Consider the following 144179-nt stretch of genomic DNA (forward strand, 5'->3'; position numbering starts at 1 on the left):
CAAGAGTGTGTCCTCTATTATGTGTGGCCTCTGTTACATGCTGAGTAAGCCCAAAGTTGCCCAGAGTGTTACTCAGGTCTTTAGTCCCTTTGTCCTGAGGGTTGTCCACATGGATGTTAAAATCCCCAACAATAATTACACAGTCGAAATCAACACAGATCACAGACAGCAGTTCACTGAGGTCATTGAAAAAGTCTGTGCAGTATTTGGGAGGCCTGTAAACATTAAGAAACACAACTTCAACTGTAAAGCCACATATTCAAAAGACTGAAAACTTCCAGGGGATAGCTGCTTACATTGAAATGATTCATTAAATAAGACAGCAACCCCTCCTCCTCTCCTGCTCACCCTGGCCTCACTGATAAAACTGTAGTTAGGAGGGGTCGTCTCGATGAGAACAGCTCCACTGTTATTTTGGTCCAACCAAGTTTCAGTTAAAAACATAAAATCAAGGCTGTGCTCAGTGATTAAATCATTAATTAAAAATGTTTTCCCAGCTAGAGATCTAACGTTTAATAAAGCCAACTTAAGTGTTTTAGAGGCATTACTTGTCCCCTCGTGTTTGGGAGCAGTCTGTGGCACACAAGGTATGTTTACTATGTTTAAAGATCTTTTAGAGTGCAGCTCTCTGTGTTTTGACCAGGCCACATGTCTCCTTCTGTCACCTAAAAGTACAGAAATTTTAAAACCTTCTAGTAAACAGGGTCCCAGCTTCTCCTGGGAAAAGTCACCACTGCCATAATCCTCGCAGCCCGGACCCTCCACACATCACACATCAGACTGCGGAGACAAAGCATGAAGGTGGTAAGGAGGAACTAAGGGGGGGCGAGGCTGGGCAATGTGACTTCGATTGCTCTGTTGAGGGTGGGGCTCGGTGGCGAACCTTTGGCTGCTTTGGTGGGGGGTTTATGGGGGACAAAGAGGGATTGGGCCGGGGGGTAGATCTGAGCCCAGCATTGACCCGCTCCATCATCTCTTCAGTGAATTTCAGGTGTGGGGAGGAGGGAGAAAGGGAGGGGGAGGAGGGTGATGGGGGTGATGGCCTGTCAGGGGTTTGGGGGACTGGGGAAGATCCTGGTCCTGGTCGTTGGTGTTGTTGAGAGAGTTGGAGGCAAATAGGGACCCCTCTTCTTGCCTCTTCTTGCCTCAGATGTCTCTCCTTTCTGAGGCTCTTCCCGGGTGGGGGCAGATGGAGCTCCTCCTCAAGGTTTCTGCTGGGCTTTGTCTGTTCTTGGAGTACTGTTTGTTCCTCTTTATGCGATAACTCCTCGTTTATCTCAGCCTTGGCTCCAAGCACAGATGGATGACGTATGGAATAAAACAAGTTGGAGGTGAACAGTTTCACCCCTGACTTGTTAAAATTAAATCCATTTGCTTTAAACAGATGCCTGCGTTCCCAAAAAATATTAAAGTTGTTGATAAAATGCACTGAGTGGTCAGCACATGCTGATATAAGCCATTTATTCAGTGTAAACAACCTGCTGAATCTCTCATCTCCTCCTCTGACCGGCGGTACAGGCCCACTGATGAATACAGCTGCATTCAGAGAGTTTACAGTGTTTAATAATCCAATAAAGTCCCGTTTCAGAACCTCCGATTGTTGTTTGGACACATCGTTTGACCCTGTATGCAGGACAATGTTTGTCACAGTTGGATATTCATCTGCAATTTGAAGAATTCTCTCCTTCAGGATGTTGACCATATCGTTAGGAAAGCAGAGGACTTTAGTGTTCTTACCGCACATGCTTTGTACATCCTTTACAGCAGAGTCACCCACAATCAGCGTTTCAGGCCTAGCCTTTAGCTTTCCCCGTGGATTTTCAGGCCTTACTTCGCTACTTTTAGATGGATGGTTGTCTGATATAGATCCAGGGTCCTTTGTAGTGGAGCAAATCTGTTCTGCAGTTTCACATTCAGTTGTTTTGAAGGTTTGTTGTTAACCTTCCTATTCACGGTTGTCCAGTCCTGTTTCCTCTCGTATACAGGGGTAGAAGAGCTTCTCTGTCTCGTAGGAAGTGAAGGCCAGTCGGTTTCAGAGATTTCAGCTCGCTGTGCCCTGCCTGTGGTACGTCCTCCCCCTTCCAGGAGACATGATTTATGTCTTGGTTTTGCACCAAGACAGTCCAAGGGGGGATTATCGCTTGAGGATTTATAGTAGTGCACAAAGTCTACTTTCTTGGTCATGTTATCTGTGCTCCTTAGCTGTGTGCTAGCTTGCTCATCGCCATTGTTTTGAGTCAAAGGCAAGGTTGTTTCATTTCCACACAGTCCATTTACCTCCACGTTTACTTCTAAGCGATGAATTTTTGTCTCCAGTGCTGCAATCTTCTGCAGGAGGCTGTGGTAGTCATCTGTGGAGAGGGAAGGCATCTTGTTGCTAGTTAGCCTAGCGGTTAGCACCTTTCTAGGCTATCGAGGCTGCTCGGTGCCCAGACGCTGTAATCAGGCTTCAGCTGTGTCTAGGCCACAGACACACGGAGCGCTGAGGATAAGGTAACTATAAAAATGTTGCTGTTTCTGTTAAGAACACTTTAGTCCTAATGATCTATAAGTGTCCAGAAGCTATCGCAGGTAAGCTCATATGGAAAAAAAGGGAAAAAATTAGCATAAAAATCGGTAAAAATCAATAAAAGAAGCAAAGCATTTAGAGAGCAAAGAGATGAAGCGTCCACACTCACAAAGGGGGAGGAGTAGGAGTGTGGTATTTGAAGTTGCTGCCTTCAATACAAGAAGGTCCTGGATTCACATCCACCAGTGGGCTGGGGCCTTTCTGTGTGGGGTTTGCATGTTCTTTGTGCCTCTGTGCATGGATTCCTCCCATAGACGTGCACGTAAATCACAATGATTATTCTAAACTGGCTGTGGGTGTGAATGTGTCAGTCTGAACTGTTGACCTATCTGGTCTGCACTCTGCCTTTTGCCTTATAATGCTTAGTATAGGGCTCAGCCCTGCAATCCTGAATTAGAAAAACAATTAAGAATTTTTTTATTCTTTAAATTTCTTTATACTTTGCTTGGAAAATAGGAAATAGGTACACTTATACTTTTTAGGGGTGGGGGAACTCCAGGCCTCAAGGGCCGGTGTCCTGCAGGTTTTAGATGTGTCCTTGATCCAACGCAGCTGATTTAAATGGCTAAATTAAGTCCCCAGCATGTCTTGAAGTTCTCCAGAAGCCTGGTAATGAACAAATCACTTGATTCAGGTGTGCTGATCCAGAGTGATATCTAAAACCTGCAGGACACCGGCCTTGAGGCCTGGAGTTCCCCTTTACGGAGATCTGCAAACATAAATGAAAATGCAGTAAAGCTTCAAAGTCAATGTTTTTATTCTCCAATGCAGCCTGAACTCTCTTTGGCAAAAGCTATCTTCTCATTTCGTTGGGTAGTCTTCAGGAATAGTTGTCCAGGCTTCTTGAAAGACATTTAAAGCTTTTCTTTGGATGTTGGCTGCCTGTTGTTGCATCTCTATCAAGATACTATATCAGCAGTGTGGTTGGGATCATTGTCATGCTGAACAGTGAAGCCAGTGCCAATCTACACTCTCCTTTGCATAGTGGATCAAATTAGACGATACATTTCTGTGTTTATAATCATCTCTGACAAACCATGACAGAGACTCCATCATGTTTTATAGATGGATGCAGATGCACCGCTGTACCTCTCTCCTGACCTGCTCTGTACATATTGACAGATAAACCAAAAATTTCAAATTTGGATTCATCACTCCATGAGACTTGCTGCCACTGATTTTCAGTCCAGGTTTTGGTGTAATTTTCTCCAGGTTTCTTAGAAAGCGCTTCTTCACAGCTTCCCTTCCACTGAGCCTGTTTCTGACGAGGCTTCAGTGAACAGTAGATGCACATCTCAGGTGCTGTTTTAGGTCTTTGCTAGATTTTTCCTTTTTCTTACAAAAATGACTTTCAGATACTGTACTCAATCCATCCATCCATTCTCTTCCACTTATCTGGAGCCTATCCTAGATGCCATAGGGCGAGGCGCAGAGTACATCTGGACATGTTTGCCAGTCAGTTTGCTCTCTGCTGTAAATACTTTTTTTTGACCGGCCACTTCTCTTGTCCTCAACTTGGAGTTTTCTCAAATATTTTTAAGGACTCACCACATAACGTGCTGAAATGTGGCAGGTTTTGACTGACAGCTCTTTCTTTTTCACAGTGTAGTGTGAAAATACCGTTGTATGTCTGTCAAACTGTTACCTTTAGCATTTTTCATAGATTCACCTGGAGAAATGGGAAAAAGTGATTATTTTTTGCAATATTTTTCTAGCAATAAAGTTCCTAAAGCTACAATTTCAAGTTGGTCATGTGTAAACAAATGTGAAAAAGCAATCAATGTCCAAATAAACCCTGTGAACAATCTTCAGAAAGCCTGGAGTGCCAAAGACCACGTTAGAAAAGTGTCTCCTTGGAAACAAAACAAAATCAAAGAGAATTTTGCACATCTCTGAGTTTTTGATGAATTTGCTTAAATGAAAAGAAATTCAGTCTTTAAAACATCTGTATTTAAAATATTGAAATCCATTTTTCACATTTTCTCATAAAACCTCCCAAAATTTTTATGAAATAAACTCATTTCTGCACAAGTATTTTTCAAAAATGTGCATCCATGTGCCTTATTTGTAAACACCAAATTGAGACTAATGCAGCCACCTTCTTTCCTCTCTTTCCATCTCTCATTGCACTTTTTTCTCCTTTTTAACACACATTTTATACATTTCTTTTTGGCCACGTCCCCAAAGATTTCCACTATCCCATCTCCTGCTTTTCTTTCCCCCTGCCCTTCACCTCTTTCCCTTCTGCCTCTCGTTGCCCAAGGCTGATCCAGGGTGTCCTGTTCCTCTCGTTCTCATCACAAGCTTCCAGTTTGCATGAATGACTCTGCGTTACCTGCTGCAACCTGGCCTACTTTGAAAGTTCCTCCTCTGCTCTGTTCCAGCGCCACGAGCAAAGTCACAGGCAGACAGAGGGAGGCGGTGGGCTGGTGAATTAGCAATGTGGAGGGAGGAAGAGAGCGAAGAAGAGAGGAGAAAGGAAATAAAATGACACAAAACCTGGGTGAACTTCTCCCCAGAGCCGATGTAAGGAGCTTCATGCAGCAGCGACAAAGAAAAAAGAAAGGCAGAGGAAAGTTTCTTATCCACATCTGTTTGTCCATCTGTTCTTCTTTTTGACCTCTTCTTCGTGTTTTGGGGAGTAAAAAGGGCATAACATTATTATCATTGTTATCATTTACAGGGGAAACATCCAGAGTCCAATCATTTAAACAAACCATACTCTGTTTCATTTTCAGACATTCACACATTAAACCATCATTAAGATCACAGGAAGTCCTGCACGCTGAATTAAAATGGGTCGAAAACTGTGTGGAATCTGCTGCAGATCCCCAAAGTTTGCCTGAATTTAATATTTTAATCTCATCAGTGTTTTCTAACTTTACAGATGATGGGTGACTCATAACCTATAAAAAGCCTCGCATCCGCAGTCGGGGCTGTGGGTCAAAAAGCTAATCACCGGAGAACATGTATGCCATCCATCCTTAAGCCACGGGTGCTTTTTGAATAATCAGATAAGTGCAGGGATGGGCGTGATGAAGGGAAAAAAGGGAGAGACGGGCTAATTGCTGTGGATCTTCAGTCCTCTGAGGTATTGTCTCGGCAGACCCTGCTGTTAGTGAGGTGAAACTTCTCTCTCCTCTCATCTCCTGGGTGAAGGAGGAAGGTCCCAGGGTGGCTCTCTCTCTGCAGAAGTCATCATTAACGGTGCAGAGGAGAACAGAAAGAGAGCATTTTGGCCCCTCTTTCTCTTTCTTAATTTTCCACTCTTACTTCTGATTTCCTGTTGGAGTGTGTTTGTTTTTGCGGTGTGGTGGCGTGTTGGCGAGTCCTCGAGAGTGTGGATGATACTGACAAAACAGCACGCTCGTCCAAGAACACGAGCCTACACGGAGATTACGGTGCCTCATCCGCTGTCACCTGTTCATCCTTCGCTTTAATCACAGTTATTGTGCAGGAATGCGAGCATTTAAAAAGAAAGAAAGAAAACAGCCCGTCCTTTAAAGTTGCATAGCGGGTTATTTTGGGCTCCCTCGGTTCCATGAAATTCATTTTCGATTCATTTTCTGCATGAACAATGTTAGGTGACTAGCAGCTGGAGCGCATCCAAAGCTTGGCTGGGTACAAAGCTGTCCCCGCTGATTTATCAGCACAAATAATCAGCAGCTTTGCTAGAAAAATATCTAAGACACGGCTTAAGCAAAAGTATGTGCACCGAGTACAAACATCAAAGAATCACAAGGCTAAAAATTCCTTATTAATGGAGGTATATGTATCTGGCAATCATTAGCAACGTGCAACTGTGAAGTGTTTAGGAAACACTACATTTCCATGATTCGCAGTTTTTGGCCGGCTTTGTCTTTACAGCAAGTGCAAACATGCAACACAAGACGGGAATAAATACAGTGGGGACAAATACATCTCAGATGTGTGGTGTTGTTTCTGTAGCGAGCGCCTGAATGCAAACCATTACAAATGATGGACGAGACATGGTGTAAATCAAAATACACAGTTTATTATTGCCATATTTTTGTGTCACCCCATAGGAAGAAGATCCTGGGGTTTGACTCCACCATCTGGCCCTTCTGTATGGAGTTTGCATGTTCTCCCTGTGTCTCCTGGGTTCTCTCTCTGAGTACTCTGACTTCCTCCCACAGTCCAAAGATATGCAATTAGTGGGGTTAGGTTAACTGTTGATTCTAAATTGGTCATAGATGGTTGAAGGTCTTTGTGCGTTAGTCCTGCAACAGACTAGCGACCTGTCCAGGGTGTACCCACCTCTCACCCTATGGCAGCTGTAATAGGTTCCAGCCACCCTGAACTGGATAAGAAGATGGATGGCTATAAGGATGGAGGTTTGAGTTTTGGCCTTTGTTGATAGATTTCCTCTTTATTTCGATGCACAATGGGTGCAAACGAGACCCTTAATTGGAACAGCTGAAGAAAATGGATGGATTGATATTCTTACCGGTATGTCAGCAGTTGCATTAAGTAGAAAGATGCAAAGACAGCCAGTGATGAAGGTTGAGCAACATGACTGATATCAGTTTAACTGACCAACTGACCAACTTTGGGTCGATGCTGAATAAAGTTGTAAATGTTACATTGTTCCTCATTATTCCACAATGCTGAGTGGATTTGTAGAGGTTTAAGGGGAGATGAAAGACAAGAGTGAGAAATCACACCTTAGACAGCCTGGATTTGTCCACCTCGTGTGGTCTGCAATGAAACTGCAAAGACATGTTTCGCAGATTTTTCGTAGCTGCATATAGAAATCTTTAGCTGAAGTCCACGTTTACCCGCTTCTTCTTCTTCTTCCTCTCTCTGCTTCTTCCTCTGTCTCTCTCTGGAAGTTAAAGGGCCAGCGGAGGCTGATTAGAATGCAGAGGACAAAGGCTCTGCTGCAAATTGAAAACATATTGATTCTCCTCATGCTTCCGGGGAGAGAGAGACAGAGGGAGAGAGACCGAGGGAGATGGGAGCAAAGGGAGAGAAAAGAAGGATAAAAGCTGGTGAAGAAACGGAGGGAGCAAGACATGCTCCCACACCACCCCCCACCCCACCATGCCTGTAGCAACTTGTGTGTCTGGTGTCTATCTTTCTCACACTCCCTCTCTGTTTCACACTCAAACAAATATGAACTGTTTCACATGGGCTACCAAGATAACATCTCACACAGGCTGAGGTCTCTGTCGCTATGGCAATCAGGTCAGGGCAAGCAGTCGTACATGACTGCATGTGTGTGTTTGCGTGTGTTTGCGTGTCTTCTACATGCGAGCGCGCGCTGTCATGTCCAGCTGTGTTGGCGAGAGGCCGCGGGATGCCAATGAGAGAGGACAGCACACAACACGTACAGATGTGCTGACTGCACAGTTTCTATGGGAACCAGCCCCCACCCACCCCTCCCCTTCCCACTACCACCAACATATCCCTCCTCCTTCCATCGCTCCTCATTGCTCCTGCAAGAGCTTGACAAGCTCCTCTAATGCCTCTTGCTTCGTCTTTATGCGAGTCCAAGCATTCCTGGTGGAGCTCTCACATCAGCTACAGCTCAATCTGTCTCCCCCGCTTCCCCCCAAGTGTGCATGTCAAGTGCGTGTGCATGGGTAAGAGCCTGCGTGTGTGGATATTCAGTGGACACGTGCGACAGGCTTGTCTTCTTCTTTAATCAAGAATGGGGGTGAAGGCAGGCGAAGTGTGAAGTAGGTGGTGAATATTATCAAAGAGACTGGCCCTTCTGTCATCCGCACAGAAACAACGCACAAGCACAAATAACACACACATGGAGCAAACACAATTTGTGTGCACAATCGCAGACATTGCTGGCACCCTGTTGACAGGGCTTGATTTATTGTGCGTGTGTGTGTGTGTTATAACTACCAGAGCTGATCATAAACAATACCGCTGTCTGCTGAATAAAAGCTGCCATCATATGGCTGCCTGCTGCCATTGCATGTCTGATCGTTTCACACAAGTCTAGATTTCGGAATATTTGTGTGTGTGTATGTTACATACATGAGCAGCTGCTTAGAATTTCATGTTTCCGTCTGATGTTTTAAAAAAAGACACAAATCATGAAAAATTGGAAATTTTACAGCAAAGTAAAATAAACTACACCTTCCCAAAAAATTACATCTAAATTAAAGGTAATGAAAAAACTGCACATAAAAATGACATATGCTTTATGTGTGATTAAAAAATAGAAATGTCATTGACTTAAACATGCTTTTTGCCAATTTCAGATAATCTGGCAGGTTTTTTTTTTGTTTGTTTGTTTGTTTGCCAAATCCCAAAGTTAAGTTATTGAAGTTTAAGTCCAGGTATTTTTTAAAATAAAAAGTCCATATGTGATTGCCTTTTGCAGTTTCCTGATTGACTGACTTTTGTTGCGGGGCACTTCCTGTACTTTAGCGTTTTAGCATGATATGCACTTAAGCAAACAATGCAAAACCATGGAACTATAAAATGAGCTTAGTGTAAATTTAGCTCTATGAGGATTTTTGACAAATACACAATTTTTGCAGTGTTGAATCTACACATCACCACAGTGGATTTTAAATGAAACAATCAATTGCAGATTGCAGATGTTCAGCATTAATTGGCCTGTCCCGTTTGGCTCTTTTGCCATCAGAATTGTTGTCTAAAGGCAAAGAAAGATGCCCAACGGATTTACTTTACCAAACTGACCATCCCAGCCTTGCCGTAATGGTCCATTTGATTCACCTTTTATTGTTTATTTTATTTTCACTTACTGAATACGGGACAGACTTGACTGGGGGAAAGAAGGGGAGAAAGAAAGAGGGAAAGAGAAACAGCTGAGAAGAGGGACGGGGGAGAAGGGCAAAAGACAAAAACCAACAGAACGGGCAGAAAAAAGAAAAAAGAAAAGAAAAAAAATGCATCTATCAATCACCTGGATCACCTGCTGAGAAAGAAAAAAGAAAGCAAGCAGAAGAGAACAAGAGTAATAGAATAAACAACATCACAATGATATATGGGAATATGACAGTAAATACTAAATATTAAACATTATTGTGCAGCACATAAGATCAACAGAACACAGTGTGCTTTGAGGTAGGAGCCAAAAAGGGTGTAGTTTGTGGGTGTGATCACCCGTGTGTACACCTGTGAGCATGGACGCGCTTGTTTTTTGTTTTTAAAAGGTTCCTTCATGTAATGATCTGCTAGAGGGTGTGGGGGGGCCACAGCCCCGTCCTCCAGGGCGTGAAGCAGGTGTGGAGGAGATCAAAACTCCAGACATCCAGAGGCCCCCAGAACACAAGAGACCAAGGAAGACCAACAGAGGGGCAGCCGCGCCACTGTCCCAGAAAGAGCTGAGGAGAGTCCCAGATGAGGGCTCACTCAGCAGCCGCGGAGCAGAAGCCAGGGGGAGTTGCAGTGACGCGCAACATATTCAAGGTCAGGTACAACTATTAAATACAATATATTTAATATATATGGGGAATATTATAAGCTACAAGATTTGTTTTAGTTGTTGTTAAGTGTGTTTTCTGTCAGACGTAGGGGCTGTTGTGGCTCATTTGGCTGAGCACGTGGCCTACCTATGAGAAGGTTTCTTCCAGTGCATTCACTGGGGTAAATGCTTGTGTGTGAGTGTTAGATAAAACCAATGTGTGTGTAAATGATGAAATTAAACTTATAAGATAGTAGAAATTATAGAAAAGTAACTAATTAGAAATTATTATTTATTTATTTTCCCGAAATTCAGAAAAAAAAAATTAATAAATGCAGAAATGTGAATTTGAATTCCAATTCCGTCTAGTCCGCTGTCACGCAACATGCATGTCAGGGGCTTTTATTTTGAAAGGTAGGGACAGGAAGGTTTACAGGAGGTTTCCTGTAGGGGTTGGGCAGTGACAGACTGCGGTTAGAAGGTAAGTTGCAAGGAATTTACATTATAGCAACACTTTGCAATCCAGCTGAACAACTTATCAGAGCGTTTTAGTGAGTCTGCCGTGCCGTGTTGCTCTTTCACACACTCACGAGCTTCTGCCGACGCCCAGCAGCTAACAGCTAACTGTGGTTACTAGCAGTGCAATGCTAAACACAACTCACCTGCAAGTTCAAACCCTAAGCATCACAAGCGTGCAGTGTCACTGTGTAATATTTTAAACAAATATATACGTTTGGAGAACCGGCTGCAGCATTTCTACAGCCCGTTCTCTTAAATTATGGTCTGCTTTGTTGAGTGGAGCGTGTTGAATGCAAAAGTGGGGAAGTTAACAGAGACTTTCATGGTGTTTGCATGGTGTGACAAGCTGCTTCAAGTACTAACCCTTATGTAACTCTGTTTAGACACATTACAACAAAGGGGGGGAAAGCCTAAGCTTCGTGTGTCTCACCTGCTCAGGCAATGCGCATTGGTTTGCCCACAGCAGAGACACTACAGGGTGGATCCTTAAAAGCTTTGCTTTTGGTAAGTGTGCGATTTCCTCTAACACTTGGCTCATCAAGTTAGGTAAAATGAAAAAAGAAAACATGCTTTGCTCTAACGTTTATTCATTTCTCTCCTCAGACAGTGCTCCTGAGCCTGTTTATGTTCCAGCTGCTGAGGACCGTGGGACTGAGGGCCTTCTCCATGGCATCTGAGACGTACACATCAGGCACACACTCTGCTGCCTTTGTCACCTGTCCTAATGACACAGTTGCTAGAGATTTAGCCAGGTGATTCAAATGGCACAATAACAGTTCTGTTTATAATATATGCACACTAGACACTTTGTTAGGTACACCTTACAACTACTCGGTTGGACCTGTTTTTTTGGCAATAATTGAACAAGCTGCTGGAAACATTCTTCAGAGATTTTGGCCTGTGTTGACGAGATGGTTGCTGCAGAACATTCGTGCAAATTTCCTGGTCCACCACTTTCCAAAGGTGTTCTACTGGATCGATAGCTTGTGAATGTGGAGGCCTCTTGTGTACATTGAACTCACCGTCACCTGTTCAGTAAAACCATCTTGAGATGATTTGAGGTTTGTGATGCAGTTTGTTGCCATCAGGTGTCATGAAGGGTCTGAAATGGTCAGCTGCAATATTCAGGCAGGCTGTGATGTTTAAACCATTTCTTTTTGAAGCTAAGTGCTCCAGAGTATATCCCCCACACTATTAGACCACCACTAGTCTGAACCATTGATACAAGGCAGGATGGATCCTTGCACAAATGTGCACGTTCAAGTAAAAACTCTCTGTCTTCATTAGCTGGATACAAGGACCATGAGATGTTTTTCATCTGTGCTCATTTCATTCTTTTATTCTTTCTCACAGGGGTATTGTGGAAAAGAAGCTAGCAGCTTGTGTCAACATTGTCCCAGCGATCAAATCTATGTATGTTTCACATTAGCTATTCTTTAGTATCATGTTGCACTGAGCTTTCTTTGCCAGTGTTGTTTTTTGTAAATTATAGACTATATTTATACTGTTCTAACTAGCAGAAGTCTTCCTGACTCTGAAGCTAGTACTTAATAACCAAAAATAATTGTGTACTGTTCCTTCAGATATGAATGGCAGGGGAAGATTGAGGAGGACAATGAGGTGCTTCTGGTGAGTGCTTTCTGGGTACTGTTATATATTGCTTAGATGCAGCTAAAATCCATTTGTATGTCTTGGGGGCAAAATGTAATGCAAGACTGTTATTATTTCAGATCCTATTATTGATATAGTTTAATTTATTAGTGAAATATTTAAAAGAAAAAATTCCTAATTTACAGAAGTATTTAGACCCTTTGATGTGATACTCCAAGTTGTTGTCCGATTTCTAAAGTCTTGAGTGCTCCCCACAGCAAGCAGCATCAGTAATTGTGAGATGGAAGACGTTAAAAACCACAGAGACTCTTCCAAGAGTGAAATCAGTCACAAAATCATGTTGGTACTTGGTTACAGGGGCGATCAAGACTCTGTCCCTCCAACAGAGTTTCAGAAGACCTCAGGAGAGAATTGTGAAACCTTTTGAAAGGTGGCTCAACTGAGCTCCAACAGTTAGTTGTTGTTTTTTTTGGTTGAGTAGTTCAATGGAAAACAATATAAGTAAATGCTATTATCTAAACTTCAACCAAATGATTTGTAAGAGCAAAACCAAAAAAGACAAACTCTAATATTTTTTGCATTTAAGTCCAAATTCTGTTACCGGTGAACACAAAGCACTGATTATTGGCTACGGTATCATCCCTGCGATGTAGCATGGTGGTGGTAGCATCATGCTCCGGGAATACTTCACAGCAAACAGGGATGGGAAATGTATCACAATCGGGGGGAGAATGAAAGCTACTAAATAAACAGAGGTCCTTGAAGTAAACCTGCTGCAGAATGGGACGTGAAGGAGGGCAATGGTTCAAAAAAGTAGTGCGAGACACTTCTAGAGTAACTTGAGGACAGAAAATTGAACCTGGAAATAAGATTATTCTATAGAAGAGCTATAGTTTTTAAGCTTAGGTTGTGACTAAATGACTGTCAATATGAGCTGTTAGTAGATAGACTCAGTCCTACTTTCTGTAGTCACTGTTAGAGGGAACAGCACTGATAACCATTCTCAGCTGTGGGCAACATTTCAGTATTTAATATAAAGGCAAGTTTCAGGATAGATCCCATTATTTGTCTGCTTACTGTGACATATTAGGTCATGGTCTCTTAGAACATGGCAAACTATATTTTAAACTGTTCAGCATGAGCTTTCTCCTTCATGAAGTTGATTAAATGGAAAGGTAGTATGTCTGAAGTCCTGTTTGACACAGTGTCTTTCCAAATCTAGATGATCAAAACAAGAAGTTCCAAGGTACCCGCTCTTGCTGAATATGTCCGGTAAGTTTGTTTTAATATTCAACACATAAAACAGATTGCACTAGAACATTGCGTTCATCATTTGCTCCATTTTGTCATGATTCATGCAGTCGCAGTTTTAAGTACTGGCTTTTCTCTGTTTATTTGACTCATAATGGATTGTCCTCCACAGCTCTAACCATCCCTATGAGGTGGCTGAGGTCATCAGCCTGCCTATTGACCAGGGTAACCCGCCTTACCTTAAGTGGATTGGAGACATTGTTCCTGAGTAAAGGTGGACAGTTAGATTAGTGGAAGAATTTTGGGATAATTGATGGATGTAAAAAAAATTATATAATACAAAAGTTCATTCTTTTCAAACACACCCCCGTTACAAAAAAAAACCTGTCCAGATTTGTAATTATTATTACAAACTGCATTAAATGTTGGGATTAAAAACATGTTCTGAAATATTTGCAATGCTTCTTTCTCCTAGCAATGAGCTGAGGCTTGTAAATAACTGCCTTCCCTCTAGTATGTGGACCTCTAGAGGGCAGCAATGTTTTGTCCTTTTTCAAAGTTAAACTGGTGCAGAATTTAACTTTGTCTCGGTGAACCCTGAAATGTTTAATGTGAACAGACATCTGTTACATCTGTTATGTCTTTAATTAATTTTGCATTGTGAAATAAAGCCAACGGTTTTTCATTGGTTTTAAGCATTTTTTTGGTGAGCACGTTATGACGGCGTGACACTTACATACATGCTACATACATATGTTAGGCACATACTATATACATGTCCATATGTTGTGAAGTAGGTTACATGACTTTTTTTTTCATACAATACCTTTTCTTTCTTTCTTTTTTTAAACATTCTAGTTGGTTACAGTAAACATTTATTCAGCCTACTGTCACTACTTGGCTTTAATACTTCACCATAGCATTAAAAACATCACTGATAATACAAAGTTTTGATAGTGGAAAAAAGACTTAAACAAGACGTAAAACACCAAGATCACAATAAATGACAAAACGTCTTAATTTTTCAATGTGACTCAGTTTCTTTACACTGACTAACACTGTGTAATGCTGAAAACTATGCTGCTCATTATGCTAAAGTTAAAGGAACACTTTAATCAAAGTACAAAATAAGGTTTTAAACTTGTGGGCTATTGATCTGGTTAGTTAAGCAACAGAGGGGGTTGTTCATCAGTTTCAGCTGCTTTGGTGTTAATAAAATTAACAACAGGTGCACTAGAGGGGTAACAATGAGGCAGGCACAAAAACAGGAATCTTGTCTTTGCGGACTGTTTTTCACTGGTTTTGCACCTGGAAAGTGTCAGTGTCACTACTGGTAGCATGAGGTGATACCAGGACCTAACAGAGATGCAGTCCAGCTCCTTCATGATGGCACAGTGGGTGTGGGGAGACATAACCATGGAGGGATGCACAGACCTCTACAGACTAAGCAACAGCACCCTGACTGCCTTTAGGTATCAGGATGAAATCCTTGGACCCACTGTCAGCCCCCACGCTGCTGCAGTAGGACCTGGGTTCCTCTTGCAGTGAGAGTATGCAGGCAGTTTCCTGACAGAATTAATACTCTTGATTGGTCCTATGCTTGGCAGAGCCTTTGAATTCAGTCCTCTGTAGGCTGATAATTTCCATCAATTGATATGGTATTCTTTATCTCTAACACGTTACCCAGTCCTTATCAGCTGAGATCTGATGTGCTTTCAAAGTGTTCCTTTATTTTTGAGCACTCTAAATATATAGCTTTACAAAATTAACAAAAATTGCACTTCGACTTATTAAACTCATTAAACATTCAAAGTTGAATAAAAATCACAATTAATGTAGAGATTTTTAACAACAGTCTATTTAGGTCACTAGCAAGTACATTTATTATTACACTTGTTCTTAAGCTGCGACCTAAAGCATGGTTTTAGTTAACCTTAAAAAAGAAAAGTAATTGGTTGATCTCCACACATGTACACTAATTCAGGTGAAAATGATGCACACAAGCCTGACTGAGACGCGTGTTTTCTGAAAACAGTGCTAATTATCTTTGTGGGCTGCTCTCAAAAGCCAACGCAATAAAAGTAAACAGCTGACATTTTTTCATTCCACAGTGGGTCATTAGTCATGTGGTTTCCCACTGGGGCATGATTCATTTAGTGCATTAGCCATTTCAGCACAAGAAGTTTCAGAAGTAACAGTCTGGTTCAAAATAACAGCGATACTTACAAACAGTGGTCATTCAGGCATCTTTGTGTGTTTGTTGTGCCCTTCAGGTTTCATTGTGCCTGCCGCTATAGTTTCTCATGGTTAGATTAAGTTGTTACCCTTTTATTTTGTGGCAAAACACTTGCATTAATGATGCCAGACTGTTACCATAAACTGGCATTAAAACCAACTTCAAAGACGCTGTAATACAGCAGGTACCCAAATCCACTGAAAATGGGCAAATTTCTGTTACAGGTAGCTGATATCAAGCACAGAGTTTTGGTCCAGGAATTCTTCAGGTGACCTACTTCTCTTACTGGCCAAAGAGGACACTCCCTCAGCAGGATCAAAGCTTGCACCCTGGTCACGTGTACCCCTCTGTGTGACCTGTGTCCTTGAGTCCTCTTTCACTCCGTTCTGATTCCCATTCTGTGATGTCTTACAGATTTCTCTCATCTGTATAGCACCTTCTATCCCACCTATTTCCTCCTCTTCTTCATTTCTACTACTTTCTTTCCCATGCACGTGAGTGATTCCCTCACTTATTTGCTGTCGGAGAACAATGCCGCCCCACTCCTCCGTGGGCCTCTGGGCCTCGATGCCGGTTCTGTCGTTGCTGTTCACTCTGCGCGACGTGCGGCACAGCGCCTTCCTGAAGCCCCTCTTGAAGTTGTCAGACAGAAATCCGTAGAGTATGGGGTTGGCGCAGCTGTTGGCATATGAAAGAACAACAACAAAGAAGTAGAGGCCCCTGAAGTCTCCAGGCAGGACCACAAGGAGGTTGAGAATGTTGAGAACATAGAACGGCAGCCAGCAGAAGATGAACACCGCCACAACAACAACTACCATCCGGGTGATTTTACGCTCTGACTTCTTGCGTCTGGAGGATGTGGCCTGTGCCCGTTTTCCAACACTTCTTACCTTTAAAGGAGAGGAAAGCAAATACCCTCAATTTAAAAACAGGTTAATGAGAAAGTCTGTCCAAAATGTATGCAGGCTCAAATGAAACTGATAACACAAATGTTTGCAGACACAGATGTTTTTTTTACAGAAAGAAAGAGACTAGTGTACCAGATTAATCCTGTTTTCTGGCCTGTCCGAGGTCTACCCCGCCCTTTGCCTAATGACAGCTGGGATAGGCTTCAGCCTCCTTAATGACCCAGTAGTTAAAAAGATGGATGGATGGATGGATGGATGGAGGAATGGATGGATGGATTTCCTGAAATAGAAAAGTCACTGAAATAACGTAAACTGTCAAACAGTACACAACTATGACAAACAGACAACACTATCTGAGATCCTGCTGGTGGTTAGAGAGGATAAATGGTAAATGGCCTGTATTTGTATAGTGCTTTACTAGTCCCTAAGGACCCCAAAGCGCTTTACACATTCAGTCATCCACCCATTCACACACACTGTTGATGGCAAGCCACAGCCACCCTGGGGTGCACTGACAGAGGCGAGGCTGCCGGACACTGGCGCCACCAGGCCCTCTGACCAGTAGGCAATGGGTGAAGTGTCTTGCCCAAAGACACAACGACTGAGACTGTCCAAGCCGGGGCTCAAACCGGAAACCTTATGGCGAACTCCCAACTCTTGAGACACGATCGCCCCATATACATGATTCTGTTTGTTGTTTAAACATATTTATAGAGTTAAGAGTTCAGATTGCTGGAAGAACAACATTCACGCAGTCTGATTGCTGTTTTTCTCCCAAAATGTAGAAACACCTGCTAACCATGGCACACTCTGCTTTTCCATTAGGTCTGTGCAAATACTACTTAAGTACACTCATCCTCCTGTGCCATTAGTGATATTAACAGAGTGTAGTCCATTTACGTTGGACTTCAGCATCTACGCACATGTTGGCAGATTTTCTGAGTAATGTAAGTTTAGGGGGACGTCACTGTGGAGAGGAGTGAGGTTCTTTTTTTTAAACAAAAATAACCGAGACAGAGTTTTAGTGTGGAAGGAGCCATTATGTTCCCAAAGTTCATTTATGTTTCCCACAGATGCAGCAACATGATTCACAATGAGTCAACATGAGCAATGTTAATCATGACTGCAAAAAGATTAGCAACTGTGAAAGTGGAAGATGAAAAGTTATAACCTTGTTTACATATAAACAAGTTACAGTAACAGTGTACACACACACTCATGCAGATACCGATCGGGGATAACATTATGACCACAGGCCCCATGTCCCCCTTTTGATACCAAAACAGCCCTGAAGCATGGACTCCACTGGAGCCCTGAAGGTGTGCTGTATCTGCAACAAGATTCTAGCAACAGATCCTTTAAGTTCTGGAAGTTGCGAGGTGGGGCCTCGGAGCTTCTCAACCTTAAACATGTTGTTGTACTCTTTAAACCAGTCCTGAAACATGTTTGCTTTGCTGAAAGACGGCACAGCTTTAGAGGCCATGTATTTCTGTTGCTCCATGGTTCAGTTCTGATGCTCATGTGCCCATTTTCGGTGCTTTCATGAATGGACAGAGGTCAGCACGGGCACCTTGACTGGTCTGCAGCTATGCTGCCTCATGCGCTGCACATGACCCTGTTGCTGGTTCACCACTGCGCCTTCCTTGGACCACTTTTGATAGATACTACTGCAAGCCGGGAACCCCCCACAAGAGCTGCAGTTTTGGAGATGATCCAGCCATCACAATATTAATATTATTAAGCAGGCCCTAGCAGGGCCTCCTCCTGAAGGTGCCTGTGTGGGCGTGTCCCACCACCTCTTCTGCCTGAGGTGCCACCTTTCCCTCCTGTACAGCTGACTCCCATCAGCAATTAAGGGTATTTAAGCCCAGAGCAGGGTGAGCTCTGGGCCAGAGTGCCATTTTGTGTGGGTACAGCTAGTGAGCTGAGTGTTTGCGGTAGTTTCCAGCTAGTGAGCTGTGTTGTCCAGCTAGTGAGCTGTGTTGTCCAGCTAGTGAGCTGTGTAGTGTGTTGTCCAGCTAGTGAGCTGTGTAGTGTGTTGTCCAGCTAGTGAGCTGTGCTTTCCTTTTGACTTTTTGCTTTATTTGACCAACGCCTGAGTTTTGTTTGTGTTTTGTTGGTGTTTTATGGTGATAACGGCTTGTCCGTCTCTTTTAGTTGACTTACTTCAATAAAACTGTTTTATTTAAACTGTTTCGCCTCCTTGACTCCTTTTTCTGACCCGGTCACTTTTGTTACTTCCCCCTCACCGCCTAGACCCCCCCCAGGGGAACGTAACACAGACTCACTCAAATCCCTGTGCTCGCCGATTTTTCTGCTTCTAACTCATAAACTTTGACTACAAAATGTTCAGTTGCTCCGTAATACATCCCACCCACTAACAGGTGCCCCGATAAAGAAATAATCAGTGTTATTCACTTCACCTATCAGTGATCATAATATTAAGCCTCATTGGTGTATACTGTTAAAATTAGATACTCATGTAAAACATGGCCCAAATTTGTAAACCTTGTGGCCAATGCATGTGCAAGTAATCGCTGTGCACAGTGAGGTTTAGGACAGTGTTTACTGCTTGTTTATCTGTGTAATATGTAAGAGTGGGGACATCGTTAATATGGTCATCTCATGCTCACAGCTCTGGCTGTGAACACAGCCACCGCCTGCTTTTTCAACCTGTTTATAATGAACAGAAGAAAGCTGGCTTAAAGTGAGGGTGGCTGTTATAACCCTAGCAGGCTCCCACAGGTTCAGCTGCCACCCATTTCTCCTGAGGAGCCAGTGTATAGCTGGATACAAGCTTGTGAAGAGCTCCTCGGTGTACGCCAGTGTCAGTACTGTGGTGACCTTAGGTGTTTGTTTCCCAGCCTGCAGAGGCTTGTGTAGTGATGTGCTTTGACGTATTTGACGATGAGTTTAGCGCTGTGTTTGAGCTAGTAGTGAGCAGCCAGTGCCCTATGTGAGAGTGAAGTTTTTCTTTGATTACCCATTTCTTGTCTTTTCAGCAGATTCTAGTCTGTTGACATCCTTTGTTGGAGTGATATAACAGTATAGTTGACTCGTTATCTGTCCCCTGAGCTTATCATTGTTAATCCCCTCATCCCCTAGCCCTTTCCTGAGGGTGTAAGAGTGGCCTTAAAGGAAATGGCTTTTTTTAGACAGTGGATGAACAGTTAAATGTCAATCATAAAATGTCAATCAAGTACATCAACATTAGTTGACTGCAGCCACAATACTCTTAAAACAGTTTGCAGCTGAAATCGGTTTACTTGTGGACTCTAGTTTGATTTAAGGTGACCACGACACTAATGCTGCGGTGTTTTAATCAACAATAAAAGGCTCCTACTTCACTATTGCTCATCTGAGTCAGACTATGTAATATTTTTAGAAAAGAGTATTGAATAGACTACACTTTTTCAAAAATGTCTCCAACTTCCTCCTCTAGGCAAGGCAAGGCAAGGCAAGTTTATTTGTATAGCACAATTCAACAACAAGGTGATTCAAAGTGCTTTACAGAGACATTAGAAACAAAAACAAATAAAAAGCATGATTTAAAATTGAATAAAACAAGCAAATAAACTAACTAATTAACAAACAAACAAACAAACAAACAACAGTATATAAAATCAAAACAGATAAAATCAGAACAGTAGATAAAATCAGTAGTTAAATGTAAGTTTTGAAATTTAAGCTTAAAGTGTGGATTTGGTGCTTTATTCAAATGCAGCTGAGAACAGGTGAGTCTTCAACCTGGATTTAAATAAACTGAGTGTTTCAGCTGATCTGAGGCTTTCTGGGAGTTTGTTCCAGATATAAGGAGCATAAAAGCTGAATGCAGCTTCTCCGTGTCTGGTTCTGACTCTGGGAACTGATAAAAGACCGGATCCAGATGACCTGAGGGATCTGGATGGTTCATACTGGGTCAGGAGGTCTATCTTAAAAACTCAAATTATTTCAGTGTTACTCTAAAAGTCATACCTTGATGACGATCAGCAGGTAGCACAAACAGATGACCAGCAGGGGGCAGAAGAATCCAACAGTGCACGTGTAGACAATAAACGATGTCTTCCACACTTCTGCTGGTTCAGGCCACACGATGCTGCAGTTCCCATCATCCTTCAGCACATCCGCGAACACCACTACCGGCAGCACCACCACAAAGGACCCCGCCCAAACGGTGCCACTGATAGCCTTAGCCACGTGGGGGCGCCGCCACCAAGAAGAGCGGATGGGATGCACCACAGCCAGGTATCGGTCCACTGACATCACAGTTAGACAAAAGATGCTGGTAAACTGGTTGATGGCATCCACTGTCATAACCACTCGGCACATCAGAGAGCCGAAAGGCCACGAGAGCAAAGCGTTCTGTACCGCCAAGAAGGGTAGGCCCAGCATGAAAAGCTCATCTGCAATGGCTAGATTGAGGATGTAGATGTTTGTGACTGACTCGTGTTTTGTGTAGTTGACAACAACATGGATGACCAGAGTGTTTCCCACCAAGCCAACGACACAAACGATGCCATAAATGAGTGGGATGAAGATTCCAGCCAAGCCAGGGAGGGATCCTGGTTTACTTTTGGTGCAATTTTGACAGGAGCTGTTAAGGAGAAACGAAGTGTCATCTTGGTTGAAGCTGTGAAGCGGTTCGGAGGGAGTAGAAAGGAGCAGGAAATGAGAGTAGGAGGGGGCAGAGGTGTTGCTCCAGGTAGCTGTAGGGACTTCCTGAGGCAGCAAAGCAAACTGGACGAGCTCCATCGAGGCGTTAACGACTATCAGGCAACAGTTGTTGGTAAGCTCACATCAGTAGAAGATCAGCAGCCCTACAGAAAGCAAAGTTAATTAATTTAGCACACTTCATGTGGACATGAAATATAAAGCAATTAATGCATTAAAGGTGTATTCTAACATTTTGGAGATGTCCAGTTAATCAACTCTTCCAACAAATCAGCCGTGTTGGTTGTTCGTCCACTGAAATGTGTCTGTAAAGCTATAAAGTTTCTTCTGGGACCTTTTCTGAGTTCTGTTTTCAGTTTCTGTTCGAGCAGATCTGTTGTTGGAGAAAATGCTTCATCCTTTGTAGCATCCTTTACATCAGGGGTCCCCAATCCCAGTCCACGAGGGCCGGTGTCCCTGCAGGTTTTAGATGTGTCCTTGATCCATCACAGCTGATTTAAATGGATAAATTACCTTCTTAACATGTCCTGAAGTTCTCCAGAGGCCTGGTAATGAACTAATCATGTGATTCAGGTGTGTTGACCCAGGGTGAGATCTAAAACCTGCAGGGACACCGGCCCCCGTGGACTGGGATTGGGGAACCCTGCTTTACATGGTGGAATAGACACAGCACACAGTTTGCATGCAATTATACACACTGCAGCAAACTTGTTGCTTAACTTTAAAATATAAATATAGTACATAATAATAGTTTTTGTCAAAGTATAGAATTTATGTAAAACCCTTAGGAGTAAGAAAGGTGCTCGGTGTTATTTAGCACCTGGATTATCGTTAATGTAACGTTAATCCAGGTCCATGAAACTTCAACTAAACTGCATTATAATTGTGTTTTAGAGTTTTAGAGGAAACATCTAGGCTGACTGTGTAAAGGTAACAGATTTCCCATCACGTCTTAGATTGTTCTTTGCTAGTATGGACTTTGAATTTTTATTGGATAGACAGCAACTTGGGAAGTCTTGTTACCTTGAGGTTGCCTGGAGACAGCCGGCACTCAAGTGCTGTATTGTTCTTGGTTTCAAGTGGGCAGGAGACTTTTGCTGCATGTTTAGTGTTTATGTCTTCTCTGTAAAACTCACAAGTGACATTTTTTTGCATCTAGACAACAATACTATATAACTAGCTAATGTGAGCTTTAGGGGTATTTAAATGTTTTAACAGGCTTCTGTCAAAAATAGACGTGCAAGCACTATTACATTTTTCATCTTACTATTGGCAAGAGAATGAGTGAGCCAGTTTAATAAAATATAAAACTGTGTCTCTAAAAGATATGTAGCAAAGAAAGATAAAACATAGAAAACAATGGCATACACAGCAGTAAGAGAGAATGAACAGGCAACAACATGTATTGACAAAGACACACTTTTCTATGTACACATAACGTTGACTGCTGCTGATGTTGGACAACACCTAAAAGTTTCAAAAGTTTGGCCATATCTGCCCAGTGGCTTGATGAATACTAAGCTATTAATAAACATAACAACCTTCCTTCCGTCACAACAAAGCAAGCGAGCACCAGAACACAGACATAAGGTATTTAGTTTTATTAGTACGAGACTTGTTTATGAAGCCATCCCAGCTTCTTAATCACCACTGTTCCACACACAGGCACACCCTCATCCCTCACAGCGATGGTTAATAATTGGTGGAACAAAATGCACTGACCTATGGGGGAAAAATAGCAGAGGCATATCTTCTGCGACCTCAACTGAGTAAAGTACATTAATGCAGATGTGAAGATGAGCGGAAGAGCGGGGAAGGTAAGGTGAATTATATACACCACTAAAGAATCCCCCAGAGACAGTTACTTTAGATTAAAATAAGTACAAATATTGGCAGCACACAGGAAATGTACACACTTTGAAGCATGACTGAATTCTCTTTCAGTGTTTGGAGATTTTTTTTGCTTTGCTTTAATTACATTTCATTCATTACAACCTAAAGGGCACCAGTACCACCAGTGGAGAATAAGACCACAGTGTTCACTGGTCAAACACGTGATCAAATCATGGTGAATGTCAATCCTTATGTACAGTTTTTAGACCAAACCTAAGAGCCATCCATAGGTCATGACCTCAATTACTAAATGTGAATGCCAGAGGATGGTATATGCCGTGGATCTCAACTGCTTAATGCTGCTACTGCTTTTATGAAGCAACAGGGTAAAGACAAGAAGTCGATAAATATAGAAATATTAACTTGTACCTAATATCGAATTACACTTATACTTGGGGTTATTTAGGCTTTTAAAACCTCATGTTTAAATCAGAAATTATTCAAATGAAAGAAGGCTAAGATGGATTTTTTTTATAATGTGTGCACATTGTGTAAGGAGTCTTTAGTGAAGAGATCCTATTGTGACATCATCATATAAGGGAGTAGTGATATATTGAGCTGTACTGGAAAAATCCCCTGGAGGGAGTCTAGACGGTGGTGATAGCAGCGCAGGGGTGAAGGATGATGCTGGAGATCTGGATGGATGTGATGTGGAGCATGACAAATGGTGAGATTAATGGATGGACCTGAGGACAGAGGTCCTGATTAAAAGTGAGGATGAATGGGGTGGAAGAGTTTTCCATCAATCTGACAAGGAAATGACCACAGAGAGCAGCAGAGGCTTAGACATTTTTTAAATGACCACAGTGCAAAAAATTGGATAAGAGACAGAAACTATGATAAACACAGAGAGGAACATCATCAGTCAGTCGCCTTTATAAACTAGGTGCTGTGTGAGAGGGAACATGAATGGGTGGTATAAACGTGAGACAGTCTTCTTGACTAACCTTTGACAGGCTTCGTATCACAAACAGTGCTGTGATTGTGAATATGGAGTTGTACAACGTTCAGGTGTCACACTGTACAAAGACACGGAGCTAAAATGGTTCAACAGATTAAATCGAGGCACCAATTATTTCTCTGGCCTCAGTCATTGATTTTTTTTTTTCCAGTCAGCGAACTTGAGTGACGTATAAAGTCTCAATAAGTCCTTTTCAATAAAGCGTATCAGGAGTACACAAAAGAAAAGAATGTTGTAATGCAGTAAAAGTGGTTCAGCAAAATATTAAAAATCAGCTGAGGCACAAGAGCCAGTGTTCACTCTTAAATCCTGTCTCCTTAAATAAAAAATATAAAAAAAATTATCGTTCTGGTTTTTATGGTTCCAACATTTATTAAAAAAACAGTTTTGGATAGATAATGAACAAATAGTAGGAAACCAAAACCTTTCTGTGGTTACACATTGTGACTATTTGGAGTGCATTCTCTTTGTAATCCAACCTTGTGGCTAGTATGTGCATCATTTATTAAGCTTAAAAAAATCCACAATTACCTTTAAGTTCTGTCCTTGTCTCTCTATGCTCCCTTTTCCTCCTTCTCTTTCCTCTCATTCAGCAGCCAGTCACAGCACAAGGCTGCCCCTTCCTGAGCCTGGTTCTGCCACATGTTGCCTCTTATTAAAATGAGTTCTTCCTCCCCTCTGTTGCCATGTGGTTGCTCACAGTGAATTGCTGGGTTTTTCTCTATGATATTGTAGGATCTTTATCTTGTGATAGAAAGCGCCTTGAGGCAACTGTGGCTGTGAATTGGCACTATAATAATAAAATGGAATTGAACATATAAAAACTATAGTAATGCAATTCACATCCATGGTTAGTGAAGACAAATGATTTTCTAACATATCACAGGCTTCACATCACTGTCATAACGAGAATATCTGTTAATTAATATATAAAAGGGGAAATAAGAAGTTTAATGGTTCCATAACACAAACTGGAGTGGTTGCAGGTATCTTTTGTTTTGTTTTTTACTCACACCATACATTAGATAGTCACTGAATGTCCCACTGAGATGTGAACAGTCAGCAAGGCTAACCTAATCACACACACACTCCCCTACACTCTCCTCATTTTGCCTTTGCTATTGCCTCCCACCCTAATCTCTGATAAACACAATAAGAGCAGACTGACAATTTTTCTTCCTGAAGTGCATCACTTCTCTTGTCTGCCATTGCACGAGCAGCTCTGTGAAAACCCTCCCAGGAGGTGTTGCTATGGTAACATAAGGTCAAGACAAGGCTTAAAGGTCCCTGCATGGAGCAAATTGACGAGATAAGTGAGAGTCTGAATGACTGCTGATTGAAGAGTCCTTGCATTTACATTCAAATACAAAGAGTATTGTGTGTGAGAGGCCAGGTGTGTGACAAATGCATTTGTGCATGTGTGTACACAAAACCTGCCCTCTGTGCATCTGCAGAGTGAAGATAATATAGTCTTAGAGATCTCAGGGTAAATTTATGTTAACTGGTTGTTATTTAAAGTCTGATGCTAGCTGAAGTGATGATTACAATTCTAAATGTTCACTTGTTTGCTATACATATCTATATTTATGTGCCATTTGTGGCATAGAATGGAATATGTATAGTTTTCAAAGCAAATCTTAAAATAATAGGTTCAACACAAAATATGATTGAGCTGCTGCTTTGGCAAATTTTGCATAGTCTGTTCTCTCCTAATGCAGACATCCGGAGAAACAGAAGCTAGAAAGTTTGTTAAAAATAGGAAGGTACTTACTTTTTTATTATTTCACATCTCAAGGATTACTCTATCATTCTGGCAAACAAGGTTATCCAGTCATATGGCTTACTAATTCAGTGTTCTGGTTCACTTTCCCCACTTTTTACCTCATTTTGTGGCTGCAGCAGGGAAAAGCAAATGCCAAGCATACAAATTTGAATATCAAACACATTTGGAAAAGACTCAAGACTGGATCGAGGGCGTGAAACGGTAATCTTCTGTGGTTTCGTAACCTTATCATTCTGTGCAAGCAGGAAAAAACTTAAATGACGTTGAAGCTGTGCTGAAAAAAATAAATATAGAAAAAAATCTCACGTGTAACTGAAATATGTATTTTGCCTGATCATTAAACTTTAATGGTAACTTACTGGTTGTCATTTACAGTAATTTAACTATTAATAATAAGTGAATGCCATATGCCACATATGAGACTGAATAAAAAATATAATATATATTAATTTTACAAAGTGACACAATGAAAAAGAATAAAAAATTTAATTTAAAACCTTGATTTGCAGTTTTTTTTTTAAATTAATAAATTGAATGTAAATATATTTAAAAAACTGAAAAAAGTCTAGAAAAAAACTCTGTTTAAGTGAGACAGCAAAGGGTTTACAAATGAACTGGTGAAATTGTACCTATTTGCTGAGGCAGTACAATGAGAGGCCTGGTTGGTGGTTCGATCCCTGGCTCATGTATCCTTGGGCAAGATACTAACCCCAGGTTGCTCTCGATGCATCCATCGGAGTATGAATGTGTGTGAATGTCGATAGAAAGCACTCAGTTTAGAGACAGTGCTTGTGAGATTGGGTGATTGTGGCATGTTGTATAGAGCGCTTTGAGTACTCCGGGAGAGTAGAAAAGCGAAAGCTATATAAGAATCAGTCCATTTGTACAGTATAATGTGAGGCAACAGCAGCAGTTCATAACCTACCAAAATTATGCAACGCTTTCAAACTGTCGGTGGTCTAAGCAGCAGTCCTTTCTATCCACTTGTTCACTACACACTTTAACGACATTACAGCATAGGCTTTACAGTTAGCCTTTGAATTAGCGGAAGCCAAGATGTCATCTTGAGATTTTCAGAGCCTTTTCCAGAGGAAAGACTATTATACTGAGTCATGCACCACCTCAGCAGTTATTGTCCCTCGATGGAATTCACTGAAGGTGTGTGTACTCATAACTGGATGCCACGGCTGACACTGCAGGACAACACACTTCTCTACTCCCATATCGATCATTCCAGCTGTTCATCCACAACATCACTGAATCCCAAATTCAGTTATTTCCATAATGATGCTTGCTCATAACTGCAAAGCGACACTAGCAGTATTGTTCTGAGAGATTAGCTGGTGAAGCGACAATTGCTTGGCACATAATAACCCTGGATACTATTGTTATGGTTTCTGCTAATGAAAATAGCTTGCACCTGCTGTGAGCTTCAGCTGTTGTGTCTTTCAAAGGAACAAGCTGAAAACTTTCAAAAATCCACATTCATGCTGACAGCGGTTTGGTGCACGATGCTTTAATAAACACTTTTAACATCAGTTTCCATGGGGTTTTTTTTAATGTTTTTGTTTTTTTCCTATCACCATTACGTGTTGTACAACCATCAATTTGGCTTTAACCTCTCATATTTCTGGTGTGATTAACCTCTCTTAAAGACAAAAGAGAGCATAAGAGATGGAAAAGAGATGTCCTTGAATAAAATTCAATAGTTGAATTATTAGAAAGCATTTATACAAACATTAATGGTGACTCTCTTTATAAGAGGCCTGGTGATGATTACATGGTTGATACTGGTGGTAAATACATGTTTCCTCCTCACTGAAAACTCTGTTGACACCTGCGTAATACCTCGTAATTGTTCAATCCACAGCTTGGAACAAACAACCTCCTGATGCAATCTAGAGGCCACAAGGTACCCATTAACACAGACGCCTGTCTGGCAACTGTTTCGTTGGGGAAGTGAATGCCTGCTGATTGCCCAAAGGGCCGCTCATTATTGTTACATTTACTAAGTGCATTTTAGGGCATTTCTATTGTTTCTTTTAATGTCAGTCTGGTCTTTTCTTTTTTTTGCCACCCTTATTCCTAGCATATAAAAAATAGGACAGGAAAAAGCAAAGACTGTTGGTGGTGTGGCCACCAGGCTGCAGAGGGTATCTCATAAAGGGTCATGGGAAATGGGGAAGAGTAACCATCACTCACTGCACAAAATAGATTTCAAAGCCTTACTTATCACGCTGTCATTAAGAAGGTGCCAAGGAATTGCAGCATAAACTATATACATTTATGTGCATCTGTCCATTTATTTCATATGGTTTATAATGTTAGTTATAATTGTGGATACAACTGATCATCACACGACGATGATGCTGCACAAAATCATCACTTGAATTCCTTGCTGCGACGCTTTGAGCTTGGACATGAACACACCTAAGTATATGTACACTTCGTGTAGACAAAACATTTAGAGACTGGAGCTTGAAACACACTCCTGCATCTGTGAATTTGCATTGTATGCCAATAAAATACAACAATAATGTTAATGACACACACATTTAAAAAAAAGCTTACCAAAGTCAGTACATTCTAGGTTGGCAGCAGTCTCCAGGGTTAGGGTCGCTAAAGCTGCTAGCAAATGCTAGGTAACGCCTCAGCTAGTTAAAAATCACTGAACATGTTTGTGCTCTTTTGGACCATTTTAACGAGTTTATCTGGCAAATTATATGTCTTCTGTCACAAAAAGGTCTGTGACTTAAATTGTAATACTGTATGAATATGCTTCAGTCTATGTATGCAAGTTGCTAATCAAGATAAACCACATTAGCTGCTAACTAGCTGCTAGCACTACAGCCTCTCATCCAAATATGGCCATTGTTTACTTCCAAAGAAAAACAATGGTGACAGCCAAAATGCCAAACTTGAAGCTTCAAAGCAGTAGTCCACAAAAGAGTATGTGCTCTTGTTGTGATTGGGTCCAAATTTTATGTAGAGTGTTTGACTTTAGGTAACATTTAAATAGTGATAATATTATCAGTGTGAAATATTGTACTTTTTGTTTACTAAATTTAGCCTATTCAATATCTACAGTTACTAAAAATAGCCCCATCTTTGCAAGATAGACCAGTAAACATTTGTGAGTTACTTTAGCCCAAAGTACAAAGATCCTAAGCTTGTATTTTCACAAAAACACATATGCTTTCAGCAAGGCAAATATTTGGACTATAAATATTCATTTGTGATATTTCTTTGGGGAAAATAGTGGGTTTATGATGTGTGTACACTTACATGTAATACACAGTAATGTTCTTTTTTTTTTTTAAAGCAATTTCACTCGAAGCAGGAGAGCATAGATTGAGCAGAGATACACCATCAGCTAATTGGCTATCCATTAGTCCTACTCCCTCAGGGAATCTACTTCCTCTGTTGCGGTTTAATTAACAGATTTGGACTGGATCCAGTCACCTCCACACCGCTGCCCGCCTCCACACTTTTTATTACAAAGCTGACAAGTGCTCACAGATTGCACAGAGTGTGATCAATAATCTTACAAGCATGTCATGTGGATCAAAGATCTGCAAATGCAAACATGGTCACAGAATGGTTTTGGTTGTATTTCAGTTTTTCCGAACGACACATATGGAAGGACTTATCTATGGATAGATAAACACGCAGGGAGGTGTTCGTGTGCACACATGAGTCATTTGGCCCTAAGGCAGTGACTGAAGTTAAAAAACACAGGAGACTCTGCAGCACCCACAGTGTCACACTGCTTGTGGAGGGTAGATTTTTGGGAAGGTATACAGGAATTTGTGGGGGGTGCATTAATGCTTACATGCATTAGGGGCAGGGATAGCTCAGTAGGTAAAGTGGTCGCCCCATGATCGGAAGGTCGGCGGTTCGAATCCACTTAACGGCTACCCTGAGGTACCCCTGAGCAAGGTACCGTCCCTACACACTGCTCCCCGGGCGCCTGCTTAGTGGGCTGCCCACTGCTTCACTGAGTGAATGGGTCAAATGCAGAGAAAAACAAGTAATTTCCCCATGGGGATCAATAAAGTATCCATTATTATTGCCACAGTTCTGCTAAAACCAATATCAGCAACACTTTTATCCTCTTCCTACACAGCGTGCAGGACACATGCAGTTTATGAGAGAAAAAAAAAACGTACCACAGGTGAACAGACGAGAATGAAAAGCTTTAAAAGCTAAAGAGTGGTGACCAATTAAATTAAAAGCTCTGTTTCCTCGGACAGTGAAAGAAAGAGAAAACAAAGGGTCACGTAGAGGTTAATTATTTTTTTTACCTGTTTCACAGCAGTCCATTAATTCAAGCAGCAGGGCTTCAATAACAGTGTTCTAAACCTTATCAGTGATAGTGGAGCAGATTTCATATTCCTTCCTCTTCTTTCCTCTTTCTTTTATTTCCTCTCTACCCTGTTGTTGTTTTCCCCTCATCTCTTCTTCTATCTCCTACACTGCATGTCACCCTTCTTCATCTCACTTGGTTTCTCCTCATCTCTTCTCTCGTGACTCCTATTCCTCTTAATTCTGCATTTTTTGTTTTTAGTTTGAGTTCAATTTCTATTCCAGTCCCCTTTTTGTATGTGTGACCCTTTAGAGCAAATCAAGGCCTCCACTTCCACCTGTATCGTTTTTAAAAGCCACATACACAAAAATCCTCATTTTTACAGTAATTCCAGGAGTTCTGTATCAGCAGCAGACAGATGAGCACCGTGACTGATAATGTTTTTGGCTTGCTGCACCTCCAGAGACACGGCGCGAAATATATCTCACATTAATAAAGAGTATTAGAGATTAAAATAAATCCCACCAATACACAGCAACAACTAGGACAAAACAGAAAGACACGAGCAACACACAAAGCACAGACTGCTGAAGTGAACCTAAACACGACACCAGCCACCTTCACCTGATGTATTTACATGTAAGCACGAGTTTATGGCTGTGTGCTGTCCGCTATCACAGGTGAATTCTGCAAATAAAAATGTATCCAGCTGACGGCAATGGCTGCTTTTGTTTGGACGAGCCATCAAGTTTATGTTACTAAGTAAGACAAACTTAACGACGCTTCATTTTCACAGGCTTGTGTTAGCGGCAGTGTGGATTAAAAAGGCTGTCCTGCACACTCTAAACAGAGACTAAAGACATGACGAAGGGAAAAAAATACTTACAACTATCCGCTCACTGTGTTTCACCGGTCTGCGCTTAAGCTGAGAACAGACTCACTCGGAGCCGTGAACAGCGGAGACTGTCTCAGAGCTCTGAGAGCTGAGGGGGTTTGTAAGAACAGCCTCCACCTACAATACCCACGCGCGCACACACGCGCCCGTGTTTCTTTTTTTTTTCTTTCCTTCTGTTTTTTGTTGGAATTTCGAGGACCCTGCAGACACGACGTATTAGCAACTCTCTTAACCAATAGAAACCACAACCCTAGTTCTAGAAACAGTTTTAGATGTTTTATATATACATCATATTATAATGGTTATGCTCGGCTTAATCACATCCTGTATTATCCTCTCTCGTAGCTGAGCGCAAATGTTGTGGAAATCTGAAATAAATCAGGTTTTCTCTGCGACTTTAATTTGACTTTGCATTGGTTCAAATTACCAGCAGGTCCATGTGCTTTTTTACAAAGCACCTCCAATATTTACACATCACTGCCACGATCACACAATACGGTCAGAACACTGTGTGCGAAAGATAACTGATGCATGAGCGTGTGGTATACCTGAAAGATTATTCTTTGCCCTCATAACACAAAACAATACTTTAATTCAACTGAAATAAATAAAATCTGTTTATTTATTCAAATTATTAGGAAGATATGCTCATAATAAATTGAATACATACCAATCAAGTACATTTCTTTTGGCCAGATTCCATTAAACTTTTTTCATGGACTTAAAAAAACAAAGACACAGAAAGTTGACATGTAATTAAATTAAAATCAGCATTTTGAGCATAAATATTTTCTGAGTGCATGAAGACAGAATGACAAAACATGGAGCCTTTCACTGAGTCAGGTCAGCTTCACACAGTCTTAAAATTTCCCATTACACTAATCAGTTGTTAATACCTTTGCGGGGAGTGCACAAATGAACAAACAGCTAAGCACCTGAATCTCTGGAGCCATTACTCATAGCAGCAGCTTTGGAAAACCATCACTTTATGCTTTTTAAACAAGTGCCATTAACATGGGTTCATTTTTTACTTTTTGTGCACTTAAATTTGAGTCCTCAAGACAAATTGGCGGTAAGAAGTACTGTATAACAAAGTACAGGGATAGTGCAATCACAGTGTCACATATTTTACACAAAGCAATTTTAAAATGCTGTGTTTGTTTAGACATTTAATTCTGATTCAGAAATGCAAACAAAGTGTTCAAAAATAGAGATTCATACGAACATAGCAGGCACTTTGCTTTGCTCTCTCATCTTTCTGCCTCTGTGAATAGCTGTAAGTAAAAATGGAGGGGCCATTGACTAACAGTCCATGTTCAGACCAGACTTTTTAACTGAACGAGGCAGTCACTTTACGACCGTCAGCCAGTGCATTTCACCTTCCTCCTTAGCAATAACTAAGGCAAAAATGCAGTTCAACCCAAGGCATAGTGAGAATGGGCTTCATGAACATGGCTGAAGCAAATGTCATGTTCACAGTGTGAGATATGCTGAGTGGTGCATAAGTAGTTTGGGTCTCCTTAGAGAGTACTCTGAAGGTGTGCCTGCATGTGTGTGTTCTTCTATTGTCTGTCATTCCAGCACACAGTTCCAACATTGTTACTTTTCAAGCACCTACACCTGTGCGGCAGACTCACACCCAAGCTCCTGCAGTGGGAACTCTAACCTTTAGTACGTGTGTCCCCACTCAGCCAGGTGAGATATAGCAGAACAATTCAGAGTCTGACAGTAAGGGTGACGACGAGCCTGACTGTTGGTCTGCTCCAAACAAGCCCATAAGCAAGCTTTGAAATATTATGTTACAAAATTGTGAAACTGGGACATGAAATTTGATTTGAAAATGAAATTCATCCTGATCAGGAGCTGTTATGATCTAAATGGTGTTCTAGATCCAGTAAGCAAACAGGAAGAGCTGCAATGTGTGTGCTTTTTCATTAATGAATAAATAATACAAAGCTATAGTGCAGACTACAGCGCCATCCAGCTGGTGTTCGCTCTCTCTGCGGTAGAGTATCACTTCCTGTTCCAACACATAGTGGTGTTTTTGTGTAGCTTATCTGCGTAGCAGTTTAATTATAACCTTATAGATAACTTCTTATTTCATAGGGTTAGGGTTAATCGTCCTGCTTGACAATGACGTGCCCAAAGTGAATTAACTATTTCGCTTTGGACGTCTGCTTTCAGCACCTGACGGCATGTCCAGGTGAATGAGCCGCGCTTTGTGTTTACATCTTTTTGCGGATTCTGTTTACACATTCAAAATAAAGAGAGAGAAGTTTGTTTGTTTTTTGTTTCTTTAACTTTCATCAGAGTCAGAAGTATGCATACACTTCCTTATTATTAGGTAAAATTGCCCCAAAACTGTTTCACTTGGGCCACACGCTTCAGGTGTCCTTACACCAGCTTTCTGCAACAGTTTGCTGGAATCTTGGCCCACTGCTCTTGACAGAACTGGTGTAACTGGGTCAGGTTTGTAGGTCTCCTTCCTGAGCGGTATGATGGTTGTACGTTCCTGTACTTTTTATTCTCTCGTATTATTGTCTGAATGGATGAATGTGGGACCTTCAGGCATCTGAAAATTGCACCTAAAGATGAGCCACACTTGTGGAGTCTACAATTCATTTCCTGATGTCTTGGTTGATTTTCCTATGATGTCAAAGAAAGAAGCTCTGTGTTTGGGGGTGTGGTTTTACATGCATCCACAAGTGTGCCACAAATGAACTCAAATGGACTTAATTAACCGATCGAATCATCTTAAGCTCAAAATAGAAAATATCTGGAGTTTAGCTTTTGTTTAAAGACACTTGCTTTTACTTTACTTGAGAGATACTGACCTCAACAAACAGCTTGGGTTCTTCAACTGTATCTTATGGACACTCAGGTGAAGAACAGAGCTGAGCTATGAACTGATGGTCACCTGATGGTGAGTTGGGTCAGGTGGTGGGGGAGGATGCTGGACACCCCTTTAACTGCCAGTTCGACAGCATTCTGAGGGAGGCTTTGGACACTTGAGTCAGAATGGACAATGTTCTGCTCCTCCATAGCTGAGCCTGCTGCAAGGAGCTGTGGCCAGTGGCGTGTCTAGAAAATTTTTGTTGGGGGGGCCAGGTAGGGGCACAGATTTGGAGAAGGGTGGCAGATAATGTTTAAAAAAAAATTCTACCAACCGTTAACCATAATTCAATAATCCTATAAACCTAATAACCAAATGCACTTTTAACTCTTATTAGAATGAGATTTTAACCACTACGGTGCAAAGTTTTTAGATACTGCGTTGATAAAGTACAAGAGATGCAATCAGTGCTTTGTCAGTGTTTACTCAGCAGTCAAGGACAACAATATTTGCATAGTATTTTTACTGACATATAGTGCACATATGTTTTGGGCAAAAACATTTTTGAATATTAAAATACGAACATTTGTAACAAACAATTGACAAATTAGCCAATGCCAATGTAAAACTTTATCTGCCTATTAAAAAAAGAAGATAATCTTCTCACAAACTGGTGTTTGATTTTGAAACAGGAAAAAAGTGGGGAAACAAATGAAAAGACGAACATTTGAATAAAACCTGAAAGCAAGTAAATACTTGCTATGCTGCCTTATGGTAAACTTTGGTAATATTGATCAAGAACAACACTGGCTGATGATGAAATACAGTCAGCTGGCATGGTGACACTGCCAGTATTAACCTGCAGGGCTGGACTGGGACAAAAAAATTGGGCATTTTCACTACAGATTGGCCCACCAGGTAGTAAAGCCATAAAGACTTTGACTGAAAACAAATGCTGTTGTGACAGTGATGTACAGTCTTTTTGGTATATGTATGATTTCTATACATTTTACGTCAGATAAAAACTTTGGTTGTACGATTTAGATAATTATTTAATAAAAGCGAGATATTTTAAATGAGAATAAGAAAGAAAAGTATTTCTTTGTGCCCACCTTTCCCTGTTAATGCCCTACCTGGCCCCCTGGCAAAACTTTGCTAGACCCGCCCCTGCACAGTTACCAGCTGTCAGCTACTTAGAAAAGGATCCTGGTGTTATTTGTCTCTCAGAAACAGTTCATAACTTCCCTTCAACTCATTCATGTCACCTAAAAGGTAAACCTGTTTCTCCATCACCTGTTCAGCTCTGATGATTCAGTAAGGACATCTCCTGGTTTCATCTTCATGTTTCCCTCTCACCACATATCCAAACCGACATCATGACCAGCAGCTTTACAGCTGTGGCTCCAGCAAACATCAGCTGATACTAGAAATTAATATTAAATAAATTCTAACAACAGCTGATCAAGCTTAAACGTGCTGCTGTTGTTTAGCGCAATATCTGCTGGTTTCCTCTTTCTGGCGCAAAGTGAGCGATAAATAAATGAGAGAGAAAAGCCGATCAGCTGATCATTGATCAGTTTAATGATTGAAGTAGCAACAGGAGAGGCAGGGGGAGAGAATGAGAGAAGAGGCAGCTGTGCAGCATAAAGACAGAATAACTCCAGCTTTGTGTCTTTTTTCCATTCTAGCTAAAGTTCGGGACAAACTGCGTCTCTTCTCAGCTCAATACGAAACGTGTAATATTTTCTCTGAATGAGGGACCATTCCATTTTTTTTAAGGAGCCGTTGGCAACTCTACTAACTTTATGAATAAAATAAAGTTCACTATCAGTAACATCATAGCACCCACCCAGCTGTATATAAACTCCGTCAAGCTGGCTAGAACGCAGTATGAGTTATTGCAACTGACAGTAAAAAGTCAGCACAATGAAAATAAACTCCACCTAAACTTGGTTTATATCTGACCCAGATAGACTGCAGGTCATACTTACCTGAAGTTCAGTTCACCTGACACTCGGACTGGCGGCTGCCTCGGGGCTCTCCTCCTGCCTCCCCTTCCCTCATCCACCTGCTGGCCTCTGTGGAAGCCCCGTCATAGCCACCACCAAACAACTGAGTTATTTTTACACATCGACCTGCATCTGGCCAATCCACCACCTTTCATTGTTCATGCCATTACAAAAAAAATAAAAAATAAGTCACCGGGCATATGCCCGGTATGCCCGATGGCCAGTCCAGCTATGTTAACCTGCAACCAAATCTGCAGCTCCATACAGCAATGTTATGACTTAGATTATATCTTATAACTCATAACTCTTATGTTAGCTGCCCTCAGTAGCATACTGTCTGAAATATTCCACGGCTGCAATAATTCTTTAAGTGTTATTTTTTTCCTTGGGATTCTAATTTCACCGAAGTTTACTAAACTCAACAAACTTAATATTACTTACCAGGACATTTATTCTGTCCTCATTTTCTTTCACCGAAAAATTGTTTCCTGCAGTGCCGTCTTTCGTGCTTGGCTCTCCTACCTTTGCTAACGTGATGCGCATAGCGCAGAAGCCGATGCTGCATTCACTTACACTCGGATATCTGAGCTTCACCGTGAAAACATAATCGGACATTTGATATTTGATTGAAGTTTATTGTTTTGCCTTTGGGGTGGCACCTGGGGTGGCCAGTCTGGTTGGGGGGGTGGCCTGTGCCCCCCCAGGCCACCCCGCTGGACACGCCATTGGCTGTGGCAGCAAGGTGCTTGGTGCCTGTCGTGGTGGTAACCTCCCAGAAAGGAGCCATTAAACTGAAGGCGGAGTTCTATCGGGCTTGGTTGGCCATCACTCAGCGGCCTCCAGCTCACACTGGAGGGGTTCACAGCAGGGCTGTGCGATATACTGAATATACTCAATGTATCGCAAGTTTTTCCACAAAAAGTGAAACACTGCCTGGACTGACAAACAAACCATCCTTAAAGATATTAGAACACACCAAGCTTCTGTGTTATTTGAGCCAGAGACTGCACTTGTGGATGAACAATAAAACCATTTTATATTTATTATATCAGTAATGTAACTTGCAATACAAAGTTATGAGAAGCTTAAACTTAGTTTCAGAATAATTAAATCTGAGACTTTGTTTTATTGTAAGGTTAATAAAGTTTTTGATTGTGTGACAAATAAAAATATGAACTTTAATTTTGAAAATATTTAACTATTATTAAATAACACCGGGTACAATATTGGTAATATGTGTGTTGTTCAGCAGAACAGTGACCAGTATGTTGGCTGATATACTTTATTTATATTTTAAAATAAAAGTTTGGCTGATTTTAACGTATTAAAAGGAGTGTTTTTAATAATTATTTTTTTAATAAAAGTACGGTGTTTATATTAAATGTTGTACTAGAAATAAGTTCAAGGATGATAAAAGGTCATGTGACTTTGTTGGATTCAACTTGTATGCAGCAAAATGAAAAATAAGTTACCACATGTTGTTTTTTAATTTGGTAAATAATTGATAAAGTGTTAAAAGTAGTGGTTGTGTTTGACCTCATCACCAGGATGAGTTGGAAATACTTCAAATTCCCTCAGGTGGCCTTTTGCTGGTTGGATTGCCACTACAGTCTGTAAACTGTGGAGGTAATTTTGTGAGCTCATTGGATGAGCAGTTTCTGAAATACTCAGACCAGCCCATCTGGCACCAACAACCACGCAATCTCTTTCCCCCATTCTGATACTTGCTTTGACCTTCAGCAGGTCATCATGAACATGTCTGTATGCTTAAATACTTTAATTTGCTGACGTCTGATTGGTTCACTAGATATTTGTGTTTACCGAGCAGGTGAACAGGTGTACCTGGCAAAGTGTGTGTAACCCTCAGTGTAAATAAATCCTAAGTAAATAAATCCTTTTACGAGTCCACAAGAAACACCACAAATCACAGGGCAGTCTGTGATCTTTCAGGACAGAGACATCAACAACAGTGACAGGACCCTCAGCGTCTTTCTACTGAAGCTGTCAGGCCCTGCTCAAATTTGAGCCACAAGCCTTTGGATGAAATTTAATTCAGGTCTTGACCAAAGTACATTTATGGTCAGTTCATACTGTAGATCTTCTATAAAATCGACGGTTTACACAATACTCAAAGTTTCATTTCTCAGCTTCATTTCCCTCCCAGCACTTTATGAAAGGCAAAAGCAAAAACTGCTGATGAGTAACTTTGCATCAATGTGTGGAGTATTGCAGCTTTTCATGCAGCATGATAAGGCTTCATCATGACACTGGTGACTATACAATGGTCACCATTCAGACAGAAAGGCAGTTGTTAGAGGGTGAATGGCAGGAACACTGTGTCTGCTGCCTCTTCTCTTGCCTCTGTGTATCAGTGAGTATTCAACAAAGGTTTCTATATTTAACTGCTGGTTCTTACTGCATAATTCTGTCTGTATAATATAAAAATGATTCAATGCATCGAGTTATGCCAAACCTCACAGAAACTGTGCACGGTGGGTATTCTGAATTGCTGCTCGGCACATATATGCAGACCACAGTCAGAGCCTTACCCTCTGCTGCTTGAAGTCACACAGAGGTAACCCACTCGCTCTCTGTCAGCACGCAGTCGCAGACTCGTGAGTGAGGTTGTTTTTTTTCTTTTGTTTTGCTCTTCTACTCTTAAGAGCTCCATTAGCCACACAGAGGGCACAATATGTTCTGCATTGCTTCTCAAAGTTAGCATTGGTTAGTGATCATGAGCTGTTTTAGGTTTATAAATCATTGGTTTACACCACATTCCTCTGAATTAATGTCACAAATTGACAAACTGACAGTGAGATACAGTGAAGCGTGTAGAACATGTAATTCAAATCAGAGCACGAGCAGAACAAGAGCATGAAGCTGAGATCAAACTTCATTTGCTTCCATCTATAAGGTGCAGGTCACTGAGGTCTTCTGACAGAAACCTGCTGGTGGTTCCTCGTTCTAGGCTGAAAACCAAAAGAGACTAAGTGTGTCTTCAAGGCTGTTGGCTGATAATCTATGGAATGCACTAATATTACATTTGATCTCTGCGGTCTGAACATTTGAAAGAGCAGCTCTACTTATTTGTACAGGCTTAATTTTAGGTAGTGGATATTATTATTGTCTTTTAATGTTTGTATTTATTTTTATTGATTATTATTGTGAAGCACTTTCTCTATAGAAATATTTTACCTTCATTTCCCTTCTGTAACTTTATGAAAGCCAAAAGCAAAAAGAGACGATAAGTAACTTTGCATAAATGTGTGGAGCTTTGCAGCTTTGCAGTTGATAAAGCTTCATAATGACACTATGTGACTATGCAGTGTCCAATATTCAAACTGAAATGCAGTCATTAGAGAGTGAATGGCAGCAACACTATGTGTGGTGCCTCTTCTCTTTTCTCTGTGTATCAGCGAGTGTTCAGCTACAGTATCTATATTTAATGGCTCTGGTGTTCACTGCGTGGTTCTGCCTTACTTCTGAGAGCAGATATTTTACAGGTACAAAGAAAAACTGGCAGTGACCTGGTGGGCGGGGGATTCCTCTTTCAGGTGTGACGGCTAACACAGAGGTCGCTCTGCAAAAGAGAGTCATTGGAGGTGATGAATGTGAGCGACAGTATCATGTACAGCTCAGAGCAGTTTATCCACATGGACCTTCCAGCTTGTGTGGAGGCTCTTTGATCAGCGACCGCTGGATTCTGACTGCAGCTCACCGTCTGAAGCCAGGAGGGTGAGGAGATCAGAGCAGCAACTAAAACTTGTTTTTGCTATTCAGTAAAAAGTAAAATACATTCAGACAAGATGAGAAATAGAATATGGTGACCATCAGTAATCATGTTTTATGTTTGCTGTGCACATGCAGGACCATGTTTGCAAATCTAAGTGTGCATCAAGGGGGTCCGAACAAGAAGTGCAGATAACAGCAGAAGCTGAGATCTATACAGACAAAGACACCAGCACAGGCAGAGTTCATGACATCATGCTGCTGCAGCTACTAGCAGCTCTGATATCCAACCTATAAAACTACCTGACTGTGATGAACCTCCTAAAAGGCGAGTTGTGGATGTTTCTGCTTCAGGTTCATGTGTTCTGACAGATACTGACACGTCGTGCTAACTTCAGTTTTAGATTCAAATGATACTTTGATGTTCCTGTGGCTCAAAGTTTTGTTGCTTTGAAGTTTTTTTTCTTAAAGTTTCTTCTTGACCTGAGCTCTGTGCTGTGAAGTGAGTTCAGCATATGTAGAATATATTTCCTTTATCTTATCCCAACAGTGGGAATCAGGATAAGTACTCACAGGAAGCTGCTTATCAATTCAAAGCCCTGGTTATCAAGTTAACCAGGGCTTTCAATCCTAACGGATGTGGATAAACTATACTGGCAATGCAGGTTTTAAAAAGGAAGATAAAACTGTAATATTAGAAAAATATGAAGGGTTTAAATGCATAATACAGACTGAAGGTAACAGCTGCTGCAGAAAAATCAGTGTTGTGTGTGTGTGTGTGTGTGTGTGTGTGTGTGTGTGTGTGTGTGTGTGTGTGTGTGTGTGTGTGTGTGTGTGTGTGTGTGTGTGTAAAATTGCTGTAGGGTAGCTTAGTAGTAAAAGCGCAAGCACTTCAGATGCTTTGTTCAATAAGACTGGATGAAATCTATATCAATAAAGTCTAGCCCATTTGGAGACAAGCAAGAAAGACAGCAAAAATCCTGACTGACATCACGGCCTATCATTACACAGGAGAATCTGATGGATCATTAATCAAGTATTTCATTTAATTAATGTTTGAAAGACAGTTTCAGCTTTTATTCTGTCAGCTACAAACTTTCTGCTGTTTATTAGTGTAAGAGAAAATAAAACTTAATATAACAACAGAATTTAAACATAGGCTGCAAACTGAAAAATGTCTATGAAAAAATGCTATTGAAGAATTTTAGCCCCTCCCACTGACCATGTAGTACAGTAGGAGGGTCTAAAGTTGAAAGTTTCAAGGGATCTTCCAGGAATGGTGATGCTGCTTTTCTGGACAAATGATCTCTAAGCTTGAACTTAACCAGAGGGATATAGTACAAAGAAAATTCAACAAGGCTTGGCTTACTTTGTGTTAGCTGGCTTGAGAAAACGTAAAACACCAGTCAGTGTCACGCCGCCGGGTATATCAACGTCTCTTTTAAGCTGTGCTTTCTGCTTCACGCTCCGTGCCCACGCATGTAACAAGGGCTGCTACAAGGCCCTTTAAAACAGGAAGTAGCATGTGCTGCAGTGAGCTTGAATGGTTTCCCAATGCGTTGAGCAAGCACAGTGCAAGCATGCTAGCCAGGTGTGGTGCGTGATGATAAAGTGGTGACTAAAACTCTATAAAGGACATAACTAATATAACAGCAGGTCAGGGTTACTCTTACAATTTTCTCTGGTAAGAAGTCAAAATCCTTCATATAGAACTCTGAAGTTACCTGGAGAGATGAGATCCTGCTTCATAGTACAGGCCTCAGGGCAACATTTCAAAGTTAACGTGCAAAACAATCAATATATGTATTTGTATGTAACTGACAAAAAAAGGAGAGAAAAGTGTCCAAACACTTCTTGTGTCATTCCAGAGTTGAGGTCGCAGGTTATGGTGCCACCACTGGACTAGCTAATGAGAAAAGAAGGAAGATGATTTTTAACAAATTTGTTGTATTAAGAAAAAAGAAAACAAACCATCCAAACTGTTACTTTATTAGTAAAGAGATGTTGCAGATATTTGTACTGAAATTGTATTTTTCTTCATTTCTAATGTGTTCAAAGTAAAAACAAGCTTTTCCTGTGAGCTCAGACCATTTTATTTCTTTCTGCTGCATTTCTGCATAAAATACAAATCTGCATCATTTTTTAAAAAGTGCTTTAAGCTGAACTAATTGTCCCTTTTTTCTAGAACCTGGTGAATCACCCTCTCTTCACTGTGCAGAGACTGAGGTTGTCAGCTGTACAGAGCTCAATGATATTTTACTGAAAAAATTCCCCGAGGTCCACCGAGTCAGGAGCTATCAGCACTGGTTCTGTGGACAAAGTCCTGGGAAAGATATATGTCGAGTGAGTTTGCATGATCCCTCAGCTCACAGCTGCATTTATTAAACATACAAAATACAGAAAGATTTTATAAACCTGGGAAACTGTATTTCTGTCTTGCAGGGAGACTCTGGTGGAGGAGTGGTTCATAATGGCAGGATTTATGGGGTCTCTTCTTTTGTGGGAGATCCAGACTTTGTATGCAGAGCACCGGCTGCCTTCATGGACCTCTGTGATCCTGAGTATGCAGATTGGATCAGGAAAACTATCAACCCACAAAAAGCTGTGAGGTGTGGATAACTGTAAACAAGCTGAAATAAATAATCTTTTAGAGTTTAGCTTTGGTTTCTTTTATTCTCTTTGATATAAGCAGTAGAGGATTTCAGAATTTCTGTGTTATTTGCCAAAAGACGTTTTTTCAGCTGCACCCACACACAGTTTCTTTAGATAACTTCAACTGCAGAAAGTAAAAACTCAGCATTAAGTTTCAAATGCAGTTTTAAAGATAATGATAATATGGTGTCCCTGAATACTGAAACTGCAAAAGTTTTTTCTATTGACGGATGAATAAAAGTTGTGTTTTATTAAAAGTTGAATAAAACACAACAGAAATAGAAAAAAACGTTCTCATCCTAAAACTTGGTGACAAAGTGGAACATGGTAAGGAAACACTCACTTAAGTGCTGTCATTACTCAAAGGTTCCTGATAATCATGCATGAAGTGATTTCTGGAGGGGAATGAAACTTAACTGAACTGCTCCCTGTGACATTTTGACCTGTCAAACGCAGGCGTAACTCCTGTTATTCATCGTTGTATTGCAGGTCTGCTGTGCACGACGTCTGTGAATCTGAGTAATTTGGTACAGATGAAGGAATAAGACTGCTCAGATGCTTTGGGTGTCACGTAATGATCCCTCAGGTTTGGGTGTCTTTGGTGCCCTTTGATTTCAATCTACCTGCACATTGAACAGAAATCCTGCCATGACAGAACACACTAATGCCTTTTCAAGGGAGAACCGATCCTAATCTGAGCTGTCAGCCCCAAGTTCTCTGCAGTCATCAAATCAAGCATAATCTGGTTTGAACAGGCTCCCTGCCTCACTGCAAAAGCCTTTTTACCAGCTGCTGTTTGACAAACTGCAAAGCCTCTGAAGAGACTTTAGAAAGGGGGAAAAAGGATACGAAGAAAAAGCTGAACAAAAAGCTATCCATGCACTGTTTAACATTTCACTTGGAGTTTATTGACTGTATTCTATCTGTGGATTGCATTATAGCTTCTCTGAGAGCTTTGCTCCCTGAAGATTTTATGATCTGTGAACGCTGAGTCTCTCTTGTGGCTGTAAACCAGTCTGCTCAGCATGGCACTGCATGGCAGAGTTTCTCTCCATTTTTTTGAATCACCTTTGCTCAGTTGTGCTCCTAACTGATCTCCTGAGTTTGGCTGTATTCCTGGACTTTGCCCTTTAGTTACTCTTCAGTCTCTTTGACACACAGGCTGCCAAATTTGAAATAACATTTTTAGTTTTGGAAAAAGAAGAGCGTGTCTAGCAAATTCTTGCACATCCTTGTTCTTAAATAGCACTTTTCTACTCAAGCACTCAAAGTACTTTATACACCTCATTCACCCATTCATACAAGCACTTTTCTGTACCTAAGTTCTTTCTATCTAACATTCATACTCTGATGGACACGTGAAAGAGCAGTTTGGGGTTCAGTATCGTGTCCAAGGATACTTTGAGATACAGATCAGATCAGGCAGCGATCGAACCTCCAACCTTCTGATCGGTACTAATTGGACGTTTGCTGCTGCACATGTAGCATCACAGCTTAGAAGATGGTGGTGTGGAAATGTGTTTCCCATTAACAATTGACTAAGAAACTCTTAGTCAAGGGTTAACGTCACTAATGTCAGTATTTTCACTGATCTTCATTAGATTAGATAAACATTGTGCCTTAAACCTGAGCTGTACAGGAAAATAGATTTCTGATACGCATGTACATAAACAAATAAAGAGAGATGTTTCCCACCTGCTGAGAAGACAACAAATGCATAACCTGATTACCACCATTAATCTCACATCAACTGATTTCTGGCACCTATAAGTGAGATTGATTTCACTGTCCTGCTGTCTTGGCCTTTAGGAGAACACAGTGAAACAGATGAAGCTTGCACCAGATGGTGGGAACACAATGATCGTGGTCTTAGACACAGCATCCACACTCTGTACATGATAGTGTGTGTATGGTGCTGTTTGCAGGAACTTGATGAGGCTTTGCTTAAGTGGAAATCCACTGATGTTCAAGCCCCAGGGAAGTGGGCGGGGGGATAGGATCTCTGGGGCCCTCTTCCTGATGGAGCCCTACCTGACTCCTTTCACTGCTAAAGCAAGAATGGTGCCACAGCTCATTGAAACAATACTTCATTTCATCAGAATCATCAAATGATTCTGTTAAAAACAACCGTCCAGTGTACTTGCATGGCAAACATCGTGATTAGATATTCAAGAAGAGCCTCTTAAAGATGAAGGTCTGTGTCTCTTGACCTAAACACATAATCCAGTTAAATCTGATTTATGTTCATTAATGCCCCTCACACTGTAACTTAAAGTAATAAATCGGTCACTGATTAATTACAGAAGTACGTCTGTGAGCATAAAGATGTAAGCCTTGGACCATCAGGATAAAATGTGGTTGGGAAACTTAACAAGCTTTGATAAAACTTCATCAGTAGCTCAAGCAAGACCTCAAAACCTTCGATCACCACGGGTGGTTAGCAGACTGTGGTTGTACCATGCAGCCTAACAACATGCAGTAAATTGCAGGTTAAAGCAGTCTGCTTACACATTGTTAAACGAGGGAAGGGAACTAATGTGGCCATCACATTACCCTTTTGTCCCATTTCATCCCAGGACTTGATTCAATTGCTGCTCACTTTCTACAATACTTAAAACTGATCAGTAGGACCTGAAACTGCAAACATTCAAACATTCAGGCCAACAATCAGTTGGTGAACATATTAATCTACTACAATTAGCAAAAATGAATAAATAAACAGAAGAAAGTTGGAGTGATATCAGAGTCATGCAAGTTTTTGACCAGCAGGTTAAACTCATGCAAATTAGCTTCATCCAGGCTCATGAAAACACTGTCCTGCTTATAAACAGCAGATCATTTGTGTCAGTGTCAGGATGGTTTATATTTGAGCTTTTAGTTCACACAGAACAATTTTTATTAATTGTTTTTAGCGATTACGAAAGTCTGTGAATCCCCAAATTGTTCAGTTGTTCTCTTTGCTCCCCATGAGGTCACTTTCACCATGTGACAAAAACAACACCCCACTCTACACACTCGGGCCACCAGCAACTTTCTAAATCCTCAATAAAAAGCTGACAGGTTGCAATGATGTTCCAAATAACCTATTAAGAAAACCACTAAATACACAGAAAATGTTATGAAACTTGGTTTATTTTATATCTCATAGTTTTAAATGATGCAATAAAAATATGTATAAAACATCACAAACTGTAATATTTTACAAATGCTTACGTCCTGCTGATGCAATGGAGACATCTTCCAGTGACAGTCTTCATCAGTGTGAGTGTGAGGAGGATCCTAAACCCACCAACACAGAAGTGCATGTTCACAACTCCCTCTGTGCAGGCGGGGTCAGGACCCTCCTCACCCAGGGTGAGGAGGGTTGGTGCTGTGGCCAGTCAGGTATGAAGTGCTGAGAGTGGATCTTTGGTCCTCTGTGCAGCTCTGTCCACTCTCAGCTGCCCTGCAAAGCAATAACACAAGAAAGACGTCATTTTAACACAAAACAGCATTTTCATTGTTGGTAGCTGCAGTATGTTGTTAAAAAAACTATTTTAAACCCAACGTATACACATGAAAAATATAAATAAAGCTAAACCTACAGTGCTGCTGACATAGGATGATGATTTATACCAACTATTGGAAGAATTTTGTCTTCAATACAGTTTGTTGTCAATGTGAGGTGATAACTTACATAGTTGGAACACAGCACCACTCTCCCGTTTTTCACTTGGTCATCCATCCTTCTCATCGGGTTGGTCGGGGTAAGGCTGTCTTCTGGGTGGGGTGTTTGCTCCATCTTGGACGTAACTGGAAGTAATAACAACTAAAAAACTACCTTTAATTCACAATGTAATATTAATATTAATGTCACATATCAAGAAAAAAAGAAATACATTTCACATGTGCGAGTCACATGTTCATATATCTGTAAAAACAAAAACACAAAGGCAAAGTTTAAAAACACGTTCTAACATAAACTAATCAGAGTCACTGTCATCCATGGAAAGGTTAAAAGGCCTCTCCCAGAAACGTCTGACTCCAAAACTACCTGAGGATGTTGAAGGGGCATCAAACTGGTCACTCACCTTGCACCTCTTTGCACTTACCTCTTCGGTGCAGATGTCTTCTCTGCTTCTCTTTTCTGAGGAAGGAGCAGCAGAGAGATCAGCTGAGGAAGCAGATGACAGAGCAGCTGAGAAAGGAGCAGCAGAGGGAGCGGCTGAGGAAGGAGCAGCAGAGGGAGCAGCAGAGGAAGCAGCTGAGGAGGGAGCAGCAGAGAGAGCAGCTGAGGAGGGAGCAGCAGAGGGAGCAGCTGAGGAAGAAGCAGCAGAGGGAGCAGCTGAGGAAGAAGCAGCAGAGGGAGCAGCTGAGGAAGAAGCAGCAGAGGGAGCAGCTGAGGAAGGAGCAGCAGAGGGAGCAGCTGGGGGAGGAGCAGCAGAGGGAGCAGCTGGGGGAGGAGCAGCAGAGGGAGCAGCTGGGGGAGGAGCAGCTGGGGGAGGAGCAGCTGGCGGATCACCAACCTGGGCAACAACTCGAGGGAAGAATGGGGCATTGGCCTGGCCGAAAGGCGGCATGGGGATGGGGGCAGCACCTGGAGCAATAGGACGTTGCCAATCGTGCCAAAACGGCTCTGGAGGGTGCTCCCGGATGAGAGGGGAATCATCTCTCTCATCCATGGTGTCATACCCAGAGTCATCGCTAAGCCAATCCCCCCACTCTTCTGAGTCGTTCCAGTCAGATGAATTGTCAGTCTGTTCACTCACCTCTTCATCGTCTATAGGTAGGTAGGGGGGGTACTCACCATACTCACCTTGCTGTTCACCGTCATCAGCATCTGGTGCTTCATGAGAAGAGGGTGAGGGTGAGAAAGGGATAAAATACCTACCATACTCACCTTGCTGTTCACTGTCATCAGCATCTGGTGCTTCATGAGATAAGGGTGAGGATGAGAGAGGGATAAAATACTCACCATACTCACCTTCGCTGATACGCTGGGTATCAGTGTCCTGAGCTTCACCAGAAGAGGTGGTGCTCTGGAGACTGTCATCCAGGATCCTGATGACTTCAGGAAGGCCTTCTTCTGCAGGGCGTTCAACCACATAGTCAAGACGCCCTGTGAGGAAACAATTTTTAAAATAACATTAGGAATGTAATAGACACCCAGTGTTAAAGCAACAGACCTACATCTGTTAGTTTGAGCAGAGGATGAGAGAAAAGCATTTTATGCCAGACTGAATGACACTTCTACTTGTTCAATCTTTAAGTCAAGTTTTTTAATAGAAGACCACCAAACCTCCACCAAGGCAGCTCACTCTGTGTACTTTTAAGGTGACACTATATTGACACTATATATGTCACTGTATTTTGTGTACATTCAATTTGTTTTATTTGTTCTTTGTAAGCCTTTATGCAAACACTATGTTGGAATAGGTAATGGATAATAGGTATTGATTTGTAAATAGCCGGACATGAGTAACTTATTATATAAATATACTACAGTACATTTATAACTAACCATGCAGCTCATTCTCCTGTTTTATTTACAATTCACGATGTCACACATTTTGAAAAAAGCTCATAGGTTAAATATGTGGATGCAAACCATAATGTAACATTTAGACCACATGTACCAATCGCATGTCCTAAATATAAAAAGCAAACAAAACACACACACATATATATATATATATATATCCATAGGTCCCTCATCCTATTCATGTAGCCCCTTCCGCCGGGGACCCTAAGAGCCTTCATCAGGAACTCAATGGGGATGTGGCGTACAACACTAGAGGCCAACTCCAAGCCCATAGCACAAGTTACCATCAAGTGCAGGATCTACCAAGGAGATGCTCTGTCCCCACTGCTGTTCTGCATAGGCCTGAACCCCCTCAGTGAGATCATTAACAAGACTGGCTACGGATACCGACTACGGAACGGAGCAGTTGTCAGCCACCTCCTGTACATGGATGACATCAAGCTGTATGCCAAGAGTGAACGAGACATCGATTCACTGATCCACACTACCAGGCTATACAGCAATGACATTGGAATGTCGTTCGGACTGGAGAAGTGTAGTCGGATGGTAACAAAGAGAGGGAAGGTAGTCAGAACTGAGGGGATTGAACTACCAGAAGGCAACATTGCAGACATAGAGGACAGTTACAAGTACCTGGGGATCCCGCAGGCAAATGGGAACCATGAAGAGGCCGCTAGAAAGGCTGCAACCACCAAGTACCTGCAGAGGGTCAGGCAAGTCCTGAGGAGTCAGCTGAATGGTAAGAACAAGATCCGGGCCATCAACACATACGCCCTGCCCGTGATCAGGTACCCTGCTGGGGTAATAGGCTGGCCAAAGGAGGAGATAGAAGCCACTGACATAAAGACAAGAAAGCTCCTGACCATGCATGGAGGGTTTCACCCCAAGTCCAGCACCCTGAGGCTGTACGCTAAGCGGAAGGAAGGGGGCCGGGGACTGGTGAGTGTCAGCACCACAGTCCAGGATGAGACAAGGAACATCCAAGAATACATTGGGAAGATGGCCCCAACTGACCGAGTGCTCAGTGAATACCTCAGGCAGCAGAAACCCAAGAAAGAGGAGGGAGACGAGGAACCATCATGGAAGGACAGGCCCCTGCACGGTATGTACCACCGGCAGATAGAGGAGGTGGCTGATATCCAGAAATCCTACCAGTGGCTGGACAAAGCTGGACTGAAAGACAGCACAGAGGCACTAATCATGGCAGCACAAGAACAAGCGCTGAGTACAAGATCCATAGAGGCTGGGGTCTATCACACCAGGCAAGACCCCAGGTGCAGGCTGTGTAAAGATGCCCCAGAGACAATCCAGCACATAACAGCAGGGTGCAAGATGCTAGCAGGCAAGGCATACATGGAACGCCATAACCAAGTGGCCGGCATAGTGTACAGGAACATCTGTGCCGAGTATAACCTAGAAGTCCCGAGGTCAAAATGGGAGATGCCCCCAAGGGTGGTGGAGAATGACCGAGCTAAGATCCTGTGGGACTTCCAGATACAGACGGACAAAATGGTGGTGGCTAACCAACCGGACATAGTGGTGGTAGACAAACAGAAGAAGACGGCCGTAGTGATCGATGTTCCGCGGTTCCGAATGACAGCAATATCAGGAAGAAGGAACACGAGAAGCTGGAGAAATACCAAGGGCTCAGAGAAGAGCTCGAGAGGATGTGGAGGGTGAAGGTAACGGTGGTCCCCGTGGTAATCGGAGCACTAGGTGCGGTGACTCCCAAGCTAGGCGAGTGGCTCCAGCAGATCCCGGGAATAACATCGGAGATCTCTGTCCAGAAGAGCGCAGTCCTGGGAACAGCTAAGATACTGCGCAGGACCCTCAAGCTCCCAGGCCTCTGGTAGAGGACCCGAGCTTGAAGGATAAACCGCCCGCAGGGGCGTGCTGGGTGTTTTTTATATATATATATATATATATATATATATATATATATATATATATATTTGTTTTTTATATTTGTTTTTTTTTATTTGTTTTTTTTTTAAATAAAAACACAACCTCCTTGGCAAGAGTAAAAATTGCACACACAAAGCTCTGCAGGTATGTCTGAAAATGATGGTCAAGTGAAAAACAAACAAACAGAAACTCTTAACCCAGAATCCACATTTTTAGAAATGTGCACAAGGACTGTATCTGCCATAAGGACAGGTACATCTAATCTGTGGTAAACATGCTATCCCTGTGTAAATATCCCTGTGTACAATATCTCTCTCTGCTATCTAATAAGGTTAAAAGCATTACCGTAACAGAAGATAGGTCTTAATGCCATTATTACTACTGTTTTCATATTCTTTTGATATTATTTTATTTGTATTTTTTTATCTTTGTGTTTTGCAGCAGAGAAAAAATATAGTTTATGTCAATAAAGCCTTTGATCCGGAGAAGAAAAGGATGTCAGGAGGGGACCTGGATCTGTGTGTTTACGCCTGCGTGTTCTGAGGCCATGACATCTTGAAGATGCCGTTACCACAGAAACTGATTTTTGGGCATTTTACAAATTTTAGTCCATTAAGCTATTTTTAACCATTTCATTTTAAAGAAAAGTGTCAAATTTGAAGCCTTCAAGTCAAAGTAACACCTTTTTTTCATATTCATACACCAGTCGTTAATAATTTCTACACCTCTCCCGGAAAATTTAAAACATACAAACAATTTACGGGAAACAATCTTGAATACACATATTTGATCACGTTAAAACTTGATATTCACACTGGAACTTGTTAAATTATTACAGTAATTTACATTTAAAGAAATTTTCACACTTACCTGCAGCGAAGTCCAGGTGACAGTCGAGGGGTCCGGGTCCACGGCGAGCCATCTTCAAACTTGAAAAACAAAAACAAGTACAAACGATGAAGTACTTGTTCTGCTCTCAAGTTATATCCGCTTTTAGTGAAATAGTTTGCAAAACTTAGCTTTCCACAGGCTGAGGTTGGAGCAGGTCGAAACAAGTCCACGAGCAAGTGTAAACGGACGTTTGGAACCTTGTGCAGCATTTATATACCCTCGGCGGCCATGGTTACGGTTGTCAACGTGTACACGTGCACGGCATAGAACTATCCGGTTGTTCAGTCTGACCTCACTAGCCTGTCTGGGTCTAAACTCCGCTGCAGGTCCATATATCAAACGATCACTATGGCATTACTGAGAGTTGAAAAACTGTCTAAAGTCTTTCATTTTTAATAAAATGATCAGCGTTCTGCTCTACCAGGTGTAACAATTGAGTTTAACATCCAGGCATCCATGAAAACGGAATTTATGACATTTAACAGAGTTAGAAGTTAGCAGGGAGTTAGCTCGCTAGCTTCTATCTAAATACAATATAGCATGTCCTGACTGCAGGTTTTGGAAACAAATTCAAACGTACAGCTCTGCTATCACTTCCAGCATAAATGAAGACAGAAAACTAAACAGCAGTGACGTTTGTAGGGTTACTGAAGTTGGGCTAGCTGGTATATAATGATGTGCTACGTGACCGCTAGCGACACAGCTATGTTAGCATAATATAAACAAGCTAACTTTTTTCCACTCGATAAAAGTTAATGTGAGTGTTCTCGGTGGTCAGGAACAAATGTAATCGCATGGCAGGATGCTGTAAAAGGACCAAACTTCAGCCAGGAGAACAACTGAGATAATCCATCCACAATACGAGGTTAGTCATTCATATACTGCTGCATGGGCTGGGCTGTAGTTACATCCTAAGGTTTTAAAAACTGAGCTTAAATAAATGATTAGCGGTAATAAAAGCCGAGGGAGGTCAACAGTGATCACTGACTGTTTTAGGAGCTTTTTGAGATCAAATAGAAGAAAATACATAACATTAAACATGTTAACAATACAAAAGCCATATTAAACGCAGACTACTTTAGACCCGGAAGTAGGATTCGTGCGTCACCACTGAACAGCTAAATTCGTAGGAATGTTTTAGCTTATTATTTGGATAACCACCGTCATTACAATAAATTAAATTTGTAGTCATTTAAAACACACAGGCCTACAATCAGCTGGCCTATATAAAAAATAAAAACAAAACTTGAACACAGTGCTGAGCTGCATCTCAAATTAATCTTCCAGCTCTCAGCTGACATGTACCAGAGCCCGATTGATGGATCAGTTGATCAGGATCATTGGCCTGATATAGGTCTATCATAGTGACATGGCTCTTAATCAGTAGGGTTACATGTTTCCCGATATGATATATTTTTCAAAGAACATAATGTGGATTGTTTTTATTTGTTAGCTGTATGGGCAGCATTTTTGTGTATGTGATCCCTTTTCTTAAATTACATTTGCTATATACACATATTTTGCTCTCTTAGTATTTTTAGAACCTGACTAATACTGAAAACTTTAGGGTGATACTGATAAAAAGGAGTTAAAAATTTAGATACTGATACATTGGTCGATACTCTTTTTATAAATAGTATACAGATTACAGAACTTGGAATGTATACAGAAATTCATGTTTTTTGCAATGATCGTTCAAAATTGGTTTACATTTGTAAATAAATACAGCAATATATCTGCAAGATTTGACCAAATTCACCACTCTTTTATACTATGCTAAACAATCAAAGATTAGCTCATGTCTAGTTGAATGATGTTTTAAAAATGTGTTTTCCTGTAGTGTTAATCACAGTGATGTTATGAAGTAATGTATGAACCTGACGTATGATAATATTTATCTCTACAGAGGAAACATCCATCGAAGATTGAGCAGTACAATATCACTGTGGCATCAACATCTCGTCAGCGAAAGACCACAGCCACACCAAACAAGCTCTCAGCAAATACACAAGCCAAGTTACCAGACCTGATGTTGAGAGCTGCAAACAAACATGTTCCACAAGCAACTGTTGACATGCTTGTCATCAATTTCATATGTGAGGGTCTACAGCCATTTGCAGTGGTAGAACACCCATCTTTCAAAGAATTGGTTACCACATTACAACCTCAAGCCAAAGTCATCTCCAGACCCACTGTCCGTGCCAGAATCTGTGAAGCTGCTGATCACATGAAGATGACTTTGGTTGCAGCATTGGATAAAGTCAAATTTGTTGCTACCACTACTGATTGTTGGTCAGCTCATCAGAAAAGTTACCTTGGAGTCACATGCCATTGGAGGAAGAGTCCCTGGAAAGAAGATCTGCAGCACCAGCATGCAAAAGATTGAGAGGGTCTCACACATTTGACATGCTTGCTGGTGCGCTTGATGATATCCATTGCCAATACAAGATTAGAGGCAAAGTTGTAAGAACCACAACTGATAGTGGATCCAACTTTGTCAAGGCCTTCCACATGTTTGGGGCACAAAATGATGCAGATGAAGCTGAAGATGAAGCAGACCCAGAAACTATTGACCTGACTGACCATATTGACTACCATGAGGCAAGTGCAATTCTTGATGAAGACTCTGGTTTGGAGTATCAACTCCCGCCTCATCAGCGATGTGCATGTCACCTGCTAAACCTTGTGGCAACATCTGATGCTGCCCTAGCAGAGAGCATGAATGAAACCTACAAGAGGCTCTCCCGTGCAACCTTTGCAAAATGCCAGGCCATTTGGAACAAAACTCATTTGGCTAATGAAGTGGTAGAGGACAAGTGTGAACTACAGATCATTCGTCCCAATGCAACACAATGGAATTCAACCTACCTTGCCATTGAAAGGATAATACGCATCATTGATGAGAAGGGGGAAAATGCCATCAGGAGCATTTGTGAGGAGTTCAAGGTGAAAATGTGAGTAAAATTGGACACCTACCAATATGGTTGCAAATTTTGTGAATTTTCCTTAATGGATGGTTAAAAACGTGAGCAGACTCTTAATATTAAATCAGAAGATCCCTATTATAGTCATGGTGGGTTTTGTTGTTGTGTCTTACAGGTTGAGTCCTGCAGAAGTTGCATTCCTTAGGGAGTACTGTACCACCATGAAGCCACTGGTGAAAGCTTCAAACATTCTTCAGTCTGAGTCCACTTCCTTTATGGGATGGCTCCTGCCAGTAATCCAACAACTACTGTCCAAACTTAGCAGGCTGGAGACATCAAGCAAGACATGCGTGCCACTCATCAGAGCCCTGCAAAATGGCCTTCAAAAGCATTTTGGAGCGATGATGGAGGATCCAGAGTTGGCTGCAGCTGCAGTCCTCTTACCCAAGTTCAAGACTTCCTGGACTGACAGAGCAGATGTAACAGAGGCTGGTAAGGATTCATGTGATCCCATTTTTGTGTATTTTTACATTTGAACACATGCTTAAGTGAGTATTTCACCTAATACATTGTAAGTTATTGATGGTCTGTCCTGAATACTAAACAATCCTTTTTGAGAATTTGCCGTTTTTAAATTTGTGTTCAGGAATAATCACTGAAATTTAAATAACAAAATTGTGTTATCTACTTGCAATTACAGCCTTGACATACATCAAACAACATCTTGAAACGACAGAGCATGAGAGTGAGGATCAGCAAAGAGAGTCATCTGATGAAGATGAATTCTTCTCCAGACCAATCTCCAGAAGGCTGCAAAGTGCAGTTGAGCTTGATGGTTACCTTGCTTGTGCCACAGACACCATGGAGCTGCTGCACTCCTTCTCAGGTATCAAAAACCTCTCTCTTAAACTGAACACAGCTCTGCCTGCTTCTCTCTTGTTTGTTTATCACACATTTCGAGCCAGAAAGAGGAAAACAGCGGTGGTCGCTCTAAACAACAGCAGCAGGTTAAAGCTTGATCAGCTGCTGTTAGAATTTATTTAATATTGCTTTCTAGTATCAGCTGATGTTGGCTGGAGCCACAGCTGTAACAGCTGCTGGTCATGATATCGGTTTGGATATGTGGTGAGAGGGAAACGTGAAGATGAAACCAGGAGATGTCCTTACTGAATCATCAGAGCTGAACAGGTGATGGAGAAACAGGTTTACCTTTTAGGTGACATGGATGAGTTGAAGGGAAGTTATGAACTGTTTCTAAGAGACAAATAACATCAGGATCCTTTTCTACTGACAGCTGGTAACTGTGCAGGGACGGGTCTAGCAAAGTGTTGCAAGGGTGCAGGTAACCATATACATGCACTGTTTATAAGATTGGGGAAACCTGCAGTCAGCTGAGACTGAAGAAGTCAATTGGATGAGTGACGAAACGTTTTTCCCACAAAACGTAAAGTCCAGATGAACAGAATCAACTTTTGGAGATACTATATAGCTCATGCTAACATCACATCTTCACATTTTTCTTTTTAGAGGTAACAATAACTTTGCATTCTCGCTACTCACCATGCTCTAAAACAGGTATATGTTAGCAATGACAACATTTAACAAATGTTTTTAAAATTCTAGCCGTGCTAATTAGCCTTAGGATTGGTTGAGGTCTGTGAAAGCCTTTGGAACAAAATCAGTCTTGTAAAGCTCACTATTTTCCAGCTGAGCCTATAGCACATTTGTTAAAGTCAGTCCGGATTGTACAGCTTCTAATCAGAAACAATTAAAGTTTGTTTCTTTTTTTCTGCTCATCAATCTTTTTCTGTAACCAGGATACCTGGAAAGTCTTAAATAACTCATGTTAAAATGTTGCAGTGCTGTAGAGTGGGGTCATGTTAACAATCCATTCAAACTTGTGGTCTTCGAGGTCAACTTTATGATTTATTGGTTGAAAATTGACAAAAAGCTTTAGAACTTAGAAACTATCATTCCTACAACTGTGCTGTGTATATGTCACAACATATAGCAGGAACCTATAAAGGTAACTGACCTTTGACCTCTCCTCTAAGAAGGTACATGTAATGTCTACAGTGATTAGACATACTTAATAAAACAGTGTGGGGCACAGAGTATTGTTGTGCATCAGTGTGGAACATGTCAGTAACACTGAGGGTTACACACACTTTGCCAGGTACACCTGTTCACCTGCTCGTTAAACACAAATGTCTAGTGAACCAATCAGACGTCAGCAAATTAAAGTATTTAAGCATACAGACATGTTCATGATGACCTGCTGAAGGTCAAAGCAAGTATCAGAATGGGGGAAAGAGATTGCGTGGTTGTTGGTGCCAGATGGGCTGGTCTGAGTATTTCAGAAACTGCTCATCCAATGAGCTCACAAAATTATCTCTACAGTTTACAGACTGTAGTGGCAATCCAACCAGCAAAAGGCCACCTGAGGGAATTTGAGGTATTTCCAACTCATCCTGGTGATGAGGTCAAACACAACCAGTACTTTTAACATTTTATCAATTATTTACCAATTTAAAAAACAACTTGTGGTAACTTATTTTTTAATTTTGCTGCAGACAAGTTGAATGAATGCTTACTGGATCTAGAACACCATTTAGATCATAACAGCTCCTGATCAGGATGAATTTCATTTTCAAATCAAATTTCATGTCGCAGTTTCACAATTTTGTAACATATTATTTCAAAGCTTGCTTATGGGCTTGTTTTGGAGCAGACCAACAGTCAGGCTCGTCTTCACCCTTACTGTCAGACTCTGAATTGATGGTTCTGCTATATCTCACCTGGCTGAGTGGGGACACATGTACTAAACGTTAGAGTTCCCACTGCAGGAGCTTGGGTTTGAGTCTGCCCTCGACCGTTTCCTGTGTGCCATACCGCCTCACTCTCTCCCCACCTTCCTGCCTCATGTTCTGAAATCTCTCCATCATCTTTGAGTTTCTTTGAGTGGAGCTTCTTTTGCAGCTGTGACAAAATATAGAACGGTTTCTGCAACCAGGGGAGTAAAATGTGCTGCAGTGTGAGGGCGCACAGGTGTAGGTGTGGAATTTTACATATAAATATTATAGTTTACTTCATGCACAAGAAATGTAAACATTTAATCTAACCCACTTTTCATCAACTACATAACCTTTATTGGAGAGTACATTCATAAATGGTGTGTATCACACACACAAACACACATCCACTAAACTCTCTCGTTCTATATCTCTCCCTCTCTCTGGTGAATGATGGAAGTTTGGTGGACTGTGTGGTTTGTCTGGCTGAAAGTTGTGTTTTTTTTATGTGTGGCGTGTTGTGAGGCTGATGATGAGTTAGTGTAATTGTGTATGGTGTTGTTAGTGTAGTTTATGTGGCGTTAGTGGTTTTTCCTGGATGCAGAGCAGGTCAGTATGCCGTGGACTTTTACACCACCATGTTAGGGATGGAGTAAAGTAACAAAGCTTGCGTGGAGAAGCTGCTGCAGGGGCTTCCTCAGCTGAGCTCTGAGGACAGAGCTGTCCTGGATGCTAACTTTTCTTTGGAGGAGATTAGTGCTGCTGCTGGTCAGCTGGCTCCTGCACAGGGTGGGCTGCCTGCAGACTTCTGTAAAAGACTGTTACTGGCATCGAGTCATCGTGTGGGGCTCTCTCTTCTCTCTAAAAAACAGAGATTTGTCTCTGCTTAGAAATGGAGACGTGGCTCTGTTATGCACAGATTACTAACTTCCTTCAAAGGTACTGGCCACCAGGCCGAAACACTTTGTGAAATGAATCACTCACAGAGATCAGTCGTACTGTGTACCACACAGCTCTAATGTGAACAAGAGTTTTCTCATGAGAGACTTGGTAGTTATTTGTAAATTTCACAGTTTGATGTTGGAATAATTTCTTTAGATTAAGAGAAAGTGTTTGATAGGATTGACAATCTTTTTTGTTTTTCCATTATGAGAAGTTTTGCTTTTTGGAGGTGGATTTTTGTCACTTTTGGGGCTGTTGTATCAGGCGGCTTTCTGTTTTGTAAAAGTGGATGATGGGCTGAGCTGCCCAGTGTAAGTTTGGAGAGGATCTAACTGGAATGTCCTGTTTCTGGAATATATATTGATATTGGTATATTTGTTAGAAATGTAATCTTTGTTGAATGTTTTAAGAGATAAATAAGCAAAGTTATCTGGATTTATGTTGCCAGGTTTATGTCGGAGGCCTCTGCTGGTGTTGTCATTGTTTTTCTGTTTTCATTACAGATCAGAGTGATGTGGACTTTCTCAAAAGATGTTTAGATTTGTATGAGAACCTTCAGCAAAGGTGAGCTGGTGAAAAAATATGGTGTAACAGGTTTGTTGGTGGTCATATAGAGACTTTTTTTTTTTTTTTAGGAAAAGAAGAGTCTCGGAGGTTGCCATGGAGACGGTCTGTGTCAGACTGTCTAAACCAAAAATGGATGCTGTACATACACTGATAAATGTCATTTCAGGAGTGGCCAGATTGAAATCCAGAGAAAACTATGCTAGAGGTGAAAGGTCAAACGTTGGTCATCATGTTGAGATTTTTTTAATACCACAGACTGACAAAGAAAACTGAAATTTGTGAATTTTAAAGGTGCAAGATGTGCTGTGTTCAGTCGCAGGGCCTTGCCTTTTATTTCATTTGTCTTTGGTTTTTATTTGTGCTCTTGTAATTATTTTGTGATAAAACTTTTTCTATTTTGAGATCAAGATTCAAGTGGAAATCTTTGTGTGTCTGTCTCTCTCCCTTGGTTTCTGTAGAGGTACAGTGTGGGGGCGCCTGGATAAATGTTAAACAGAAGCTAGATGTAGTGTTCCTCCACTGTCCATTAAGGATATGAGGAAAAGAAATGGTCAAGAACAAAGTGTATGGTGTATTTATAAAAGAAAATGGCTTTTAAATTGTATACCAAAACCACCACCAGAAAGTCAACTACAACTTGTTACATAATCATCATGACTGTTGTATCAGTTTAACAGTTTATGGGTTGACTTCTTTCAGTTCATTCACTGTTTACATCATGAAGGGAAAAGAAGGCAACAGGCTGAGAAATGAAGCTGTTGTGTGTCTTTGTGGCCACACGGGGGCAGTGCTGCATAAATAGTAGAATCTCTTCCTGGACACTTTTTCTAGACCTCTTTTTAAATGACTAATAAAGACAACAACAAAATGAATTACATCAGGATCTGATATGGTTTTGTTTTTTTGTTGAGCTTTATATATTTCAGAATGCCTAGAGTTTGTTTGTTTCCCATGTTTTGTGATACAGAACATCTCCTCTCAGACGGCTGTTGTCTCATAATGGGTCATTACCTGGTCTGATGGGGTGTTTGTTCCATTTATAAATCAAGCGATTGATTTGTAAAATGAGAGATGGCCTCTGACCTGCTGACTGGTGTCTGATCTTCTCTGCTCCCCTCAAATTTGACAACTACTCAGCTAATGTGATGGTGGACAGGAAGTCACTAAACCTGGGACTCTGGAAACACATTTCTAGGGATAGAAAAGTTAATGTAGATCGTTTCAGGAGATAAATACGAAATAATCGATTTGGTGATTATACTAATATAGTAAGAAAATAATGCATGAAAAAAAGATTTTTTATCTATACACTTAAGCAACGACCAGAGTCTTAGAATTGCGCTTTCACCAGGTTTTACTTGACTGAACAACAGAACTTCTCTGTCTCCTTTATAAGGGGTCACATCCTGAGTTACACAATGAGTCTTTCAAATGTGTGCGATAACCCACTGCATGTGTAGTCGTGCTGAGACCGCGTGGTCTTACTTTTATTACCCCTTGATTCAGCTGTGACCTGCTTATCAAGTCTTTTTACAAGTACATCATAATTATCTGCTCTGTGCAGACATAAGTTGAGCAATGGTTTAACAAACTTTCCCATCAAAAACATGAAGGTTTAGCTTTAAGCTTATTTGTCCAAACAACAAAGGATAAACTGCCAGCACCTGGACTGAAACAGAACATAGTAGTGTTGGATGTAAGTAAAGGAAATACAAGTATAACTGTGACTATGGAACAAATCTCCTTCAATGTTAAACCTTAATGTTAACCTGATTGTGTTTATTAGAAAAATCAGCCATTACAGTGTCTGTGATTGCTTCACATAGTTAACTCTGGTTGTCTGTGGGTTTGTGTCAAACTTGGAGTGAACAAAAGCATAAAAACTGTGGAAGATGCAGACTGTGAAAGTCTAGTTTATTTCATGAATACAATTATTTTTTACAGTCGCTAGAACAAAGTAGCGTACATTCATGATAAAGTAAATACCACAACACAACATGGACAGTAAGAAGTAAACTGAATTGTCTTAGAACTTATTATATTCTTTAAGCTTAAAAGCAACACCCAGGATTAGACTGTTTGTGTTTTAAGCCTTTTATTCAAAGCTAGTATGTGTCAACACTTCTTTCTGCCAGCAGCATTATTGAAGTGACACTTTAACGACACTTTACCTGCTGATGCTTCACATCACAATCTTTATGACGAAAAAGCTCAGATGTCTGTGCTGTCACTTGTTATGAAAATGGACAGAACCTGGGCTCAGGCTTCCTCTTCTTCTTTCCTTCCTCTTTAATAATAACCATAGATCAGTAAAACAGCCATATTTTTAAACAAATGATTGTGATGAAGAGAATTTTTTTTTCCAGTGTCATGAACTCAAAATCTTTTAAGTTTAAATCTTTTTTGTTTACCAACAACTGGGGAAATCCAAACTTGATGTACCAGGTCAACTCAGCGAGCTCCTGTCTTGACCTCCCCTCTGCCGAGCGTGTACACACACACACACACACACACACGCGCGCGCACGCACACGCGCACACACACACACACACACACACACACACACACACACACACACACACACACACACACAGAGTATCATCATAAATGCCATGATATCTTTCTTGTTCAAATAGTTTATTCACTTAACAAAGAGGTAGCTCGGAAACTCAGTAAGAAGGAGGAAAAATAGTTTAAGGACACTTTCTCAAATAAAGAGGATTTCATCATCTTTCTGTACATAATGGGGCGATTGTGGCTCAAGAGTTGGGAGTTCGCCTTGTAACTGGAAAGTTGCTGGTTCGAGCCCCGGCTTGTACAGTCTCGGTCGTTGTGTCCTTGGGCAAGACACTTCCCCCGTTGCCTACTGGTGGCGCCAGTGTCCGGCAGCCTCGCCTCTGTCAGTGCGCCCCTGTGTGGCTGTGGCTACAATGTAGCTTGCCATCACCAGTGTGTGAATGGGTGGATGACTGGTTGTGTAAAGCGCTTTGGGGACCTTAGGGACTAGTAAAGCGCTATATAAATACAGGCTAAATAAAAGAAGAGATACATCAGAAACAAATCAGTAGATCCAGAAATTATAGAGGCAAACTCTTTTCAGCTGTAGAGGTACACTTCATGTACTCATTAGCCTACAGTTCAAATGCCTGTGTTAGGGTGCATTGTTTCAGTTTCATTGAGTCTTCTTGCAGTTACATGATAATTATTATGCTGGAGTGATCAAAGCTCATAAACATCTGAGTTACACAATGAGTCTTTCAAATGTGTGGAATATCCCAGCTGTAACCTTTGCTTTCAGTTTGGTTAAATTCATCATTCAGATCACAGACTAAACAACAAGTACAGTAGGTCTTCCACTCCACAATTAAAAATAGCAACACTCATGTAAGGCTTTATTCTCCATAGAGTCAACATAAAGCAACATTAAATAACGGATCTTTCATCTGAAAAAATTACAGTTTGTATAAATTTACACCGAAGACCAAAATACACACACATACATAAAACCCATAAATCACTTAAACCTATTAAAACACATGGAAAATTACCTCATTTGTTGTGCTATTCAAAGATGTGTATGTCTGTGTATTCAGGCCAAGTCATAAAGAAAACAATAGAGGTCAATATACTTTATGTTCTACAGTCGCTGCAGATTAATGAAATATAGTGGAAACCTGAAGATCCTAGGTATAGTAGTTTGTGGGAAATAAATACAGTGACGTGACCATTTAGCTCTTGTGGCATGAAACTGCTTAGTGCATTATTATTTGCTTTTCTACAATATGATATTTGTTTAATAATTGATTTAGTGCATAAAATAGTTGATAAATAAAATGTTAAATATCTAATCATCATATCAAAAATCATATATTTGGAGGGAGTGTCTTTGACACATGCTGACTGCATTCTTCTTATAACCAGAACAGGAAGTGAGATCAGAGGAGAACAAGAGTGAGCAGTTTGGTGAAAGGAACAGGAAGGATGAAGAAGAGGTGAACATCCACACAGTTTAAAAGGAGACATCATGGCACAATAAGAGCACAAGCTCTAAGATGAAGACTGGTAATGATTAAAAACTGCACTAAATAGTATCATTCTGTGACTTCACACTTTAGGTAGTGCAAACATTTACCACTTTATATAAATTTTACTATATGTTTAAATAAATAAAAACAAATAACTTTAAAAGGTGCTGTTATTGAGTGAAAACTCAAAAGACTTCAGGGCTGTTGTAAGCCCTGTATGCTTCAAGATCCTAGCAACACCCTCGCCAGCAGCAGCAAACTGATATGGACCAGTTTATGCCTTTTATTTGGTTGTAAACTCTGATATACTTTTATAATTAACCTTTGGGTGACTGCACAAAGACTGAGAGGGGATGACAGAGAGGGAGGCAGATGGAGGAACTCAGCACATATAAGAAACAGGTAAGAGTGGACATGAAGTCAAAGTCAGGGACATGTCCGATAATAAAGACCTTCCACCTGGCTACATATATGTCACTTCTGCTTTGCCCACATTCATCTATGGTGATCGCTCATAACTAAGCAGGGTGCTATGCTCTTATCAAACGACGCCTTTAAAATAATTATTACAAGAATATATTTTTCGTTATTGTTTTAGTTGAATATAAAATGTTTGTGTGTGATTGTCAGTACAAAGAGGAAGCGCGGACAGAGAGACTGGAACTAACAGAGATCAGGTGGATTTTTCACAAAATCTACATGCATTAAATGGATGCGTTGTGTGCTTTTCAGTAGCACTCTGCTATTAATGTGAATAATAGCATTTAGCAGCATTCACATCACTGTAAACTTGAACAGGATGAATGCTACTATACTGATGTGACAGACTACAAATCTGTTCTCCACTCTCTGAATTGGTGTACACGAGTCTCTGTGCTGAGTCTGCTCAACAAAGTGTTTGGGTTTGCATGAATTCAAAAGCTGTCATTTAAAACCAGCTCTATTACCAGTTTGCTTCTTGTGCAGGTGGAGTCGCAGGGGGATTTTGAACTGTCTGTATTGTATAATGGTACTTTAAATACTTGATGATTTGGTGGACTGGCCTCTATGTGGTTAAGAGACTGAAACAATGCCGTGCAGGTTTCTCCTCTGATCTGCTTTTTCTTAAACTGTTTTTGAAATTTACTGGTCAACATGACTGTGCCATTGCATCGGGTTTTAAACTAAAGTGACCACCGTAAAGCTGATGTATTATATTAAAATCTGTTATTCTTAGACACTGCTGTAGGTCATCCAAAAATTACATTTCTTTTGAAGGCAACACTAAAAGCATGACATTAAGACTGAGCTGAGCCCTCCTAAAGGTTTGATGCTGGAGTCGCCCCTGATTGAGTGCTTCTCACACATTTATGATTTTGAACAATTTACAGTAAATAATATCAACAGTAAGTACTTTTAAAGATTGAACATATAATAATAGTTGCTAAATTCATGCAAGTCAAATAACTGATTGATCAACTACAGAAACAAAATTTTATTTCATGTGTTTCATGAGCACAAATCTTCATCTGTAAAAAAACAACTAAAGATGTCAGATAATTGTAGTAAGATAAGATAACCTTTATTAGTCCCACACGTGGGAAGTTAAATGTACCAATTTCCACTTAGAAGCAGCGGAGAAGAAGCCACAAATGTGATGGAAAGACCGATGTAATGCCTCTATCACCCCTGTCCTTGCCGACCTGCATTGGCTTCCCGTTAAGTATCGCATTCAATTCAAAATCCTGCTGCTCACCTTCCGAATTATTAACGATATAGCTCCAAGCTACCTCATTGAGCTCCTTAGACATACACCCCTACGGTGTAATTTTACATGTAGTTGTTTTTTTACTGTGTAATAATATTCAGCATTGCTATCAATACATTATTCAAATAATGCTTCTCTGTGCAAAATGGGATTAAAAACATAAACTGTGGGATAGTGTTATTCCGTGATTTGAACCGGGGGAACAAATCGTGGCAGGATCAGCCTGATATTTTTTGTATCGCACTCTAACTTTACTGTATAAAGAGCTAACATCTCCAAAATGTCAGGAGTAGTTAGTCATTACAAGTGTTTGTGAACTAAAAATCAAGATTGTGGGACACTGTTTGTCCGTGATTTGAACAGCCCAGCGCTGCTCCCGACGAAGGGAAAACCAATTCTGCAGGGGAGACCTACCTCAGCACTTGTGCAGGTGAAACCAAAGGGAAGATATGCTTCACCATATTTTCTCATCTTTGGCTTAGAATAAAGTTGGTTTGGAAACATATTCAGCGATGCTTCATCTCCTGCTTTGCGTTTGTGTAGGCGCCCCGTGCTAGCAGTGTCCAAGGATTTTGTTTTTTTCCCCTTTTCATACCCCCCCCCCCCCCCCCCCCCCACACACACACACACTTTGGGAAGCTCTGGCCTAGCCCCATCTTATCTCTCTGAGCTGCTGCAGCCTTGTACACCCACCCGCTCTCTCAGGTCAGCTGATCAGCTGCTCCTAAATGCATCTGACTGAGCGTAAACTTAGAGGAGATCGTGCTTTTGCTGTAGCAGCTCCGAAACTGTGGAACGATCTGCCTTTAGAGATAAGACAGGCCCCTTCTCTGCCTGTTTTTAAATCACTCCTGAAAACCCATCTATTCACCCTGGCCTTTCACTCCTTGTGAGATGTTGGTTTTTAGTTTTAGTTTTACTTCAGTTGTTTTAGTTGATTCAATGCTGTTTTATCTTGTTTTTAAATATAGGGCTGTTTTAATTTTTATGTATTATGTTTTATTTTTTACTGTTTTGTTTTATTCCATTGTTCTTAACTTATTTACTGTACAGCACTTTCATCCTGTGCCGGGTATTTTAAAGTGCTTTATAAATAAAGACAGATTGGATTGGAGCGAAATAAGAAACAAACTTATTTGATGCTCAGGATGTGGCCCCATTATCACACTGTAATTAATTAATTAATGCTGAATTCTCTCGCAGCTGCTCTATTCCCATGTTGTTGCAGTATATTAATGACTTACCTCATTTTGTGGATGGATTATCTCAGTTATTCTCCTGACTGAAGTTTGATCTGTTTACAGCATCCTGCCATGCGATTGCATTTGTCCCTGACCACCAGAAACCCTCATGCTAACTTTTACAGCTTCACTGTGTTTCTATGCTAACAAAGCTGTGTCGCTAGCAATCATGTAGCACATCATTATATACCAGCTAGTCAGACTTCAGTAACCCTACAAAAGTCACTGCTGTTTAGTGTTCTGTCTTCATTTCCCATATGGAAAAGAAATAGGAAAAACTTATAAAAGACTTGCATCAGATTTGGCCTACTTTATATAGTGAGTCATATAAGGCTTATATGATTAACTCATGAAAGTGGCCACTTTCTCATTACTTTCATATATTGTTTTAGTAAGTATCCAAAACATACCAGTTTCATTTGTAGAATTTTTCAAGGGATCTTATATCTATTTTCACTCTTGTGTGCTTTTCATACAAGTTTCACACAAGACAGATACAAAATTTATAAGATTTATACATATATTTTCCATATGGGTTATGTTGGAAGTGATAGCAGAGCTGTACGTTTTATTTTTTTCAGAAATCTCTCAGTCAGAACATGGTATATCATGTTTAGGTAGAAACTAGCACGCTAACTTCCTGCTAACTTCTAACTCCGTTAAATTTCATAAATTCTGTTTTCATGGATGCCTGAATGTTAAACTTAATTGTTACACCTAAGCAGCAACACAGATCATTTAATAAAGATATTAAAGCTATTGCTATTGCAGAAGCTTGGTATTGAATCTGCCCTGGGCCATTTTGTTTACAGCGAGCTTGAGAACATGTGCTGTTTGACTTGCAGATTGAAGAAGGTGATATCAGGGGAGGAAGAATACCAAGAACTAAAGTACAGACACATTACGCAGAAGTAAGAAGACGTTTTTAGAAAGAGGAAATATTCTGCAGTTATTCAGAGGTCATTTACATAAAATGGACAGATGTCTAGTTTACCACTAAAAGAATGTCAGAACAGAGGAAAGAGGAGCTGATGTCTGAAGATATCCAGAGGAGAATAAATACATCAGGAAAAATGCCATGGAGTTTGTTATGATGACATGACATTTTAAAACTTTGTATGACCTTTATTGACATATTGACAATACTCACCACACCTGTAAGAATCACTGTTTTTTTTAGTTATGATGCTTTTGTCCATTTGTGACCAATAAATGATCATGTAGATCTTGACAATCTCAGTGGAAGCAAAGAAAATTTTAATGCATTGTAAACATCAGCCCACTCTACATCCCTACAAGGTTTTATCAGAATTCAATCAAAACTTTTCCAGCTATCGTGTTTATAGGCAGAATGACACAGATGCTATGCTACCAAAAACATCACCTCATTGGCAGAGGTTATAGAGGGCATGATGTCAGCTTGATATAAGCGATCATTACATGATTACATTACATGTTTCTTCATCTTCATCATCTTCTTCACCAAATCACTCAGAGTCGTAAACATTTCACACAGCAGACATTTTGATTTTTTCAGCTCTTGCTGAAATCCCTCACCTAAAAGACTAGACGGGCATGGACTGTAACAGGAAGGTAGCAGCAGACAAAACCACCCTTTAACCTTCAATGACTCAGTTGTTGTAGCTTATTAAATAAGGAAGGCACAACAAAACAGTAAACAGCTTTAATCAATAAACAGATTTACTGAATGATGAGAATCCACACTGAATTACTGAAACCAACGGTTTCTCAAAACAGCAGGATTTACTGCTAACATCATCATCTCATTAAGAGCATCCTTTAACTTAAAGATCCAGTTTCATTTTTAATGTACCTGCAGTCATCTTGAAGTTATATAGAAAATTTCTTCCAAAAAATGAAAAATAAATCTATAGTTTTCTACAATGAATCACTAGCTAGTTAGCAAGCACTGTTACTGTTAGCTAAAATGGTCGTTCGCTCTGTTTTTTGCCGCTGCTCCTAATGAGTAACAAGGTATTTGTGTGTCACAGTGAATCACAATAACCTTTGTTTTATTTCAATGAAGATGATTTACAGAGAATGTGCTGTTTTGACTCTTCATCCTGAATTGCAGATCGAACAAACAGATTTCACATGAAGAAAAAGAAGAACAAAGAACAAAGAGTCACTCTCACAGAAGAAGTTGGCATTGAGCAGATGTTTGTTCTCATTGCAGAAGATTTTGCTGAGTCATCACCCAAATGTACTCAAATATTTACACATGCCAACAAATAATGAGAAATGCAATAAAAGGTTGTCAGTAAGTTCACCAATTGTATTGATGACTTCCGCTGCCATGTTATAACTAAACCAGAGTGGACACTAGTATAGATCACCTGGTTCAGCATGTGATCCATATGCTGTAAAGCTATTGCTATTGCAGAAGCTTGGTATTGAATCTGCCCTGGGCCATTTTGTTTACAGCGAGCTTGAGAACATGTGCTGTTTGACTTGCAGATTGAAGAAGGTGATATCAGGGGAGGAAGAATACCAAGAACTAAAGTACAGACACATTACACAGAAGTAAGAAGACGTTTTTAGAAAGAGGAAATATTCTGCAGTTATTCAGAGGTCATTTACATCAAATGGACAGATGTCTAGTTTACCACTAAAAGAATGTCAGAACAGAGGAAAGAGGAGCTGATGTCTGAAGATATCCAGAGCAGAATAAATACATCAGGAAATTTGTTAAAGGAGTTTGTTAAAATGACAGTGAGCTGTAGGAACATGTTCCCAATCTTTTGCTACTCCTCAGCCTCGTGTTTTCAGTAAAACCAAACAGCAACAATCAGAGGCTGACTTAGCCTCCCATGAAACCAAACTATGAGAACTTTGAGAGGACGACGGTTCACCAATGTGAGGCAGCAACGTTTTTCAGAGACTGTTCCATGTGAAGTCCAGCTGTGGACATAAAACGAAATGACTGATTGAGCGTTATTAGTTTAAGCTCCAACATATGCTAGCAGGGACAACAAGAAAACCACAGTTGTTGTTATGGGCACCAAAAGCACACAGCATGCAGCTAACATGCAGCTAGTGCACATGGTGTTTGTCAGCAGCAGAGCTCTCGTACAGAACTCGTTTGTTCCACTGTTACTTTTAATAAAAAGAAAAGACGCACTAAGCCAGAGGTTGCAAACAGAATATAATGGCTAATGTGCCTGGTTGGTCATTAAACAGGACATATCACACTTGTTGTTTCTGTAAACTGATTGTTTATTATGAATGTTTATTTTTTTTCATTTACTTGCTAATTTCTTTATTTATCCAAACAATGTAAGAACACACATTTTGCCATGGTTCTGGGTCATTTTCACCCAGCTTTCTGAGTTTCTATTCTCTGTTTAGTTCCCTGTTTATTGGGTTTGCTTGTGTCTCTGTCCTCTACGTCCCTCTCTGTGTGTTCTTGTGGATTTCCTTGTGTCTTGCGTTCCATCCTCTGTTCCCGTGTTCCCCTCAGTGGGTTTCATCCATGTTTCTCCAGCTCGTCCTGTCTCTTTCATCCTCTCTCTCTCGTGTCCCCTCGCTCCCTCTCGTCTGCCTCTCCTCCACTCCTGTGTCAAGCTCGTGTGTCGGTCTTGCGTTCCATTGTCTCCTGTTTTATTTTGACAGTCTTGCGTCCCATATTCATTGTGTCCAGTTTGCTTCCTCCTCCTTCCCATTACGCTCATTTATCCCAGCTGTGTTCCCTATGTGTTTCCTTTTCCCTCATCACCCTCGTGTGTATTTGTGTGTAGCTATCATTCAGTGATTGTCAGGTCATCTCTTATGTTCACGCCATGTCTCCAGGTTTCCTCGTATCCACACCTTTATCACTCTTTATCAGCCAAAAAAAACGGCTCACCTTCTGATCGAACTCACTCACACCTCAGTGTCTGCATTTGGGTCGTCCTCCTCTCACCACGTGACACATTTACAGAAGCAGCTGGTGTAATTATTAGCTATGTGCACACCATAAATCTTGTTTTTGTATATCACAAAAGGTCTAAACTCATCTATGTTTCAGGAAAGTTTCAGCAAAACAATATTTCAATATCACAAAATCCATCAATTTTAGGAGTATTTCAAGAACTTTTGGTGGTGTGCATGTTTCCTGAGGGGAAAAAAAAGTTTTTCTAATCGACTGAATGTGTGCCCATGTTAGAGTGAAGATGTGTCGGAAGGAGGGTCACTCTTTCAAGGGTGCCAGTGTTCACATTTTGGACAGAGAAGGCAGATAGTTTGAAAAAAGGAGTGAAACAAGCCTTTTTTGTCCACTGTGAATGACCATCTTAGAACAGAGGGGGTGGCCTAAAACACCAGCTGTCTGCCACTTATAATCCAGTTTTGAGATCCCTACCCAGGCACCTTAACACCCACTCACATCTTGTCTCAGTTGACCTCAGCAAGTCACATGATAGGGTGAGGCAAGGTCTCATAATGGTTTCACCCAAAACCTCTCTGCTGATAATGAACCACACCCTTTTTCACATCTTAAAATCTGGGACTCTCCACCATTTGTGTCATACGGCCCGAAGGCCACCTTGAGAAGTGCAGACACCAATGCAGGAACAGCGATCAGATTCACAAATCCTTACTGAACACACTATTTACAACACTAAGAATGTGTGGGAAATGAATGGGGTGAGGTAGACTGAACACTGGGACTGAAGAGAAGTAACTGACTTGTCACGGAGCTGGAGCAGAGAATGGCTAGAAAGCAGGGAAAACAGGATTAGTGGTAGAGTCCCAGAGTCTGGGACATGTTTGAGAGTAAGAGGTTGCTTCTTTGCAGTGGAGGATGTTCTCCGGCTAGAGGAGGGAATCGCAAACAGAGTGAGTAGCTGGCTGTGCAGTGAGTTTGTCTGTCCTGAGGCTGAGAACTTCCAGAGCTGACTGGAGAGCAGGAGGGCAGGCAGCTGAGGTGAAGAGAATCCTAAATTCAGACAGCGAGGCTAGACGGTTGATGTGGTGTTGTGCTGGAGGCAGCAGACTACTGTCGGGGCGAGTGGTAAAACCAGGACTGTGAACACAAGGAGATGAGTTAAGACAAATGCACATGAACCCAAAGAAAACACCTGAGGTATGTGGCCTGATACCACCATTAGTAGCTGACAGACTCTCAAAGGAGAGAAGACAACACCTGGGTTTATATGCAGCCTACTGATTGCAGCTGATGAGACACAGGTGAAACAGATTCTCCTGGGATCTGCCTCCAGGTGCATCCTGGGAAAACACAGCCAGCCTTGAAGGCACACCCACCACTCACTCAGATCATGACAATTTGGTCTAGAACTGAAGAAGTTTCTCGGATGAGACGTGAGATGTCCTAAGAAAATTCCAGTTGCTTTTCTTTCCAAGCTCCTTGGACTTCTAAAGACTTCAACTTTATTTATTTAGTCCAGCCAACATGTTGAGTGCCCCATTTTCTTTCCTAATGTCCTGTGGGTTTAGAAATATTTCCTGTGTGCAACATTTAGAGTTTGGCACATTTATATTTGTGTCTGATAACAACAGCAGACTCTGCCTTGCAGCTAATGTGCAGCACAGCTGATTCTTTCTAGAGTTTTTATTTATTTATTTGTTTCATTTTTTATTGGAGTCCCCTTCAGTCACAGTCTTGCTGTGAAACATTAACACATAAATGAATGTGCATTTAAAAATAAAATACATATTATTTATGTATTTATCTATTATGTATTTATTTAATATTTATGGGAAAAGTAGTTTATAATGTAATACTGTAATTTACTTGCACCTTCCATACTTTACACTTTCACTCTGACAGATCTACTGCCTGGAGCGAGGCCTGTGATCCCAGAGGAGCTATGAAGGAAACCGAGTTTAGGAGCTGGAGATGTTCCAGCAGTGATCATGGGTAACACGCGGTGTTTGTACAATAATATGAACACACTTGGTTAGCTGATTGATTTGTTTGTTTTTAGTTGCAGTAATTTATAAACTATTGTAATTAAATTGACCTATTTGATATCTTACATCTACTTTATTTATAACCTGTTTTCATGGTAAATTTGTTTTGCTCTTTTATCATTTTTATGAATGGAGTTACTGTGAGTATAATATGGCTTTTTTGACAAGAATGTGTGTAAGAAATAAAAATTTGTAATATAATGTTAATTAAATCATTTAAATGATTATGTAAATTAACATCATGACATACGAACACCCAAAAACATGGTGATAGCAACTTTATTTATACCAAAGCATCAGACAGAGAAAGGCAAAAGGGAATGCAATCATTTAAGTATGTATGAAGTTGAACTGTGTGCGATGCTGCTTATCCATCTATACAGGGACAGCTCCTAACCACCCAGTTTATTTATTTGGTTGGCTGGTTGGATGGATGGATGAATGGATGGATGGATGGATGGATGGATGGATGGATGGATGGATGGATGGATGGATGGATGGATGGATGGATAAGTTTCAGTCAGACAGTTTCTGATCAGTCTGTTGGAGGAGGGATGATGTCAGGACAGAGATGAGCTAAGACAAAAACAGGGGGAAGAGGAGGGGAAACATGCTATTTTGTACACTGTTGTAGACACTATTGAAAACAGTGTCCTGTCTTGTTCTGTTGCCTTGACCTCACACACGTGTGGCTCCATTAAAGTGTTTTCAGTGAGTAAAGTTGTAAAAAGAAATTGTGAATGAATCCCACACACATAGAGACTGTTCAGGAAGTGATCCTGAGCTGCTGCTGTGAGGTTTTTTTTTGTTTTTGATAGGTTTGTAGCTTGTACCTATCCGCTGGAACGTTGAAGACAATATAGTTACACTGCAAAGCAAGACACAAGCAGGCTGGTTTACTCATGCATGAGGGAAACCTGGCTGGGGCCAAGTGTCGTCCCACCACCTAGCCCCCGTCAGTCTCAGCCAGGCTCCCCATAGCACTCCTTTTATTGTGGTTACATGAATATGCATAGGGTCATTAACATATGACATCTTACATAGGTATACATGTGAACAAAGAATACTGTGTGTGTGTGTGTGTGTGTGTGTGTGTGTGTGTGTGTGTGTGTGTGTGTGTGGTCAAGGTGTGACCCTGTGAAGACTCCCCAAACGCTGGTGCCAGGAGCGGGTCCATCTGAACAAAAGGCTCTTATACTTAAACAGATATACGTGTGTTTGCTATACCATATATCAGCAAGAGAAGATACGACCTCTCCTAGGAGGTGTGTGATCTATGCCAGAACACTCTGTAGAGGGAGTGAACGCCCTCCCCCTTCATGCTACTCAGAGCTGTTACAGACCTCCTAGGATGAGACATTCTTTCAATCTACAAATGATTATACACCTCTAAGCATATGTGGGTAAATGTTTCTAAGCATAAATGACAATCAACAATACAAATCTAACATTTCCCCCCTTATTGACCTTTATGCTAGAAGAATTCCCAGTTATGAATACCTCATGACTGACAGTTTTAATGCAAACATTTTTATACTCAGCATATGTCAAATTACCCTAAATTACTGTAAAAGTACACAGTTTAACAAATGTATCAGCAGTTATCCCATTCCTCATTAATCTCATCCAATGGCAACCTGCATCCTACAAGCAAACAAAGAAATTGTTAATTTAATAGTGAAAATAAAAAGTAACATTTTCAAAAACATCTCAGCTTGGTGATGCTTCCTCCGGGTGTGCAAATCACATGTCTCTCTCCAGAGTGGTTTGAGTTCTGCAGGGCGTCATAAATGTCTCTTCCAGTTGTTTCCATCATTGTCCATAGGACCAGAGTCCAAATGTATGTAGAATAAACATTCAAACATACCAGTTAGTTTTGTTGTTTGTCAACATGGGTCTCAGCTATTTCCAAAGCTGCAGACCTCATAGGAAACTGCCGTTATCACCACCATAGCTTCTGGTTCCTGTGCTTTTCACAGAATCATGATGTCATCCTTAGATTCCCTCTGCGCTGTCGATGGAGCTTGGCACGCTCCCCCCATCCTTCAGGTTTTCATGTCTCAACGCTGCTGAAGATTTAAGGCAGAGCACGTCGTACACCTTAGTAGTCTTCCTCAGCGTCAATATTGAATCTTTCATTTTATTTAAATCTTGCTGTGGGAAGTCTCCTCTTGATCTCCTGGAAGCTCAGTAGCACAGCTCTCTGATCCTCCTGAAGTCTCTCTCCTGGCCTCAGCTCCCATCTTGTGGACGATCCTCTCAGGCACTCCTTCTCGTCACGCATAGTCCTGATTTTGGGCCTGCTGGACCTGTCTCAAAACACTCAGCTTCTCTGCCTTCCTCCTGGTTCAGCTGATTCAGCCGTCACGCCTCGCACTTGGTTGCCCTAGAGTTGATCAGAGGCTGGAGGTTGAAGTGCGAGCTTACCCTACGGGGGCTCAATCAGCACTCCCCCCTCACCACTGAAACAACCAAGTGTGAGATTTCTCTATTGTGCTGTCTTGAGGGTGCCGGGGTTTCCTGGGACCTCGACCTCTTTGCAGTGGCTCTGATAAGTTTGCAGGCAGTTGAAATGGTCCTTGCTGTGGCTCCAAGGTCTGATCTCATGATGGGCCCCAACCAGCTTGACCTTTGACCTCAACCACTGCCTGGGCTCAGCTATGCCTGGAATGTTTCTTGCTTCTCACTGCTGCACCTGTATTTCCTTGCTAGGAGGAAAAACTCCTATTTGGAGAGCATGTCAACAATCATCAAACCACATTCTTTAGTTCAGTGAACTTCACTTATAGGCCATCAAAGCCTCATCTGAACATGGATGCACCACTTGCATAGGTTTAATACCTATAAATAAACTGTTAATCACACAAATCACTGCAACAATAATAGAAAACATTGTTTAATGTTAATCCTGGACCCCTCCTCTTGACTCATGGACACTCCCACGAGTCAACTCATCAAACCTGGATCCCTGTCTTAAAGAAAAAGACTTCTTCAGCTGAGACTGAAGAAGTCACTTGGATGAGTGACGAAACGTTTCTCTCACTGAAAACGCTACGTCCAGATGATGCATGCTCAGTCATCCAGGTAAGCAAATCCCAAAAGGTTGATTCTTTTCAAGTCAAGTAATAATTACAATAATTAACTTGTGGGTGGGGCAAAACACGCCCACACTACTGTTGCTGTGCTCTTAGCTGCTTCCATGCTACGTTAGCCCTCCTGTGGCATGTTGAAGTAAAACCAGAAGTGAATAATAGATCAGCTCATTGTCACCGATATCTGACCAAGGTTTTTTTGTAAATATGGGACTGATATCTAATCAAACTATTGGATTAGTGGGTCCCTAATACTAATAGCCTATGCAAAATAAACAAATAAAAATCTCTTCCAAGGTTGTTAGTGAGTTAAATTTTGTTTGAACAATTATTGCACACTTTCTGTAAATCCAATAAACTTCATTTCACTTCTCAAATATCACTGTGTGTGTCTGTTTAACTGACATTTTTTATTGTAACAACCAACGATTTATACAGGAAAATAATGACTATTAACAATGTTGCCCAAACTTTTGCATCCCACTGTACGTTATACTAACAGTGGACTATTGCAGGCTGCTCTTTTCTTACTTCTTTACTGATTCATCTCACATCTACTCTCTCTACTCTGCATCATCGCACTTTATATTTTTCTTTTCTTTCCCCCGTGTCCTTCTCTATTCCTTTTTCATCTTCCTTTTCTGATTCCATCTTATAATATTCTCAGCCACAGCCTCTCAGAACAATCAGTCAATATGATCTGTCATCAAAAATAAAAGGCTCAAAGTTAATATTACAACGACTTCTCAAATAAGTATTTTGAAATTATGGTCAGTGATCATAAAATATCCTCCACAGCGTTTGCCATGACACTGAAAATTGAGCACAGATACTTCCTGTTTCGAGTGATCATCTGTTAGTTGCTCATGTGCACGAGTCATGTAGCACCAAGAGACTGATTAAATGTTAGAACAGGAGACTGTGCAGCACCCACTGGACCATAGTACATGTAGAGCACTTTTAGAACGGTAAACACGACTTTTGAGTGAATTTATGGTGACATACATGGCACAGTCTGACAAAAATACTATTAGCAACAATTTCATTCTTCCTCCAAAGTGTGCAGCACTCATACGGTGCAAGACAAAATGCCAAAATGCCAAAATGGAACAGAACAAAATAAAAACCTTGAAAAACAACAACTCTATGAATAACGTCTTCTGTTTTCACAGACAGTGAAAGAATCAGAGAGAAAGAAGTGTCATGAGAAACAAAACAGATGGTTTTATCAGGTGGGAGTGGGAAAACTGCATAACGCTCTCTCTTCACTTCCTCATCTCACCTGTTTTGTCTCTCTGTCCTCAACTATATGTACACTATTACACTGTGGTAATATTTAATCAAGTTTAGGGAGGAAGGTGACAGACTCTCTCTGCTTGCCTCTGTTTGATTAGCTAACAGCAAAATGCTGCTAAATGCAGAAAGTTTGGAAGTAAAGCAAACAAAGCAGCAGCAGAGCCAACAGAGCCAAACTAGAACCACATATCTAGTGGTTCTAGTTTCACTTGTAAAGAAACATTGTGCACACACACACACACACACAAGGACCATGTTAACGTTTCACACTCTCAGGAACCGAAGCTGTAGGACATAACTCTAGTCTGATATGTTATATACTGCAGGTGAAACTGCACAACACAACAGCTGTGTCAGGCTCTTTCTTGTTCACCTTCAGTTGACTCAGCTCATATTTCACTGCTGTGGTTTAAACTCCTGTTTGCTTTGAAAAGACAATGACAAGAAAACACAGTTATGGATTGGATTATTGTAATTATGATATTCAAAAAACACATTTTAAAGAAAATACATGATTGTATTTTATACAATAATACATAAACGTTGTGCCTGCACCGAGTGGATAGTCAAACAAATTGAATCATCATACATACATTATTGTATATTTATTACTTCATTTTTTTATTCTTATCGCTTTTTTTTTATAGCACTAGGAATTAACAATAAGGGAAGGATTCTGGATCAGCGCCATGATGCAAACTTGTGGTCACAGTTTGAGTATGTGAGCGAGAGGAGCAGCGGAGGAGAGGAATTGGACTTTTCTGTGAGAGAGTGGAGCATGTTGGACCCTTTCCCTGTTTCCTTCGGACCCTGGAGCCCCGGACCGCCTTTTCACTGGCACTCTGTACATATATTCACCTGGTGTTTTCTCACTGTAAATAAACGCACTGTCTTCTTTCACAAGGAATTCCTGGTGTGCGCCTGAGTCCGTCTAAAGAACGTGTCAGAAAGTGTTACAGACTAGTTGAGAAAAACTGCTGCACTTGTTTTTAGTCCGGGTAAGAAAAAACATAAAACTAAAAAATTTAATCTTCGGTTGCACCATCTGAGCCCATAGCAGAACCTTTGAAACATCATCATATGTGACAACAGTCAAGACAAAGGCCACTTTAATTTACTTAGCAAAATATCACAAATTTGACCCAAAAGGCTTTGTCACCTGGACACATCACAAACTGATCTGAAACAGCACAGAGTGAATATCAGAAAAATATGATGAAAAATCAAAGAAACAAACTGATTATTATTAAAATTGTGCTGTTATTAAAAAGCTAAGAATATGATCAGGGAGGATGTCAAACAACTTTTTATCCAAGAATTGATTTATATTTGATTATGAGTACAGGAAAGTGCAATACAAAATACAAACAAAAAAGAAAATAAATACATTGTTAAATTAAGTCAGTCAATATCTTGCTAATTGAAGAACAGATGTTTTATAGTTTTTCCTTTATGCTACTCTTAGAAAAAGATATACACACACCCTAAAAAGTTGTGTGTGTATAAATTAACTTCAACTTTGAAATTATTCTGTTAAAAAACAACTTATTTTAACAAATGCAGTATCATTTCCTGGAGTATGTGGATGACAAAGACTACAAATAATGAGGACACTTTTTTGTTAAGATGAAGAGATGTTCAACATTTGCATGAAAACTGTCCCAACGAACCAATGGGGTTTTGTTGATAACATTAGGCTCTTTGATTGGTGGATCCATCACTAACACAGTGAGAACAGGCTTAAAAGGGTCCCAGCACAGCATTCACTGCAAGCTGAATGACAGCAATGGCTCATCTGAAGCTTCTTCTTCTTCTGTGTGTTGGTGAGTGAAATATTGCACTTATTTCTCAGGTTGCGACAAATTCTGTGTTACTAAAGGATTATTTAGGTTTTCACTAAACCACCAGATACTGTTTTTGTTCTTCTTTGTCTCTGCTTTGATATCAGTTATTATGCATTTGTCAGAATGTTACAGTATCAGGAACACTGTCTCTACAGTATGATTGTACTTTTTCTTCTTTTCATCAATTTGCAGACACATTTCTGCAAGTATAATAGCTAGAAAGAATATGTTGTTCTTCAGATGGAAGAAACAACCAGTTGTGAGTAAATTATTTTCTTTTTCAGGCATCACAGTCAGCACAGGAGTAGATTTGCACAAAAGGATCTATGGAGGCCACAAGTGTCCAGACACTGAGCGTCGGTATCACGTGACACTCATGGCAAAACATGGAACAAGTGGAAAAACAGAATATCTCTGTGGTGGCTCACTGATCCATGAACGGTGGATTCTGACTGCAGCCCACTGCTGGATAGATGAACCTGGATGGTGAGAAAACAACAGTTTACTTATAAATGTTTTTAATTGAATTTAAAAGTTAGGACAGTATTTCAAATGTTCATGTTCTGTAATTAGAGTCGCTTACACCCATTTCCCCTTGTGCAGGGATATGTATGTAACTTTAGGAGTTCATCCATCATGGATAAAGTTATTATTTCAACGATCTTCAGATAAAAAAAAAAAAGGTGGAAATCACAGGTGGATCATTTTTTGTGGACATAAATACAATTGATGACATCATGCTACTGGAAATTCCTTCACAACCAGGCAGGAAAACCGTTGCCTTACCAGACTGTGCAAATCCTCCCAACATGTAAGTTGTGCGCTTACCTAATAAGTCTGAATCCTTTCTGACTTTTCCACTTTTTTATTTTTATTTATTTGTATTGACATTTTACATTTATTTACATTATGATATTTATTTATTTATTCACAATGTTGAATATTAGTCACCTGCTTACTGAACCCTGACTCTGACCTGACCATGATGTTAATTTACAAAATATATTAAATTATTTAATTAACATTACATTTTGCATTTAACTTAAGTTTTTGTCAAGAAGCCATATTATACTCACAGTGACTCTTATTCTGGCTAGACACGTGGCAGCACTTCTGCTATCATTTTGCATGTATTCAACGAAAGAAAAAACAGACATAAGTGTACACATTAGTTTTTGACTGCTAGTGAAAATGGTTTTCTTTACAAATGACTCTCTCACTGAACTAACACAGCCAGTCCCTCAACATGTTTGTACTCTCTGCTCATATGGCCTTCATGTTAAATCACATTTTTCTTAACTTTAATTGCATTTAACTTATTTTAGCATTGAATAGAATTAGAATAGAATAGAATAGAATTCAACTTTATTGTCATTGCACATGCACAGGTACAGGGCAACGAAATGCAGTTTGCATCCATCCAGAAGTGCTTTAGTGATATAGATATATTACAATATATATTAGCAATAATATAGATATGTGAGTATATTACAGAAATGGGTCTATTATGGTATGTTATAATGTACACGGTATGAAGTATGTTGTGAATATTCTATAACTATAGGTATGTACAGGCTGTAGTGAGTACAAGCTATGTACAGGTTATGAACAGGATATAAATATGAAAAACTATACAGAATATGAAATAAATAACTTTACAGAATCTGAGATATACAGCTATACAGAAATGGGAACTATGCAAGTTGTAAACAGTTGTAGGGTTAAAAATTATCGTATGTACAGAATGATTATTTACACAGAGCTATACAGTAGTGCAGTTAAGATAAGTGAGGGTGTAGATAGTTTCTACAGAGGCTATATAAAGTGCTAGTGGTTGTGAGTGGTGGTTCAGTCCATGTTATTATTGTGTGTTTGAGGGTACGGTTGTCCATTGTGGGTGTGTGTATGTTCAGTCCATGTGTTAACGTGGGTCAGAGGGTACAGTTGTCCATTGTGGGTGTGTGTGTTCAGTCCATGTGTTAACGTGGGTCAGATGTCAGGAGGCAGAGTTCAGGAGTCTGACAGCTGTGGGGAAGAAGCTGTTCCGGTACCTGGTGGTCTTAGTCCGGAGGCTCTTGTAGCGCCTCCCAGAGGGCAGGAGGGTGAAGAGTCCATGTGATGGGTGACTGGGGTCTTTGATGATTTTCCCAGCCCTTTCCAGACACCGCTTTCTGTAGATGTCTTTTATGGCAGGAAGTGGTGCTCCGGCGATGCGCTGGGCAGTTTTCATGACCCTCTGCAACGCCTTCCGGTCCGAGGCAGAGCAGTTCCCGTACCAGACTGTTATACAGTTGGTCAGGATGCTCTCGATGGTGCAACAATAGAAGTTCACCAGGATGTCTGAGGACAGGTGGTTCTTCCTCAGAGTCCTCAAGAAGAAGAGGCGCTGGTGAGCCTTCTTGACCAGCTTGGAGCAGTTGGTTGTCCACTCAACAACAAACAAATCCTCCCTAACAGCAACAACAAAAAACCCTTCAAGGGTCAAATTGCATTATATTTCTTCATGTCAATATACCAAGTAGGGTTAACTTGGGCCGCAAGTGGACTCAAGGCTTGAATCCTGGGTATAGAATATAATTGGAAATACTTATTTTTTGTCTTTTTCTAGAGACAAAATTCAGATGGCCGGCTATGGTTTGTTTGAAAAAGATCCTAACACTGGAGAGTTAAGTAAGACCATTTTTGCTTGATTATGTCACAGCTAGACAATTTCTGTTTAATTTGGGGTTTTGTGCACTTTTGAAATTAAATTTTATTTAAAAAATGTTTTGACACATAGTATTTCTTCCGTTCTTCTTTTAACTTCAATTTCTCTTGAAGAATACATTTGTTTTAGTTGGTAATATCCTGAATAAGATAAAATATCCGTCTTGTTAACATAGCATTTAATTTAATGTGTATAGAATTCAACACTATAAAGTGCTTTGTTCTTTTCACTTTTTTGTAGTGGAAACACAACCAAGTGAACTGCAGTGTGTAGAAATGGATGTTGCTAGCTGTGAGGATATCAGACACATAAAGTGTTATGACAATGTGCCGTATGATAACAGGATGTGTTACAAAAAATCTGACATACATACATGTCCGGTGAGTTGGCATTACTGTTATCATTATTGTATATTTACTGTGTAGACAGCAATTATCCTGAAGCAAACTCATAACAAATTACATTTTTGTCTCTCGCAGGGTGATTCTGGTGGTGGAGTGATATACGATAATAAGATCTATGGTGTACACAAAGGTAGTAGTAGTTGTGGCTGTACTAGACTATCTGTTTCTGTAAAAGTCTGTCCTTACAGGAAATGGATAAATGAGAAAATTAATCCAAGAAGTAATGGAAAATAACTGAATGAAAATAACATCCAGAATAAACAATCATCTCTACATGAAACTTGTGTGCTGTGTGTTGTTTCTACTCTAGAATATCTTCATGTTAACTGCAAATTGTGAACCTTTTTCTTTGGTCTAAATTATTGTGTCAGATTTGCAGCTTGTGTGTGTTTGAATGTGGTGTCAGGTGTGTAGCAGCTCATCCTGTTGTTCAGAAACTCTCAGACTCACACTGTGAAGATGCAGAAAGGCTTTCTGATCAGACATGCCACCAATCAGCTGCAGGGCCTGAACATGATAAACTTCATAAATCAGAGCTGATTGTTGGGGGTGGAAATGTTTACATGGAGGCTGTTGGCCTCCGTGCACTGAGGGCATTAAAATAAATACAGTAACCATGAAAATAAGTTTTGTTGATAAAATACATTTCTTGAAACCGTCCATTGTTTTGTCCAAACTCTAAACACTGAATCCAATTTTCAAACTAAAAGCAGTGCTTTCAAAATTTACACTAAAGCAAAAAACCTACAAGAACAAAAAATAAACAAAATAAAATTATAGTACATAGTGACATGTGTGTTTTATTTCTCATAACACATCATTTCCATCTTGTCTTCAGTCCTGCATTTTTATACTTCTAAGACCAAAATGAAAACTAAACTCTTCATATTCACAAACACTATTTATTTCAGGATTTCATCATGATTCATTTTCCATATGAGGCAGTGCTTTCAAATTACTTTTGAAGTAGTACAGAGAAATTACTCTTCTCCTCTTCTTTTAAATTGCATCAATATTTTCCAACTGAGCAGTAAAAGGACACGGAAGTCAAACATGAAGCATCAACGTGATGTTTAGATGTCGATTAATATTACAATAAGAGACTAAAGTAACTCGCTTTGAACACTTCAGTTTTCTCTCTTGATGCTGCTGTTTGTTTCCTCCTCCACTTGTATTTTTCTGCACTTCAGTGAATGTGCATAGCGCCCTCTGTTGTATGTTTGGGAGAACTGCACTGCATTGTCATCAAACGAAACTGTGCAGAGGTGGAAAATGAGCAAAGGAAGCACATCAACTGAAGAAGCTTCTTGGATCAGAAGTTAAACATCATCCAGAACCTTAAAGAAGTAAAGTCGCTTTCTTTCCAGGCTCCTTAGACAACCATGACCTGGATGACTGAGAACCTACAAACACACATGAGCAGCAGTTTATTTAATGTGGACCTGAGCAGTGCCCAAACCAACAACCAAACAATTTTTATTGAACCCTACTTCAGCCAATCAGCAGTCTTTATCTCTTTCAGCATCAAACACAAACCACACCTTGAAGAGAGGTGACAAATCCACAAACACCTTCAAATGTAAACACACATCACACATGATGAACATGGATCCTAACATAGTTGATACTTTTTTTTGTAAAGCCTGATACTAAATGTGTGCAGGCCACCTGAACTGCTTTGTCTCGAGTGCCGCCCACTGGGTTGGTCACTAGAACTGTGTGTTGCCATCACTGGAGCCGTGGTTGGTCTTTTAGATTATTTAGACTGGGACTGTTTTTTGTTGATTAGGCGGCATGGTGTCCTGACGGCTGCCTCTGTTGTTTTTTTCCCAGGAGGAGGAGAGTGGAGCACAGGTGGACAGCAGCCACGGAGCAGAGAGCACGGAGTTTTGGGTTAAGACATGACACAGGAGTCGAGGGAGCTCACTGGATTATTGTGTTGTCTTATTTACTCCACTGTAAATAAAGAGCACTGTCCATCGCACGAGTCCTGCTTTTGGGTCCTCCTTCCCCACTTCACAAAGACTGAATCTAATTATACAGGTAATAATAAAGGAACCAAAAGTTCACATCTATAGCTTTAAATTTGGACAAATCTGTCAACACAACCATCATGAATAGAATAAAATACAAACAAACACTGAAACTAATGAAAAATTACACATGATATATGAACTGTGGAAACTAACTGAACAATAAAACTCAGAATAAACAAATTCAAACATTATATGAAAGGTATAAACTGATTTGCATCTTATTGATTTGCAGGCTCACTTTGCTCCAGGACTTGACGACTGGCCCAACCCGTACAGTCTTCGTCTCTTAATACTGAATGTTGAAAACTGATACTCATGGACACCTTATTTCAGCCTCTTTACTTTGCATAAGAGACCCAAAGCTTTACATCAACATGATGTTGTCTAGTGGACCAGCACGTCCACTACATGTTTTGCCGTTATTGCTGTTTTTTATGAGTTCAAATATTGAGGGTGAGCACAAGTAAGTAAGTAAAATTTTATTTATATAGCACATTTCTAGATAGACATCACAAAGTGCTTTACAGATATAACAGATTAAAAGACAAAAAACAAACAAAGTTAACAAAAAGCAATTTTAAAAAGATACGTTTTTAGCTGTTTTTTAAAAGTAATCAATGAATCAACGGATCGTAGGTCCTGAGGAAGGGAGTTCCAAAGTCGAGCGGCCACAGTAGCAAAAGCTCTATCACCCCTAGTTTTCAGTCTCGTATACTGAATGACAAGTAGGCCCTGACTACTCGACCTCAGAGACCTACTAGGGGCATAGGGCTGCAAAAGTTCAATAATATATGGTGGTGCTTGTTGTCGACTCTAGATTCGACAGGAAGCCAATGTAACTGCTTAAGCAATGGTGTTATATGTGAATATTTAGAAACTTTCGTCAAAAGTCTTGCTGCAGCATTCTGAACGATCTGCAGACGCTCCAAGGAACCTTTGTTTAAACAAGTAAACAGGGAATTGCAATAGTCCAATCGTGATGAAATAAAAGCATGAATAACAATCTCGAGTTCGGTATAGGATATCATAGAGCTCAATTTAGAGATATTTCTTAAATGATAAAAGCAGGACCGAACAAGAGATTTAACATGACTATCTAACGTAAGAGCAGGATCAAGGATAATCCCTAAGTTCCTGACAGATGGTTTTACAAACGCTGAAAGAGGACCAAGAGCATTTATTATACTGGGTCTATGTCTATCTGGGGCACATAAGAGGACTTCGGTTTTGTTATCATTTAGTTGGAGGAAGTTTTCAGCCATCCAGCCTTTAATGGTTTCCAAGCACACATTTAAAAGCCGCAGCTTAGAAACCTCCTCCGGCTTAAAAGATATATAGAGTTGGATATCGTCCGCATAACAATGGTAACAAATATCCTCAAAAGGGCTCAGAATGTGCTGGAGAGGGAGTAAATAAACTAAAAACAGTAATGGCCCCAGCACAGAGCCTTGTGGCACACCAAAAGACAGAGACGCAGAAGATGATCTATACTTAGAAACTGCCACAGAGGAAAATCGGTCAGAGAGATACGAGGAGAACCATTTCAATGCAGTCCCAGAGACACCGACCCAGTATTTCAACCTGTTAAGTAAAATAAAATGGTCAACAGTATCAAAAGCCGCCGTAAGATCCAACATTAAGAGAACAGAACAATTACCTGCATCACTTTGTAACAGAATATCATTAGAAACTCTAAGAAGGGCTGTTTCGGTGGAATGGACTTTACGAAAGCCCGATTGAAATTTGTCGAAAATACTATAATTATCTAAGACTGATGTAAGCTGCTTAGCCACGATCTTCTCTAAAATCTTAGCGATTACCGGAATTTTTGAAATTGGTCTATAATTGCTAGGGAGAGATGGGTCCAGCATAGGCTTTTTTAACAAAGGATGAATAACAGCAGTTTTAAAATAGGCAGGGACTATGCCTGAAGCCAAAGAGGTGTTAATTATAGTAAGAATGCAAGGACCAGTAGAGTAAAAAACATTTTTGAATAATGATGCAGGTAACACATCAAGAGAGCAAGCGGATAATTTTGTTGCACTGACTATTTTTTCCAACTCTGGTAGTGAAACAGGTGAAAAACCTTCTAAAACAACAGGCCGAGCTGGCATGGGAGCAGACAGCGCAGACGCTGAAAAAGACAAGTTTTTCCTTATGTTACTGATTTTTCCTAAAAAGAAATCAAGAAAAGTTTCACAATCTTCAACAGAGGAGATAATGGCGGCAGGTGGAGCAGGAGTAATAATATTAGTAATAGTATCAAATAAAACTTTAGGATTACCTCTGCTCTTTGTAACCAACTGAGAAAAGAAAGCAGCCCTCGCAACTCTAATAGCACTGTCAAAACAATAATGGTCCAGAAGAGCTTCGGTCAAACAATGATTTTAATGAACACGCGCGTGGGGAGATGAACACTGCCCACAGACAGCATCGATCTCCGCCCAATGATACACAAGCAGTTGTTTTATACCATCAGGGTTTACTTTTATGACGCACCCTCATGCGTCAAGCAGATACAACACAGGCATAAGTTTCAAAACCACAAATGTTCTGTTGACGACTTTTGACACATTTAAAAGGACATCTTCTCCGTCTGGAGGCCAGGTGCTTCCTATTAATCTTCTAACTCTCGCTTATCTCCTGGAACAAACTGTCCCTTAGGCAGACACAATTTTGCAGTCACAAGCTTTTGCAAACTATTATTTGAACTCTTACACCAACAACGCCGTTAAACTCGCCCTCCCAGAAGCCATCGTCCTCGTGGGTCTCTCTGCTCAGGATGGGGATGATGGCGCCTTCTGGGAACGACAGCTCATCTTCCGTTTGTCCCGCGTAGTCGTACAAAGCCTTTGCGAATGAAACTGCAACACAGACAGTGGCAACGAGGGTATTAAACAAAGCAGGAAATCAAAACTCCGATATTATCTGGTGGAGGCGGATCTCACTCCTCGAGTCTCCGTTGACGGAGCCGGTTGGGAGTTCGGTTTCAGGTTCGGTGGAGTTGCTGGAGGAATGGGATCGGGCGTCCAGCGTGTCCAGCGACTGCAGCATGCTCAGCAGGCTGTTGGAGGAGGGCAGCTGCAGGTATTTCTCCGGGACGTAGCCCACCTGTCCGCTACGGTTTCTGGCCTGGAAACACAGACAATGCACACAGACGATGACAACAGCCAAAAATGTTTCAACAGGAAAACTCCTAATGAGAAAAAATAAAGTCAGATGTAAAGAGTAGGGCTGTAACAATATCACTGCATCGTCGCCAGAATTTAATAACAGCCACAAAGAGAATAATAGGAGAGCTTTTGTTCGCTCTTCCTGAATTAACGAGAAATCTAAAATCCTAAACAAGCCTCTGCTGAATTCATGAAGCTTGATTTCATGAACACCGGTGGCCTCCCCTTCCGCTGCTTACTTATTTTTATTCAGATTGAAAACACTCAGAGGTATTGGGATCTCTGTTGGGGCATGCTGTGGGGAATCACAGCACTAAAACAGATCTATATAAATGATATTGCTCACATTTTTATGTATGATTATATTCATTAAAATAAATACCCCATTAAAACACTATATCTGTATATGAAAAGATAATCACCTAAGTAAATATACATAAAATATTGGCTCAACACGTGGAACATTTGCACAATGGCTCACAGGAAAGCCAGACTTACACAATAAACAAAAGTAAAACAGCAACAATGCACAATGTTCCTTCAGGGAAATGATCTGAAAACAACCACACACAAAGTACACAATGACTACACACCAGCAGCTCTGCAGAGGCGTTTATAAAAGAATGACTTCACACAATGATGGGAGCATCCACAGCTGACATTTCTACATTTAAGTAGACACCACTGACCACCCGAAAAATGTCCTCAAAGACTTCTCAAATTTTCTCCCAAAGGTCCAGGAGCAACTTTGTAACAGTCTGTGACAAACAAAGTGAAAATGATAACTAAGTAGCTGGGAGATCATCAAATTAACATTTTATATCCATGACCAGGTCACTCCGCAGATCTCAAACTGATCAAGAGTCCACGAACCGCTGTTAAAAAGCAGAAGCTGACAAACTGTGATCAAACCGGAGCGCTGCTGAGGCAGGATTGGATCACCATCAATCAGGATTTGGTCCAGATTTTCAGTAGCTGCACTTAAGGTATGAATTTAAAAACTGCCTCATTCATGAATTATTGCATTCACAAACTTGGGTGCCATGCCCGCCCACCTGCCTGCCCGGCTGGGTGACGAGAATCTCCCATCAGCCGTTTACGGCTGCGGGGCCAAAAAAGAAGCAGAGAACTGTGTATTTGTACATTTTTTGATTTGTCTGTATGTTCAGCAGAGCTTCTACCACCCAGGCCAACCTGACCTGCCTCAATGCACCGCACGCATTTTAGTTGAATTATTCTAATTCCTGAAGCCACATCAGTTCAACTGATCCCAGAGAAACACTAAAACGTCCAGTAGATAGTCTGTACCGGTGCGAGGTCTTATAAAAACTGAAACTAAATGTTTGTCAAACAGTCTAAGAGCCAGAGAGTGAACTAATACACAAAACAACCAACCCTCAAACATGAGAGTGCTTCTGCTACATAACTGTGTTTGTGTTATTTTTGTACCTTGACCCAGTCCTCCATGTCGCCATCATCGATGACCTCCAAGATTTCCTGCTCCTCGATGGTCAGCTCGTCTGGCTGAGAAGCCTGCAGACAGACAAACACGTTCATTCAAATTAAAGCTGCGATGTAACAGTTTAACCATCTTCATTTCACCCGTGATGTATATTTTTCAAATACCGCCACACTGGTGAACGGACAAAAATGCTCACTGTGGCTTCAATAACATCAGCCAGAACACTGAAGAAAACACTGAGACCATGCCTGCATTTATACCACACTTTACTCAGGACTCAGGTAATATAAAACAACTAATACTCCAAAGCAGCACAAAACTCAGACTTAAACTAGAATTTCTGTACAAATTCAAAGAGCAGGTGTTTTAAACCTGGACACAGAATCATTAGTGCCACAAAGTTTGGGAAAGTAAATCTAAATGGGGGTTAAACACGACTGGAACTGATTAAAAACAGCCAAAACAAAAAGTGGCTTCACTTCAAAGTCAGAATTATAACTGGTATCCCAGTATTCGCTGCCTGTCTGTTGTCAGACGCATTTGTGTGACCATAAATACCACTTAAGTGGGAAAAGGAACTTCTGGTCATCTCTGCTTGGACTGCTGACTCAAGTGTCAAAAAATGATTTGATAGAGGAACTTGTATTGGAAAAAAGAGGAGCAGGGTATTGATCCCTGTTGATTTACCCGTCAGTCTACAGTCATAACTTTACCTATGACTAAAATCTGACACAAATGAGCATCTTCTGAAGGATGTCACCAGTCCTTCACCTGGTGACATGTTAAAGATCCACGTCCAATCCAAATATTTAATTAAAAGTGGAGGTTGTGCATTTATTTAGGAAGATAAACAGTCTGATAAAGTCGGAACAAACACGAGCTGGAAATAGTCCCACGGTGAGGAAATGAGACGACACATCTGTAAATAAAAACTAAAAATGGGAAATAATCTAAGTTCCTGTGCAGGGCAAGGAGTACAGTACAAAGTTCACTGTTCTGCCTTCAGGCTCATAGTTCAGACTAACAAAGATAAAGACCAATCACGCAGGACTTATTATGTTTCCTGCTTTGACTTCTTACCCAGACTGTTCCATAATGTGTGTGCAGTACTTTTGTGATTAAAATCTATTTAAATTAGTTGTTTATTTCAGTGCAGACAGATTATTGACACTCAAACAATGGAGCTACTTTGTCTGTTACTTACAATTTTTTAGAAAATTAGAAAAATTAGAAAATTTTTTCCTGCTTGTGTATCAATTTAGAGGAAAGGTCATCACCCAGCTTCTCAAGCTTCATACTCCAGTGATCATGAATGTCTAAAAAAAAAAAAATCTTTTCTGCATCTGGTATTGTTGAGATGTTTAACTCTGGACCAAAAAGGTGGATCTGCTCTGCCTAAAGCCGCTTTGAGCATCAAGGTCCTGAGCCGAGTCCAGTCCGGGCTTTTGTGGCCACGGCCAGCTCAGCTTTCAGGATGCCCGTGAGCTGCTTGTTCCACTCGTCTGATTTTGTATTGATTGTTGTCTAAACAAATTAATCTGTCATCTGTTGAGCTTTGTTCCACTTCTCAACAATCTCCTCTGATCTGTGTTCATTACAGCATTTTACCTGTGGTTTCCAACCTGTGCAGTTGAAACCTGAAGGATCCACATTTCACTTCACTTTTCTGTAGAAATTGATTTTCCGGTAAACTGATTAACACCTCCTGCCAACTAAATTAGTCAAACACGAACCTTATTTTATGCTACAAAATTTGTATTAAAAGCAACCCAAACACTTTGAGATTTGGATTTTAATAGTTTCAAAAATTATTCTTCAAGTTTTACTTGAACATTTTAGAGAAATCATGTTAAGTTCTAAATTTTTAAGGTTGGGGATTTCATTCCATGCATAATAAATACGAGTTTATTTTCCCCAATAATCACTAAAAGCAATCGCATGTGATATTTTATGCATTTAATAATGAATAAAAAGAGAAAAACATCAGTATTTACCGTACTGCTTGCTGGAACGCCATGTTCTTCTGCACAAACAGCTGCTGGTGAAACTCCTGCAGAACCTGCATGCGTTTCAAGGGAACAGACAAAAATATACATATATACTTATTTAAGGTTTATCACAAGCTTACAAATCAGCCCATGTCTAAACCTGCATAATTAACACTTAGTAAAGCCTTTAGGGTTCAGGCTTGCTCCCTATTTAGTTTTAATTTCTTGCCCACATTTATTTCTATTTAAAATTAACTTTGAAAAAAAAAAAGACCTCCAGCTGAATGAATTGTGGCCAGTGATCCGTGTAGCTTAGGGCCACATTTATAATTTTTTATTTTCCATTACTCTGTCAGTTTATTTCTGTTGTATTAAGTTATGTGATTTGCTTATAAAATGAACCCAAATCAGCTTTTTATTATTTTAAACAAGTCAAATAAAAGAAAACGCCAATAACAATTAAGAGAATGACCATAAAGCCGTTTCTGGTTACTATCAGCTGATCTGAATGCTGATGACCACTCTGGTGTTTGTGGTCACAGCCTGACATTAAAAACGTATCACAGGCTCGAGTTCACCGCCTGCCTATTTTCACACAGACTATTTTTAACTCTCCAGCTGCTGAAAGCTTAAAGAGACAGTTAACAAATGACATAACATATCACTGTAAGTAACACAGGTGAAGGTACAAACAGTTTTAATTCTAATTTCAGGTTTTTTCTAAAGCCAGCTAAAGCAGCCGGGGACTGGACCACAACCTGGACCACAAAGCTCTCTGCCCACCCGAGGGAGGACGAAGTACCTGTGTGGATATTTTAAGCTGAACTCATGGGGCACAGCTATTAGCTGTTCTGGAAAACAAAGAAACCTCCCCAGTACTGGTCCCAGGCTAGTAACTTTGGTCTTTTGAATTGTACTTAAGTTTGGCCCCTCATCAAGAACCAGTTGCCTTGGGGAGACCATACCAGGGGACAGCATAGCTTCTCCTCCTCAACTGCGATCATTCACAGAAAGGAAAGGAGCCAGTGTAGGTGGTTTGACTGGCATCTGAAATAGGAGGCCTCCAGAATGTCTCCTAGACGAGCTGGTAAGGGCAGACCAAACACACACTGGACACATTATGTATCTCGGCCGGCTCGCCGTGGTATCCCAGTATTCGCTGCCTGTCTGTTGTCAGACGCATTTGTGTGACCATAAATACCACTTAAGTGGGAAAAGGAACTTCTGGACATCTCTGCTTGGACTGCTGACTCAAGTGTCAAAAAATGATTTGATAGAGGAACTTGTATTGGAAAAAAGAGGAGCAGGGTATTGATCCCTGTTGATTTACCCGTCAGTCTACAGTCATACCTTTACCTATGACTAAAATCTGACACAAATGAGCATCTTCTGAAGGATGTCTGACCTCTGCCTTAGAAACACGATGAAGAGCTGAGTTATTTGGAAAGCTACTCGTTTACACCGAAAGGCACCAGAGTGGCGGCTCACTGTTCTCCAGGAAGAGCAGGAGTAGGTGGCTGGGGAGGGGGACGTCTGGGCATCATGACCGGACTCAGATAAGCAGCAGAAAATAGATGGAAGGAAATCAGGTTTAGTAATATCAGTTTTATATTCTTTAATCTTGTACACCGTATAAATGCCTAACATTTTAATCAGGCTTCCTGTAGAAACAAGATGCTGCTGCGTCTCTGCTCACATGGAGAGGCAGAGGTTGAGGTTGTGTGTGAGAAATATATTACTATGAATTACTAGGCTAACAATTACACCAAACTGCCAGGCTTGACACCATCTGAAAAGTAAAATGAGCATAAAATGAGCAGCTTACCCAACCCAAGTTAAATAGTATCCCACAAGTAGCTCATTTTACTTTTGCTCCCCCAACTTATTTAATCAACCAGCCACAGTGTGGAGCTGACATTCCAATCAAGCTTAATCAAACAATTAAGCTCTCTCTTTCATAGATATAAATAACTGCTGCTAGCTATGACGTTTAAGGAGTGAATAGTGAACTTCTTTTAATGGTGTGTTTAATTAATTTTATTTAATAACTTGTGACCTTTGAGTCCCTTCCTTGCAAGAATTATGGCCAATGACGGAAATGTATGTATTACATTTAAATCAAATCAAATCACTTTTTATTGTCACATCACATGTGCAGGCACACTGGCACAGCACATGCGAGTGAAATTCTTGTGTGCGAGCCCCACAAGCAACAGAGATGTGCAAACACAACAACACAAACGAGCAAAATACAAGAATGGCCAACCTGAAACTAATAAATATATGTACAATATATAATAGTGTATGCATTTCTGGATGTGTATACTAAATATTTTCCTACGTGTGTGTGTGTGTGTGTGTGTGTGTGTGTGTGTGTGTGTGTGTGTGTATACACATTTTTACAAATTAAATAGTAAAAAAATAAAATAAAATAATAATAATAATAATAAAATATATAAAATATACAGAGTTGAATATGTGCAAAACAAGTGGCATTTATATACAGTGTGGAGTGCATAATGTTGAAGTTCCAGTAGTGAAGCTGAGGTGTCTATGACGTGTTCAGCAGTCTGATGGCCTGATGGAAAAAGCTGTCTCTCAGTCTGCTGGTACGGGACCGGATGCTGCAGAATCTCCTTCCTGATGGAAGCAGTCTGAACAGTTTATGGCTGGGGTGACTGGAGTCCTTGATGATCCTCCCCGCTTTCCTCAGGCAGCGCTTCCTGTAGATGTCTTGGAGGGAGGGAAGCTGACCTCCAATTATCCGTTCAGAGCACCGCACTACTCGCTGGAGAGCTTTGCAGTTGTAGGCGGTGCTGTTGCCATACCAGGTGGTGATGCATCCAGTGAGGATGCTCTCAATGGCACAGTGATAGAAGGTCCTGAGGATGCGGGGGCTCATGCCGAATCTTTTCAGTCTCCTGAGAAAGAAGAGGCGCTGCTGCGCCTTCTTCACTGTTTTGTTTGTGTGTACTGACCACGTAAGATCCTCAGCCAGGTGTACGCCAAGGAACCGGAAGCTGCTCACTCTCTCCACAGCAGCGCCGTTGATGGTGATGGGGGTGTGTACTTCTCTGCACCTCCGGAAGTCCACTATCAACTCCTTTGTCTTTGCGACGTTGAGGGTGAGATGGTTGTCTTGACACCAGTGGGTCAGGGCGCTGACCTCCTCCCTGTAAGCCGTCTCATCACCGTTGGTGATAAGACCCACCACTGTAGTGTCGTCCGCAAACTTCACAATGATGTTGGAGCTGTTAGTGGCTGTGCAGTCGTAGGTGTAGAGTGAGTACAGGAGAGGGCTCAGTACACACCCCTGTGGAGCACCAGTGTTCAGTGTGATGGGGGATGAGGTGATGCTGCCCAGTCTGACCACCTGGCGTCTGTCAGACAGGAAGCTAAGGATCCAGCTGCAGAGGGAGCTGCTCAGTCCTAGATCCTGCAGTTTTCCTGTCCAGCTTCGAGGGAACGATGGTATTGAATGCTGAGCTGTAATCTACAAACAGCATCCTCACATACGTGTCTCTCTTCTCCAGGTGTGACAGGGCAGTGTGTAGTGTCAGGGCTATGGCATCATCAGTGGACCTGTTGTGGCGGTATGCAAACTGTAGAGGGTCCAGTGAGTCGGGTAGTGCAGAGCAGATGAAGTCCCTGACCAGCTTCTCGAAGCATTTGCTTACGATGGGGGTCAGGGCTACAGGTCGCCAGTCGTTCAATGAGGAGATGGTGGAGGATTTGGGTACAGGGACGATGGTGGCCATTTTGAAGCAGGCTGGGACTACAGACAGAGAGAGGGAAAGGTTGAAGATGTGCGTGAACACTCCAGCCAGCTGAGCCGCGCATGACCTGAGGACGCGGCCGGGAATCCCGTCCGGACCAGTAGCTTTGCGCGCGTTCACCTTCCTGAAGCACTTCCGCACATCCTCCTCAGACACAGTGTGCGCACTGACGTCATCCGCGGTGCGCACACTGTCCGGTCTCATGGTGTTCGCTGTGTCGAATCTAGCGTAGAATACGTTTAGATCCTCACACAGAGAGGCCGTGGTCTGCGGTGTGCTGGTTTTCCCTCTAAAGTCTGTGATCGTGTTTAGTCCCTGCCACATACTCCAAGGGTTGTCAAACTGTTGCTCCACCCTGTCCCTGTACTCACGTTTGGCTGCTTTGATCGTCTTCCGGAGTTGGTAATGTGCGTGTTTGTAGTCCGATGTGTTCGCGGAGGCAAAGGCGGTGCTCCGTGCCGCCAGTGCCACGCGAACATCTCCGTTAATCCAGAGTTTTTGATTTGGGAAGGATTTGACTGTTCTGGATGGGACGACATCTTCCACGCATTTCCTGATAAATCCACAGACTGAGTCTGTGTATTCATCAATGTCTCTGGCGGCCACGTGAAACATTTCCCAGTCCGCGTGATCAAAACAGTCCCGCAGCGCAGACTCCGATTGGTCCGTCCAACAGTGCACCGCCCTCCGGGTTGGAGCTTCCTGTTTCTGTTTAAGATTGGAAAACAATGTTAATGCCACAAACGTGAGTTGTCATATACATCTGTGAGTTAATCTGCACAACCGTGTGCACATGTGCTCTGTGCATGTACACACACAAAGAATTGACCTTCGTTCCTTAAATTTGTAGCATTGCCTCTGTGCTGACTGATGGTGCTCAGTGGCTTTTGCTTCTTGCTTTTAAATCAGATGTCACTCTCAACATAAACACAAGCTACAGCAGCCAAGCAGTCTTAGCTGAGGAAACAAAGATACATTTCCTCATTTAATGTAAAATATTGTGGTGATGTTATGTTATATTAGGCAGGCAGCTGCCCAAATAACACTGTGACAATCAAAAGTATATCTATTTTGAACGCCTCAGCTGGAAAAATTCAAAATGGTTTGTAAAGTTGGCCACAGGTCTGTATGTAAATGGGAGTTAAAACATTGCTTCATATTTGGATATGTATGATGTTAGTGTTTCTAAAATACTAAAAAATGTGTTTATTAACAAAGTAAACTAAAAATAGACATTATTAAACTTTATACTTTTAACTACAGAATTGAACATAATATGAGATAATGTGTTTCCACTGTGGGAATGATGGATCCAATGACAAATAACTTTCAGATTAGTAAAGCTATATTTTTAATCTTTCTAGTTTTCCATTTCTATTTAGATGGTTTATATTTATATTTAAAAGGAACAGGATCATAACAAAATAACACCACTGCAAGTGTAACAAAAATATGTTGAAATCAAATGGTATGTTATTTGAAATCAATATGAAACAATGACACATGCATTTTATCCAATTTTTTTTATTTATTTAATTTTTCCCAATTGTCCAAATTAGTCTGTGATTTGCCTTATTGTCCAACAAATCATATTTATATACAAATATATGTGACTCTCAAATATGATTTAAATGGATCATTCCTCACTTGATGACGAATTATCCATTTAAATATTTGCAGAGTCCTAAACTTGATGCCAGTGAACTTATCAGCGGTTGGTTTTAAGAAAAAAAGCCCAAAAAATCCCCTATGAGCAAGCACTTGGCGACGGTGGGGAGGAAAAACTCCCTTTTAACAGGGAGAAACCTCCGACAGAACCAGGCTCAGGAAGGGGTGGCCATCTGTCGCTGCCGAGTGGGCTTAAAATGTTCACTGTCCATCCTCCTTCTGACAGGAACTTCCTACAGACCAGGTATGAAGGATGCCTGAGTGGATATACAAAACTCACAAGTTCCTGGCTCTCACGGCTCCTCTGCAGAGGGTTAGTCGAAGAAGGAGGGGCATCGCGAGGGGCGTCGGGGGACGGGGGACTGTGCCTCACTGCCCTCCCCTTCTCCAAGAAACCCGTCTTCAACCGAGCCGAGAGAGCCGGGAACTTGTGAGGTGTGCATGTCCTGGTGAGCCTCCACCGTTTTATGGGTGGGTGCAGCCTCGACTGTACAGAGACAGACCAGACCAGCTGCACCACACAGACACTTCAAACCTGATCTGTGGACAATAAACAGACACACACAGACAGACAGACAGACAGACAGACAGACACACACACACACACACACACACACACACACACACACACACACACACACACACACACACACACACACACAGGCAAGGTACTCTTTGTGTATGTAGACGTCGTATGTTAATGAACCTATGCATATTCATGTAACCTCAATAAAAGGACAGTGTATGGGAGAACGGACGAGAGCTACTGGGGTCAAGCGAAGGGACGGCGCTCTGTCCAATCTCTCCCGTGCACGAGTACCATGAAGAAGTTTGCCTACTTGCGTCTTGCTTGCAGTGTAATTATATTGTCTTAACGTTCCAGCGAATAGGTTCAAGCTACAAACCTAACAGACCTAAGTGCAAGAAAGTTACTTACCAGCAATACAAGACATAAGTACAAATATAAACATTACAAGACATAAAAACAGGTCAAAGATATTTGCAACAAACAGACCTCAGTGCAAGAAAGTTACTTACCAGCAATACAAGACATAAATACACAGATAAAAAATTACAAGACATAAAAACAGGTCAAAGATATTTGCAACAAACAGACCTCAGTGCAAGAAAGTTACTTAACAGCAATTGAAGACATACATACAGACATAAACATTACAAGACATAAAAACAGGTCAAAGATGTTTGCAACAAACAGACGTCAGTGCAAGAAAGTTACTTACCAGCAATACAAGACATAAATACACACATAAACATTACAAGACATAAAAACAAGTCAAAGATATTCGCAATAAACAGACCTCAGTGCAAGAAAGTTACTTACCAGCAATACAAGACATAAATACACACATAAACATTACAAGACATAAAAACAGGTCAAAGATATTTGCAACAAACAGACGTCAGTGCAAGAAAGTTACTTACCAGCAATACAAGACATAAATACACACATAAACATTATAAAACATAAAAGCAAGTCAAAGATATTTGCAACAAACAGACCTCAGTGCAAGAAAGTTACTTAACAGCAATTGAAGACATAAATACACACATAAACATTATAAGACATAAAAGCAAGTCAAAGATATTTGCAACAAACAGACCTCAGTGCAAGAAAGTTACTTACCAGCAATACAAGACATAAGTACAAATATAAACATTATAAGAAATAAAAACAGGTCAAAGATATTTGCAATAAACAGACCTCAGTGCAAGAAAGTTACTTAACAGCAATTGAAGACATACATACAGACATAAACATTATAAGACATAAAAACAAGTCAAAGATATTTGCAACAAACAGACCTCAGTGCAAGAAAGTTACTTACCAGCAATCCAAGACATACATACACACATAATCATTACAAGACATAAATACACACATAAACATTATAAGACATAAAAACAAGTCAAAGATATTTGCAACAAACAGACCTCAGTGCAAGAAAGTTACTTACCAGCAATACCAGACATAAATACACACATAAACATTACAAGACATAAAAACAGGTCAAAGATATTTGCAACAAACAGACCTCAGTGCAAGAAAGTTACTTACCAGCAATGCAACACATAAGTACAAATATAAACATTATAAGACATAAAAACAGGTCAAAGATATTTGCAATAAACAGACCTCAGTGCAAGAAAGTTACTTACCAGCAATCCAAGACATACATACACACATAATCATTACAAGACATAAATACACACATAAACATTATAAGACATAAAAACAAGTCAAAGATATTTGCAACAAACAGACCTCAGTGCAAGAAAGTTACTTACCAGCAATGCAACACATAAGTACAAATATAAACATTAGAAGACATAAAAACAGGTCAAAGATATTTGCAACAAACAGACCTCAGTGCAAGAAAGTTACTTAACAGCAATTGAAGACATACATACAGACATAAACATTATAAGACATAAAAACAAGTCAAAGATATTTGCAACAAACAGACCTCAGTGCAAGAAAGTTACTTAACAGCAATTGAAGACATACATACACACATAAACATTAAAAGACATAAAAACAAGTCAAAGATATTTGCAACAAACAGACCTCAGTGCAAGAAAGTTACTTACCAGCAATACAAGACATAAGTACAAATATAAACATTATAAGACATAAAAACAAGTCAAAGATATTTGCAACAAACAGACCTCAGTGCAAGAAAGTTACTTACCAGCAATACAAGACATAAATACAAATATAAACATTATAAGACATAAAAACAGGTCAAAGATATTTGCAATAAACAGACCTCAGTGCAAGAAAGTTACTTACCAGCAATACAAGACATAAGTACAAATATAAACATTATAAGACATAAAAACAGGTCAAAGATATTTCCAATAAACAGACCTAAGTGCAAGAAAGTTACTTACCAGCAATACAAGACATAAGTACAAATATAAACATTATAAGACATAAAAACAGGTCAAAGATATTTGCAACAAACAGACCTCAGTGCAAGAAAGTTACTTAAGAGCAATTGAAGACATACATACAGACATAAACATTATAAGACATAAAAACAAGTCAAAGATATTTGCAACAAACAGACCTCAGTGCAAGAAAGTTACTTAACAGCAATTGAAGACATACATACAGACATAAACATTATAAGACATAAAAACAAGTCAAAGATATTTGCAACAAACAGACCTAAGTGCAAGAAAGTTACTTACCAGCAATACAAGACATAAGTACAAATATAAACATTATAAGACATAAAAACAGGTCAAAGATATTTGCAATAAACAGACCTCAGTGCAAGAAAGTTACTTACCAGCAATCCAAGACATACATACACACATAATCATTACAAGACATAAATACACACATAAACATTATAAGACATAAAAACAAGTCAAAGATATTTGCAACAAACAGACCTCAGTGCAAGAAAGTTACTTACCAGCAATGCAACACATAAGTACAAATATAAACATTAGAAGACATAAAAACGGGTCAAAGATATTTGCAACAAACAGACCTCAGTGCAAGAAAGTTACTTAACAGCAATTGAAGACATACATACAGACATAAACATTATAAGACATAAAAACAAGTCAAAGATATTTGCAACAAACAGACCTCAGTGCAAGAAAGTTACTTACCAGCAATACAAAACATAAATACACACATAAACATTATAAAACATAAAAGCAAGTCAAAGATATTTGCAACAAACAGACCTCAGTGCAAGAAAGTTACTTAACAGCAATTGAAGACATACATACACACATAAACATTAAAAGACATAAAAACAAGTCAAAGATATTTGCAACAAACAGACCTCAGTGCAAGAAAGTTACTTACCAGCAATTGAAGACATAAATACACAGATAAAAAAGTACAAGACATAAAAACAGGTCAAAGATATTTGCAACAAACAGACGTCAGTGCAAAAAAGTTACTTACCAGCAATACAAGACACAAATACACACATAAACATTACAAGACATAAAAACAAGTCAAAGATATTTGCAACAAACAGACGTCAGTGCAAAAAAGTTACTTACCAGCAATACAAGACACAAATACACACATAAACATTACAAGACATAAAAACAAGTCAAAGATATTCGCAATAAACAGACCTCAGTGCAAGAAAGTTACTTACCAGCAATACAAGACATAAATAGACACATAAACATTATAAAACATAAAAACAAGTCAAAGATATTTGAACAAACAGACCTCAGTGCAAGAAAGTTACTTACCAGCAATGCAACACATAAGTACAAATATAAACATTATAAAACATAAAAGCAAGTCAAAGATATTTGCAACAAACAGACCTCAGTGCAAGAAAGTTACTTACCAGCAATGCAACACATAAGTACAAATATAAACATTAGAAGACATAAAAACGGGTCAAAGATATTTGCAACAAACAGACCTCAGTGCAAGAAAGTTACTTAACAGCAATACAAGACATACATACAGACATAAACATTATAAGACATAAAAACAAGTCAAAGATATTTGCAACAAACAGACCTCAGTGCAAGAAAGTTACTTACCAGCAATACAAAACATAAATACACACATAAACATTATAAAACATAAAAGCAAGTCAAAGATATTTGCAACAAACAGACCTCAGTGCAAGAAAGTTACTTAACAGCAATTGAAGACATACATACACACATAAACATTAAAAGACATAAAAACAAGTCAAAGATATTTGCAACAAACAGACCTAAGTGCAAGAAAGTTACTTACCAGCAATACAAGACATAAGTACAAATATAAACATTATAAGACATAAAAACAGGTCAAAGATATTTGCAATAAACAGACCTCAGTGCAAGAAAGTTACTTACCAGCAATCCAAGACATACATACACACATAATCATTACAAGACATAAATACACACATAAACATTATAAGACATAAAAACAAGTCAAAGATATTTGCAACAAACAGACCTCAGTGCAAGAAAGTTACTTACCAGCAATGCAACACATAAGTACAAATATAAACATTAGAAGACATAAAAACGGGTCAAAGATATTTGCAACAAACAGACCTCAGTGCAAGAAAGTTACTTAACAGCAATTGAAGACATACATACAGACATAAACATTATAAGACATAAAAACAAGTCAAAGATATTTGCAACAAACAGACCTCAGTGCAAGAAAGTTACTTACCAGCAATACAAAACATAAATACACACATAAACATTATAAAACATAAAAGCAAGTCAAAGATATTTGCAACAAACAGACCTCAGTGCAAGAAAGTTACTTAACAGCAATTGAAGACATACATACACACATAAACATTAAAAGACATAAAAACAAGTCAAAGATATTTGCAACAAACAGACCTCAGTGCAAGAAAGTTACTTACCAGCAATTGAAGACATAAATACACAGATAAAAAAGTACAAGACATAAAAACAGGTCAAAGATATTTGCAACAAACAGACGTCAGTGCAAAAAAGTTACTTACCAGCAATACAAGACACAAATACACACATAAACATTACAAGACATAAAAACAAGTCAAAGATATTTGCAACAAACAGACGTCAGTGCAAAAAAGTTACTTACCAGCAATACAAGACACAAATACACACATAAACATTACAAGACATAAAAACAAGTCAAAGATATTCGCAATAAACAGACCTCAGTGCAAGAAAGTTACTTACCAGCAATACAAGACATAAATAGACACATAAACATTATAAAACATAAAAACAAGTCAAAGATATTTGAACAAACAGACCTCAGTGCAAGAAAGTTACTTACCAGCAATGCAACACATAAGTACAAATATAAACATTATAAAACATAAAAGCAAGTCAAAGATATTTGCAACAAACAGACCTCAGTGCAAGAAAGTTACTTACCAGCAATGCAACACATAAGTACAAATATAAACATTAGAAGACATAAAAACGGGTCAAAGATATTTGCAACAAACAGACCTCAGTGCAAGAAAGTTACTTAACAGCAATACAAGACATACATACAGACATAAACATTATAAGACATAAAAACAAGTCAAAGATATTTGCAACAAACAGACCTCAGTGCAAGAAAGTTACTTACCAGCAATACAAAACATAAATACACACATAAACATTATAAAACATAAAAGCAAGTCAAAGATATTTGCAACAAACAGACCTCAGTGCAAGAAAGTTACTTAACAGCAATTGAAGACATACATACACACATAAACATTAAAAGACATAAAAACAAGTCAAAGATATTTGCAACAAACAGACCTCAGTGCAAGAAAGTTACTTACCAGCAATTGAAGACATAAATACACAGATAAAAAAGTACAAGACATAAAAACAGGTCAAAGATATTTGCAACAAACAGACGTCAGTGCAAAAAAGTTACTTACCAGCAATACAAGACACAAATACACACATAAACATTACAAGACATAAAAACAAGTCAAAGATATTTGCAACAAACAGACGTCAGTACAAAAAAGTTACTTACCAGCAATACAAGACACAAATACACACATAAACATTACAAGACATAAAAACAAGTCAAAGATATTCGCAATAAACAGACCTCAGTGCAAGAAAGTTACTTACCAGCAATACAAGACATAAATAGACACATAAACATTATAAAACATAAAAACAAGTCAAAGATATTTGCAACAAACAGACCTCAGTGCAAGAAAGTTACTTACCAGCAATGCAACACATAAGTACAAATATAAACATTATAAAACATAAAAGCAAGTCAAAGATATTTGCAACAAACAGACCTCAGTGCAAGAAAGTTACTTACCAGCAATGCAACACATAAGTACAAATATAAACATTATAAGACATAAAAACAGGTCAAAGATATTTCCAATAAACAGACCTAAGTGCAAGAAAGTTACTTACCAGCAATACAAGACATAAGTACAAATATAAACATTATAAGACATAAAAACAGGTCAAAGATATTTGCAACAAACAGACCTCAGTGCAAGAAAGTTAGTTAACAGCAATTGAAGACATACATACAGACATAAACATTATAAGACATAAAAACAAGTCAAAGATATTTGCAACAAACAGACCTCAGTGCAAGAAAGTTACTTAACAGCAATTGAAGACATACATACAGACATAAACATTATAAGACATAAAAACAAGTCAAAGATATTTGCAACAAACAGACCTCAGTGCAAGAAAGTTACTTACCAGCAATACAAGACATAAGTACAAATATAAACATTATAAGACATAAAAACAGGTCAAAGATATTTGCAACAAACAAACCTCAGTGCAAGAAAGTTACTTAAGAGCAATTGAAGACATACATACACACATAAACATTATAAGACATAAAAACAAGTCAAAGATATTTGCAACAAACAGACCTCAGTGCAAGAAAGTTACTTACCAGCAATACAAGACATAAATACACACATAAACATTATAAGACATAAAAACAGGTCAAAGATATTTGCAACAAACAGACCTCAGTGCAAGAAAGTTACTTACCAGCAATTGAAGACATACATACAGACATAAACATTATAAGACATAAAAACAAGTCAAAGATATTTGCAACAAACAGACCTCAGTGCAAGAAAGTTACTTAACAGCAATTGAAGACATACATACAGACATAAACATTATAAGACATAAAAACAAGTCAAAGATATTTGCAACAAACAGACCTCAGTGCAAGAAAGTTACTTAACAGCAATTGAAGACGTACATACCTACATAAACATTATAAGACATAAAAACAAGTCAAAGATATTTGCAACAAACAGACCTCAGTGCAAGAAAGTTACTTAACAGCAATTGAAGACATACATACAGACATAAACATTATAAGACATAAAAACAAGTCAAAGATATTTGCAACAAACAGACCTCAGTGCAAGAAAGTTACTTACCAGCAATACAAAACATAAATACACACATAAACATTATAAAACATAAAAGCAAGTCAAAGATATTTGCAACAAACAGACCTCAGTGCAAGAAAGTTACTTAACAGCAATTGAAGACATACATACACACATAAACATTAAAAGACATAAAAACAAGTCAAAGATATTTGCAACAAACAGACCTCAGTGCAAGAAAGTTACTTACCAGCAATTGAAGACATAAATACACAGATAAAAAAGTACAAGACATAAAAACAGGTCAAAGATATTTGCAACAAACAGACGTCAGTGCAAAAAAGTTACTTACCAGCAATACAAGACATAAATACACACATAAACATTACAAGACATAAAAACAAGTCAAAGATATTTGCAACAAACAGACGTCAGTACAAAAAAGTTACTTACCAGCAATACAAGACACAAATACACACATAAACATTACAAGACATAAAAACAAGTCAAAGATATTCGCAATAAACAGACCTCAGTGCAAGAAAGTTACTTACCAGCAATACAAGACATAAATAGACACATAAACATTATAAAACATAAAAACAAGTCAAAGATATTTGCAACAAACAGACCTCAGTGCAAGAAAGTTACTTACCAGCAATGCAACACATAAGTACAAATATAAACATTATAAGACATAAAAACAGGTCAAAGATATTTCCAATAAACAGACCTAAGTGCAAGAAAGTTACTTACCAGCAATACAAGACATAAGTACAAATATAAACATTATAAGACATAAAAACAGGTCAAAGATATTTGCAACAAACAGACCTCAGTGCAAGAAAGTTACTTAAGAGCAATTGAAGACATACATACAGACATAAACATTATAAGACATAAAAACAGGTCAAAGATATTTGCAACAAACAGACCTCAGTGCAAGAAAGTTACTTACCAGCAATACAAGACATACGTACAAATATAAACATTATAAGACATAAAAACAGGTCAAAGATATTTGCAACAAACAGACCTCAGTGCAAGAAAGTTACTTACCAGCAATACAAGACATAAATACACACATAAACATTATAAGACATAAAAACGGGTCAAAGATATTTGCAACAAACAGACCTCAGTGCAAGAAAGTTACTTAACAGCAATTGAAGACATACATACAGACATAAACATTATAAGACATAAAAACAAGTCAAAGATATTTGCAACAAACAGACCTCAGTGCAAGAAAGTTACTTACCAGCAATACAAAACATAAATACACACATAAACATTATAAAACATAAAAGCAAGTCAAAGATATTTGCAACAAACAGACCTCAGTGCAAGAAAGTTACTTAACAGCAATTGAAGACATACATACACACATAAACATTAAAAGACATAAAAACAAGTCAAAGATATTTGCAACAAACAGACCTCAGTGCAAGAAAGTTACTTACCAGCAATTGAAGACATAAATACACAGATAAAAAAGTACAAGACATAAAAACAGGTCAAAGATATTTGCAACAAACAGACGTCAGTGCAAAAAAGTTACTTACCAGCAATACAAGACACAAATACACACATAAACATTACAAGACATAAAAACAAGTCAAAGATATTTGCAACAAACAGACGTCAGTACAAAAAAGTTACTTACCAGCAATACAAGACACAAATACACACATAAACATTACAAGACATAAAAACAAGTCAAAGATATTCGCAATAAACAGACCTCAGTGCAAGAAAGTTACTTACCAGCAATACAAGACATAAATAGACACATAAACATTATAAAACATAAAAACAAGTCAAAGATATTTGCAACAAACAGACCTCAGTGCAAGAAAGTTACTTACCAGCAATGCAACACATAAGTACAAATATAAACATTATAAGACATAAAAACAGGTCAAAGATATTTCCAATAAACAGACCTAAGTGCAAGAAAGTTACTTACCAGCAATACAAGACATAAGTACAAATATAAACATTATAAGACATAAAAACAGGTCAAAGATATTTGCAACAAACAGACCTCAGTGCAAGAAAGTTACTTAACAGCAATTGAAGACATACATACAGACATAAACATTATAAGACATAAAAACAAGTCAAAGATATTTGCAACAAACAGACCTCAGTGCAAGAAAGTTACTTAACAGCAATTGAAGACATACATACAGACATAAACATTATAAGACATAAAAACAAGTCAAAGATATTTGCAACAAACAGACCTCAGTGCAAGAAAGTTACTTACCAGCAATACAAGACATAAGTACAAATATAAACATTATAAGACATAAAAACAGGTCAAAGATATTTGCAACAAACAAACCTCAGTGCAAGAAAGTTACTTAAGAGCAATTGAAGACATACATACACACATAAACATTATAAGACATAAAAACAAGTCAAAGATATTTGCAACAAACAGACCTCAGTGCAAGAAAGTTACTTACCAGCAATACAAGACATAAATACACACATAAACATTATAAGACATAAAAACAGGTCAAAGATATTTGCAACAAACAGACCTCAGTGCAAGAAAGTTACTTACCAGCAATTGAAGACATACATACCTACATAAACATTATAAGACATAAAAACAAGTCAAAGATATTTGCAACAAACAGACCTCAGTGCAAGAAAGTTACTTAACAGCAATTGAAGACATACATACAGACATAAACATTATAAGACATAAAAACAAGTCAAAGATATTTGCAACAAACAGACCTCAGTGCAAGAAAGTTACTTAACAGCAATTGAAGACATACATACCTACATAAACATTATAAGACATAAAAACAAGTCAAAGATATTTGCAACAAACAGACCTCAGTGCAAGAAAGTTACTTAACAGCAATTGAAGACATACATACAGACATAAACATTATAAGACATAAAAACAAGTCAAAGATATTTGCAACAAACAGACCTCAGTGCAAGAAAGTTACTTACCAGCAATTGAAGACATACATACCTACATAAACATTATAAGACATAAAAACAAGTCAAAGATATTTGCAACAAACAGACCTCAGTGCAAGAAAGTTACTTAACAGCAATTGAAGACATACATACAGACATAAACATTATAAGACATAAAAACAAGTCAAAGATATTTGCAACAAACAGACCTCAGTGCAAGAAAGTTACTTACCAGCAATACAAGACATAAATACACACATAAACATTATAAGACATAAAAACAGGTCAAAGATATTTGCAACAAACAGACCTCAGTGCAAGAAAGTTACTTACCAGCAATTGAAGACATACATACCTACATAAACATTATAAGACATAAAAACAAGTCAAAGATATTTGCAACAAACAGACCTCAGTGCAAGAAAGTTACTTACCAGCAATACAAGACATACGTACAAATATAAACATTATAAGACATAAAAACAGGTCAAAGATATTTGCAACAAACAGACCTCAGTGCAAGAAAGTTACTTACCAGCAATACAAGACATAAATACACACATAAACATTATAAGACATAAAAACAGGTCAAAGATATTTGCAACAAACAGACCTCAGTGCAAGAAAGTTACTTACCAGCAATACAAGACATAAGTACAAATATAAACATTATAAGACATAAAAACAGGTCAAAGATATTTGCAACAAACAGACCTCAGTGCAAGAAAGTTACTTACCAGCAATACAAGACATAAGTACAAATATAAACATTATAAGACATAAAAACAGGTCAAAGATATTTGCAATAAACAGACCTCAGTGCAAGAAAGTTACTTAAGAGCAATTGAAGACATACATACAGACATAAACATTATAAGACATAAAAACAGGTCAAAGATATTTGCAACAAACAGACCTCAGTGCAAGAAAGTTACTTACCAGCAATACAAGACATAAGTACAAATATAAACATTATAAGACATAAAAACAGGTCAAAGATATTTGCAACAAACAGACCTCAGTGCAAGAAAGTTACTTACCAGCAATACAAGACATAAATACACACATAAACATTATAAGACATAAAAACAGGTCAAAGATATTTGCAACAAACAGACCTCAGTGCAAGAAAGTTACTTACCAGCAATACAAGACATAAGTACAAATATAAACATTATAAGACATAAAAACAGGTCAAAGATATTTGCAACAAACAGACCTCAGTGCAAGAAAGTTACTTACCAGCAATACAAGACATAAGTACAAATATAAACATTATAAGACATAAAAACAGGTCAAAGATATTTGCAATAAACAGACCTCAGTGCAAGAAAGTTACTTAAGAGCAATTGAAGACATACATACAGACATAAACATTATAAGACATAAAAACAGGTCAAAGATATTTGCAACAAACAGACCTCAGTGCAAGAAAGTTACTTACCAGCAATACAAGACATAAGTACAAATATAAACATTATAAGACATAAAAACAGGTCAAAGATATTTGCAACAAACAGACCTCAGTGCAAGAAAGTTACTTAAGAGCAATTGAAGACATACATACAGACATAAACATTATAAGACATAAAAACAAGTCAAAGATATTTGCAACAAACAGACCTCAGTGCAAGAAAGTTACTTACCAGCAATTGAAGACATACATACAGACATAAACATTATAAGACATAAAAACAAGTCAAAGATATTTGCAACAAACAGACCTCAGTGCAAGAAAGTTACTTAACAGCAATTGAAGACATACATACAGACATAAACATTATAAGACATAAAAACAAGTCAAAGATATTTGCAACAAACAGACCTCAGTGCAAGAAAGTTACTTAAGAGCAATTGAAGACATACATACACACATAAACATTATAAGACATAAAAACAGGTCAAAGATATTTGCAATAAACAGACCTCAGTGCAAGAAAGTTACTTACCAGCAATCCAAGACATACATACACACATAATCATTACAAGACATAAATACACACATAAACATTAGAAGACATAAAAACAAGTCAAAGATATTTGCAACAAACAGACCTCAGTGCAAGAAAGTTACTTAACAGCAATTGAAGACATAAATACACACATAAACATTATAAGACATAAAAACAACTCAAAGATATTCGCAATAAACAGACCTCAGTGCAAGAAAGTTACTTACCAGCAATACAAGACATAAATACACATTTAACAGCAATACCAGACATAAATACACACATAAACATTATAAAACATAAAAGCAAGTCAAAGATATTTGCAACAAACAGACCTCAGTGCAAGAAAGTTACTTAACAGCAATTGAAGACATACATACACACATAAACATTATAAGACATAAAAGCAAGTCAAAGATATTTCCAACAAACAGACCTCAGTGCAAGAAAGTTACTTAACAGCAATTGAAGACATACATACACACATAAACATTATAAGACATAAAAGCAAGTCAAAGATATTTCCAACAAACAGACCTCAGTGCAAGAAAGTTACTTAACAGCAATTGAAGACATACATACACACATAAACATTATAAGACATAAAAGCAAGTCAAAGATATTTCCAACAAACAGACCTCAGTGCAAGAAAGTTACTTACCAGCAATACAAGACATAAATACACACATAAACATTATAAGACATAAAAACAGGTCAAAGATATTTGCAATAAACAGACCTCAGTGCAAGAAATTTACTTAAGAGCAATTGAAGACATAAATACACACATAAACATTACAAGACATAAAAACAGGTCAAAGATATTTGCAATAAACAGACCTCAGTGCAAGAAAGTTACTTACCAGCAATACAAGACATAAATACACACATAAACATTATAAAACATAAAAGCAAGTCAAAGATATTTGCAACAAACAGACCTCAGTGCAAGAAAGTTACTTACCAGCAATACAAGACATAAATACACCCATAAACATTACAAGACATAAAAACAGGTCAAAGATATTTGCAATAAACAGACCTCAGTGCAAGAAAGTTACTTACCAGCAATACAAGACATAAGTACAAATATAAACATTATAAGACATAAAAACAGGTCAAAGATATTTGCAACAAACAGACCTCAGTGCAAGAAAGTTACTTACCAGCAATACAAGACATAAATACACCCATAAACATTACAAGACATAAAAACAGGTCAAAGATATTTGCAATAAACAGACCTCAGTGCAAGAAAGTTACTTACCAGCAATACAAGACATAAATACACACATAAACATTATAAAACATAAAAGCAAGTCAAAGATATTTGCAACAAACAGACCTCAGTGCAAGAAAGTTACTTACCAGCAATACAAGACATAAATACACACATAAACATTACAAGATATAAAAACAGGTCAAAGATATTTGCAATAAACAGACCTCAGTGCAAGAAAGTTACTTACCAGCAATACAAGACATACATACACACATAAACATTAGAAGACATAAAAACAAGTCAAAGATATTTGCAACAAACAGACCTCAGTGCAAGAAAGTTACTTACCAGCAATGCAACACATAAGTACAAATATAAACATTATAAGACATAAAAACAGGTCAAAGATATTTGCAACAAACAGACCTCAGTGCAAGAAAGTTACTTAAGAGCAATTGAAGACATACATACCTACATAAACATTATAAGACATAAAAACAAGTCAAAGATATTTGCAACAAACAGACCTCAGTGCAAGAAAGTTACTTACCAGCAATTGAAGACATACATACCTACATAAACATTATAAGACATAAAAACAAGTCAAAGATATTTGCAACAAACAGACCTCAGTGCAAGAAAGTTACTTACCAGCAATACAAGACATACGTACAAATATAAACATTATAAGACATAAAAACAGGTCAAAGATATTTGCAACAAACAGACCTCAGTGCAAGAAAGTTACTTACCAGCAATACAAGACATAAATACACACATAAACATTATAAGACATAAAAACGGGTCAAAGATATTTGCAACAAACAGACCTCAGTGCAAGAAAGTTACTTAACAGCAATTGAAGACATACATACAGACATAAACATTATAAGACATAAAAACAAGTCAAAGATATTTGCAACAAACAGACCTCAGTGCAAGAAAGTTACTTACCAGCAATACAAAACATAAATACACACATAAACATTATAAAACATAAAAGCAAGTCAAAGATATTTGCAACAAACAGACCTCAGTGCAAGAAAGTTACTTAACAGCAATTGAAGACATACATACACACATAAACATTAAAAGACATAAAAACAAGTCAAAGATATTTGCAACAAACAGACCTCAGTGCAAGAAAGTTACTTACCAGCAATTGAAGACATAAATACACAGATAAAAAAGTACAAGACATAAAAACAGGTCAAAGATATTTGCAACAAACAGACGTCAGTGCAAAAAAGTTACTTACCAGCAATACAAGACACAAATACACACATAAACATTACAAGACATAAAAACAAGTCAAAGATATTTGCAACAAACAGACGTCAGTACAAAAAAGTTACTTACCAGCAATACAAGACACAAATACACACATAAACATTACAAGACATAAAAACAAGTCAAAGATATTCGCAATAAACAGACCTCAGTGCAAGAAAGTTACTTACCAGCAATACAAGACATAAATAGACACATAAACATTATAAAACATAAAAACAAGTCAAAGATATTTGCAACAAACAGACCTCAGTGCAAGAAAGTTACTTACCAGCAATGCAACACATAAGTACAAATATAAACATTATAAGACATAAAAACAGGTCAAAGATATTTCCAATAAACAGACCTAAGTGCAAGAAAGTTACTTACCAGCAATACAAGACATAAGTACAAATATAAACATTATAAGACATAAAAACAGGTCAAAGATATTTGCAACAAACAGACCTCAGTGCAAGAAAGTTACTTAACAGCAATTGAAGACATACATACAGACATAAACATTATAAGACATAAAAACAAGTCAAAGATATTTGCAACAAACAGACCTCAGTGCAAGAAAGTTACTTAACAGCAATTGAAGACATACATACAGACATAAACATTATAAGACATAAAAACAAGTCAAAGATATTTGCAACAAACAGACCTCAGTGCAAGAAAGTTACTTACCAGCAATACAAGACATAAGTACAAATATAAACATTATAAGACATAAAAACAGGTCAAAGATATTTGCAACAAACAAACCTCAGTGCAAGAAAGTTACTTAAGAGCAATTGAAGACATACATACACACATAAACATTATAAGACATAAAAACAAGTCAAAGATATTTGCAACAAACAGACCTCAGTGCAAGAAAGTTACTTACCAGCAATACAAGACATAAATACACACATAAACATTATAAGACATAAAAACAGGTCAAAGATATTTGCAACAAACAGACCTCAGTGCAAGAAAGTTACTTACCAGCAATTGAAGACATACATACCTACATAAACATTATAAGACATAAAAACAAGTCAAAGATATTTGCAACAAACAGACCTCAGTGCAAGAAAGTTACTTAACAGCAATTGAAGACATACATACAGACATAAACATTATAAGACATAAAAACAAGTCAAAGATATTTGCAACAAACAGACCTCAGTGCAAGAAAGTTACTTAACAGCAATTGAAGACATACATACCTACATAAACATTATAAGACATAAAAACAAGTCAAAGATATTTGCAACAAACAGACCTCAGTGCAAGAAAGTTACTTAACAGCAATTGAAGACATACATACAGACATAAACATTATAAGACATAAAAACAAGTCAAAGATATTTGCAACAAACAGACCTCAGTGCAAGAAAGTTACTTACCAGCAATTGAAGACATACATACCTACATAAACATTATAAGACATAAAAACAAGTCAAAGATATTTGCAACAAACAGACCTCAGTGCAAGAAAGTTACTTAACAGCAATTGAAGACATACATACAGACATAAACATTATAAGACATAAAAACAAGTCAAAGATATTTGCAACAAACAGACCTCAGTGCAAGAAAGTTACTTACCAGCAATACAAGACATAAATACACACATAAACATTATAAGACATAAAAACAGGTCAAAGATATTTGCAACAAACAGACCTCAGTGCAAGAAAGTTACTTACCAGCAATTGAAGACATACATACCTACATAAACATTATAAGACATAAAAACAAGTCAAAGATATTTGCAACAAACAGACCTCAGTGCAAGAAAGTTACTTACCAGCAATACAAGACATACGTACAAATATAAACATTATAAGACATAAAAACAGGTCAAAGATATTTGCAACAAACAGACCTCAGTGCAAGAAAGTTACTTACCAGCAATACAAGACATAAATACACACATAAACATTATAAGACATAAAAACAGGTCAAAGATATTTGCAACAAACAGACCTCAGTGCAAGAAAGTTACTTACCAGCAATACAAGACATAAGTACAAATATAAACATTATAAGACATAAAAACAGGTCAAAGATATTTGCAACAAACAGACCTCAGTGCAAGAAAGTTACTTACCAGCAATACAAGACATAAGTACAAATATAAACATTATAAGACATAAAAACAGGTCAAAGATATTTGCAATAAACAGACCTCAGTGCAAGAAAGTTACTTAAGAGCAATTGAAGACATACATACAGACATAAACATTATAAGACATAAAAACAGGTCAAAGATATTTGCAACAAACAGACCTCAGTGCAAGAAAGTTACTTACCAGCAATACAAGACATAAGTACAAATATAAACATTATAAGACATAAAAACAGGTCAAAGATATTTGCAACAAACAGACCTCAGTGCAAGAAAGTTACTTACCAGCAATACAAGACATAAATACACACATAAACATTATAAGACATAAAAACAGGTCAAAGATATTTGCAACAAACAGACCTCAGTGCAAGAAAGTTACTTACCAGCAATACAAGACATAAGTACAAATATAAACATTATAAGACATAAAAACAGGTCAAAGATATTTGCAACAAACAGACCTCAGTGCAAGAAAGTTACTTACCAGCAATACAAGACATAAGTACAAATATAAACATTATAAGACATAAAAACAGGTCAAAGATATTTGCAATAAACAGACCTCAGTGCAAGAAAGTTACTTAAGAGCAATTGAAGACATACATACAGACATAAACATTATAAGACATAAAAACAGGTCAAAGATATTTGCAACAAACAGACCTCAGTGCAAGAAAGTTACTTACCAGCAATACAAGACATAAGTACAAATATAAACATTATAAGACATAAAAACAGGTCAAAGATATTTGCAACAAACAGACCTCAGTGCAAGAAAGTTACTTAAGAGCAATTGAAGACATACATACAGACATAAACATTATAAGACATAAAAACAAGTCAAAGATATTTGCAACAAACAGACCTCAGTGCAAGAAAGTTACTTACCAGCAATTGAAGACATACATACAGACATAAACATTATAAGACATAAAAACAAGTCAAAGATATTTGCAACAAACAGACCTCAGTGCAAGAAAGTTACTTAACAGCAATTGAAGACATACATACAGACATAAACATTATAAGACATAAAAACAAGTCAAAGATATTTGCAACAAACAGACCTCAGTGCAAGAAAGTTACTTAAGAGCAATTGAAGACATACATACACACATAAACATTATAAGACATAAAAACAGGTCAAAGATATTTGCAATAAACAGACCTCAGTGCAAGAAAGTTACTTACCAGCAATCCAAGACATACATACACACATAATCATTACAAGACATAAATACACACATAAACATTAGAAGACATAAAAACAAGTCAAAGATATTTGCAACAAACAGACCTCAGTGCAAGAAAGTTACTTAACAGCAATTGAAGACATAAATACACACATAAACATTATAAGACATAAAAACAACTCAAAGATATTCGCAATAAACAGACCTCAGTGCAAGAAAGTTACTTACCAGCAATACAAGACATAAATACACATTTAACAGCAATACCAGACATAAATACACACATAAACATTATAAAACATAAAAGCAAGTCAAAGATATTTGCAACAAACAGACCTCAGTGCAAGAAAGTTACTTAACAGCAATTGAAGACATACATACACACATAAACATTATAAGACATAAAAGCAAGTCAAAGATATTTGCAACAAACAGACCTCAGTGCAAGAAAGTTACTTAACAGCAATTGAAGACATACATACACACATAAACATTATAAGACATAAAAGCAAGTCAAAGATATTTCCAACAAACAGACCTCAGTGCAAGAAAGTTACTTAACAGCAATTGAAGACATACATACACACATAAACATTATAAGACATAAAAGCAAGTCAAAGATATTTCCAACAAACAGACCTCAGTGCAAGAAAGTTACTTACCAGCAATACAAGACATAAATACACACATAAACATTATAAGACATAAAAACAGGTCAAAGATATTTGCAATAAACAGACCTCAGTGCAAGAAAGTTACTTAAGAGCAATTGAAGACATACATACAGACATAAACATTATAAGACATAAAAACAGGTCAAAGATATTTGCAACAAACAGACCTCAGTGCAAGAAAGTTACTTACCAGCAATACAAGACATAAGTACAAATATAAACATTATAAGACATAAAAACAGGTCAAAGATATTTGCAACAAACAGACCTCAGTGCAAGAAAGTTACTTACCAGCAATACAAGACATAAATACACACATAAACATTATAAGACATAAAAACAGGTCAAAGATATTTGCAACAAACAGACCTCAGTGCAAGAAAGTTACTTACCAGCAATACAAGACATAAGTACAAATATAAACATTATAAGACATAAAAACAGGTCAAAGATATTTGCAACAAACAGACCTCAGTGCAAGAAAGTTACTTACCAGCAATACAAGACATAAGTACAAATATAAACATTATAAGACATAAAAACAGGTCAAAGATATTTGCAATAAACAGACCTCAGTGCAAGAAAGTTACTTAAGAGCAATTGAAGACATACATACAGACATAAACATTATAAGACATAAAAACAGGTCAAAGATATTTGCAACAAACAGACCTCAGTGCAAGAAAGTTACTTACCAGCAATACAAGACATAAGTACAAATATAAACATTATAAGACATAAAAACAGGTCAAAGATATTTGCAACAAACAGACCTCAGTGCAAGAAAGTTACTTAAGAGCAATTGAAGACATACATACAGACATAAACATTATAAGACATAAAAACAAGTCAAAGATATTTGCAACAAACAGACCTCAGTGCAAGAAAGTTACTTACCAGCAATTGAAGACATACATACAGACATAAACATTATAAGACATAAAAACAAGTCAAAGATATTTGCAACAAACAGACCTCAGTGCAAGAAAGTTACTTAACAGCAATTGAAGACATACATACAGACATAAACATTATAAGACATAAAAACAAGTCAAAGATATTTGCAACAAACAGACCTCAGTGCAAGAAAGTTACTTAAGAGCAATTGAAGACATACATACACACATAAACATTATAAGACATAAAAACAGGTCAAAGATATTTGCAATAAACAGACCTCAGTGCAAGAAAGTTACTTACCAGCAATCCAAGACATACATACACACATAATCATTACAAGACATAAATACACACATAAACATTAGAAGACATAAAAACAAGTCAAAGATATTTGCAACAAACAGACCTCAGTGCAAGAAAGTTACTTAACAGCAATTGAAGACATAAATACACACATAAACATTATAAGACATAAAAACAACTCAAAGATATTCGCAATAAACAGACCTCAGTGCAAGAAAGTTACTTACCAGCAATACAAGACATAAATACACATTTAACAGCAATACCAGACATAAATACACACATAAACATTATAAAACATAAAAGCAAGTCAAAGATATTTGCAACAAACAGACCTCAGTGCAAGAAAGTTACTTAACAGCAATTGAAGACATACATACACACATAAACATTATAAGACATAAAAGCAAGTCAAAGATATTTGCAACAAACAGACCTCAGTGCAAGAAAGTTACTTAACAGCAATTGAAGACATACATACACACATAAACATTATAAGACATAAAAGCAAGTCAAAGATATTTCCAACAAACAGACCTCAGTGCAAGAAAGTTACTTAACAGCAATTGAAGACATACATACACACATAAACATTATAAGACATAAAAGCAAGTCAAAGATATTTCCAACAAACAGACCTCAGTGCAAGAAAGTTACTTACCAGCAATACAAGACATAAATACACACATAAACATTATAAGACATAAAAACAGGTCAAAGATATTTGCAATAAACAGACCTCAGTGCAAGAAATTTACTTAAGAGCAATTGAAGACATAAATACACACATAAACATTACAAGACATAAAAACAGGTCAAAGATATTTGCAATAAACAGACCTCAGTGCAAGAAAGTTACTTACCAGCAATACAAGACATAAATACACCCATAAACATTACAAGACATAAAAACAGGTCAAAGATATTTGCAATAAACAGACCTCAGTGCAAGAAAGTTACTTACCAGCAATACAAGACATAAATACACCCATAAACATTACAAGACATAAAAACAGGTCAAAGATATTTGCAATAAACAGACCTCAGTGCAAGAAAGTTACTTACCAGCAATACAAGACATAAGTACAAATATAAACATTATAAGACATAAAAACAGGTCAAAGATATTTGCAACAAACAGACCTCAGTGCAAGAAAGTTACTTACCAGCAATACAAGACATAAATACACCCATAAACATTACAAGACATAAAAACAGGTCAAAGATATTTGCAATAAACAGACCTCAGTGCAAGAAAGTTACTTACCAGCAATACAAGACATAAATACACACATAAACATTATAAAACATAAAAGCAAGTCAAAGATATTTGCAACAAACAGACCTCAGTGCAAGAAAGTTACTTACCAGCAATACAAGACATAAATACACACATAAACATTACAAGATATAAAAACAGGTCAAAGATATTTGCAATAAACAGACCTCAGTGCAAGAAAGTTACTTACCAGCAATACAAGACATACATACACACATAAACATTAGAAGACATAAAAACAAGTCAAAGATATTTGCAACAAACAGACCTCAGTGCAAGAAAGTTACTTACCAGCAATGCAACACATAAGTACAAATATAAACATTATAAGACATAAAAACAGGTCAAAGATATTTGCAACAAACAGACCTCAGTGCAAGAAAGTTACTTAAGAGCAATTGAAGACATACATACAGACATAAACATTAAAAGACATAAAAACAACTCAAAGATATTTGCAACAAACAGACCTCAGTGCAAGAAAGTTACTTACCAGCAATACAAGACATAAGTACAAATATAAACATTATAAGACATAAAAACAGGTCAAAGATATTTGCAATAAACAGACCTCAGTGCAAGAAATTTACTTAAGAGCAATTGAAGACATACATACACACATAAACATTACAAGACATAAAAACAGGTCAAAGATATTTGCAATAAACAGACCTCAGTGCAAGAAAGTTACTTACCAGCAATACAAGACATAAATACACACATAAACATTATAAAACATAAAAGCAAGTCAAAGATATTTGCAACAAACAGACCTCAGTGCAAGAAAGTTACTTACCAGCAATACAAGACATAAATACACACATAAACATTACAAGACATAAAAACAGGTCAAAGATATTTGCAATAAACAGACCTCAGTGCAAGAAAGTTACTTACCAGCAATACAAGAGATAAATACACACATAAACATTACAAGATATAAAAACAGGTCAAAGATATTTGCAATAAACAGACCTCAGTGCAAGAAAGTTACTTACCAGCAATACAAGACATACATACACACATAATCATTACAAGACATAAATACACACATAAACATTATAAGACATAAAAACAGGTCAAAGATATTTGCAACAAACAGACCTCAGTGCAAGAAAGTTACTTAACAGCAATTGAAGACATACATACAGACATAAACATTATAAGACATAAAAACAAGTCAAAGATATTTGCAACAAACAGACCTCAGTGCAAGAAAGTTACTTAACAGCAATTGAAGACATACATACAGACATAAACATTATAAGACATAAAAACAAGTCAAAGATATTTGCAACAAACAGACCTCAGTGCAAGAAAGTTACTTACCAGCAATACAAGACATAAGTACAAATATAAACATTATAAGACATAAAAACAGGTCAAAGATATTTGCAACAAACAGACCTCAGTGCAAGAAAGTTACTTAACAGCAATTGAAGACATACATACAGACATAAACATTAGAAGACATAAAAACAAGTCAAAGATATTTGCAACAAACAGACCTCAGTGCAAGAAAGTTACTTACCAGCAATGCAACACATAAGTACAAATATAAACATTATAAGACATAAAAACAGGTCAAAGATATTTGCAACAAACAGACCTCAGTGCAAGAAAGTTACTTACCAGCAATACAAGACATAAGTACAAATATAAACATTATAAGACATAAAAACAGGTCAAAGATATTTGCAATAAACAGACCTCAGTGCAAGAAAGTTACTTAAGAGCAATTGAAGACATACATACAGACATAAACATTATAAGACATAAAAACAGGTCAAAGATATTTGCAACAAACAGACCTCAGTGCAAGAAAGTTACTTACCAGCAATACAAGACATAAGTACAAATATAAACATTATAAGACATAAAAACAGGTCAAAGATATTTGCAACAAACAGACCTCAGTGCAAGAAAGTTACTTACCAGCAATACAAGACATAAATACACACATAAACATTATAAGACATAAAAACAGGTCAAAGATATTTGCAACAAACAGACCTCAGTGCAAGAAAGTTACTTACCAGCAATACAAGACATAAGTACAAATATAAACATTATAAGACATAAAAACAGGTCAAAGATATTTGCAACAAACAGACCTCAGTGCAAGAAAGTTACTTACCAGCAATACAAGACATAAGTACAAATATAAACATTATAAGACATAAAAACAGGTCAAAGATATTTGCAATAAACAGACCTCAGTGCAAGAAAGTTACTTAAGAGCAATTGAAGACATACATACAGACATAAACATTATAAGACATAAAAACAGGTCAAAGATATTTGCAACAAACAGACCTCAGTGCAAGAAAGTTACTTACCAGCAATACAAGACATAAGTACAAATATAAACATTATAAGACATAAAAACAGGTCAAAGATATTTGCAACAAACAGACCTCAGTGCAAGAAAGTTACTTAAGAGCAATTGAAGACATACATACAGACATAAACATTATAAGACATAAAAACAAGTCAAAGATATTTGCAACAAACAGACCTCAGTGCAAGAAAGTTACTTACCAGCAATTGAAGACATACATACAGACATAAACATTATAAGACATAAAAACAAGTCAAAGATATTTGCAACAAACAGACCTCAGTGCAAGAAAGTTACTTAACAGCAATTGAAGACATACATACAGACATAAACATTATAAGACATAAAAACAAGTCAAAGATATTTGCAACAAACAGACCTCAGTGCAAGAAAGTTACTTAAGAGCAATTGAAGACATACATACACACATAAACATTATAAGACATAAAAACAGGTCAAAGATATTTGCAATAAACAGACCTCAGTGCAAGAAAGTTACTTACCAGCAATCCAAGACATACATACACACATAATCATTACAAGACATAAAAACAAGTCAAAGATATTTGCAACAAACAGACCTCAGTGCAAGAAAGTTACTTAACAGCAATTGAAGACATAAATACACACATAAACATTATAAGACATAAAAACAACTCAAAGATATTCGCAATAAACAGACCTCAGTGCAAGAAAGTTACTTACCAGCAATACAAGACATAAATACACATTTAACAGCAATACCAGACATAAATACACACATAAACATTATAAAACATAAAAGCAAGTCAAAGATATTTGCAACAAACAGACCTCAGTGCAAGAAAGTTACTTAACAGCAATTGAAGACATACATACACACATAAACATTATAAGACATAAAAGCAAGTCAAAGATATTTGCAACAAACAGACCTCAGTGCAAGAAAGTTACTTAACAGCAATTGAAGACATACATACACACATAAACATTATAAGACATAAAAGCAAGTCAAAGATATTTCCAACAAACAGACCTCAGTGCAAGAAAGTTACTTAACAGCAATTGAAGACATACATACACACATAAACATTATAAGACATAAAAGCAAGTCAAAGATATTTCCAACAAACAGACCTCAGTGCAAGAAAGTTACTTACCAGCAATACAAGACATAAATACACACATAAACATTATAAGACATAAAAACAGGTCAAAGATATTTGCAATAAACAGACCTCAGTGCAAGAAATTTACTTAAGAGCAATTGAAGACATAAATACACACATAAACATTACAAGACATAAAAACAGGTCAAAGATATTTGCAATAAACAGACCTCAGTGCAAGAAAGTTACTTACCAGCAATACAAGACATAAATACACACATAAACATTATAAAACATAAAAGCAAGTCAAAGATATTTGCAACAAACAGACCTCAGTGCAAGAAAGTTACTTACCAGCAATACAAGACATAAATACACCCATAAACATTACAAGACATAAAAACAGGTCAAAGATATTTGCAATAAACAGACCTCAGTGCAAGAAAGTTACTTACCAGCAATACAAGACATAAGTACAAATATAAACATTATAAGACATAAAAACAGGTCAAAGATATTTGCAACAAACAGACCTCAGTGCAAGAAAGTTACTTACCAGCAATACAAGACATAAATACACCCATAAACATTACAAGACATAAAAACAGGTCAAAGATATTTGCAATAAACAGACCTCAGTGCAAGAAAGTTACTTACCAGCAATACAAGACATAAATACACACATAAACATTATAAAACATAAAAGCAAGTCAAAGATATTTGCAACAAACAGACCTCAGTGCAAGAAAGTTACTTACCAGCAATACAAGACATAAATACACACATAAACATTACAAGATATAAAAACAGGTCAAAGATATTTGCAATAAACAGACCTCAGTGCAAGAAAGTTACTTACCAGCAATACAAGACATACATACACACATAAACATTAGAAGACATAAAAACAAGTCAAAGATATTTGCAACAAACAGACCTCAGTGCAAGAAAGTTACTTACCAGCAATGCAACACATAAGTACAAATATAAACATTATAAGACATAAAAACAGGTCAAAGATATTTGCAACAAACAGACCTCAGTGCAAGAAAGTTACTTAAGAGCAATTGAAGACATACATACAGACATAAACATTAAAAGACATAAAAACAACTCAAAGATATTTGCAACAAACAGACCTCAGTGCAAGAAAGTTACTTACCAGCAATACAAGACATAAGTACAAATATAAACATTATAAGACATAAAAACAGGTCAAAGATATTTGCAATAAACAGACCTCAGTGCAAGAAATTTACTTAAGAGCAATTGAAGACATACATACACACATAAACATTACAAGACATAAAAACAGGTCAAAGATATTTGCAATAAACAGACCTCAGTGCAAGAAAGTTACTTACCAGCAATACAAGACATAAATACACACATAAACATTATAAAACATAAAAGCAAGTCAAAGATATTTGCAACAAACAGACCTCAGTGCAAGAAAGTTACTTACCAGCAATACAAGACATAAATACACACATAAACATTACAAGACATAAAAACAGGTCAAAGATATTTGCAATAAACAGACCTCAGTGCAAGAAAGTTACTTACCAGCAATACAAGAGATAAATACACACATAAACATTACAAGATATAAAAACAGGTCAAAGATATTTGCAATAAACAGACCTCAGTGCAAGAAAGTTACTTACCAGCAATACAAGACATACATACACACATAATCATTACAAGACATAAATACACACATAAACATTATAAGACATAAAAACAGGTCAAAGATATTTGCAACAAACAGACCTCAGTGCAAGAAAGTTACTTAACAGCAATTGAAGACATACATACAGACATAAACATTATAAGACATAAAAACAAGTCAAAGATATTTGCAACAAACAGACCTCAGTGCAAGAAAGTTACTTAACAGCAATTGAAGACATACATACAGACATAAACATTATAAGACATAAAAACAAGTCAAAGATATTTGCAACAAACAGACCTCAGTGCAAGAAAGTTACTTACCAGCAATACAAGACATAAGTACAAATATAAACATTATAAGACATAAAAACAGGTCAAAGATATTTGCAACAAACAGACCTCAGTGCAAGAAAGTTACTTAACAGCAATTGAAGACATACATACAGACATAAACATTAGAAGACATAAAAACAAGTCAAAGATATTTGCAACAAACAGACCTCAGTGCAAGAAAGTTACTTACCAGCAATGCAACACATAAGTACAAATATAAACATTATAAGACATAAAAACAGGTCAAAGATATTTGCAACAAACAGACCTCAGTGCAAGAAAGTTACTTAACAGCAATTGAAGACATACATACAGACATAAACATTATAAGACATAAAAACAAGTCAAAGATATTTGCAACAAACAGACCTCAGTGCAAGAAAGTTACTTAACAGCAATTGAAGACATACATACAGACATAAACATTATAAGACATAAAAACAAGTCAAAGATATTTGCAACAAACAGACCTCAGTGCAAGAAAGTTACTTAACAGCAATTGAAGACATACATACAGACATAAACATTATAAGACATAAAAACAAGTCAAAGATATTTGCAACAAACAGACCTCAGTGCAAGAAAGTTACTTAAGAGCAATTGAAGACATACATACAGACATAAACATTAAAAGACATAAAAACAAGTCAAAGATATTTGCAACAAACAGACCTCAGTGCAAGAAAGTTACTTAACAGCAATTGAAGACATACATACAGACATAAACATTAAAAGACATAAAAACAACTCAAAGATATTCGCAATAAACAGACCTCAGTGCAAGAAAGTTACTTACCAGCAATACAAGACATAAATACACACATAAACATTACAAGACATAAAAACAGGTCAAAGGTATTTGCAATAAACAGACCTCAGTGCAAGAAAGTTACTTACCAGCAATACAAGACATACATACACACATAATCATTACAAGACATAAATACACACATAAACATTAGAAGACATAAAAACAAGTCAAAGATATTTGCAACAAACAGACCTCAGTGCAAGAAAGTTACTTACCAGCAATGCAACACATAAGTACAAATATAAACATTATAAGACATAAAAACAGGTCAAAGATATTTGCAACAAACAGACCTCAGTGCAAGAAAGTTACTTAACAGCAATTGAAGACATAAATACACACATAAACATTATAAGACATAAAAACAACTCAAAGATATTCGCAATAAACAGACCTCAGTGCAAGAAAGTTACTTACCAGCAATACAAGACATAAATACACATTTAACAGCAATACCAGACATAAATACACACATAAACATTATAAGACATAAAAGCAAGTCAGAGATATTTCCAACAAACAGACCTCAGTGTAAGAAAGTTACTTACCAGCAATACAAGACATAAATACACACATAAACATTATAAAACATAAAAGCAAGTCAAAGATATTTGCAACAAACAGACCTCAGTGCAAGAAAGTTACTTAACAGCAATTGAAGACATACATACACACATAAACATTATAAGACATAAAAGCAAGTCAAAGATATTTGCAACAAACAGTCCTCAGTGCAAGAAAGTTACTTACCAGCAATGCAACACATAAGTACAAATATAAACATTATAAGACATAAAAACAGGTCAAAGATATTTGCAACAAACAGACCTCAGTGCAAGAAAGTTACTTAACAGCAATTGAAGACATAAATACACACATAAACATTATAAGACATAAAAACAGGTCAAAGATATTTGCAATAAACAGACCTCAGTGCAAGAAAGTTACTTACCAGCAATACAAGACATAAATACACACATAAACATTATAAAACATAAAAGCAAGTCAAAGATATTTGCAACAAACAGACCTCAGTGCAAGAAAGTTACTTACCAGCAATACAAGACATACATACACACATAAACATTAGAAGACATAAAAACAAGTCAAAGATATTTGCAACAAACAGACCTCAGTGCAAGAAAGTTACTTACCAGCAATGCAACACATAAGTACAAATATAAACATTATAAGACATAAAAACAGGTCAAAGATATTTGCAACAAACAGACCTCAGTGCAAGAAAGTTACTTACCAGCAATACAAGACATAAATACACACATAAACATTACAAGACATAAAAACAGGTCAAAGATATTTGCAATAAACAGACCTCAGTGCAAGAAATTTACTTAAGAGCAATTGAAGACATACATACACACATAAACATTACAAGACATAAAAACAGGTCAAAGATATTTGCAATAAACAGACCTCAGTGCAAGAAAGTTACTTACCAGCAATACAAGACATAAATACACACATAAACATTATAAAACATAAAAGCAAGTCAAAGATATTTGCAACAAACAGACCTCAGTGCAAGAAAGTTACTTACCAGCAATACAAGACATACATACACACATAAACATTAGAAGACATAAAAACAAGTCAAAGATATTTGCAACAAACAGACCTCAGTGCAAGAAAGTTACTTACCAGCAATGCAACACATAAGTACAAATATAAACATTATAAGACATAAAAACAGGTCAAAGATATTTGCAACAAACAGACCTCAGTGCAAGAAAGTTACTTACCAGCAATACAAGACATAAATACACACATAAACATTACAAGACATAAAAACAGGTCAAAGATATTTGCAATAAACAGACCTCAGTGCAAGAAAGTTACTTACCAGCAATACAAGACATAAATACACACATAAACATTACAAGATATAAAAACAGGTCAAAGATATTTGCAATAAACAGACCTCAGTGCAAGAAAGTTACTTACCAGCAATACAAGACATACATACACACATAATCATTACAAGACATAAATACACACATAAACATTATAAGACATAAAAACAGGTCAAAGATATTTGCAACAAACAGACCTCAGTGCAAGAAAGTTACTTAACAGCAATTGAAGACATACATACAGACATAAACATTATAAGACATAAAAACAAGTCAAAGATATTTGCAACAAACAGACCTCAGTGCAAGAAAGTTACTTACCAGCAATGCAACACATAAGTACAAATATAAACATTATAAGACATAAAAACAGGTCAAAGATATTTGCAACAAACAGACCTCAGTGCAAGAAAGTTACTTAACAGCAATTGAAGACATACATACAGACATAAACATTATAAGACATAAAAACAAGTCAAAGATATTTGCAACAAACAGACCTCAGTGCAAGAAAGTTACTTAACAGCAATTGAAGACATACATACAGACATAAACATTATAAGACATAAAAACAAGTCAAAGATATTTGCAACAAACAGACCTCAGTGCAAGAAAGTTACTTAACAGCAATTGAAGACATACATACAGACATAAACATTATAAGACATAAAAACAAGTCAAAGATATTTGCAACAAACAGACCTCAGTGCAAGAAAGTTACTTAACAGCAATTGAAGACATACATACAGACATAAACATTAAAAGACATAAAAACAACTCAAAGATATTTGCAATAAACAGACCTCAGTGCAAGAAAGTTACTTACCAGCAATACAAGACATAAATACACACATAAACATTACAAGACATAAAAACAGGTCAAAGGTATTTGCAATAAACAGACCTCAGTGCAAGAAAGTTACTTACCAGCAATACAAGACATAAATACACACATAAACATTACAAGACATAAAAACAGGTCAAAGATATTTGCAATAAACAGACCTCAGTGCAAGAAAGTTACTTACCAGCAATACAAGACATACATACACACATAATCATTACAAGACATAAATACACACATAAACATTAGAAGACATAAAAACAAGTCAAAGATATTTGCAACAAACAGACCTCAGTGCAAGAAAGTTACTTACCAGCAATGCAACACATAAGTACAAATATAAACATTATAAGACATAAAAACAGGTCAAAGATATTTGCAACAAACAGACCTCAGTGCAAGAAAGTTACTTAACAGCAATTGAAGACATAAATACACACATAAACATTATAAGACATAAAAACAACTCAAAGATATTTGCAATAAACAGACCTCAGTGCAAGAAAGTTACTTACCAGCAATACAAGACATGAATACACATTTAACAGCAATACCAGACATAAATACACACATAAACATTATAAGACATAAAAGCAAGTCAAAGATATTTCCAACAAACAGACCTCAGTGTAAGAAAGTTACTTACCAGCAATACAAGACATAAATACACACATAAACATTATAAAACATAAAAGCAAGTCAAAGATATTTGCAACAAACAGACCTCAGTGCAAGAAAGTTACTTAACAGCAATTGAAGACATACATACAGACATAAACATTATAAGACATAAAAACAACTCAAAGATATTCGCAATAAACAGACCTCAGTGCAAGAAAGTTACTTACCAGCAATACAAGACATAAATACACACATAAACATTATAAAACATAAAAGCAAGTCAAAGATATTTGCAACAAACAGACCTCAGTGCAAGAAAGTTACTTAACAGCAATTGAAGACATAAATACACACATAAACATTATAAGACATAAAAGCAAGTCAAAGATATTTGCAACAAACAGTCCTCAGTGCAATAAAGTTACTTACCAGCAATACAAGACATAAATACACATATAAACATGATAAGACATAAAAACAAGTCAAAGATATTTGCAACAAACAGACCTCAGTGCAATAAAGTTACTTACCAGCAATACAAGACATAAATACACATATAAACATGATAAGACATAAAAACAAGTCAAAGATATTTGCAACAAACAGACCTCAGTGCAATAAAGTTACTTACCAGCAATACAAGACATAAATACACATATAAACATGATAAGACATAAAAACAGGTCAAAGATATTTGCAACAAACAGACCTCAGTGCAAGAAAGTTACTTACCAGCAATACAAGACATAAATACACACATAAAGATTACAAGACATAAAAACAAGTCAAAGATATTTGCAACAAACAGACCTCAGTGCAATAAAGTTACTTACCAGCAATACAAGACATAAATACACACATAAAGATTACAAGACATAAAAACAAGTCAAAGATATTTGCAACAAACAGACCTCAGTGCAATAAAGTTACTTACCAGCAATACAAGACATAAATACACATATAAACATGATAAGACATAAAAACAGGTCAAAGATATTTGCAACAAACAGACCTCAGTGCAAGAAAGTTACTTACCAGCAATACAAGACATAAATACACACATAAAGATTACAAGACATAAAAACAAGTCAAAGATATTTGCAACAAACAGACCTCAGTGCAATAAAGTTACTTACCAGCAATACAAGACATAAATACACACATAAAGATTACAAGACATAAAAACAAGTCAAAGATATTTGCAACAAACAGACCTCAGTGCAATAAAGTTACTTACCAGCAATACAAGACATAAATACACACATAAAGATTACAAGACATAAAAACAAGTCAAAGATATTTGCAACAAACAGACCTCAGTGCAAGAAAGTTACTTACCAGCAATACAAGACATAAATACACACATAAAGATTACAAGACATAAAAACAAGTCAAAGATATTTGCAACAAACAAAACTCAGTGCAATAAAGTTACTTACCAGCAATACAAGACATAAATACACACATAAACATTATAAGACATAAAAACAAGTCAAAGATATTTGCAACAAACAGACCTCAGTGCAAGAAAGTTACTTAACAGCAATTGAAGACATACATACAGACATAAACATTATAAGACATAAAAACAGGTCAAAGATATTTGCAACAAACAGACCTCAGTGCAAGAAAGTTACTTACCTGCAATACAAGACATAAATACACACATAAACATTACAAGACATAAAAACAGGTCAAAGATATTTGCAATAAACAGACCTCAGTGCAAGAAAGTTACTTACCAGCAATACAAGACATAAATACACACATAAACATTACAAGACATAAAAACAAGTCAAAGATATTTGCAACAAACAGACCTCAGTGCAAGAAAGTTACTTAACAGCAATTGAAGACATACATACAGACATAAACATTATAAGACATAAAAACAAGTCAAAGATATTTGCAACAAACAGACCTCAGTGCAAGAAAGTTACTTACCAGCAATACAAGACATAAGTACAAATATAAACATTATAAGACATAAAAACAGGTCAAAGATATTTGCAATAAACAGACCTAAGTGCAAGAAAGTTACTTAACAGCAATTGAAGACATACATACAGACATAAACATTATAAGACATAAAAACAAGTCAAAGATATTTGCAACAAACAGACCTAAGTGCAAGAAAGTTACTTACCAGCAATACAAGACATACATACACACATAATCATTACAAGACATAAATACACACATAAACATTAGAAGACATAAAAACAAGTCAAAGATATTTGCAACAAACAGACCTCAGTGCAAGAAAGTTACTTACCAGCAATACAAGACATAAATACACACATAAACATTATAAAACATAAAAGCAAGTCAAAGATATTTGCAACAAACAGACCTCAGTGCAAGAAAGTTACTTAACAGCAATTGAAGACATACATACAGACATAAACATTATAAGACATAAAAACAAGTCAAAGATATTTGCAACAAACAGACCTCAGTGCAAGAAAGTTACTTACCAGCAATGCAAGACATAAGTACAAATATAAACATTATAAGACATAAAAACAGGTCAAAGATATTTGCAATAAACAGACCTAAGTGCAAGAAAGTTACTTACCAGCAATACAAGACATACATACACACATAATCATTACAAGACATAAATACACACATAAACATTAGAAGACATAAAAACAAGTCAAAGATATTTCCAACAAACAGACCTCAGTGCAAGAAAGTTACTTAAGAGCAATTGAAGACATACATACAGACATAAACATTAAAAGACATAAAAACAACTCAAAGATATTTGCAACAAACAGACCTCAGTGCAAGAAAGTTACTTACCAGCAATACAAGACATACATACACACATAATCATTACAAGACATAAAAACAACTCAAAGATATTTGCAACAAACAGACCTCAGTGCAAGAAAGTTACTTACCAGCAATACAAGACATACATACACACATAAACATTATAAGACATAAAAACAAGTGAAAGATATTTGCAACAAATAGACCTCAGTGCAAGAAAGTTACTTAAGAGCAATTGAAGACATAAATACACACATAAACATTATAAGACATAAAAACAACTCAAAGATATTCGCAATAAACAGACCTCAGTGCAAGAAAGTTACTTACCAGCAATACAAGACATAAATACACATTTAACAGCAATACCAGACATAAATACACACATAAACATTATAAGACATAAAAGCAAGTCAAAGATATTTCCAACAAACAGACCTCAGTGCAAGAAAGTTACTTACCAGCAATACAAGACATAAATACACATATAAACATGATAAGACATAAAAACAAGTCAAAGATATTTGCAACAAACAGACCTCAGTGCAATAAAGTTACTTACCAGCAATACAAGACATAAATACACATATAAACATGATAAGACATAAAAACAAGTCAAAGATATTTGCAACAAACAGACCTCAGTGCAAGAAAGTTACTTACCAGCAATACAAGACATAAATACACACATAAAGATTACAAGACATAAAAACAAATCAAAGATATTTGCAACAAACAAAACTCAGTGCAAGAAAGTTACTTACCAGCAATACAAGACATAAATACACACATAAACATTATAAAACATAAAAGCAAGTCAAAGATATTTGCAACAAACAGACCTCAGTGCAAGAAAGTTACTTACCAGCAATACAAGACATACATACACACATAATCATTACAAGACATAAAAACAGGTAAAAGATATTTGCAACAAACAGACCTCAGTGCAAGAAAGTTACTTACCAGCAATGCAAGACATACATACACACATAATCATTACAAGACATAAAAACAGGTCAAAGATATTTGCAACAAACAGACCTCAGTGCAAGAAAGTTACTTACCAGCAATACAAGACATAAATACACACATAAACATTACAAGACATAAAAACAGGTCAAAGATATTTGCAATAAACAGACCTCAGTGCAAGAAAGTTACTTACCAGCAATGCAAGACATACATACACACATAATCATTACAAGACATAAATACACACATAAACATTAGAAGACATAAAAACAAGTCAAAGATATTTGCAACAAACAGACCTCAGTGCAAGAAAGTTACTTACCAGCAATGCAACACATAAGTACAAATATAAACATTATAAGACATAAAAACAGGTCAAAGATATTTGCAACAAACAGACCTCAGTGCAAGAAAGTTACTTAACAGCAATTGAAGACATACATACACACATAAACATTACAAGACATAAGAACAGATCTAAGATATTTGCAACAAAAAAAACTCAGTGCAAGAAAGTTACTTACCTGCAATACAAGACATAAATACACATATAAACATGATAAGACGTAAAAACAAGTCAAAGATATTTGCAACAAACAAAACTCAGTGCAAGAAAGTTACTTACCAGCAATACAAGACATAAATACACACATAAACATTACAAGACATAAAAACAAGTCAAAGATATTTGCAACAAACAGACCTCAGTGCAAGAAAGTTACTTACCAGCAATACAAGACATAAATACACACATAAAGATTACAAGACATAAAAACAAGTCAAAGATATTTGCAACAAACAGACCTCAGTGCAAGAAAGTTACTTACCAGCAATACAAGACATAAGTACAAATATAAACATTATAAGACATAAAAACAGGTCAAAGATATTTGCAATAAACAGACCTCAGTGCAAGAAATTTACTTAAGAGCAATTGAAGACATACATACACACATAAACATTAAAAGACATAAAAACAAGTCAAAGATATTTGCAATAAACAGACCTCAGTGCAAGAAAGTTACTTACCAGCAATACAAGACATAAATACACACATAAACATTACAAGACATAAAAACAGGTCAAAGATATTTGCAATAAACAGACCTCAGTGCAAGAAAGTTACTTAAGAGCAATTGAAGACATACATACACACATAAACATTAAAAGACATAAAAACAAGTCAAAGATATTTGCAATAAACAGACCTCAGTGCAAGAAATTTACTTAAGAGCAATTGAAGACATACATACACACATAAACATTAAAAGACATAAAAACAAGTCAAAGATATTTGCAATAAACAGACCTCAGTGCAAGAAAGTTACTTACCAGCAATACAAGACATAAATACACACATAAACATTACAAGACATAAAAACAAGTCAAAGATATTTGCAACAAACAGACCTCAGTGCAAGAAAGTTACTTACCAGCAATGCAACACATAAGTACAAATATAAACATTATAAGACATAAAAACAGGTCAAAGATATTTGCAACAAACAGACCTCAGTGCAAGAAAGTTACTTAACAGCAATTGAAGACATACATACACACATAAACATTACAAGACATAAAAACAAGTCAAAGATATTTGCAATAAACAGACCTCAGTGCAAGAAATTTACTTAAGAGCAATTGAAGACATACATACACACATAAACATTAAAAGACATAAAAACAAGTCAAAGATATTTGCAATAAACAGACCTCAGTGCAAGAAAGTTACTTACCAGCAATACAAGACATAAATACACACATAAACATTACAAGACATAAAAACAGGTCAAAGATATTTGCAATAAACAAACCTCAGTGCAAGAAAGTTACTTAAGAGCAATTGAAGACATACATACACACATAAACATTAAAAGACATAAAAACAAGTCAAAGATATTTGCAATAAACAGACCTCAGTGCAAGAAATTTACTTAAGAGCAATTGAAGACATACATACACACATAAACATTAAAAGACATAAAAACAAGTCAAAGATATTTGCAATAAACAGACCTCAGTGCAAGAAAGTTACTTAAGAGCAATTGAAGACATACATACACACATAAACATTAAAAGACATAAAAACAAGTCAAAGATATTTGCAATAAACAGACCTCAGTGCAAGAAATTTACTTAAGAGCAATTGAAGACATACATACACACATAAACATTAAAAGACATAAAAACAAGTCAAAGATATTTGCAATAAACAGACCTCAGTGCAAGAAAGTTACTTACCAGCAATACAAGACATAAATACACACATAAACATTACAAGACATAAAAACAGGTCAAAGATATTTGCAATAAACAGACCTCAGTGCAAGAAAGTTACTTAAGAGCAATTGAAGACATACATACACACATAAACATTAAAAGACATAAAAACAAGTCAAAGATATTTGCAATAAACAGACCTCAGTGCAAGAAAGTTACTTACCAGCAATACAAGACATAAATACACACATAAACATTACAAGACATAAAAACAGGACAAAGATATTTGCAATAAACAGACCTCAGTGCAAGAAAGTTACTTACCAGCAATACAAGACATAAATACACACATAAACATTACAAGACATAAAAACAGGTCAAAGATATTTGCAATAAACAGACCTCAGTGCAAGAAAGTTACTTACCAGCAATACAAGACATAAATACACACATAAACATTACAAGACATAAAAACAGGTCAAAGATATTTGCAATAAACAGACCTCAGTGCAAGAAAGTTACTTACCAGCAATACAAGACATAAATACACACATAAACATTATAAAACATAAAAGCAAGTCAAAGATATTTGCAACAAACAGACCTCAGTGCAAGAAAGTTACTTACCAGCAATACAAGACATAAATACACACATAAACATTACAAGACATAAAAACAGGTCAAAGATATTTGCAACAAACAGACCTCAGTGCAAGAAAGTTACTTACCAGCAATACAAGACATAAATACACACATAAACATTACAAGACATAAAAACAGGTCAAAGATATTTGCAATAAACAGACCTCAGTGCAAGAAAGTTACTTACCAGCAATGCAAGACATACATACACACATAATCATTACAAGACATAAATACACACATAAACATTAGAAGACATAAAAACAAGTCAAAGATATTTGCAACAAACAGACCTCAGTGCAAGAAAGTTACTTACCAGCAATGCAACACATAAGTACAAATATAAACATTATAAGACATAAAAACAGGTCAAAGATATTTGCAACAAACAGACCTCAGTGCAAGAAAGTTACTTAACAGCAATTGAAGACATACATACACACATAAACATTACAAGACATAAAAACAAGTCAAAGATATTCGCAATAAACAGACCTCAGTGCAAGAAAGTTACTTAACAGCAATTGAAGACATAAATACACACATAAACATTACAAGACATAAAAACAGGTCAAAGATATTTGCAACAAACAGACCTCAGTGCAAGAAAGTTACTTAACAGCAATTGAAGACATAAATACACACATAAACATTACAAGACATAAAAACAAGTCAAAGATATTTGCAACAAACAGACCTCAGTGCAAGAAAGTTACTTAACAGCAATTGAAGACATAAATACACACATAAACATTACAAGACATAAAAACAGGTCAAAGATATTTGCAATAAACAGACCTCAGTGCAAGAAAGTTACTTACCAGCAATACAAGACATAAATACACACATAAACATTACAAGACATAAAAACAGGTCAAAGATATTTGCAATAAACAGACCTCAGTGCAAGAAAGTTACTTACCAGCAATACAAGACATAAATACACACATAAACATTACAAGACATAAAAACAGGTCAAAGATATTTGCAATAAACAGACCTCAGTGCAAGAAAGTTACTTACCAGCAATACAAGACATAAATACACACATAAACATTACAAGACATAAAAACAGGTCAAAGATATTTGCAATAAACAGACCTCAGTGCAAGAAAGTTACTTACCAGCAATGCAAGACATACATACACACATAATCATTACAAGACATAAATACAGACATAAACATTATAAGACATAAAAACAAGTCAAAGATATTTGCAACAAACAGACCTCAGTGCAAGAAAGTTACTTAACAGCAATTGAAGACATACATACACACATAAACATTAAAAGACATAAAAACAACTCAAAGATATTCGCAATAAACAGACCTCAGTGCAAGAAAGTTACTTACCAGCAATATAAGACAAAAATACACACATAAACATTACAAGACATAAAAACAGGTCAAAGATATTTGCAATAAACAGACCTCAGTGCAAGAAAGTTACTTAACAGCAATTGAAGACATAAATACACACATAAACATTACAAGACATAAAAACAAGTCAAAGATATTTGCAACAAATAGAGCTCAGTGCAAGAAAGTTTCTTACCAGCAATACAAGACATAAATACACATATAAACATTACAAGACATAAGAACAAATCAAAGATATTTGCAACAAAAAAAACTCAGTGCAAGAAAGTTACTTACCTGCAATACAAGACATAAATACACATATAAACATGATAAGACATAAAAACAAGTCAAAGATATTTGCAACAAACAGACCTCAGTGCAAGAACGTTACTTACCAGCAATACAAGACATAAATACACACATAAACATTACAAGACATAAAAACAAGTCAAAGATATTTGCAACAAACAAAACTCAGTGCAAGAAAGTTACTTACCAGCAATACAAGACATAAATACACACATAAACATTACAAGACATAAAAACAAGTCAAAGATATTTGCAACAAACAAAACTCAGTGCAAGAAAGTTACTTACCTGCAATACAAGACATAAATACACATATAAACATGATAAGACATAAAAACAAGTCAAAGATATTTGCAACAAACAGACCTCAGTGCAAGAAAGTTACTTACCAGCAATACAAGACATAAATACACATATAAACATGATAAGACATAAAAACAAGTCAAAGATATTTGCAACAAACAAAACTCAGTGCAAGAAAGTTACTTACCAGCAATACAAGACATAAATACACACATAAACATTACAAGACATAAAAACAAGTCAAAGATATTTGCAACAAACAGACCTCAGTGCAAGAAAGTTACTTACCAGCAATACAAGACATAAATACACACATAAAGATTACAAGACATAAAAACAAGTCAAAGATATTTGCAACAAACAGACCTCAGTGCAATAAAGTTACTTACCAGCAATACAAGACATAAATACACATATAAACATTACAAGACATAAAAACAAGTCAAAGATATTTGCAACAAACAGACCTCAGTGCAATAAAGTTACTTACCAGCAATACAAGACATAAATACACATATAAACATGATAAGACATAAAAACAAGTCAAAGATATTTGCAACAAACAGACCTCAGTGCAATAAAGTTACTTACCAGCAATACAAGACATAAATACACATATAAACATGATAAGACATAAAAACAAGTCAAAGATATTTGCAACAAACAGACCTCAGTGCAAGAAAGTTACTTACCAGCAATACAAGACATAAATACACACATAAAGATTACAAGACATAAAAATAAATCAAAGATATTTGCAACAAACAGACCTCAGTGCAATAAAGTTACTTACCAGCAATACAAGACATAAATACACACATAAAGATTACAAGACATAAAAACAGGTCAAAGATATTTGCAATAAACAGACCTCAGTGCAAGAAAGTTACTTACCAGCAATGCAAGACATACATACACACATAATCATTACAAGACATAAAAACAGGTAAAAGATATTTGCAACAAACAGACCTCAGTGCAAGAAAGTTACTTACCAGCAATGCAAGACATACATACACACATAATCATTACAAGACATAAAAACAGGTCAAAGATATTTGCAACAAACAGACCTCAGTGCAAGAAAGTTACTTACCAGCAATACAAGACATAAATACACACATAAACATTACAAGACATAAAAACAGGTCAAAGATATTTGCAATAAACAGACCTCAGTGCAAGAAAGTTACTTACCAGCAATGCAAGACATACATACACACATAATCATTACAAGACATAAATACACACATAAACATTAGAAGACATAAAAACAAGTCAAAGATATTTGCAACAAACAGACCTCAGTGCAAGAAAGTTACTTACCAGCAATGCAACACATAAGTACAAATATAAACATTATAAGACATAAAAACAGGTCAAAGATATTTGCAACAAACAGACCTCAGTGCAAGAAAGTTACTTAACAGCAATTGAAGACATACATACACACATAAACATTACAAGACATAAAAACAAGTCAAAGATATTCGCAATAAACAGACCTCAGTGCAAGAAAGTTACTTACCAGCAATATAAGACATAAATACACATATAAACATTACAAGACATAAGAACAGATCTAAGATATTTGCAACAAAAAAAACTCAGTGCAAGAAAGTTACTTACCTGCAATACAAGACATAAATACACATATAAACATGATAAGACGTAAAAACAAGTCAAAGATATTTGCAACAAACAAAACTCAGTGCAAGAAAGTTACTTACCAGCAATACAAGACATAAATACACACATAAACATTACAAGACATAAAAACAAGTCAAAGATATTTGCAACAAACAGACCTCAGTGCAAGAAAGTTACTTACCAGCAATACAAGACATAAATACACACATAAAGATTACAAGACATAAAAACAAGTCAAAGATATTTGCAACAAACAGACCTCAGTGCAAGAAAGTTACTTACCAGCAATACAAGACATAAGTACAAATATAAACATTATAAGACATAAAAACAGGTCAAAGATATTTGCAATAAACAGACCTCAGTGCAAGAAATTTACTTAAGAGCAATTGAAGACATACATACACACATAAACATTAAAAGACATAAAAACAAGTCAAAGATATTTGCAATAAACAGACCTCAGTGCAAGAAAGTTACTTACCAGCAATACAAGACATAAATACACACATAAACATTACAAGACATAAAAACAGGTCAAAGATATTTGCAATAAACAGACCTCAGTGCAAGAAAGTTACTTAAGAGCAATTGAAGACATACATACACACATAAACATTAAAAGACATAAAAACAAGTCAAAGATATTTGCAATAAACAGACCTCAGTGCAAGAAAGTTACTTACCAGCAATACAAGACATAAATACACACATAAACATTACAAGACATAAAAACAAGTCAAAGATATTTGCAACAAACAGACCTCAGTGCAAGAAAGTTACTTACCAGCAATGCAACACATAAGTACAAATATAAACATTATAAGACATAAAAACAGGTCAAAGATATTTGCAACAAACAGACCTCAGTGCAAGAAAGTTACTTAACAGCAATTGAAGACATACATACAGACATAAACATTACAAGACATAAAAACAAGTCAAAGATATTTGCAATAAACAGACCTCAGTGCAAGAAAGTTACTTAAGAGCAATTGAAGACATACATACACACATAAACATTAAAAGACATAAAAACAAGTCAAAGATATTTGCAATAAACAGACCTCAGTGCAAGAAATTTACTTAAGAGCAATTGAAGACATACATACACACATAAACATTAAAAGACATAAAAACAAGTCAAAGATATTTGCAATAAACAGACCTCAGTGCAAGAAAGTTACTTACCAGCAATACAAGACATAAATACACACATAAACATTACAAGACATAAAAACAGGTCAAAGATATTTGCAATAAACAGACCTCAGTGCAAGAAAGTTACTTAAGAGCAATTGAAGACATACATACACACATAAACATTAAAAGACATAAAAACAAGTCAAAGATATTTGCAATAAACAGACCTCAGTGCAAGAAAGTTACTTACCAGCAATACAAGACATAAATACACACATAAACATTACAAGACATAAAAACAGGTCAAAGATATTTGCAATAAACAGACCTCAGTGCAAGAAAGTTACTTACCAGCAATACAAGACATAAATACACACATAAACATTACAAGACATAAAAACAGGTCAAAGATATTTGCAATAAACAGACCTCAGTGCAAGAAAGTTACTTACCAGCAATACAAGACATAAATACACACATAAACATTACAAGACATAAAAACAGGTCAAAGATATTTGCGATAAACAGACCTCAGTGCAAGAAAGTTACTTACCAGCAATACAAGACATAAATACACACATAAACATTACAAGACATAAAAACAGGTCAAAGATATTTGCAATAAACAGACCTCAGTGCAAGAAAGTTACTTACCAGCAATACAAGACATAAATACACACATAATCATTACAAGACATAAATACACACATAAACATTAGAAGACATAAAAACAAGTCAAAGATATTTGCAACAAACAGACCTCAGTGCAAGAAAGTTACTTACCAGCAATGCAACACATAAGTACAAATATAAACATTATAAGACATAAAAACAGGTCAAAGATATTTGCAACAAACAGACCTCAGTGCAAGAAAGTTACTTAACAGCAATTGAAGACATACATACACACATAAACATTACAAGACATAAAAACAAGTCAAAGATATTCGCAATAAACAGACCTCAGTGCAAGAAAGTTACTTACCAGCAATATAAGACATAAATACACATATAAACATTACAAGACATAAGAACAGATCTAAGATATTTGCAACAAAAAAAACTCAGTGCAAGAAAGTTACTTACCTGCAATACAAGACATAAATACACATATAAACATGATAAGACGTAAAAACAAGTCAAAGATATTTGCAACAAACAAAACTCAGTGCAAGAAAGTTACTTACCAGCAATACAAGACATAAATACACACATAAACATTACAAGACATAAAAACAAGTCAAAGATATTTGCAACAAACAGACCTCAGTGCAAGAAAGTTACTTACCAGCAATACAAGACATAAATACACACATAAAGATTACAAGACATAAAAACAAGTCAAAGATATTTGCAACAAACAGACCTCAGTGCAAGAAAGTTACTTACCAGCAATACAAGACATAAGTACAAATATAAACATTATAAGACATAAAAACAGGTCAAAGATATTTGCAATAAACAGACCTCAGTGCAAGAAATTTACTTAAGAGCAATTGAAGACATAAATACACACATAAAGATTACAAGACATAAAAACAAGTCAAAGATATTTGCAACAAACAGACCTCAGTGCAAGAAAGTTACTTACCAGCAATACAAGACATAAGTACAAATATAAACATTAAAAGACATAAAAACAAGTCAAAGATATTTGCAATAAACAGACCTCAGTGCAAGAAAGTTACTTACCAGCAATACAAGACATAAATACACACATAAACATTACAAGACATAAAAACAGGTCAAAGATATTTGCAATAAACAGACCTCAGTGCAAGAAAGTTACTTACCAGCAATACAAGACATAAATACACACATAAACATTACAAGACATAAAAACAGGTCAAAGATATTTGCAATAAACAGACCTCAGTGCAAGAAAGTTACTTACCAGCAATGCAAGACATAAATACACACATAAACATTACAAGACATAAAAACAGGTCAAAGATATTTGCAATAAACAGACCTCAGTGCAAGAAAGTTACTTACCAGCAATACAAGACATAAATACACACATAAACATTACAAGACATAAAAACAGGTCAAAGATATTTGCAATAAACAGACCTCAGTGCAAGAAAGTTACTTACCAGCAATACAAGACATAAATACACACATAAACATTACAAGACATAAAAACAGGTCAAAGATATTTGCAATAAACAGACCTCAGTGCAAGAAAGTTACTTACCAGCAATGCAAGACATACATACACACATAATCATTACAAGACATAAATACAGACATAAACATTATAAGACATAAAAACAAGTCAAAGATATTTGCAACAAACAGACCTCAGTGCAAGAAAGTTACTTAACAGCAATTGAAGACATACATACACACATAAACATTAAAAGACATAAAAACAACTCAAAGATATTCGCAATAAACAGACCTCAGTGCAAGAAAGTTACTTACCAGCAATATAAGACAAAAATACACACATAAACATTACAAGACATAAAAACAGGTCAAAGATATTTGCAATAAACAGACCTCAGTGCAAGAAAGTTACTTAACAGCAATTGAAGACATAAATACACACATAAACATTACAAGACATAAAAACAAGTCAAAGATATTTGCAACAAATAGAGCTCAGTGCAAGAAAGTTTCTTACCAGCAATACAAGACATAAATACACATATAAACATTACAAGACATAAGAACAAATCAAAGATATTTGCAACAAAAAAAACTCAGTGCAAGAAAGTTACTTACCTGCAATACAAGACATAAATACACATATAAACATGATAAGACATAAAAACAAGTCAAAGATATTTGCAACAAACAAAACTCAGTGCAAGAAAGTTACTTACCAGCAATACAAGACATAAATACACATATAAACATGATAAGACATAAAAACAAGTCAAAGATATTTGCAAAAAACAGACCTCAGTGCAAGAACGTTACTTACCAGCAATACAAGACATAAATACACACATAAACATTACAAGACATAAAAACAAGTCAAAGATATTTGCAACAAACAAAACTCAGTGCAAGAAAGTTACTTACCTGCAATACAAGACATAAATACACATATAAACATGATAAGACATAAAAACAAGTCAAAGATATTTGCAACAAACAGACCTCAGTGCAAGAAAGTTACTTACCAGCAATACAAGACATAAATACACATATAAACATGATAAGACATAAAAACAAGTCAAAGATATTTGCAACAAACAAAACTCAGTGCAAGAAAGTTACTTACCAGCAATACAAGACATAAATACACACATAAACATTACAAGACATAAAAACAAGTCAAAGATATTTGCAACAAACAGACCTCAGTGCAAGAAAGTTACTTACCAGCAATACAAGACATAAATACACACATAAAGATTACAAGACATAAAAACAAGTCAAAGATATTTGCAACAAACAGACCTCAGTGCAATAAAGTTACTTACCAGCAATACAAGACATAAATACACATATAAACATGATAAGACATAAAAACAAATCAAAGATATTTGCAACAAAAAAAACTCAGTGCAAGAAAGTTACTTACCAGCAATACAAGACATAAATACACATATAAACATTACAAGACATAAAAACAAGTCAAAGATATTTGCAACAAACAGACCTCAGTGCAAGAAAGTTACTTACCAGCAATACAAGACATAAATACACATATAAACATTACAAGACATAAAAACAAGTCAAAGATATTTGCAACAAACAGACCTCAGTGCAATAAAGTTACTTACCAGCAATACAAGACATAAATACACATATAAACATGATAAGACATAAAAACAAGTCAAAGATATTTGCAACAAACAGACCTCAGTGCAATAAAGTTACTTACCAGCAATACAAGACATAAATACACATATAAACATGATAAGACATAAAAACAAGTCAAAGATATTTGCAACAAACAGACCTCAGTGCAATAAAGTTACTTACCAGCAATACAAGACATAAATACACACATAAAGATTACAAGACATAAAAATAAATCAAAGATATTTGCAACAAACAGACCTCAGTGCAATAAAGTTACTTACCAGCAATACAAGACATAAATACACACATAAAGATTACAAGACATAAAAATAAATCAAAGATATTTGCAACAAACAGACCTCAGTGCAAGAAAGTTACTTACCAGCAATGCAAGACATAAATACACACATAAACATTACAAGACATAAAAACAGGTCAAAGATATTTGCAATAAACAGACCTCAGTGCAAGAAAGTTACTTACCAGCAATACAAGACATAAATACACACATAAACATTACAAGACATAAAAACAGGTCAAAGATATTTGCAATAAACAGACCTCAGTGCAAGAAAGTTACTTACCAGCAATACAAGACATAAATACACACATAAACATTACAAGACATAAAAACAGGTCAAAGATATTTGCAATAAACAGACCTCAGTGCAAGAAAGTTACTTACCAGCAATACAAGACATAAATACACACATAAACATTACAAGACATAAAAACAGGTCAAAGATATTTGCAATAAACAGACCTCAGTGCAAGAAAGTTACTTACCAGCAATGCAAGACATACATACACACATAATCATTACAAGACATAAATACACACATAAACATTAGAAGACATAAAAACAAGTCAAAGATATTTGCAACAAACAGACCTCAGTGCAAGAAAGTTACTTAACAGCAATTGAAGACATACATACACACATAAACATTAAAAGACATAAAAACAACTCAAAGATATTCGCAATAAACAGACCTCAGTGCAAGAAAGTTACTTACCAGCAATATAAGACAAAAATACACACATAAACATTACAAGACATAAAAACAGGTCAAAGATATTTGCAACAAACAGACCTCAGTGCAAGAAAGTTACTTAACAGCAATTGAAGACATAAATACACACATAAACATTACAAGACATAAAAACAAGTCAAAGATATTTGCAACAAATAGAGCTCAGTGCAAGAAAGTTTCTTACCAGCAATACAAGACATAAATACACATATAAACATTACAAGACATAAGAACAAATCAAAGATATTTGCAACAAAAAAAACTCAGTGCAAGAAAGTTACTTACCTGCAATACAAGACATAAATACACATATAAACATGATAAGACATAAAAACAAGTCAAAGATATTTGCAACAAACAGACCTCAGTGCAAGAACGTTACTTACCAGCAATACAAGACATAAATACACACATAAACATTACAAGACATAAAAACAAGTCAAAGATATTTGCAACAAACAAAACTCAGTGCAAGAAAGTTACTTACCAGCAATACAAGACATAAATACACACATAAACATTACAAGACATAAAAACAAGTCAAAGATATTTGCAACAAACAAAACTCAGTGCAAGAAAGTTACTTACCTGCAATACAAGACATAAATACACATATAAACATGATAAGACATAAAAACAAGTCAAAGATATTTGCAACAAACAGACCTCAGTGCAAGAAAGTTACTTACCAGCAATACAAGACATAAATACACATATAAACATGATAAGACATAAAAACAAGTCAAAGATATTTGCAACAAACAAAACTCAGTGCAAGAAAGTTACTTACCAGCAATACAAGACATAAATACACACATAAACATTACAAGACATAAAAACAAGTCAAAGATATTTGCAACAAACAGACCTCAGTGCAAGAAAGTTACTTACCAGCAATACAAGACATAAATACACACATAAAGATTACAAGACATAAAAACAAGTCAAAGATATTTGCAACAAACAGACCTCAGTGCAATAAAGTTACTTACCAGCAATACAAGACATAAATACACATATAAACATGATAAGACATAAAAACAAATTAAAGATATTTGCAACAAAAAAAACTCAGTGCAAGAAAGTTACTTACCAGCAATACAAGACATAAATACACATATAAACATTACAAGACATAAAAACAAGTCAAAGATATTTGCAACAAACAGACCTCAGTGCAAGAAAGTTACTTACCAGCAATACAAGACATAAATACACATATAAACATGATAAGACATAAAAACAAGGCAAAGATATTTGCAACAAACAGACCTCAGTGCAAGAAAGTTACTTACCAGCAATACAAGACATAAATACACACATAAACATTACAAGACATAAAAACAGGTCAAAGATATTTGCAATAAACAGACCTCAGTGCAAGAAAGTTACTTACCAGCAATGCAAGACATACATACACACATAATCATTACAAGACATAAATACACACATAAACATTAGAAGACATAAAAACAAGTCAAAGATATTTGCAACAAACAGACCTCAGTGCAAGAAAGTTACTTACCAGCAATGCAACACATAAGTACAAATATAAACATTATAAGACATAAAAACAGGTCAAAGATATTTGCAACAAACAGACCTCAGTGCAAGAAAGTTACTTAACAGCAATTGAAGACATACATACACACATAAACATTAAAAGACATAAAAACAACTCAAAGATATTCGCAATAAACAGACCTCAGTGCAAGAAAGTTACTTACCAGCAATACAAGACATAAATACACATATAAACATTACAAGACATAAAAACAAGTCAAAGATATTTGCAACAAACAGACCTCAGTGCAAGAAAGTTACTTACCTGCAATACAAGACATAAATACACACATAAAGATTACAAGACATAAAAACAAGTCAAAGATATTTGCAACAAACAGACCTCAGTGCAATAAAGTTACTTACCAGCAATACAAGACATAAATACACATATAAACATGATAAGACATAAAAACAAGTCAAAGATATTTGCAACAAACAGACCTCAGTGCAAGAAAGTTACTTACCAGCAATACAAGACATAAATACACACATAAAGATTACAAGACATAAAAACAAATCAAAGATATTTGCAACAAAAAAAACTCAGTGCAAGAAAGTTACTTACCAGCAATACAAGACATAAATACACACATAAAGATTACAAGACATAAAAACAAGTCAAAGATATTTGCAACAAACAAAACTCAGTGCAATAAAGTTACTTACCAGCAATACAAGACATAAATACACACATAAACATTACAAGACATAAAAACAAGTCAAAGATATTTGCAACAAACAGACCTCAGTGCAAGAAAGTTACTTAACAGCAATACAAGACATAAATACACACATAAACATTACAAGACATAAAAACAGGTCAAAGATATTTGCAATAAACAGACCTCAGTGCAAGAAAGTTACTTACCAGCAATACAAGACATAAATACACACATAAACATTACAAGACATAAAAACAGGTCAAAGATA

The 144179-nt window shown here is 37.5% G+C and overlaps 5 protein-coding genes and 1 long non-coding RNA gene across 7 annotated transcripts; 3 read left to right on the forward strand and 3 right to left on the reverse strand.

The window, feature by feature from the left end:
* The first annotated feature begins 10401 nt into the window (after window positions 1-10401).
* On the forward strand, window positions 10402-14054 carry LOC146667016 (protein CutA homolog). Of its 2 annotated transcripts, none has more exons than XM_085408885.1 (7): window positions 10402-10464; window positions 10886-11006; window positions 11106-11254; window positions 11856-11915; window positions 12086-12131; window positions 13336-13385; window positions 13537-14054. In XM_085408885.1, exons 2-7 carry the CDS (start codon window positions 10944-10946, stop codon window positions 13634-13636), a joined length of 468 nt encoding a protein of 155 aa, XP_085265011.1. In that variant the 5' UTR covers window positions 10402-10464; window positions 10886-10943; the 3' UTR covers window positions 13637-14054. The 2 variants fall into 2 exon arrangements, with proteins under 2 accessions (XP_085265011.1, XP_085265012.1); XM_085408886.1 differs by having other exon boundaries at window positions 10941-11006.
* A 132-nt stretch (window positions 14055-14186) lies between these two features.
* sstr3b (somatostatin receptor 3b) lies at window positions 14187-31101 on the reverse strand. The gene is made up of 3 exons (XM_085408884.1): window positions 31009-31101; window positions 20484-21325; window positions 14187-16490 (listed from the first exon to the last, which is right to left on the reverse strand). Exons 2-3 carry the CDS (start codon window positions 21258-21260, stop codon window positions 15819-15821), a joined length of 1449 nt encoding a protein of 482 aa, XP_085265010.1. The 5' UTR covers window positions 21261-21325; window positions 31009-31101; the 3' UTR covers window positions 14187-15818.
* A 15101-nt stretch (window positions 31102-46202) lies between these two features.
* Window positions 46203-50588, reverse strand: LOC146667018 (uncharacterized). Its single transcript, XM_085408404.1, has 2 exons — window positions 50537-50588; window positions 46203-47338 (listed from the first exon to the last, which is right to left on the reverse strand). Exons 1-2 carry the CDS (start codon window positions 50586-50588, stop codon window positions 46203-46205), a joined length of 1188 nt encoding a protein of 395 aa, XP_085264530.1.
* A 2969-nt stretch (window positions 50589-53557) lies between these two features.
* LOC146667019 (uncharacterized) lies at window positions 53558-58320 on the forward strand. Its single transcript, XM_085408362.1, has 5 exons — window positions 53558-53973; window positions 54182-54367; window positions 57719-57779; window positions 57851-57987; window positions 58241-58320. Exons 1-5 carry the CDS (start codon window positions 53571-53573, stop codon window positions 58318-58320), a joined length of 867 nt encoding a protein of 288 aa, XP_085264488.1. The 5' UTR covers window positions 53558-53570.
* A 21120-nt stretch (window positions 58321-79440) lies between these two features.
* Window positions 79441-80313, forward strand: LOC146667020 (uncharacterized). The gene is made up of 3 exons (XR_014912025.1): window positions 79441-79628; window positions 79906-80045; window positions 80145-80313. It is a non-coding gene; the product is annotated as an uncharacterized LOC146667020 (long non-coding RNA).
* A 1075-nt stretch (window positions 80314-81388) lies between these two features.
* LOC146667021 (F-BAR and double SH3 domains protein 2-like) lies at window positions 81389-88864 on the reverse strand. Its single transcript, XM_085408888.1, has 5 exons — window positions 88735-88864; window positions 86728-86811; window positions 85054-85237; window positions 84824-84969; window positions 81389-81472 (listed from the first exon to the last, which is right to left on the reverse strand). The coding sequence occupies exons 1-5, from the start codon at window positions 88834-88836 to the stop codon at window positions 81389-81391; spliced, it is 600 nt and encodes a 199-aa protein (XP_085265014.1). The 5' UTR covers window positions 88837-88864.
* Between the last annotated feature and the right edge of the window lie 55315 nt (window positions 88865-144179).

Source organism: Rhamphochromis longiceps, linkage group LG6 (assembly GCF_057381845.1).
Source record: "Rhamphochromis longiceps isolate RC_006_pf linkage group LG6, R_longiceps_female_GT1.1, whole genome shotgun sequence".
Taxonomy (NCBI): Eukaryota; Metazoa; Chordata; class Actinopteri; order Cichliformes; family Cichlidae; genus Rhamphochromis; species Rhamphochromis longiceps.

What these genes read in the sequence shown, in the direction of transcription:
- LOC146667021 (XM_085408888.1), bottom strand. Translation starts at nt 88,836, where the DNA reads ATGTATATTTTTGTCTGTTCCCTTGAAACGCATGCAGGTTCTGCAGGA. An exon ending in GCGTTCCAGCAAGCAGTACG is followed by an intron (nt 86,812 to 88,734) that starts GTAAATACTGAT and finishes GTCTGTCTGCAG; the next exon opens with GCTTCTCAGCCAGACGAGCT. An exon ending in AGTTTAACGGCGTTGTTGGT is followed by an intron (nt 81,473 to 84,823) that starts GTAAGAGTTCAA and finishes GTGTGTTTGTAG; the next exon opens with GTTCTCAGTCATCCAGGTCA.
- LOC146667019 (XM_085408362.1), top strand. Translation starts at nt 53,571, where the DNA reads ATGGTTAAAAACGTGAGCAGACTCTTAATATTAAATCAGAAGATCCCT. An exon ending in AGCAGATGTAACAGAGGCTG is followed by an intron (nt 53,974 to 54,181) that starts GTAAGGATTCAT and finishes TTGCAATTACAG; the next exon opens with CCTTGACATACATCAAACAA. An exon ending in CAGAGAAAACTATGCTAGAG is followed by an intron (nt 57,988 to 58,240) that starts GTGAAAGGTCAA and finishes TGGTTTCTGTAG; the next exon opens with AGGTACAGTGTGGGGGCGCC.
- LOC146667016 (XM_085408885.1), top strand. Translation starts at nt 10,944, where the DNA reads ATGCGCATTGGTTTGCCCACAGCAGAGACACTACAGGGTGGATCCTTA. An exon ending in GTCCCAGCGATCAAATCTAT is followed by an intron (nt 11,916 to 12,085) that starts GTATGTTTCACA and finishes CTGTTCCTTCAG; the next exon opens with ATATGAATGGCAGGGGAAGA. An exon ending in GCTCTTGCTGAATATGTCCG is followed by an intron (nt 13,386 to 13,536) that starts GTAAGTTTGTTT and finishes TGTCCTCCACAG; the next exon opens with CTCTAACCATCCCTATGAGG.
- LOC146667018 (XM_085408404.1), bottom strand. Translation starts at nt 50,588, where the DNA reads ATGGCTCGCCGTGGACCCGGACCCCTCGACTGTCACCTGGACTTCGCT. An exon ending in TCACCTGGACTTCGCTGCAG is followed by an intron (nt 47,339 to 50,536) that starts GTAAGTGTGAAA and finishes GTTTCCTCACAG; the next exon opens with GGCGTCTTGACTATGTGGTT.
- sstr3b (XM_085408884.1), bottom strand. Translation starts at nt 21,260, where the DNA reads ATGGAGCTCGTCCAGTTTGCTTTGCTGCCTCAGGAAGTCCCTACAGCT. An exon ending in ACCTGCTGATCGTCATCAAG is followed by an intron (nt 16,491 to 20,483) that starts GTATGACTTTTA and finishes TCTCCTTTAAAG; the next exon opens with GTAAGAAGTGTTGGAAAACG.